The sequence below is a fragment of the Lagopus muta genome, chromosome 4 (assembly GCF_023343835.1).
Source record: "Lagopus muta isolate bLagMut1 chromosome 4, bLagMut1 primary, whole genome shotgun sequence".
NCBI lineage: Eukaryota > Metazoa > Chordata > Aves > Galliformes > Phasianidae > Lagopus > Lagopus muta.
This window is the reverse complement of record NC_064436.1, coordinates 37449823-37573204: the sequence shown is the minus strand read 5'-3', so window position 1 is coordinate 37573204 and position 123382 is coordinate 37449823. Positions and strand designations below refer to the sequence as shown.

The 123382-nt window shown below is 40.9% G+C and overlaps 3 protein-coding genes and 2 long non-coding RNA genes across 10 annotated transcripts; 3 read left to right on the top strand and 2 right to left on the bottom strand.

Annotated features, from left to right (window-relative positions):
- Nucleotides 1–2375: 2375 nt before the first annotated feature.
- NEUROG2 (neurogenin 2) lies at nucleotides 2376–3017 on the bottom strand. The gene has a single exon (XM_048941673.1). The coding sequence runs from the start codon at nucleotides 3015–3017 to the stop codon at nucleotides 2376–2378; it is 642 nt and encodes a 213-aa protein (XP_048797630.1).
- A 2062-nt stretch (nucleotides 3018–5079) lies between these two features.
- ZGRF1 (zinc finger GRF-type containing 1) lies at nucleotides 5080–31658 on the bottom strand. Of its 5 annotated transcripts, none has more exons than XM_048941667.1 (29): nucleotides 31547–31658; nucleotides 31033–31106; nucleotides 30835–30915; nucleotides 30673–30729; nucleotides 30053–30238; nucleotides 26573–28736; nucleotides 26192–26268; nucleotides 25336–25407; nucleotides 24814–24987; nucleotides 24151–24253; nucleotides 23962–24068; nucleotides 23596–23728; nucleotides 21982–22631; nucleotides 20970–21108; nucleotides 20210–20394; nucleotides 19579–19769; nucleotides 18775–18914; nucleotides 17711–17857; nucleotides 16216–16330; nucleotides 15016–15275; nucleotides 13776–13935; nucleotides 13074–13151; nucleotides 12076–12223; nucleotides 10979–11106; nucleotides 10567–10690; nucleotides 9963–10139; nucleotides 9738–9872; nucleotides 8493–8754; nucleotides 5080–7251 (listed from the first exon to the last, which is right to left on the bottom strand). In XM_048941667.1, the coding sequence occupies exons 2-29, from the start codon at nucleotides 31051–31053 to the stop codon at nucleotides 7136–7138; spliced, it is 6330 nt and encodes a 2109-aa protein (XP_048797624.1). In that variant the 5' UTR covers nucleotides 31054–31106; nucleotides 31547–31658; the 3' UTR covers nucleotides 5080–7135. The 5 variants fall into 5 exon arrangements, with proteins under 5 accessions (XP_048797624.1, XP_048797623.1, XP_048797625.1 ...); XM_048941666.1 differs by lacking the exon at nucleotides 31547–31658 and adding an exon at nucleotides 31437–31534; XM_048941668.1 differs by lacking the exons at nucleotides 24814–24987; nucleotides 31547–31658 and adding an exon at nucleotides 31437–31534.
- Nucleotides 7135–14998, top strand: LOC125691821 (uncharacterized). Its single transcript, XR_007376272.1, has 3 exons — nucleotides 7135–8304; nucleotides 8650–9400; nucleotides 13768–14998. It is a non-coding gene; the product is annotated as an uncharacterized LOC125691821 (long non-coding RNA).
- Nucleotides 15877–28602, top strand: LOC125691822 (uncharacterized). Its single transcript, XR_007376273.1, has 4 exons — nucleotides 15877–15904; nucleotides 17293–17370; nucleotides 26508–26583; nucleotides 28488–28602. It is a non-coding gene; the product is annotated as an uncharacterized LOC125691822 (long non-coding RNA).
- On the top strand, nucleotides 31618–60201 carry LARP7 (La ribonucleoprotein 7, transcriptional regulator). 2 transcript variants are annotated; one of them, XM_048941672.1, is made up of 14 exons: nucleotides 31618–31758; nucleotides 32581–32672; nucleotides 36499–36707; nucleotides 38148–38248; nucleotides 38362–38445; nucleotides 41255–41419; nucleotides 42008–42116; nucleotides 43725–44102; nucleotides 44861–44996; nucleotides 47579–47721; nucleotides 48519–48637; nucleotides 51111–51270; nucleotides 53725–53816; nucleotides 59786–60201. In XM_048941672.1, the coding sequence occupies exons 3-14, from the start codon at nucleotides 36500–36502 to the stop codon at nucleotides 59864–59866; spliced, it is 1776 nt and encodes a 591-aa protein (XP_048797629.1). In that variant the 5' UTR covers nucleotides 31618–31758; nucleotides 32581–32672; nucleotide 36499; the 3' UTR covers nucleotides 59867–60201. The 2 variants fall into 2 exon arrangements, with proteins under 2 accessions (XP_048797629.1, XP_048797628.1); XM_048941671.1 differs by lacking the exon at nucleotides 32581–32672 and having other exon boundaries at nucleotides 31619–31758.
- The last annotated feature ends 63181 nt before the right edge of the window (nucleotides 60202–123382 follow it).

Here is a 123382-nt window from a genome sequence, read left to right as displayed (position 1 = left end):
TCCTCCAATTAAAAATTGTTACGCAAGAGCTAACGTATCCAGTGCTAAAAACCAGCCAGTGTATGCTTAATTACTCAATGTACTGTACATTTAATTAACAAAGCCATCAGAGCACACCATGGGATGCCCCTCAGTAGGTGAACCCTCACCTGCCGCTCCCCAACCCAACAGCGCTGCTTCTCTGCCATCATAAAACCAAAGTATCTCTGTGGCAATGAAATCATCACAAGATCAGCCCCGATAAAAGGAAATGGCCTGGGTGTGCATCCCACAGGTGTGGGAGGGAGGAGAAGGGCCACAAGGCCAGGCTGCAGGGCACAGGTGGTGTGCTGTGAGTCCATGTAAGGTGACAGCAGAACCATGGCACGAGCCTGGGCATGGGGACAGACCTCCATACACCTTCTGGGAGACTCCCAGCCATGGGGTTCATACCGTGGACAGAGAGCAGCCCCCTGGCAGCAGGATAAGCCAGGCCCCCGCTCCCAGCCCACATCAATGGGGACAAACCATTACAGGGGGTCCTTCCCAGCACCCCCAGGCCACCCCGCTGGAAGGCCGCCTCCTGTCCCATCCCTTCTGGCCCACAGCAGGTCTGGGGACACAGCTCTGTGCCCTGGCCACATCAAAGCGCTGATTATGCAAATGTGCCCACTTTTCTTTTTTTTTTCTTTTCTTCTTTTTTTTTTTTTCCTCCAGGAATTATTTATCACACAATAACTCCCCTGCCAGGGGGGGAAACAATAGCAGGGGCTGATAGCCGCGCTCGCCCGAGGCTGCGGGGCAGGGGGTGCGTTTTATTGGGCTAACCTAATTTCACTAATTCTCTTTTCACACGTTGGGCCTTTTTTTTCCCTTTTCCCCCTTCGGGGATGTTGCTCTCAAGGCTGGGTTTCACGCTCCCAGGGCCCATGTTATTGAATTAACGCGTTTGGGAGCCTTCACTGGTTCCTAATGATTTCCAGGTGTTTGTGCCCAGAAGCCACCCGGCCACTGCTGGGTGTGTACGATGGTGCTGAAAGGCCTGTGAGCACACCAGACGTACCCAGGTCTCATCTGGGATCCAGGAATCGATGTGGAGGGGGGAGGGTGCCCAGCACTGAGAGGAGCTGATGGAGTGGGTAGAGATGGGAGAAATGAGGCAGGGAGATGGGCTGTGTGCAGCAGCCTTGGTAGGGTGCCAAAGTGCTACTCCATTACCCAAAATTCAGGTTGGACGTTAGGAAAAATTTCTTCTCTGAGGTGCTGGAATGGGCTGCCCAGGGAGGTGGTGGAGTCACCGTGCCGGTAGGTGTTCAAGAGCCATGCGGATGTGGCACTGAGGGACATGGGCACAGTGGGGATGGAGTGATGGATGAGATGATCTGAGAGGTCATTTCCAACCTTAATGACTCTGAAATGCCTTACATGGGACACCGCATTCCCCCTGCAGCCAGCTCTAGCAGGGTCCCTGCACTGGGCGACAAGGTAATACGTCCCACACCCATCTCCCCCAGAATCTGCTCACCCAAAGAGCAACCACCTCATTCTCCTGGGGCTACATAGTTCATCCTTCTGCTTTATTTCTACAGAAGCAAAACAGCATCTCAGCAACAGAAAGGCACATCAACCTCCTGGAAGACACTCCAGCTCTGGTGTTTCCAAGCACCACAAGAGCACAACTGAACCACCCACACCGTATTGCCTGCGTGGCATTGGGGCTCACCCCCACCACAGCCCCCAGGCCAAGCTGCAGTGGGGCCGAGGACATTTGTCACCCCAACAGATGGCGCGTAAGCCGTGAAAAAGAGCAACCCAAGTGATGAAAATTATGAAAATTAGATATTTTATTTATATTTTATGAGGAGAACAATCCCTTTGCTCTTCAGCCGTAAATACATACTAGAATAGACTCTGTAAATTATACAAAAAAATACATCTTTTCCATGAAATCTTTCTTTATAATAAATAAATGTGAACACGTGTGTGGCAGATCGCTGTAATGTCCCGTGTCTGTTTGGGTTTTCAGTCCGTTGATTTATTTTTAATCTCCTGAAAGAAGGGGGGAGTTCCTCGTCCCCTAAAGGTCGAAATAAATAATGCATGAGGCGCTCCTCCCTCCCACCCACCCCTTCCCTTCCCTCTACAGTTTTTCCTTTTGATAGAGAGTTCAGCCTAAATTTCCACGCTTGCATTCAGCCCTGACAAAGCCTACAAATTATACAATGACTTCTAACCTGGACCCCTAACAACACAACTTTTTTTTTCTTTTTTTTTTTTTTTTAAACTTTTTTTTTTTCTCCGCTCCCCCCTCGTAAATCACGGAGACAGCTGCGGAGCGGCGAGGGGCAGAGCCGGGCAAAGTGCACGTCGGAGGAGCGAGGGCCGCCCGGGCTGCATTAGAGGCAGCGGTGGGGCGGCGGCGGAGGGGCGAAGCGGCCCCGCGGGGGCGGCCAGTGCTCGGCGTCCGAGGCGGAGCCGGCGGGGCTGCCGGGCGATAAAGTGCAGGCGTAGGGCGAGGCGGAGGGCGCGGGGCTGGCGCCGCCGCTCCACGACGAGGCGGGCGAGGGGCTGCCCTCGGCGGCCGCCCCGGGCGCGTTCTCGGCGGCTCCCCCCAGGCGGGCGGCCCCGGCCAGGCGCAGCGTCTCGGTGAGCGCCCAGATGTAGTTGTGGGCGAAGCGCAGCGTCTCGATCTTGGTGAGCTTGGCGTCCTCGGGGAAGGTGGGCAGCACGTCGCGCAGCGCGTCCAGCGCCGCGTTCAGGTTGTGCATGCGGTTGCGCTCGCGGTTGTTGGCCTTCAGCCGCCGGCTCCGCTTGATGCGCTGCGCCGTCTCCGCCGTGCGCGCTGCCCGCGGAGGCCCCCGCTGCCTCCCCGCCCGCCGCGCGCCCTCCTGCAGCCGCCGCGGCCGCCCGTCCTCCTCGTCCTCCTCCTCCTCGCCGGCGCTGGACGGCAGCGAGGCCGAGGGGGCGGGTGAGGCGAGGCGCAGCAGCAGCAGCTCGTCGTCCGTCGCGGGCGCCGGGCTCTCCGCCTTCACCGGCATCCTGCGGGGGCGGGGGAGAAGGGGGCGCGGCCGCGGGTCGACGGCCGTCGGGCGGTCGGGGGGCGCTGGCACGCGCCCCGGCGGCGTCGGAGCGGCCCGGGGCCCGGCGGCTGCGTGTCTGGCACACGACCCCGCTAACGCCCCTTATATACCCCGCGGGGAACAATCAAACCTGCCCCGCCGGCGGCCCCCCCGCTCCCCGGCCCCGCCGCCGCGCCATTGGTGCCTCGCGCTCGGCTGGAGCGTGCCGCTAATTTATTAATGAATGGCGGGGGGGGGGGGGGGGCGCGAGGCGCTGGCGGCCAATCGGGGCGCCCCGCGAGCCACGCGCGCCGGAGCCGGCTCCCTTTCAGCGCTGCATTCAGCGGCCGCGGGCGGGGGGCTGCCCCGCTGGGGGGCCCCGCGCGTCCCCACGGGGGTAGCGGGGCCGGGGCGGGGCGGGGCGGGCGGCGCTCGGGGGACGCCGTGCCCCTAAAGCCGTGAGGCGGCTCCGCCGTTTGGACCCTCGGCTGCCCGCTCCTACCGACTCGACGCCGCAGTTGTCAGTGTGGCGAGGAACATCAAGCCAGCCTCGTGCCCGGCTTCCTGACCGGGGTCGGCGGGATGCAGTGGCTTCGGGTAAAAATAGGAGGTTGTAAAATAGAGCTTGGGTTGCAACTGGTGGGAAGAGCCCCGAAGTGGAGGCTTGGATCAGCGTGACAGAGTGGAGATGTACGTGGGTAACCCATGGTGCACAATACATGCACACACAAGTGGTAGAATCACAGGATCGTTGGCGTGGGTTGGAAGGGATCTTCCAACCAGCCAGCCCAGCCCCACTCCCTGCTATGGGCAGGTTGCCCCCACCAGCTCGGGCTGCCCAGGCCCCATCCAGCCTGGCCTTGGGCATCTCAAGGGATGGGGCATCCACGATCTTCTGTGGGCAGCCTGTGCTAGGGCTTCACCACCCTTGGAGTAAAGAGTTTCCTCCTAACAGCTGACCTAAATCTCCCCTCTTTTAGTTTAAAGCCATTCCGTCCTATTGCACTTGCCTGTCCCCAGCCTCGTTTTTGCTGCTTTGCTGCTGCACAGTTGTGCGCCCTGCTACCCCATGCCACATTTAGCCAATCTATTGCAAAATGTCTGCAACTCTGCAAAGTGACTTGGACACATTTCCCCCTTCTGAGAAACGGGAGATCCCTATGTGTAAGGAGCGCAGCATGGAGCAGCAGCAGCAGCCCGCGCTCACGCAGCAGGACGGAGACTCGGCGCTGTGTGGGGCAAGGGCCGGGCAGGGCCGGGGTGAGGGCCTGAACTGTCCCCTGGGGTCAAACTGTTCAACTTCAGCCCCTTTGCCAGACTCGATCCTACTTTACGGGAACAAAGGGGTGAAGTAGGCGACGATCAAGAAATGGGAGCACAATGATTTAAGCTTATCACACGGCCCAGAAATAAAGGATGCTGAGCTGGTGTGCGGGAGAGGGGGAGACCTTCAGAAGGGCTTTGTTTGCAGTAAGAAGATTGAACTCGGAGGCGACCCGAGAGCCCTAAAAGTTTAGGGTCTGTGTTGCTGAGAGACCTTTGGACGCGGCCCATCCATGCTCCGACCTCACAAGTTGCGAGTGAGTGCCTGTGCCGGCCCCGTGGCCCAGCAGGGTGGGGGCAGCAGGCTCTGGGCTCCCAGAGCTCCAGAGGGTCGGTGGGACGGAGCTCCCGAGCAGCTAATGGCAGGGCGCGCAGCCCTTAACCTGGGGGTCAAAACACAGCCCCTTCCCAGAGGGTGGATGAGGGGTGCTTGGCAGGGGGGCAGCCCCTGGCACAGCCGCAGCCAGAAGCACTGCTGGGAGGGAAGGGCAGGCCCCCGTATTTGGGGTTCCTTTGGGATCAGCCCCCCTGGGCAGTGCTGCCCAGGCATCCAGGCCCAGCCCCCCTTGCGGACGAGCCCCCTTTCGGGCTGATTGTTCCCGGTGGATTTGCATGGCAGGTGCAGGCTCCGGAGTGATTTTGCGATGCGGAGCCCCGCTGCCCCCCCCCACCCCCTCCCCAGGATTTGCCTCCCCCACCTCCCCCCTGTGAAAAAGGGCCGCCGGTGCCTTCCTTTCCCATGAAGAAGAAGCTTGAGGATCGCGTGAACACGCTTCAGTTTTCTTATTCTTTTCTATAGATGTGGGGAAAAGAACAGCCGATTGTGTGAAAAACCCAGTGCCTGCAAAAAGGGACATTGGCCATCCAGGCGAAGGTGCGCGAGGGAGAGCACTAATCGCTGAACCAGGAGACAAATACGATTACCAGCTCCGAGCCTTGAGTCAGAAAGTCTCATAGACTTTAAGATGTTAATCCCCGACATAATCCTTCCTTTGGCGTGTAGGAATAGTGCAGCCACAAGAGTTGTTTTGTTATTTATATTGGCGTTTAATAAAACTCAGCCAGCGGTGAATGGGCTGCCCACTCTCCAATGGTAATTAATTCCCTATTTCAGTGACCCAATTGTGCTGGGATAGAGCAGTGGGACAGTCCCACTGCCCCAACCCGCCTTTGTGCAGCTACACAGCTCTCGTGCTTCAACAGCTATGGAAACTCATTCTTTTGATGTCATTCAATGAGTTTTCCTTGGGCATCTTCTAAACTTCAAGGACCCTTTTCTTTTTTTAACGCATGAAAAGCAGGACTAGCTTGACCACCTCTGTAGAATTTAATGATTTGGTGAAAGGGCCTTTTTGGGGGTTTGTGTAAGGAAAAAGAGAAAGAAAATTTGGCAGGCTGCTATCAAACGGGGCTATCCAACCCGCGGCGCACCGCAGCCATTCAGCTCCCAGCGCACACAGGCAGAGGAGCCGTGCTTCCCTACACACAGCACTACCGTACCTCTCACCCCTGGCATGCCTGCAGGTTTGTCATGAGAGAGCAGCCTGCACCCTCGGCCCCAAAAATGCCTCGCCTTCAGGAAGGAAGGCACTTTGATCCTCAAAAGGGAAGAACTGTGAGAGCCCTACAAGGTATCGTGGTGCTCTTGAGCCCGGGGCTGTGTCTGGGCAGCGCGTTGGCTGTGGGGCGGACACAGGAGTGTGTGAAATGGGCACGTGAAGGACATGGCCTGGCCCTGCCCAGCGCGGGCAGCCCCTTCTATGTCTTTATACATGCTCCCAAAAAAACCCCTCTGCAAGTCACAAACAATTCAGAATTCACTAAGAAAACACAGAGTGAACCATATGGCCGGGGTGGCTCGAGTTGGCTGCATTTTCCCCCAGACAAAGAAGGGATTGAGAGTTGAAGGAAAGGAGAAAAAAACCAACTTTCCGGCTGATGAAGCTGTTGTCTGGAGGCAATGATCCCAAATCTCAAGGCTTTATTCCAGGCCCCGACTGAGACGTGATATGTCATATGATTAGCATCTTTCATATTTACAAGAGCAGTGTGGGCTGCCGGGCTTTAGAGAAAGGCGAGAGAAAGAGGGGGCATATGCTGAAATGGATTTAGCATTTGAAAGAGAGAAAAGAGATCGGATAAATACACTTAAACGAGGATTTAGTTTTACTCCCGTTGCGTCCTAATGGATTGTTGATTGAGATTTTAGGGAACGAGAGCCGAGGTGTCAGCAGCGCAGCACGGCACAACGCGGGCCGCTCCCGGCGGCGGGCGGCGCCACCTGGCGGCCTGGCGGGGCTGCGCCGAGCCGGGTGGGGCTGCTGAATTGCGAGGAGTGAATAAACCGAGGGCATGGCATTTTCTTTGAAAAAACGATGTTGCGTTGGGCCTTTTTACCGTTAGAGCCATGCGCTTGGCTTTGAATGATTTGTAAATACGCAAAGTGACACTTGTTTTTACAACAGGTTTGATACGCATGCAGCCTAAAGAACAACAAAACACTAATAATGCAATTAGGTACTTCATAGGCTTAGTTATTAAATAATTCATACTAATATTAATAATAGAATGAAAGGGATTTCAGATGCCGTGCGGTTCCTATATTCTTTAGTTTTAGTCATTCAAACAAGGGGCTGCCAAAACAGAAGAATTAAACAGATGCAAATAAGATTTCCCCACGTTAAACATTAAATATTACATTCACATTTTTATAGACATTAGGTCATTTTTATAGACACACCATTCATATATTGTCAAAATAAAATGCACACATTTTATTTTTCCTTTTTCTTACTCTGTTCCTCTTCCTTCTTTTCCTCCAAGTAGTACTTCAGAATGTCGTTCAGCTGCTGCTCACACTGGCTTACATGTTGCAATCCGTTTTCTTGCCCTGAAAGCAATATTCAATAGGATAATTACGTATCACTTCACAGCGTCCATCACGTAGTTGCTGTGTGGCAATGAGAACATCTATTTCCCAAAACGTATCAAATGGCTATCATATTTCTACATCATTGTTCTTCACCTACTTGGTTGCCAACTAAGTAGACAGAATAAAATTAGTATTTTGGCACTTCTCTTGTAGTGAATTCTTATCTGGTGTTTCAGAGACTAAAAACTCCTTCTGTAGTATCTGCTAAGGTGGGGCCTCCCTGTGCAAAGAGCAGGCGTGTGTCTGCAAAGACACCCCAGTGGGTGCTGGGGAGTTGGATTCAGACAGCTTATTGAAGACATTTTAGAAACTGGGACTTTCTCTCGCTTCTCTCATTCAATGAGAGTTGATAAGGCAAAAGTTAGGATGAAATGTACTCATGCTTTGAGATGTGAAATGATTTCCCAGTTGTCTTCCCCTTGTTTAGTATGTACTACTCAGAAATAGAGTTACATTGCTTTACAATGTGTTCCTGCCTGGGTCTGCTATGTAAAAACCAAATCGGTAAAGCACTAGAAATGCAGTAGCCATCTCCAGATCTCCTTGCCGGAGAACTTTGTCCATCTATCTGATGCCATCAAGAGAAGAAAAAAGAAGTCCCATCACTGGATAACAAAAATACTTAGCATATAAAAGCAGTTTGATGATAGAACTGCAAACAAGCAACTTTTGTGCTTGTGATCTACTTGCAATATACAATGGGAATATATATATATGTATATATATATATAATGGGAGTATATATAGGAAATATACTGTATTTTGTGTAGTGTGCTGTATGGGAACTGTTGAGTCATGGCCTGAACCACTGATTGATCACCTGATGAAAGGACTGAGTCAGCCCTGGGAGCACAGGTGAAGGCAATTCAGCTGTGTGATCAGAAAGCGGTGGAGCCTGGCTGCACCTCTCTTAGCCCCCATTTAAGGGCTGACTGGCACTGGGGAAGGATCTCTTTCTGGAGATCCCTCCTTTGTGGAGTCTGTCTTGCAAACCTAGATCTTTGGCTACAGGTAAGCATTCCTTCCCTGTTTGTTTCTTTTCCCGTTTCCACCATGATAATCTTTCCAGCTGTAACACCAACTGTAACATATGCATGCTATACATTTTGAAGGATGTATTCTGTATAGTATACAGCATATTGTCTAATTTTAAAAGATGAGCTATAGGTTTTTGAAAATAAAGGAAAAGAATGTAATACCTTTGCAGTGATTAATTACTCTTTCATAGAGTCTGTTCTTACTTAAGCAGGCCAGATTCCCAACAATCAGGAGATGCCTCTTTGCCCTTGTCAGTGCAACATTCATTCTCTTTTCTGAGTCTGTGAATCCAGTTTGTCTTGTTCTTACACATGACAGAACAACGATCTCCTTCTCGGCTCCTTGGAATGCATCTACAGTGGACACCTGGACAGCCTTCACTGGAAAAGCCTCGGAATGTATGCTCCTAAGCAAGTTCTGTATCTGTAGACAAACAAATATGGATGTTGATGAATTATGCTGCTCCGTCACTTATTTGTCTTGAGCAAAAGCTACAAGTCTGAGCCTACACAAGATGCAAACTAAGCAATTATGAAGTGCAATGACAATATATCTTCAGCTACCTACAGTAAAATACTATGGAATGAGACTGCATTTGATAAAATGCTGGTCTGCTCAGTGTGACAAACTGTGCTTGCATTTAGTAATCACAGCAGCCCGTATCATGCCCCGAGTGACTGAGTGAGGTACAACTGCAGCCTTGCTATGCAGGTCTCTCCATTATCTGTCCTTGTCATGCATATCAATCTGTAATGGCACCCACATCAAATATTAAAATTATTATTATTAAAATTATTTAATTTTCCAAATTTTCTAAGTGGGCAGGTGTATGGGAACTATTGAGTCATGGCCTGAACCACTGATTTTTCACCTGGGGAAAGAACCTGTCAGCCATGGGAGCACAGGTGAAGGCAATTCATGTGTGGGAGTGGAAGGAGTGGAGCCTGGCTGCATCTCTCTTAGGCCTCATAAAAGGGCTGATTGCCACTGGAGAAGGATCTCTGGCTGGAGATCCCTCTCTGGGATCTCTCTGGAGCTTTCCCCAGTGAACATAGATTTTTGGAGATGGGTGAGCAGTCCTTTTTTCCTTTCCTTATAACACCTTTCTATTGCGTTAGTCCTTTTGACGTTGTATCTTTTGTATTACCATTTTATCATGTTGTTCTCATTATTACAGCAGGAAAAAAGGAATGTTTTGGGTTTGGTTTTTTTTTTGTTTTTAATAAAAAAACTGAAGGTTGAGTAGAGGAATAAAAGATATCTTTTTTTTTTTAAACAAGAAAGATAAACTAAACTCTAGTTTACTTTTTAGCACTTTTCTTACTTGTTCATTATTCTTGGTTGAAATGGAGCCTTTGTTTAGAACAAACTTACAGATGTTTTTATCAATGGTGTATTGTACAAACCTTGTACATCTGTGATTTGTAAAAAGTAATCACACCCACTGCAGATCCGTGTATTCCACTTGCAATCAGAGACTGGATAAGCTTGACTATAAAATGAACTTCTGCTGTGTTATAAAAGCTGTTGTCGCTTTCAATCTGGAAATAGGGAAGATTTCTAATTCAGTTCTCATGAGTAGCAGTTAAAATACACTTCTTTTTAAATGAAAAAATGTTGGGAAGACTTACTTGCTCCAGCCCGCTAACACTATAAAAACATAGTGTTGGAAGCCAATCCAGTAAAGGACTTCTTTCCTTCTCAGAAATGCCATCTATCAGGTTTCCTTCATAGAACAGCTCATTGGCTATGGCACTAATAGCAGGGTGGCATCGATATTGTGTCCGTAGCAGTATTGTTTTATGTCCCTAAAGGATTATGATGTAGAGAGATGATGAAGAAGAAAAATAATTTCTTCCTATTTTGAAATGCCAGCTTGGTCAAACAAAAAATAGAAACAATTCCTGCAAGAAGCAGACTTAATCTTCACACTAACAACAAAAGTTAGAAGAAATGCTGTAGCCTCTAATTCCTCTACATGGATCGAAACCTGAACGTAAAGATCAGGAGAAATAATCTGTCACTGTTTCTTGTTTTTGTTTTACATTTATTATGCAATGTCTGTGCATTGTGCAAATAACATTTACAGAGAGATGCACCAAAATGGAATCTACTTGATTCAGAAGCAGGCTGAAATGCTGATTCTCTGACACCTAAATCAGAAGTCTTAGTGACTTCAGTGGACCTGGAATTTTATCTTCTATCTTTAGAAAAGAGGTGGTTAGCAGTACATACCATTAAGCAAAGCCGATCAAAGAGAGTCTGTTCTAGTCCTTTATCGTGAATGCTCTCAGACCCTTGAATAGTTGGTGGCAGTTGCTTAGGATCTCCAACAAGGACTAGCTTTTCACACTGAAACCTAAATAAGAATGTTATTAAAAAAGCCTTTTAAAAAGGTTCTAAAGAATGGATGTTAAACTATTTGTAATGAAACTGCAACTCCCTTCATCGCTCTTCTTTCCAAAGTTAAAATAACACACTAACACAAGAAAAGCATCTAAAAGCATGCCTCAATTTGTAATTACTCTTCTTAAGGTGAGACCTTAGAGTTTGTGTTCTTAAAAAGAATCACAGTTTGGTGATTTGAGGCCATGTCACTGCTAACTAAAAGTTACTTCTCAGCTGAAATGCAAAAGGATGGTGGTACCTTGCAATAGGGAGAAGAGAAGTAGGTTCAGTCATCTGACTGCACTCATCCAGCACCACTACAGGAAACTGAAGAGTATCCAAGCAAGGGAATGGGCAGGCAGCACAGGTCACTCCAACCACTTTTACCTTTGTCGTTAGTAAAGGAAAAATCGATAAACATTATGATCATTAAGCAGTCTCTATGCAGTACATGACTGTAACTCCGGCAATGGAATACACTTCAATTAATTTTTAGCTATTCTACTACATGCTATGTGACACTCAGTTTCAAAAAATTAAATTCTAACTACAGGTAAAAGATGGTGTATGCAAAGAGGAGGTTAAGATTTCTCATGTTTGGTGCATTTCTACGTTAGAACCATTCACAAATTCCTGGATTTCAAGGCCAGAACAGGTCAGCCACAGAAAGAGTTCAAATTACACAATTCTCCAAAACCTTTTGAGCCCCAGTACCAGAAACAGCAGCACTGATCGCTAGGAACAAGCACAAAAAACCCACAATGCTCAAATCTGCTCTATTAAAATTGCTCTACAACACCCTCAAATCACTTGAGTCTAGAAATGAGGGAAGAGAAGCAAATAACTGAGGATCAGAAGGTTTTTCCACAGGAAGTGGTAATTTTAAAATGTAATGCTTTGATGAGAAGTTACTTAAAAATATATTTGAAAAAACATTCTTGGCAGCTGATTCTCAGTTGTAGTTTAACTCAATTTAATTAATTCCTTACCTTTTACCTTTATGACTATATAAATTTTAGTTTTGAAGTAACAGTGCAGATAAGCGACATTCAGTAATTTTTCTCTCCTTGTAAACTGTGGTGATGATGTTGGAACAGACTGCAGTAAATTCAGAATAGGTTTCTCTCTCATAATTTATCATTAAATAGGAACTGCAAGTACAACTCAAGTCAGAAGCATGTAAGACATTAAGCTGTACTGGTAGAATCAAAGCTGTCCTATTCTGAACATTCATTTCAAAACTTGAGGTGCTAGGCAGTCTCTCAGAGCCAGAGAGGATTCCCAGTTTCCATTTGCTGGGCCTTGCAGGTAAGGCATATAAAGATTGCTTTCCCATCCCACCCACTTTGACTGTACCTGTTTCAATGCATTTTTATTGGTCCCCAGTTTATGTCGCTCAATACTCTTCCTTACATACATTTTTTCAGCTGGAGCTAAATCTTCTTTCATGAGAGCAAGAAGTTCTTTTAACTGTTCATTTTCATTTCCTGAGCCTGCATGTAAACTTAAAAGATTTCATAACATGCATTAAAATGACCAAAAATAACATTGTTTTCAGTGTTTAGTTAACACACAGTATACAAAAACTAGTGCAACACAAACGTATTTTACAACAATTTATTAATATATACCAGCTGAGATAAACTAGTAAAATACTTGCTTTAAAACAGACCTTTATCCCACCAGCTCAAACTCACTGCCTTAATCAAAGATGTGCAGTAAATGACTCCCCCAAGCTCTTACAGTTGATTTCAGCATGGAGTACAAGAGAAAATTTTCACTCCCGTACTTTTTGTACCCTTGGCATTCTGTTTATACCACAAAATGGTAATTTTATCTTTAATTCACCTTGAACTGCACTTAATTCCCTCCATAGTTTTGAAAGTGCAGTGTAGGTCACTGAGTTTTAAATAGTCAAATGACAGACCCCAGGACATTTATGCTGTATGCATTGGAGATGCCTTGTGTAAGAAGTACAGTGTTAACAAGCTGTTACTATTAATTCTCTGAGCATTAAATGTATTGCTTCCTCCTAGTCCTTATCACTACAACAATACATATATATCCTGAGTCTTTTTTTTTTTTTTGCTTTTCCTCTGTGTAAACTGCCAAATCTCTCACTGTTGTTAATTTGTTCTCTATTGATTTCCATTTAAAAGCATTATTCCTATTCAGTAACAAGCCACGTGCCTAAATCAAGATAAAATTTACCCACTGTGTGGGAGTAGGTGGAGAGAATAAGATAGTCATATTACAGTCTCATTTTGAATGACTTCAAGATAGTGTGCATGCTGTAAAATAACTATCATGAATCATATAATTGGCTCAGATCCCATAAGGGTTAGCATACTTACCTACGGGGAAGAATTGCTTTGGCAATTTTCCTAATACTTCCCACTCTGATGAAATCCTCAAATCCAAGATCAAGTAGACTTCAAAGAATAAGAGATGATACACGTTAGGAAAAGGTAGGCATTAATTTTGAAAAACACAAAAGATTTTTTCTGTGAAATGAAGAATATAAACTTCAACAACTTACCAGACCAAAGTAATGTGAACCACAGTCAGATAAATAGAAATCAAACCAAATTACCTCATTGTGATTTGTCTCAAAAAATGCTCAATTCGTTTATGATTCTCAACTTGTACTCAGTGTTTCTCTCTTTATCTTTCCAACAGTCTTAACCTCTAACATTTTCTTCTTTTGGTATTTGGTGAAGCTTCCCAGTCTGATCTCCCCCCTGCCACTGTTATTTCCTTAAGCTTCCTGAGCATTCCTAATTTCTGTCTTGGGTGGATTCTAATAGTAAATGTGATGATAGTTGAGACTAGGCTCATATAAAGCAGTCCAGCTAGTCTTACATGGTCTCCTAGAATAGGCAGACTGTGCGAAGGAGCAAGAGTAAAGTTAAATCCCCAATTGCAGTAATTTATAGGGAAAGAATGCACGTATAATCCAAGGTATTGTACTGGAAATACTAGCATACCAGTAATATTCAAGTGCATTGTTGTCTTTCGAACAACATTTTGTCAAATCTTAATTCACAGTGACCTACCACAGCAGTATCCTGTCAACAGCAACATTAGTGGAAGAAGCAATCAGGAGTTTCCATGGAGCTAGCTCTGGACCCTCCTTAGCTTCACTGCTTTCAAAGAGCTGGACTAGGAACAAGATCACAACAGACAGCAAGTAGCTCTTTCCAGCTCCAAAAACACCTGGTATGTTAGAAGAAAAAGCCAAAAATTCACATGAAGATTTTCTAGAAATACAGTTTTGATCAACTATTGTAATGTAATTTTATCTTGTGATAATATTGCGCTGTAATTCCTGTAAAAAACATTGCTTGCACTTGCTTCAGTAGCTGAAAGTATCAAGGGGCAACCAGTTGGCTTACACTTTACTGCATGTGTTGTTTTTATTTATTTGCATGCATCTCTCATACTGTGGCCTCACGTACACAATAAAAAAATTGTGGTGATGATGTTTTCTTTCTAATCATTCTAATTAAATTAATGCAGCAATAGCTAAACTACATTTTGGGCAATGGAAATGTAATCCACATGAAGACTGTTATTATTGGCCATGCATATATTTTTGCCAGGATCCAAAAACTTATGATAACTCCATCTCAGTACTGATTTGAAGAAGTTTTTTAAAAAATTGAATTAAGATGTTACTCATGTATGCATGCTGAAAAGAGATAAAACAAGGATATAAGGAAGTATAGAACAAGGAAAAAAATAACAAAAAGTTTATATAATAATTTAGCAAAGCTTACACATGATGACAAGTATTTTAATATGAAAAAATAAGCAGAAGACAATCCTAACTTTATATAGAAATTTTGGTAGGAAAGATCTCTACACATAAGGTAAAATACTGCAAAAGGCAGGACGCAAATTCAAGGATCAAAAGTTCTGTGCTGACAGAATACATGTTACGATTCTAATGTCAAGGCCCTTACCAGAAGGACCTCATGCAAGGCATGATTTTTTTAAGGAAATGCATGGACAGTAGTGTTATAGAAGTGCTGAAAAGGATATTCCATACACAGAGGCAGTTGATTCAATGCATCTTTTTTTATACTACCTTTAACAATAAGTCATTGTTTACCCAGACTTAAGGATTTCTTTTTAAGTCTGTGTAGGACTGTAAATACATGAATACAAAGGCAGCTAGTCTACTGTTTTGTCACTGAGAGAAGTTAGGGATATTTCACTAATGTTGGTGTTACATATCAACTAGCATTTTTGCAAAGAATAAAATAGCAAATGTTACAATTATTTGCTATATACCATGTATGATTGTGATAGGGAAAATCTGATATTCTTCCACTGATTTCATATTTTCATGTGAGGACATCATCTGAGCTATGTGAATCAGAGATGTAGCTTGATCTGGATTCAGTGAGAACGTTAGGATCATCTTTTCAGCTAGTTGCATTGCCACTTCAGAGCTGACAGAGCCGTACATCTTTTTGCGTGCCACGCTCATGGCAGGTGGAATAAATTTTCTTCTGTTGATTCTCCTGGAAGGCTTTTCAGAATCACGATTCCTAAGAAAAATTAACAAACAAAAGCTGTGTTATAATACTGCATGCGTATGAATTGCATCTCATTGTTCTGATGTTCTCTCACCTATGTCAAAATGCTGGTGCATTATAATTAACAATTGACATAGAAGGAAGTTGCTGCCCTCTTCATCTTGATGTGCACCTGGACTGTATATTCCTGCCTCTTATTACTTCTCAAGGGAAGTCTGTATCATACTAAACAGGTTTCTGGGCTTTTATCCCACTTGGTGCGAGTTTAGACTTTCCTGTCTTACTCAAGCCTGACAGAATTAAGAGTGGTAGAATCATGTAGTCAGAGGTAGCAGGGGTTCACATTCACTTGTTTTATACTGTGACTCACAAAATCATATAAAGGTTGGGAAAGACCCCTGTGATCATCTAGTCCAACTCTCCACCTATCACCAATATTGCTGTAGAGGAAATGCTAAGTCATGGTCTGAGCCAGTGATTGGCAGGGCCAACCCAGGGGAGCTCAGGTGCATGCAATGAGCCTGAGTGACCGGAAGGGGTGGAGCCAGGACCCACCCCTTCTCAGAGCTCATTTAAGGGTTGGCAGTGAAAGCAGGGGTATCTCTTGCTAAAGATCTCTGCCTACCTGAGGCCTTCTAAAGGTAAGCAGCTCTTTTTTTTTCCATTTCTGCATCCATGGATGCTGCACTTGTGCTCGTTCTCATTTGCCGCAGCCAAAGATTTTGCCACCCTGCTGTTATTGTGGTACTTTTCATCCCATTCTAGTGTTACAATTGCCTACTAAACTATGCCCTTAAGTACTACATCTATGCATTTTCTTGAACATCTCCAGGGATGGTGACTCCATCACTTCTCTGGAAGTCCACTTTTAATAGAGCAAACTCAATGGCTTTTTTTTTCCTGTACTTCTTTACCTATCATTTATTTACACTGGCATTAAACAGTAACTTACATTTTTAGTAGATATGGTATTAGTGGTAATGTAGATGGATTGAAGTATTCTTCCATGTTTCTTAAGGATATAAGCTCACCACTGGCATTACAAGCTAGCAAGGCGTGAACTGATGCTGAAAAAGCCACAGAAAAATAAAATTAAGAAAAAATGAAATAAGCCAAGCTTTCAAATCAGGTAGAGAAATTAATTAGAAAATGCTGAATTAGTCCTGCTGCATTACTTATGGTCACAAATTAAGTCAGGAGCAAAATCTTGCTAAGGAAAAAATAAACATGGAACTGTGATTTAATAACATTGAAATTGCAAAGCTATATATTAACTCTTCTAGACACTGACAGCTTATGAGATCCAGTCCTGCACTTCACATGCAGGGAACAAATGAAACCAAACCTCCAACTGCCTTTGAAGTCTACAATTTCATAGCAAGTATGCCCACAAAAACATGTGCCATTCTATTTATCTTTATGAATGTAACTCAGAATGAGAGTTTAATCTTAATGTAGGCTCACTGGAACGTTCCTTGCAGGATCTCTGTCTAATAATTGCATAGAAAGCCTAAACGATATTAGTTTGTAGGCTTAAAACATTCAATTAACCTGATTGAGTAGTATGAATAAAGTCTCTAGTGATCACACAAACGATTTTCACACTGTATTCCAGCTCCAGAATGGCATTCTTCATCTCTCTTTCCTTATTTTTTTAATAGTTTTAATAGTTTTGTTCAACAGGAAAAAAAATACCTTTTGCATCACCTTTGGCTGCAAACTTGTTCTGTTGAGCAATCTTTGGCAGACCCACACTGTTTTCTGTACTTAAAGCCCTTACCCACTAACCTCACTGTTCACAAAACACTGATATCAAGATATGGAAAAAATACCCCAAACAAAAATGTTAAAAACCAAAATAGAGAATAGTAGCAACTTATTTGAGAACACTTTGCTAAAAATATAATGGTCAGTGGTTTATTGAAAACTACCTTGATACTATTATTTTCTATTTAAAATACAATGATAGTAACACGAAGTAGAGAGATTTGTTTTTTTCTTTAATTTTAAAACTTTTTTTTTTTTCCAGTTATTCCAGATTGCAGTGAAAAAATGAACTGAGAGGAACACTGGGATAGCCAAATCACAGACTTAACACTCTTTTTATGTAAGTACAAATGCTGTACAGTGAATTACTTGAGCTTTTTATTTTAGGATGGTAACAACATGTACCTGCCAATACCTACATTCTCACAGCCAAATTGCACTCTCTATATGCCATCTGTATTATTCTCATCTCTTCATAATCCATTCAGAATTTACTACCAATTACTCTGCAGCTTTCAGTGCACTACGTATTGTATTCAAATTACATACTAAAAAAAATTACTGTGAATAAAATCATGCACTAGGTTTGAGAAACTCAAATCTCATCCTTCATAGCTAGTAATATTTTTTCCCACAATAGTTGTTTTCCACATTTCTTAATTATTTAGAGTAAAACTTACTATGTGAGTGCCAGTTTGAGGGGTAATAGCCTTTCAGTGGTAGGAGTTCTACTTCATTGTTATGGGTTGGTCCAAAGAAAGCACTACTTGCAATGAAAGTATCAAGGGGATCAAAATTCAGAGTCTTCGAAACAACCCAAATATCATCTGTGAAAACAATAGAGTTCTCATCAACTTCTAAAAATCCAATCTCTTTTAAACTAAAGGAAGTCAGATAAAAAAGTGAAACATCTTCTAGGCTGTAAATTAAATGACTGCAAAGTGAGGGATATTTAAGTCCTAAACATATGTTAGTTCAGTTCACAAAAAGGAAATAACTTGAATTATCAATTTGTCAGGTACTCCCTGTCCAAAATTCATTGTAGTGGTAAAGCTCTCTCCTTAATGCACTTCTGACAAATCCTAAGCGTTATTAATTCTGATAGTATTCAGAGCAAATCGCTTCAATATACTACAAATCTAGTTATCTACTTGGTTTTCTTCCCTTTCAAAGGCATCAGATTGTGACCTACAAATGTTCAGCTTTGCTAGGCACGTCTGCTGAGACTACTCTAGGCCATACATATTTACCTATAACAAATTTGACTAGCTAATCTTCCATTCACAAGTTCTCCTTTTGCAGAGTTGAAGAATTTTAAACCAGCATAAACCTGATCTGTTGGAGTATTCTAGAGTCTGGGATAAAGCATTCAATGCCTAATTTCTTTAGTGACATTCTATAGCAAAATGATCAAACTAGGAAAACATGCATATCAATTGTACAAGTACTGAGGCAATCTGGATCAACTCACCGAATGCCCTCTGGCTCTGTGACATGTCAGAAAGTTAGACAAAATAGGCAACACCTACTGAAACACCAATTCTTACATCAAGCTTTCCTTCGCTGTATTCTACTTGAATATTGGGGCTTTCTTGAAAATTCAGCTATTTACAGATTTCATACAGTCCAAATCTAAAGAATCTAAATTATATCAACATTTACAAAAGAAACTCAAAAGAAAATCAAAAAGGCACAACATGAACATAAACATAGACTATTATTCTGATGCTTAAATTTTTCTTACCTTTGCTATAGAGAGAATAATGCTCCTTACTGCTTAGCTTGAGGTACAGTTTATTTTTGGAGTCCCCATCAGAATCAGCATGCATGTTCCTAAGTTTCTTGAGCTTACTACACCATCGTGTTCGAATTTCATACCCTTTCCTGTTAAATTGTAATTTCCAGAAAAAGCATGTAATCATTTGGTACATTACAGGTTCATTCCATAGAAATAAGAAGGTGCCACAGATAGGACCAGACTAAGCAGCACAGATTTTTGGATGTTCATCTTAGTAAGGCTTAAATAAATGTATCTTGACCTCTGACACTCAGCTAAAATCAAATTTCCCCTAAATTTTACAGCATAGAAGAGCCTCAGATATGGCCTCTAACATTACATTTAGAATACGTATGTTATATCCAGACAAGTGGTTTGTTTTTTTTTTCGTTTTAAAGATTATCAACCTGGTATCTTGAATATATGTTTTAAAAAGCATCACTAGGAACAATAAAACAAAGTCTGTCCCGAATTCCCCTTAAGAAAGGTTAAACAGTAATTCAGATGCAACCATCATGAGAATTTTCGCTAAGCAATTGATAAAACTGCTGGTAAGCAGTTTTTCCTCATGGAAAAGAGTACTTACCTGAAATGACGCTGTTGTGAATAATAATCCTTTACTTATTTGGCTTTTACACTTCTACACAGAACTGCAAGCTCTTTAAACATAGTGTGTCTGTTACATGTTACTTAAATCCAAAGTTAGCAGCATTTTTACAGACCTTGCAGTTCACATAGCACCCATGAAAGATGTACGCCGTATCAGAATACCTCACAAAAAGCTGGCATCCATCAAAGACAAAAATCTTTTGATTTCGGAGGTACGCTCCAATACTTTTTACATCATGAAGCACTACGCTCGGTGTGAATTTTTTTATTTGTGCAGGGTTCACTTCTTCCATCCATTTGAAAAATGAACAGCGCTCAGCTCTTGGGGCATCACAGGCATAGAACAGACGGCCCTAGGGAGGCAGGAGAGGGAGATCTTAAACAAACACTTTAAACAAGCAAGTTTAAAAAAAAAAATAGAGCAATTGAGCAGTACTACTTGCTATATAAATATCAGATAAACATCTGTGTTTTCAGCTTGTATAAAATGTGAAACATCTGTTTCTCAAGCCAGCTTGTATAATTACAGCTTAAAGAAATCCAATATAATCTAACAAATTATTAATTGAAGGCTTTCTCTCACATATATGAAGCTCTTTCTCTATGGAGAAAACCATTACATCAGCAGTTCTGGACAAGAACAGCTACTACCAATGATCTTAAAAGTGATCACTGTAACACATCACTTTAACTTGTAATTATAACTCACTGAGAACTGTGCTGGAATTGTTCATGCAACATGGTCTATACTGCAAACATCCCAAACTGCAAACAGACAAGAAATATACAGCACCTTGTTTTGACCTTCTTTTTTAACCACAAGAACCTTAGCAGGACGCATGTGATCACAGAGTGGAACGCAGCTTTCTTTGCTCTCGCTTTGCTCATCTTTCAATGAGGTGTAAAATGATATATCCACTTTCGAAAGAGCGTTGTGAAATCTCTGCGACAGCTCAAAAAGCATTATGTTTAAATGTTCTTGGCGTAGAAAGGAGAACAGAAGAGCGATTAATATAGCTTTAAAATGTTTACGTGTACACAGCATTTAGACATGCATTTTCATTTGAAATGTTCAGTTCCATATTTAAATCAAAATAATTAATCTTAGTACTAAAAGAACATGCAGCCTGCAAAATTCACATATCGTACATGAAATAAACTTGTTCTAAGCGCCTTACTTGCGTATAAATGAAGTTTAAATTTGTATCCCCAAATGAAGCAAATGCTGAATACCAGTAGCTCAGAAGGTTAGATAGGACTGGTAAACAGGTGCAAGGTTGCATCTTTGAAAAAGTATACTAATCTTTCAGTTTGTCTTTGTGATTTTGAGTATAGACTGAATATATTTGAGTGTGTATATATATATATATATATATATATATGAGTGTATACATATGCATACAGAGATGTGTATAGATCCAAGTTCAGATACAAAGAGTTGTTCCAACAGACAATGCCAATTATATCTTTCCCTTTCAACCTGCTTTTGTGAAGCTTCAGAAATACATGGTGTACAAGTGACAGCATTTTACGTAGCATGGTGTTAGACGTACCTGTCAAAGCAGCTTTAAAAACCTGTTTGTAGTGAACGTGAGACTGAAACTCAGTTGGTATGGCAATCTTTCTTTTAGGAAGATTAGCATGTTTTACTTTATCTGCAGTAGGAAAAGACAACTCAGAAACTGTTATATCCTAAAAATAAATAAATAAATAGGCTGTTAAAAGCTTGCAAAATCTTGAGGGAGGTAAATTTTCATAAATGTCTACTGTACAGATCTGTCAAAAACAGATTTTTCAGGACCTTGTCCTGCAACCAGAAGTTTCAAGATGAAGAAGTTTTTCAAAAGCAAAATACAAAGCTCCTTTAGCACAAACATTTGCAGAACTTGTTACTAGGAGTATGGAAATGTACTTGGAACTGTAGCACAGTGAGTTGGAAGTATCATTTAAGATGCACACTGAAGTTAAAATTTGTTCCTGGCAAAACAGCTTGTGTTCTTAAGAACACAGGTTTGTTTTGTTGTTTTTATTTTCTCCAATGTTCTCCTTTTTTTAAAAAAAAAAAAAAAAGTCTACCAGTCACAAGCAGCTGTGCCAACTGCTAATTCTGTAGGCCCTTATTCAGTGTTTTAACTTGTGTTGCCATTGTTGAAATTATGATACTTGCAGTATCTTAAAATTACTTTGAGGCAGGATGTGAATGTTCACGAAAATAATGCTGATTTCACAATTAAGAAGAATACCTATTGGAAATGTGTTCTTTCCAACAAAATATGAAAAAGCCCATTGTAGTGATTTATCATCTCCTTGCCATCAACATTCAGACTAAAAAAAAAAAAAAAAAAATCAATCTGGCACCTTGTGGACTGAGGAATTACCTTCATAAAGATTTGGCCACAGTTTAAAAATTCCATTTGCAGCAGAATCTCTTTTGTGCTACTGCATACACAGAAACATCTCATCCTATCATACTGATAATATCTTGCAGGAAATCAGATAAATTAATTTGCTTTGTCCAAAAAAATGCATTTCTGTTAAATTGTATCTGCTTGAACAGTTACACACCTGGACATCTCCTGTTACAGTGCAGCAGGTCAGATGACTCAACACCTTTTGTGCTGGTTCAGTTAAAGGAGTCTGATTTAAGTGACAAGAAAGTAACTTCCTTTCTGAAATCAAATCTTGGTTGGTGCTATCTGCACAGCATTCACCAAGCATGCTCTTTGCTGTCAGCAGAGGTACAGAGCCAGGAGCGTTGCAGTTCACAGTGCTGCTCTGGCTCTCTCCTGTGTCACCCGGCAGCATTCCAAGGACATTCTCAGCATAGATGTCATTGGTCACGTCCATATCGTTGCTGTTTTGAGTTATCAGGTCACTATGAGCACTGTTTAGATATTTTACCCACTTGCTTTGTCTATACTGTGAAGTCACATTTGAGAATACTGGGTGCACAGACTTTCTTTGTCTGTCTTCCGTACACTCCTCAAACATGGAGGTTTCATAATTCCTGTCCTCAGGGCCAGAAGCACTCATGGAAAACGCTGCTGGCTCGCTGCTCAAACTGGCTACTAAAAAGCCATTAGATTGCTGGACCTCCTCACTGTCGGTTAGGAAAAAATTGTTAGGAATCTTCTCAGTGGCAGCAACAGTGACAGGTGGAATTTGTGTTTTAACTGTGGAGTTGCATTCCTCTGGATAGCTGTCTTGTTCCCATGCTGTAGAGCAAATACATCCTGTAAGCAACTTTGTGTACTTGCAGATGGCACGTTAACTTTAGAGGCACAAAGAACTAAGATAAAGAAATAATTCCAAGTACTTCCTTTTACCACCTATCTTGTAACTGACAGGTTCTTTCTATTGCCCCTGTACTGCGCCATCCATACTACATTTCCACATAAAATAAGATTTCAAATATGATTCTTGTATTATTTTAATTCGTATATTCTGAACACATTTCTATAAGCACTCTACTTCTCTGTAAATAAAAAGGTAGAAATTATTCAAATTGAGTATCTGCTATGAAAGTTATAAATCTGATATTTTTGGTGGCTTAGTGATGACAGAGGCCAAATAGTAAACAAACAGCTTAACATCTATTCCTTTTTACTAAAAAGTGCACAAAATTAATGTTAATGTGGATAAAAAGATTTCTAGTACCAAAATCATCACTTTGGCTAAATTTGCTACCAGTAAGAAGTGGCAGTCAGTGATCAGTGTCCATGTAATCACTGAAAGTGGGTTAGCGGGCAGCTGAACATGGATTCAAACTAAAGCAGGCGATTAAGTGAAAACATAAATGTGAATTAAAAGTTTTGCTTACAGCCTTATTTCCCTCTCTGAACAGGAAGGCAGTTTTTCTTTATACAGTTGGATCTGTATACTGAAGTTTCTGCCATGGAGAATATATGGGTAGGAATGGGGTGGGAAGTATGAAAAAGGAGGCTAGTTGAGGTGGTTTGGAATAAAAGGGAATGGAATAGAAAATTGTGCTTAGAAATCTGAAATACGCATATGGGGGAGAAAAGTGTATCAAACAAAACAAACCCTGTAGTTATACAGACATCAGTGTACTTCAGAACTCTGTTTTTCTTCTTATAGTGCAACTCAGTGCTTCAAAAATCATCACAGACTTTGTAGGAAAAACATTATAAAATACAATTATAAACTATAAACTCTTACTGAAAATGCCTTCTGGAAGTTCTGAATCAATAGGTAGGTTCCTGTAAATCAGAGGTTCCTGAATGTCTTGAACACTTCCTTTTTTTCCCGAAGCTGGAGAAACTGAGGAGTTCAATTGCACTGATGGAATAATCTACAGAATGAAAAATTAGCATTTCAAGTGAATGACTAGGGGAAGGGGGGGGGGGGAAGAATGAAAAAAACTACCCTTGATGAGAGCTCTTTTATCACTATTCTCCCTCTTATCATTCTAGACAATTGAAATGTCTCAGAGTCAGGATGAAAAAGTAACAAATTAGACACGAAGTTGCTACCATGAACACAGGAAGCAAAACCAAAAAGCTCTACAACAGAGTCAGGTCACACCTTGCCAGGTTCCCATGAGGTCCACTGTGTTTCTCCCAGATCAGAATGTGATGGTGAGCTTGACACTATCCACTGTGGAACTTCAGAACATGCATTCAGTGCTGGTGCTAGGACATGCAAAGGACAGAAGTCAGGCAGAATAATTGTTCAGATGCCAACGACTGCCATTCTACATTCACTTGCACTTACAGGAGTGACCTGCTACTGAGTCTTTAATGTTAAACTTGTTTTGAAAATTCTCCTCTCTGATAAAATTCATATTGTCCTCATGAAGACTTCTGGAATCTGGAGACTGTTTCAAAAAAGTATCAGTAAAATCTTGTTAGAAATTGAACTTTTTATCCTCCTCATAAATAACATCTTTGTGCAAAGGTCTCATTTCTAATTACAAAATGGTAACTAGCCTATCCTGGAATTGGAAAAAAAAAAAATCAGTTTTCTTCCAGCAGTTTCAATACTGAAATACATAGAGCATTAGAAAAACATGCTTTATTTAACATTGCATCTCATGTTTCTCTGTGTCCATGAGAAGTAATAATAATTTCTCATAATCCAAGAAAGAATGTTTTAATCTTTGTTCTGAAACTCTCCAAAAGCTATACACAAAACTTCAAATGCACCAAAAACAATTCTACAAAACCTCATTGTCACTTTTCCCTTCAAGGAATCTCTTTTTTTAATATCACACACGTTACAAATTCTTTAAATGAAATAGATTGAAGAATCATAAAAACTAAGTTACATGTTGCAAATACATAACTCTGCAACAATAAGTGAAATTAATTACGCTTAACTGCAGTATTACATTTGGACTAAGATTAATAAGAATAACTTGGAAAAAAATTGCTTTACCTCTCTGAAGTCAGAAAGAACATAATTGCATGAAAATGGAGGTGACAAAAATCTCTCAGCTGCAAACTCCATATTGTTTGGGTACTGCTGCCATCCTAGCTGTGAGCAGGGAGCTCTCAACATTGTCTCGCTAGACGCTGATCCCTTTATTTGGTGCCCTTGAAACTCAACAGGCTACACAACACACTGGAATTATTAACTGAAAATAAGTACTGTTCAGGAACTATCTACAGCCAACAAAGCACTTTTCAGAGATACAACAAAAATAACCTCTTCAAAACTGTGGGGGAACAACAGACTATGTTTTTGAAGGTATCTGTATCTTGCTGACCCACAATTCCGCAGCAAGAAAGTTTTTGTACAAATCTCTGTCAACACAAAGTTGTGACGTTCTGACACAACGTGATCTGAGAAGCTGGCTAAATATTTATTAGAACTTATTGTAATACATTGAAAATACTAAGCTACTGGCTTGAACGTTAACACTGTTCATCACACTTCAGTTTCACAGAGAAACTGTACCTTCCACTGGCAGTCAGGTGTCCTAGGGTCTCTTTGGCCCAGTGCTTTCAGTGGAACACACAGCTCAGTTTTCTGTAATAAATCAACCTTACAGTTAGGCTGCTATAAAAGTATCAAATGCTAATTAGCTTAACAGATTAATAACCCTTCAGGGTATAAAAAATTAAGCTAATATATCCGAAAATTTTTCCAAAGACCTCATGTACTTATAAAACAGAAGGTGTTGCAAAAAGGGAGAAGCAGAAGAATTTTAGATAGTTTTCTTCTCCTGTTAAGAAGAGATTGAAAGACTATTAACAGCATTTCACAAAAATTAGTGTGAATCATCAAATATAAACAGATTGATAGTGCATCTCAGTGCTAAAACTAGTAGGAAGTTCCATGCATTCTAAAAAGTGATGGAAGGGGAAAAAAAAAAAGAAAACAAAAAGATGGTAAATATAGTGGCAAAGTACTCGGAGTAACTATAATTACTTGTATTAAACATAACAAGATATTACAGTTTGTACTAAGTATACTTTTAGTCTCTAGAACACTTACTAGAAATAAGGTCTGCAAGATGACCACCTCCTTTCCAAGGAAGCAGTTGAGTCACCATCCCTGGATGTGCTTAAGAACTGTTTGGACGTGGTGCTCAGGGACACGATTGAGCATTTGGTTGTTAGTTGGGGTAGTATGGTCAGGTTGTGGTTGGACTTGATGGTCTTTAAGGGTCTTTTCCAACCTGAGCAATTTTATGATTCTATGACATGTTTTGTTCACTATCAGTTTCTTAATTGATCCAGGAAGAGGTTTGGTAAAAAAAAATATATATGTATTTTGTAGCAACAGATATATGTAATCAAAAACTGGTTACCAAATTGCCAGAAGAATCAACGCATGAAGATGCCTGTATACTTTCTGAGTAAGGCATTTCTGTAAACCGTTTTATAGCTACAAGACATGGAAAAGCATAATAAGATACAGCAGTCACTTATCATAAAACAAAATCTGAATAATTTAATGATCTTGCACCTTTTTCCCATGTAAAGAACTGTACAGTTAACTGAATTAAATAAAACAGGGAAACAGACTTGGGGGCCACACTGGTGCCTTAAAGGCTCAACATTGTGAGATGTAGCTTTTGTAACATAGTGCTACAAAAGTATGACTTCTGAATGTTAATTGTTCAGCAGGAGAGATGGGAGTGCAGAAGTCAACCAGGAAGAGTCAGTCATGAAATAGAAACTGATCTAACCTTCGTCTTTGGTAAGTAGTTCAAGTATCTCTTTAGAAGTCTCTGCTTCATGAAATACACTATTATTTTCCTTCATCATTTGTAAGCTGTCTAGTGCTGTGCTACATTGATACAAAGTTCTTAGAAGAGTGATATTGTTTACCAAGTCGGGAAGATCTGATGAATTTTCAGCCTTTGCCATGGATTTCAGGCAATCCATTTCTATTCTTTCACCTTTGCAGGCTCCAAGAGGTACATTCATGCTCTCTAGATTTTCAAACTCTGTTTCATCCATTTCTGCTTCTTCTGAAGCTGAGCGACCTTTCCCTAAAGGACAGATAGCACTTCTGGAAATAAGAGTACTTTCCTTATTCAAAATGCCAGACAGATTTTGATGATCTTCTGTAACATATTGGGATGAGCCACAGCAAGATTCAGAGTTTTGTGACAAAGTCAGCATAGGGCTATCTGGTTTGATGTGATCAATTTTAGTTCCCCAGAAATGTTCTAAATCAAGATCTGGGGATTTTGTGCATTCAAGCTGTACAACATCTTCTTCAGTCTTTTCCTCTGCTGTAGAAATTATACTGGAAGCAGTACATGAAATATTTTCAGTTTTATCAAACATTCCAGTTTTAGGGTGACATTTAACATTTGTGTCACCAGGAAAAAGATCAAAGTGCTTGCTTTTTATTCCTGATGTGCCATTAATGGTAAGTGCTGCACAGCCACCAAGATCCTTTTTATTGTTCACAGCTTCAATACTTCCTAGGCTTCCATTAATCTCTTTTAAGTTGTTTCTGTCATCCAAAAGTTCCACTTCAATCTTGGTCTGGTTTGAAGACTCTTCCATAATTCTCTCTGTATCTGTAACATTGTTACAGAACTGTAATGGCATTTGCACAGTGCAGTGATTGCCATCTTTTTCTACATCATATGTTGAACACTTGATTTCTTCCTTTTTGCAGTGTGTCATCACTTCAAAGCAAGAATTAAATCTCAATGCAGTATTTTGTGCCCTATCTTCTCCCGCTAAGCAATCTGCACTTTCTGAAAGCATGTCTTCTTCAGTGAGCTCTTTCTTATTTCTTTCACAGTGCTCTCCGTTGTCCATCTCATGAAAATCAAAAGCTCCCAGCAGGTCAAAATTAACTTCCATCACCTGCTTATCTGGACTACAGTCTCCGTCACATGTACTTAATTCCTGCTTTGCAATTCCATTTTCAGTCACTGTTACATCCTCAGAGAGCTCTAAGTCACTAGGCATTCTTTCTGAGTTTTGTTTCAGCTGAAGGTCACTTTGAGATTTGATTGATGAATTATCCTGAAGACCATTAATTGCCAAATGCTCTCTGTATCTGGAGAGAGGTTTTTCAAAGGTGACTGGACTTGCTGAACAAGAAGAGACAAATAGGCTGTCGCTCACTCTGTTTATGGTTGATTCAGATAGTACAGAACTGTTTGTCCTGCAGGAATCTTGTAAGTCTTGGCCTAAACTATTAGCCTTTTCGTTATGTCTTTGCCCTGTGATTTCTTTATCACAAGGTTCAGATGAATTAATAAGCAAACGTTCCTTTTTATCATTTACCATTTCCTTTGTAAAAGGCAAGTGCTGAATATTTTGAGCAATCTTTTTGTCAGAGTTGACAGAAAAGGCAAGCAGGGTTGTGCTTTTTAGGTTATACAAACTATTTATGTTTTCCAGTGCTTGAAATCTATGACATTCTGTGACTTCAGATGTTACGTGCTCTCCACAGACCTGTGGTTTAGATTTCAAAAGGGCTATGATCTGTGCTGTGCTCCTGATGTTCTGTGACACTGCCCCATGACCAGTTGTCCAACTACTAGACTTGGTGTGCCCACTAATTAGAGGAGACTCTGGCTTTACCATGGACTGATCAGAATTTTTCTTCTCTATTTCATTACATGTATGAAGAAATGGAAGTGAAACCACTGAGGAGGGAGTCACACGATCTCTATTATCAGTACCTCCATCTTCATGCAAGTCTGCAGATAAGCTTGTTTCTGCATTCTTCTTGTAAATAGTAGAAAATAAGGGAGAGGTAATATAAAACCTGGATGGAAAAGGATCCTGACTCTGCTCAGATATAGGTGATACTGCCGTTCTTTCTCCGTCTCCTGCTGTCGATACTTTCTTTTCAACCTGACGTGGCCCTTGGAAACCCTACAAGAGGAACTTAAAGTTACTTCTACTCAGAAAACAACTTCACATTTCATAAGCAAAAGATGAAAATTGAGCACATTCCATAAGATATATTCACAGAATCATAGGAGTTGGGAGGGACCTCTGGAGATCATCTAATCCAATCCCTTGCTAAAGTAGGTTCCCTACAGGAGATTGCATAGGAAAGCATCCAGGTGAGTCTTGAATTGAGTCTCTCCAGAGAAGATTCCATACCCTCTCTGAGCGGCCTGTTTCGTGCTCTGTCACCCTCACAATAAAGTTTTTCCTGAGGCTCAGAGGGAACTACCTGTTTTGCAGTTTGTGCCCATTACCCCTTGTTCTGTGTCTGGGCACCACCAAAAAGAGCCTGGCCCCATCCACTTGGCTCATGCCCTTTAAATATTTATAAGCATTGATAACATCCTGTTGTGGTTTTGTGATTTTTGTTGTCGGTATTCCACTTCAGAACATAATGTAAAACAGTGGGAGTTAAAGAGTTAATGTTCTGGTTCTGTGGACAGCCTTTGTTGGGCATTTTGGGTTCTCAGAGGGGAGGAGCAGCATTCCCAGAGGACCTGGGCAGAAGAAGAAAGGTGGAGCACCTGGCAGGACATCAGCCGTCATCCTTCTCTCACTCGCGCTCTCTCGGTTTGCCCTGGAGAAAAGCACGTGCATCCCCTGTAGTCCCCTAGCTAAGATCTTGCAGTTTGGACACTTTTCTCTCTGTGTTTGTTGAATTTAGTAAATTACTGTTCCCCCTCAGACTGTTGCTGTTGTTTTCCTTTTAGACACATCTGACCTCTGTCTTCCCTCCTCCAGGAGCACACAGCCAGCAAAGTGCCTTGCCTCATTTTGGTCCAGGGCTGGCCAGTGCTATGCAGAAAGGGGTGGGCTGACTTTTTTTTTCTCTTCACCCCCCCCCCCCCCCCCTCCTTTGTCTCCTTCTGGGCTTGTGCCTCTGTCATGGACTAAGTTATTTAGAGACAAGTGTGTGACAGATTCCCCTCTCAATCTTCTCCAACTCCAAACTGTCTTGGTTGACTCAGATAAAATAGCACATGTATAACAATTCCACGGGCATATAAAAATAATCACAATCCTTGCAGTTTTCACAGCAGCTTTAGTAATAGTAATTCTACTAAGCTAACCAAAGATTTAAAGAGCCTTGGAAAAAATTGCTACTGGTGACATGACTTGACTTATAGTTCCAAAAAAAGGTAGGAAGATATTATCTATATATTTACTATTCCATTTAAAAGTGCCTTTTGTGTTTTAATATGTATGCTAATGTCAGACAAATTTTGAAACAGACATACTGTAAACTTCCTCTTTAAGCCAACAGACAGATGTCTTGGAGGCAGAACTGCAGGCTTTAAACCACGTCTATTCACATCTACTATTTCAGCTTTCCTTGGTTGATCTCCACAAGATTTTTCCTTCATTTTTGCTTCTTCAACCATGATCAGATATCGTTCACTTTCTAAATTATCTCCAGAATTCACCTAGGAAAAGAGAATGCAATAGTGTGTATGTAATAGTGCTATTTAGGAAACTACAGATCTTCTAAATATTGTATTTACTCAAATGTAAATTTTTTAGAACTGTAACATTTTATACCCAACACATCACAACTATTGTATATATAGTTAGATTAATTAATAATGGAGAACATTAGCACCTAGTTATGTTCATTTAATACGTTACTATGATATACTGCTTTTGCCCAACCCATGTAATTCCATGAATCCTCTACATTTGTTCTGGAAAACCAACAGTAAGTTCTATCAGCAATTGAAAGCATTTTTAGTTTTCCATTATTTGCACTACAACTGCCAGAATGCTGGGGAAAAAAACCACCTTAATCGCCAAACAAACAGGAATTTGAAATGCAAACCACAGTAATAAGCATAAATACCAAGCTCCAAATAAAATATACCTGGGATTTTACAAACATACTCTCCAAATATTGTCCTTTATCATCAAGCAAGATTGCCTGCAAGGAAAAATAAATGGAATTAAAAAAATCAATTTTACTTCACAGGTCGACTAAATGGCCACTGACTGTCTAGCAAATGATATTAAATCTAAAGATGCTCACCCTATTTTCTCCGGGTCTAATCCTCAGAATTCCATCTTGCCATGTTTTTGATTTTTTCATTTTTTGGTGAGTGTATAACACCTGATGTAAAAGGGTGAGATGTTTGAACAGTCATAAGTTAAAAAAAAAAAAGTTTAAATAACACAGCAACATCATTTGATTGATTTTTCCTTAGTGACATAGTGTTAAAAAACTTACAGTAAATTCTTGAGAAGCCATTGCTTCGGCAGAATGGTCCTTCAACAGCTTATTTCACAAATGCTTCATACAGCCTGAGGGACAGGGGAAAAGCTCAGAATAAACCGGTGTTTAATAAAGCCAGAAACCGCTAACAGAAGAACGTTGTCACCGGTTCACCAGCTCCCAGACTGAGAACCGGCCATGCGTGCGGGACTGAAGTGGCTGACAGTGACAGCACAGCTACAACTGCCCTGAGGGGATCGGCAGCGCTCCCTCAGCCCTACAAACAAGGGAGGAGCGGGACGTGCAGCAATGCAACGCAGAGAGGCCCACGCAAACGCGTTACGCACCCCCAGGGCGCTGCGGCGCTGCCCCCCCCGCCACCCACTCAGAGCCCGAAGCGCCCCACAGCCGCCGCGCACCTGAGGCGGCCGCCGCCGTCCCGCCGCGCTCCGAACTTCCCGCCACAGCGCCTGACGTCACCACGCCCCGACGGCGCCGAGGAAAGCCCCCCACCTCCCTCCCGCCTCACCCCGCCCGCCGAGAGGAAATCACGTGCACCACGCGAGGCGCGGCCGCTCCCACTTCGCGCATGCGCGCGTCGCTCCGCGGGGCTTTTCTCTCCGCGGGGGCCGAGCGTCGCGCCCGCAGTGACGGTTGAGAAACGGGAGAGAGAGAAGAAGGCGGCTGCGAGAGGCGGGGGGTGCAGCCCAGCATCCCCGCGGCGACGCCGCCCCGCGGCAGGTCAGTAACGCGCGGCGGGGGTGACCGTTGGGGGGCGGTTGCAACGGCGCAAAAAGGGGGCGCTGCCGCCGCCGCGCGCATGCGCGGGACGCAGCTCGTTGGGCGGGGCGGCGACGCGCCGTTGGGTGTGGGACAGCGGGGCGGCAGTTGTGGTCCTCAGCGCGGCGCCGGGCTGAGGCGTTCCGCCCGTCCTTAGAGCCGCGATCGGCCCGCACCACCCGTGTTCCCTGGGAATAGGTAGCTGGCTGGTCCCGCTGACAACCGTTAAGTCATAGAGAGGAAAGACTGCTTCTTTCCTTTGTTTGAAACGGGAGAAAGAAAGGAGGCGAGGCTCTGCGGTGCCTCCGGGGCAGTCTGTCAGCAGCCGCTAACGGGGCATCGGCGTGACTTCCTCTGCGTGTGCCCATACCCTGCCTGCTGCTCCGCTCCTGCTCCGCCTCCGTAAATAAACCAGTGCGCACGTCCAGGAGAAACTCACCGTAATATAGCTGCTGCTCGGGTGCAAGAGCTGCCCTGGCTCAGCGGAGAACGAGGCGCAAGGAAGGAGTGTGTACCAAGTGAGACAAGAGCTGGCGCTGCCCGGCTCTGGGAGCTGTGAGGGACGGGCTGAGCGCGGCAGGACCGCCGTGTGCGCTGCTCCCAGGCGCAGCCCACGCCGTGTTTTGTGACAGGTGGCAAACAGCTCCGCTGTCACTTTAAAAGCTCATACTGGTTTCATTCCTTGGACTGGTGAAAAAGCTGGAGGATCTGTTGATTATAGATTACGAAGCAAGCTGTGCAGGTCCTTGTGTGACATCTTCCGACCTTTGTCATTTTCTGTAGGTTGAAATTACAGGGTAGGAAGTGAATTCAGAGAGGTGTAGCAAGGAATGCCCGGGGCGGTCTGCAGAGTACATCTCTGAAAGCAGTTAGAGGTATGCTGGATGTTTGCATTTTGTTTATTTTGTCCAGAAGAGGAATTATTATCACTTAGTATGGAAGCATTCATAGTATAAAGCATGTTTTGTATGGTCCAACCTCTCCTCTTGATGCTTAAAGGCCCACAGTAAACAAGCAAGCTTGATATCGGTGCTTGATATCACAGACGCAGATGTTTTACAACTGGACCCCTGTTCCTTTCACTTTGTATGACAGATGTTGTCACGTTTCTCTAGGTATCTTTGTAACAGAAGTTAAATTTGAAATTTGTTTCTGTGCAATTTACTGCTAGTGTAATTCGATATTTCCCTTCTAAAAGGATGTAAGTATATCATCACAGATCTGTGTGAAGCCATATCATTTTGATTTACATAATCTTTGTTTATCTAGCTTTTTTTTTTTCCCTCTGATGAGTTATTCTTCCTTTTCTTGGTTTCTTTCTTCCATATGCAGACACTGATAATTTAATTTCAGTTAAGGAAAACTAACAGCTGTAGCTGTGTAGTTTTTATAGACTGAAATCTTGACTTCAGCTTTTGCTTTCTTCTGATTTGCATTGTTTGTGGGAACAGTGCTTGCAGTTGTGAGGCTGGCAGCACAAGAGCTGGCAAGGCAACAAAAGCATGGACTGCCTTACACCTTGACATTGCAGCGTTCTGCGTTGAGATCTGCAAGATTAATTGCAAGCTGAAAGAATACCGCTGAAAAAGCAAGTTTCATGAGTTAGTGATATGCTTTCCTATCAGCAGAGTTTTCTTAAATGCTGAGTTTAATCTCAGTGAACTCTCAGGTGTATTTCACTACTGAAAATAAGATTGTATACAGATTCCAGTAATAGATTCGTAGCTGACATTTGCTCCGGCTCCAGGCTCCCCAAAGCCATGTTTGCAAAGCGTTATTCCTAAAGCAGCGCCTAAAAGTGGGTATGGGGGTGGAGGAGGAGCAGAACAGAGCAGGATACAGCTTGTAGCTGTTTGTGTTTCCCAAATGACTCAAAACCTATGAAATGCTTTAGATAGCTTCTTAAAATATAGCTCTGCTGTACATAAGCCGTATTTGTTATGTGTTATTGGGGTCATAAAATACTGTTCAACTAAAGAAAATATCCTGTAATGGTGTAACTCGCTGTAGCTTTCAGCGAAGTGGTATGCAGTGCTGATAATTAATTCAAATTGCCAAAGGGCTCGAATGTAGCTTGAACTTCAGTTGGGAGTTCTACCTGGCTTATCTTTTCAAGGTAATTGCTCTTTCACTGTCTTGAGTGGTTAGCTCACAGCAGGGAGCGAAACTGACATCCGGCTAAGGAGGTGCGATTTGCACAATAATTTGAAGACCATCTCCATTGTTGTTGTCCTGCTGCAGATGTCAGCTTCCTCTGATGGCTGTACTTTTGTTTCCTTACGTTGTGTACAGAGAGCTGAAAAGTCTTTCAAACGATGATTTCCTTATTAATTGCTTTATTTTTTTGTGTTAATTTTGTTTTTAAAAGCTGTCTGCTTTTGCCGGTATTGCTTTGCTTTGGCTTGACTAAAGTACTCTTGACTGGCATTTTAGGATGACTGCATACCTCCAGCGAACAGAAACATGAGACAAAAAAAGGTGAATTGATCTATGTAGAAGTTTTGATATTTTTTCCAAGTAAAGCTGTAACTTCAAGTCACCTTGCTACGGTTTAGTCCGTTATTGTAAGGACTGGAGTAAGAAGTTCCAACAGAACTTGATTTGCCATTAAAATCAGTGACTCTTGGTGAAAGATCTCCAACCAAAGTGTAGCACTTACTGAATGGCACCTGGACTTACAAGAAGGGTGGGAATTGTATTTCGTATTAAAGGTTAATAGATGCTTTTTATTTGGAGATTTTACTGTATGTTCTTGCAGTGAGCCCATCTGCAGCTGTGTGTTAATGTCACCTGCTTGCAAACACTGGGTTTACTATATATGCCTGCTGAGTGCCGTCCTTGGGGCCAGCCTGTTTAGAAGTTGTCTAGATAACCTAGCTTTTTTTTTTTATCCTACTTTGTCTTCTACATAAAAGGGTAGTTTCTGAGTTGTAGTTCTTTGTATTGTTTTTTCCTCTTTTTTGGGGGGGGGGGGAGTCTTTCTCATGGTTTGTACGGGGACACTTAAGGTGTAAAAATCAAGTGATTTCTGTCCTTTTTCAGTTCTAAGAAAGTGTATTTATTGAGGGGACAAAGATCTACTTTTAGATGGATTTTGTAAGCTTCCTTTAACAGGTTGTTTCCTTCTCTGCTAATGAGGAATTTGCCTTATTGAAGGACAAGGCTCTATGTCCAGGTGGAGGCCGGTAACAAGTGGTGTCCCCCAAGGGTCTGTCTTGGGACCGGTGCTCTTTAACATCTTTATTAATGACATCGATGAGGGAATTGAGTGCACCCTCAGCAAGTTTGCTGACGACACCAAGCTGAGTGGTGCGGTTGATACGGTGGAAGGAAGGGATGCCATTCAGAGGGACCTCGACAGGCTGGAGGGCTGGGCTCGGGTGAACCTAATGAGGTTCAACACGGCAAAGTGCAGGGTTTTGCATTTGGGCCGGAAGAACCCCAGGCACCTGTACAGGCTGGGAGGAGTGGTCCTTGAGAGCAGCTCGGCAGAGAAGGACCTGGGGGTCCTGATGGACGAGAGACTGAACATGAGCCAGCAGTGCGCTCTGGCAGCTCGAAAGGCAAATGGGATCCTGGGCTCCATCAGGAGAGGGGTGGCCAGCAGGGACAGGGAGGTGATTGTCCCTCTCTACTCGGCTCTTGTGAGGCCCCACCTGGAGTACTGTGTCCAGGTGTGGAGCCCTCAGTACAAGAAAGACATAGAGATTTTGGAAAGGGTCCAGAGGAGGGCGACTAAGATGATCAGGGGGCTGGAGCACCTCCCCTATGAGGACAGGCTGAGGGAGTTGGGCTTGTTTAGCCTGGAGAAGAGAAGGCTGCGGGGTGACCTCATTGCAGCCTATCAATACCTGAAGGGAACCTACACCCAGGAGGGGAGTAAACTCTTCAAAAGGGCTGACAACAGCAGGACTAGGGGAAATGGTTTTAAGTTGAAGGAGGGAAGATTTAGGTTGGATGTTAGGGGGAAGTTCTTTACTAGGAGAGTGGTTAGGCCCTGGAACGGGCTGCCCAGGGAGGTTGTAGATGCCCCGTCCTTGGACGTGTTTAAGGCCAGGTTGGACGGGGTCCTGGGCAACCTGATCTGAATGTGTATGTTTGGTGGCCCTGCTAGGCAGGGGGGTTGGAACTACATGATCCTTGGGGTCCCTTCCAACCCGGGTGATTCTGTGATTCTGTGTGACATTTAATTTTCTCCACAGGTACTTCAAATAATTCAGTAACATATTTGTTAATAGCCTTGCTTTTCTGAGAGTGAATAAAAACTGTAGATGTCATGACTTGCTGAAATTCACAAGCTTTCTTTAGTAATCTAATGGGAAGAGCAGGCTGCTCGTGAAGCATTCTGGATTAACAAAATAGAACAAATTTTCAATGGGAAGACTGTGTTTGGCAGCAGCCTACCTGCAGTGAATTGCTGTGGCTAGAAGGCATTGTGGGGAGCTGTGAGACTTGGGTTTCAGCTTAGTCTTCACCACACAGTTATTCTGTGACCTGAAGTTTCTCACCTTCTCTGTACTTGGTGTTTTTCTACACTACGCAGTATTGAATGGCACATGTTATTATAGGGAATGCATAAAGCTAAGCTCCTTAACATGTGATAAAATTTCTGAAAATTACTGTGTGGAGGTGCAGTGTTTGTTCCATGCCGTAACATTACTTTGATTTTCTCAAAGGTTGTATTTAACTTTCGATTGACAGAATGACGGGAATGGAGACTGAAGCTGCAAGAGACAAAGCCATGGAAGAGGAAAGCACTGAACAGAAGAAAGAGAGGGAGAAAAAGAAGAGGTCGAGGGTTAAACAGGTGCTTGCAGATATAGCTAAACAGGTGGATTTCTGGTTTGGCGATGTTAATCTCCACAAAGATAGATTTCTTCGAGAACAAATAGAAAAGTCCAGAGATGGATGTAAGTTTGTATTCATTGCATGTCAGTAAACAGATGTGATTTTGATTTTCTTCTTTGCTATATTGCAGGTGATGTTACAATTTTTAGGTTCATGTCTGCTTGTCTGGAAGAAAGCAGTTGTGTACTGCAAGTCAGCATTAGACTTTGTTAATAGTTTTTTGCATGTACCTTTTCTGCTTTAACACCAGCTGTAGAAGTAAGTCAGAAGCATCTGCAACAGATGTAGTGATTGTTTGAGAGATCTGAATTGATTTTTTTTAAAGTTATTTTTAGTATAATTAATAGCATGAGCAAACAAACAAGGATCATTATTTCCCTTAGATGTACAGTACCTGAATTGTAGGGTAGATGTATGCAGGAATGTGAATGCCACTTTTTCAGTTTGATATACTTTGTTCCTCTTTCTTGGACAAGTTTGATATGTGAGAGATTGTGCGTTTGCTTTTGTAGGGCTTTTAGGGGTCTCTTTTCTGCTGGCAATTTTTGACAAGGTTCATTTGACTTCAGATTAGGAGATGGAGCTTGATTTTGGAACTACTTGACACATTCTGAAGCAGAAGTTAATTTGCACGTTAGCTGCAAGTATTTGCTTTTTGTTTTAAGAACAGTAAATCTGTGATTAAGATCTGTATTGAAAGTATTTGCTCAATTGTGTTACTCCAGATGGATGGTGACATCAGTTGTGCTATATCTATAGAGAGAGGCAGTGCTTTTCCAGCAAAAGAGATAATGTATTTCAGACTCCATAAGTGTTCTTACTTTGCTTTCTTAAGGACTCCATACTTGCTTGAAGTATAAATTGTTAGGCCGTCTGTGTTGTGTGAGAAGTCTAATCTTCTTATCACTTGTTGGAGTTCTCAATTGCATTGAACTTGAAGTCATTAAAAAAAAAAAGATGTTCAGAGGAGCAGTCTTTACAATTTCTATGGGTATTAGAGTTTGGATGTCTTGAACAATTTTTAACCAAGACTGATACTGCGTAATTTTCTGTTCAGATGTTAGTAGCATGACTCATCTAGCTAAAGTAAAAGCAGAGCCTCTTCTGTATTGGAAAGGTTAGGTTCCACACTCAGTTGAGTCCTTGAAGGAGAAGCAGGTTTTCAAGGCAAATTATTTCTGTACTGTAAAAGTACATCAGAAAGACTTTTGCTTCCTTTCTTTTCAAGGACAATTATCATTTGGAAGGTAAAAGAGGAGATGGAAATTCCTTTGATAGATTAGTACAAAATGTTAAATGTAGAATTCCTTGAAATTTGAATTCTGATGGTAACAATTTTCTGCAAATCCTCATCAGTATGCAGTGTGGTTGCATGCTGTAGTTATGACTTGCACATTTTTTTCATGGGAATTCTAGCTTGTTCTTGGTGTCTGGTTATTACACACAAGTAAGGCTTTCTAGATTGCATTGATTTCATCATGTGCACCTTTTTTTCTCCTCAGACGTTGACATCTCACTTCTTGTTTCTTTCAACAAAATGAAAAAATTGACTACTGATGGAAAATTGATAGCACGAGCTGTTAAAAGTTCATCTGTTGTAGAGGTGAGTGTTTAATATTTCACTCCTTTGTGTTTGCTGCTCTTAGATTAGTAGTTATAGTGGAACTGAAGTAATCAGTCTTACAGAAAATGCTTTTTTTTCTGGTTAAATTCTAGTTGGACTTAGAAGGAACTAGGATTAGAAGACGCCAGCCACTGGGTGAACAGCCAAAGGATGTGGATAGTCGTACAGTCTATGTGGTAAGGTTGTACTTGTTTTATAAGCCTCATGTGTGACAGCACTTAATTTCCAGCTATAGCAACTACTTTAAACTTATATTCTCACTGCAAAGTCTTTTGGAGTGCAAAAACCACTGTATATTTTTAAAGCTGTAATATGATTGCAAATTATTATGGTAATAAGAATGGCACATACAATAAAACAGCCACATAGTTATACCATAGTTAGAAGTTGGATTTGCTTTGACAAGATCATTGATTTAATACAGGAAACATAGGTGTTTTGTTTTTTTTTTTTCTCAAAAAAAGAAAAAAGAAGGCAGTGCAAAGGAGAGAGGGAGAGAGATGTACTGTAGATGCACTGAACTTGTAATGATGAGGCTCTTAGCTTAGGTTTAATATATACTTTCAATGCAGTAAAGATTTTTGTTTTGGAAATACCTGTGCATTTATTATTTTTATTAGCACAGGGAGGTCTACTACTACTGCTTGTGCATAGTAAAGGAAGTAAAGAGAAAGGAGGTGATCACTGCCAGAGACAAGGACGAGAAGGGAGTGGAGTTAGTGTGGTATGCTGGCTTCTAATACTGTCTTGATTTAAAATGCTGAGCGGAGCCATTTCACATCCGAGCTTGGGAATGCTGTATTTTCATTCATATATTACTGCTTTAACTGGGCTTTTCTGATTAATGTTGCTAGAGGAGTAGCAGTGGTTTATGAAGTATATTAATGTAGTCAAATCTTTAGAATAATAGTTTTATGAAATAGCAAGTGCTGAAGACAATCAGGCATGCTTCATAAAATACAATCTCTATAAAATCTGTTACTGCAAGTGCTTCTGGTTTTGTAGCACTAACATTCTTTTAGTTGCAGGATTTATCTAAATGAACTAATCTTATGTTAATGTTGCATTTTTAAATACTAGCACAGTGTGGCAACCTTACTAGTTAAATCATGCAATAAAGTAAATGAAAATAGCTTATGCTGCATCTCAGCATGATATTTTAGATCTCAGAGCAGGTCTACTATTGTCATATTGTTGAGTTGCTTATGTGGTAATAAGGGAAGAGATCTGATGGTTGTACTGTCACTTATTTAAGAGTCTTGTGCATTTTTAATAGAATTGAAGCCAGTATGAAGGCCTTCAAGTGATCTTTTTGTGGCTGTTGTAATTGAGGTTTATTCCCATAGCCGTTAGCAGCTAGGTCTTCCTGCAGTTAATAATTTCAAGCAGGCACCAAGCTTCCTGTGTTGAAGATGAGTAATAATCATGGCCGAATTGCCAGCCCATCCAGGTAAAGAGAAATTGGCTTACTCTGATCGTTGAGTTCTTTAACAAAAACCCAGAAAGTCTTGCCACTTATTTGAAGTGCTGTCTGCCAGTTGTGGTATTTCTCTGCTGTGATGACAGGAACTTCTCAGATGCTGTTTGTATGTATTTTTCAGAGAAGATATTTCAATTTATCAAGTGATGTAACCTAACTGCGTAGTTAATTGGGTTTTCTTTAATCTTAACTTCTTCTATAAGGCCAAAATAGCTTACATGTGTTTTGTAATTTAATTCATTTAAATCTTATTTGGAGAATATTTAGCAATTCAGTATCCTCTCCTTACCACCAAAGAGGGTACAGAGTTGTTTTGTTGTTGTTTGTTGTTTTGGGTTGTTTTTTTGGAGAGGGGAGGGTGGGTATTGCTTCTTGTTGTTCATGTTTTAAAAAACTAGCATGTAAGGTGCCCACCCTTTATTTTGTTATTACAAAACTGTTAAGCCATTTTACTCATTCAGCCATAAGGGGGAGCAGTGCTCCTTTAAGGAGCAATGGGTTCATTAGTTTGTGTTTTCAGCTGTTTTTATTCATTTGAGGAGTTTTCTTTGTTCCTTTGAAATGATAAATTGTATGCATCTCACAAGCTTTCAAACTTGAAAAATATTATGAAAAGCTTATGAGATGTGTATGACCCAAAAATAGCATATTTAAAGTATGTTAAAAATCAAGTCACTGATCATAAGATCATTTCAAAGAAATTTAGCTTTTCAATATTAGATCAAAACCACAGTGAAATGTTTTTCTTAAACAGGCGAAGTTCATGCAAAGAGTTTTCTATCCAAATAGAATGATAACATTTCTTAGAGCAAAGAGCTTTTAGTGCAGTAACATGACATGGAGAGAAGAAAAAAAAAAGGTTACTTTATTTAGGCATGAAGCTGGGAGTTTTGCTTTTAAATTGTGTATGTTTTAGTCTCTTTAGGAATTGGTACAACAATGTTTCTTTGATAAGTGAAGGAAAATTGTTAGGAACTGAGGCATTGCATCTGCATGCTGCTAGAATGTGTTGCCATATTGAAAAGCTTGTTGAGTAGTACCTCTTTAGTGACCTACTGAATGATTAAATTGTCTGATACCTGAGTTTTCAACAATGTAAAATAAAAAACAACAAAAAATCCTTGTGCTCTGCACTGACTAGTTTTGACCATTGACTGACAGTGCAGAGTTATGCTTTCTCAGAGATCTTAGCTGGATGGAGGTGGTTTATCTTCCCAAGATCCAGTGACGTGTGAGACCTTGGTGTTTCTGTCAAGGGAAGAAGATGAACCTGTTTAATTCAGTACAAATTATTTGTTAAGATTAGGTGAATGCATAGAGATCCATTTTTCAGACCATTTTTTACTGTCTGAATGTTATGACCTCCTGACAAGAATATTTACTGAAATCAGGTTTTTTTTAACATTACATCAAACATGTTTTTGGTGAAGAATTGTAATTAGATGCAGTAAGCCACCTGATAAAATGCAACACTGAGAAAACAAGATTTCTTTTTATTTTTATAGGAGCTTCTTCCCAAAAATGTCAATCACAGTTGGATTGAGAGGGTGTTTGGGAAGTGTGGTAACGTAGTTTACATCAGCATACCCCGGTATAAATCTACGGGTGACCCAAAGGGATTTGCTTTTGTTGAATTTGAAACTAAAGAGCAAGCGGAAAAAGCTATTGAGGTGAGTAATGGCACCTCTTGTCTGTCAGCATTCTTCCTGTTTGTGTGGCAGTGATACGGGCATAGAAATTTTGCTATGTGAAGTCTCAAATATCATAACTGAAATCCTGAGATAGCAGGAGTTATGTCCTGATCTCTTCCCCTCAGAATTGCTATCAATCCCATAAATCCTTAATGGCTTAAATTCTGATATTTGGAGATTCAGTAGAGTCATTGGGGGGGGATGGGGGTGGCAGAGTTGAACTCAGTTTATTGGCTAGCATTGGCATCTTATACAGAATTAGAGGTCTCCAAAACTGTAGAATGGCTAACTAAATTTCTTGACATGAGCATAGATGCACCAAGTTAACTGTAAATATACAATTGAAAATTTAAAAGTTTCAATATCCTAATAGTGACAGAGGCACAAATATGTCACACTAATGGTGTGGAATAAGTGAGCTCTGAACTTGTCCAAAGTCATGGAGGGCTTCATTTTTCTTGAATGAACATTGATCTGCTGTTTTTAACTTGAACTGGGGATTCCCTGCTTAACAAAAAAGACGTGGATTTCTTTAAATTAATTGATGGATTTTGTGTTGTTTTTAAGTTTTTGAATAATCCTCCAGAAGAAGCACCACGGAAACCTGGGATTTTTCCCAAAACAGTAAAGAATAAACCTGTCCCTGCACTCAATACAAGTAACAGCTGTGTAGTGGGTAAGTGGTAAGCTGGTAGGATCAAGACTAAATGCTTTGTGTTTCAGCTTCTGAAGAGTTTCAAACTGATTCCTCTTATAATCTAATCTCACATTTCTTAACCTTGAAGAAATATGCTTTTTTTAGTGCTGCTTTTCTAGGCCAGTGCGGGCTTAAAATGGAATTGTAAAATTCAAATGTAGGAGGATTCTGCTTTTTTGTTTTCCTGCTTGATAAGAAGTTCAGTATCTTTTTTCCCCTCTTGCCAGCTACCATCATTAGTCATTGTAATGCCAGCAGAACAGCTTTCAGACTATAGAAGTATTATCTAAGCACTAGCTTAGCACTTAGCACTAGCAAAAGGCAAATTGCAGATATTGTCAGTAATATTTAGTATTGAAAAGTACAGACATGAGGAAGATTATTTTTGAACTTCAGCGCTGTTTACATAAGCTTGTGATCATCTGATATCAGAGGAAACCTTGTGCTGTTTTTCATTCCTCACTGAAATTGTCAGTAAGAGAAATTTGAAAACTGTTCTTACAATTTTCCTCTTAGAACAGAGCAGCCTATAGCAGAGTGAACTTTTTTGCAGCTTATTTAATAATTCACTTTACGTGATCACTTACAGATCACGTAAACCTTGAGAATATTACTAAGAAGAATCATGAATTCCATTTCCAATAGAAAATAGCTACTGTAATTTATGAAGCTGCATAACAGGGTCATGTACTAACTGATTCACTGAATCATTTTTCCTCTTGTTTCTGATAGCCTGATAAAATTTCTTAGACATTGGAAACTTCCTACATTTTTTCTCTAACCTACTGATGAGTTGTTCCTTGTTATTGTCACTGATTCTTTGTTACACTATTAGGGCAGTTAGGCTTAAAAAAAGATCGAAGAAAAAAAAACATAATTTAAACAATCACAGAATCAGAGAATATCAAGGATTGGGAGGGGCCTTGAAAGATCATCTAGTCCAGTCCCCCTCTGCTGGAGCAGGAACACCTAGATCAGGTCACACAGCAACAATGCTTTAAACCCTCTAAAGGATGTTCATAATGCTCCATACTGCATCCTACCCACAACAGTTTTGAAGCAAGTATTGTGAACAAAATGCAGTTTTTTCCTACCACTTAAGTTAGCATTCTTTAATGGGCAGCTAGTTTTTAGGGTCACTTTGTTGAGTAACTCCTTTTTCTGGGAATATAAATCAGCAGGTTTTCTTTTTGTTTGTTTTTGGCTGGCCTGGAAGCTGGTGTGCATTTCTTCTCAAAGGCAAGAAGGCAATGACATAACATCTTAATTCCTTTCTTAATTTGAAAACGGGTATTTTGGGGAAACTTGTAATCAAACTGTATGTGTGACAAGACTTTCCCATTTTTAAGACCATGTGTTCTTTTTTTTTTTTTTTTAATTCTGATTAGAATGCCCAGAAGGAATTTAGGAGATTGTATTGCATCTTAGCTGTGTAGCTTGAGATGGTAGAGAGCAGACACCTATTTAACATCTCAGATTATTAGCGTGACCAGTGGTATAACAACTGTTTACTTGGGTCCGTTAATCTAATTCAGTTGTTAATCATTAGCAGTTGTAAATGTACTTTTTTTTTTTTTTTTTACTTAGAGGAGAAGAAAAAGAAGAAAAAAAAGAAATCCAAAATTAAGAAAGAAGGCAATGTACAGGCAGCTGTAGAGGCAAAGGAATCATCTAATGTGAACACTACAACAGAGCAAGCACCCAAGTCAAAAAGACACAGGACTTCATCGGAATGTTCAGAAATGGGGGGAATTGAGGTTCACAGGCAGCCCTCAAAAAGAGAAAAAAGAAAATGGGACAGATCAGAAAGCTCAGAAGTACCTTTGGAAAGCAGGCCAGGAAAGAGAAAAAGAAGTAGTTCTGGAGATGGTGAGATATCAATTGCAAAAGTCAAGAAAACAGTTGAAAAGGATGAAGTTCATCCTGTAACAGAAGAAACAGCAGAAGCTCCAAAAGATTCTAATGGTAAAGTTCACTGCATGTTTTTTTTTTCCCTATCATCTATAATGAGTAGTTGAGGGGCAGACATAATCTGTTACAGATGGATGGGTGTGAGGGGAATGGGAATGGCTTGGGAATGAGGGCAAGGTTTAGGATAGGCAAATTGCTAACCTCATGGATGGTAGGCAGCTTTTTCTGCAGTGTAATCTGTGTAATACAAATATGTTAAGAAACCAACTCGTGAAGGCTAGTAAGCTTTTAAAGATTGGTAACATTCAAACTGGTGGATTGCTCTGCTTGAGTCAGTAGGTAAAAACTGGTGTCGTTGAAACAGAACAAAGTCAGTTTATGAATATTTGGGATTTTCTGCTGTTGAAATTTAACCTGATAATGAGTCATTTCAACAGGGAGAATAGGGAAAATAGGGGACACTGAAATATTTAAATCTCATCAGAAATAGAAATGGTTCAAAGGTCAGTAATCACTGAAGATACAAAGTATAGATAAAATCTAGGTAAGGTTAAAAGAGAAGGGAAACTAATGGTCTCAGGTTCTTAGAGGAGATAAGGAAAAATGTCAGTAGATGAGATTTAAAAGCTGCATTGCAATTGCATTTGCTTGTGCAAGAAAAATCAGGTAGAGATCTCAGCTGGGGAAGTGGACTAGAAATTGTAATATTTTATTTGAAATGGCAGCAAAAAAAAAGAAAAAATGGGAGAAGGAAACTTTGCAGTTGTCTACTGCCTCTTATACTAAACTTTTCTTTTGGATTTTTAATTTAGAAGTTCCTGTGGAAGATGATAAAGATGGTGATAAAAAAGACACATCACTTTCAAAATCTAAAAGGAAACATAAGAAAAAGCACAAAGAAAGACACAAGATGGGTGAAGAAGTTATTCCACTCAGAGTACTCTCAAAGTAGGTTTAATATGTGGCTTACTACCGAAGTCTTTCTGACTGTGAGCAGAGTTTGTGATGGTGTAATGCTGGTCCAAGCCTAAGTGAAAGAATTTAAACTCACTGGTTTGGTTTCCTGTGGTTTAAACCCCATCTCCATGTTGGAACTTCAGATTAAAATTAAGCCTCATATTGTTATCATTGTTATTCTGCTGTCTGCATTTGGGTTTTTAGTAGTAGGGGCCTTTTTGCCCAGTAAACATGTTTGGGAGTGCTGTAATTGTAATAATGTTCAGTTACCATGAGTTCTATCTACCTTGGTAAAGGAAATTTGAGTAGTTTCACGGTTTTTTTTTTTTTTTTATTTGAATGCTGAGTTTATACAAGTTTTGTTTTTTTTTTTTTTTTTTACACAATGCTTTTGAAACAAGAACGTCTCAGTGTGCATGTCTCACAGTCCATCACCATTGCTAAAGTGCAATTCCAATTTTTATACAACAGAGTTGCATATTAGCAACAGTATTAGCCTGTAGTTGAGAAGTTGAGAACACCAGGATTTTAAAAATCTGTTCCTCTTCTGTTGGGTTTCAGGAGACACCACAACTAAAACATGGAAGCACTTACTTTTTCAGGTGTCCAGCAAGTACCTCCATGTTAAAGTTGAGGGGATCCTTCTGTCTGCACTATTATTAGGATACTTAATTCTGCTCTGTAGACAAGACTACGTGCAGTGCAAATGCAGAAGCCAGGTGGAAAACGAAGTAATCTTGTCTAGAGATATTATGGTACAAATATTGTGAAGCCCCACGCTCCCTCCCCCATAACACAAATAAATTGTTCTTTTCCAACATTCCAGTTAGAGGTTTCCAGTTGAGAAGAAGGATTCACCATCACTAAAACATGGAAGCACTTTCTTTACAGAACAAAGCAAGCACATCCACATTTAAGTTGTGGGGAACCTTAAGTAGGGAAGACTGTATTTCTTTCTGTAAAAGAAACTGCTAGAAAATTACTGTAACAATACAATCAAATCATGCAACTAAATGATAGTTTAAAAAGCCGACATTGGTTATTTCAGCGCTGGGTGCACGCTAGGTGGAGATCTCATGCACCCAGCGCTGCAATAAACCATGTCAGCGCTGTGTTGTAATGCTTTTCTTTCTCCTCTTAGGAAAATGTTTCAGACATTAGGATCCACCACCACTGAAACATGGAAGCACTTACTTTTGTAGGCAGCAGGTACCTCCATGTTAAAGCGGAGGAAGTCCTTTAAAAATTCTTCTGAACCTACAGACCATGAACTGTCTTGGTCCTTATCTGCTTTTGGCCAGAAGTCTCTTTGCCCAAGTCAAGTAATCTTGTGGTGGGGAGAAAAATCTTGCCCAAAATAAGAACAAAGTCGTGGACGGCACTTCAGAATTGAGAACAGGATTCACCTCTACTAAAACATGGAAGCACTTACTTTTGTGAAATCACAGAAAGCACCTCCATGTTAAAGTAAAAGGGGTCCACAAAAAAATAAGTTATCAGCGGTGCTTGTCATCTTCCACCAGGATCCTGAGAACAGTACAAATACAAAGAAATAAGTTTTAAATTTTAGCGAAGTAAAAGAAAAAAAACAAAAAAACAGAAGAGGATAAGCATTGTAAATACTTGCCTGATTCATTCCCCAAGGTCTCCTCTTCTTTCGAGGCGAGCTAACAAGTAACTCCTTGTGCTTGTATTTATACCATACCTTGCCATGGAATGGTGTTGCCTTTTTATCTCAACGAATCATTACGTGGGTCTTTTGTTATTTTAATGTCTTTGCTCTGTTGAGAATGTATGATCCTGGGTGAGTCTGGATGCTTTTTTGAAGTATACAGTTGTCAATGTTAACAGCTAAAACCATTACCACAAGATATCCTCCTCTTTAAAAATCCTCTATCAGCTTGTTTGATAGTACAGATTAGGGTAACAATGAGTCGTTCTCACAGTGGCACTATAGGCATTGTGTTTCTGTGGAGCAAAGCTCTAGCTGTTTGCAGAAACATCTCCATGTTAAATGTATGTAAATATATAAATTGCTTCCATGTGGTGGTATTTTTTAAGCAAAGTGCATTTGAATAGTAAGGAATGTTCTTATCTCAGTAGGCTTTTGGAGAGTTTAACCAGTTGTTGATTTTCGATCAATGATTTTTCTAGAAAGTAAATGACTGATTCTTAATATAGTGACACACAAGTGGTTTCACTGAACTAATTTGGTGAATTCAGAGTTTGCTGTCTCTGAATTAAATCTGAATGTAGTGCCTTTGCGCTCTGTAGTTCCAGCAGAATACAGTTCACCGCTATTCTAAATGTTTTCTGAACGTGTAATGAATTTGAGTCACTCTACAAATGAGATTAATCTTGTTTTAACTCGCTTGAAATACTCAAAGCAAAATTAAAAACGCAGATGCGGACAAAGCTGAAGATGAGCAAACCGTGAGGAGACTTCTAATAGGAAAGATCTCTACCACTTGCCAAGTTTAGTTTAAGCCATTGTAAGACAGATTTGTCTGAGTTTCTAAACATTGTTTTTATGTTTACAACTGACATACTTCTCCTGGGTTGCCTCTTTACAGGACTGAATGGATGGATTTGAAGCAAGAATATTTGGCTCTTCAAAAAGCCAGTATGGCCTCCTTAAAGAAAACAATGTCCCAAATCAAACCTGAGCCCGTGGGAGAGATGAAAACGAATAATTGTGCACCAAAAAATCTTCAGTGTAAGAATGGCATACGTAACTGTTTGTTCTTCATTTTCTTTCTATATGGTTAAAGAGTGCTTAAGTCGCTTCTCCTCCAGAAACATAGAAAAATAAAACTTACATTCCTACACAGATGTTTTCTCTGAATGCCAACCTTCCCTCATTTAGATTGGTTTAGGAATAAGGAATTTTATAAGCAAACAGGTGGTGCAAGAACACTCCAGTTTCACTTCTAAAACAAAGATTTTTTTTTTTTTTTCTTAGGCAATTGTAATTTTAAAAGCCTTGGAGAAATAAGTCAAGAATGAGTTTCTTGATGTAATGTTGACCTGCGTTTAACCATCTCTTTCAAGGTTTATGAAACTCTTACTTTAAGGCATCCAGAAATGCCTTATAATGCAGTTTGGTCAGGTTTATATCTAGAAGTAAAGTTGCATGATCTTGGTTCTACTTGTATATTTTTCTGAAATAGGATTGTTTACTCCCCCCCCCCCCCCCCCCCCATGATCCTCTTTCTCTTCCTGCTCACTAACTTTGATAACGAATGTGTCCCTTATTTTAAGTCACTATAGAATTCAGGGTTTGATTATCGACAGCGATGAATAGAATAAAAAAAATATGCTTGTGTGCTTGTGGAGCTACAATTTTTTTTTTTCTTAAACATAATGACTTTGAAGAATCTGGATCCGTTATTTTAAGATATATACTTTTTTCATTGCTGTATACAACACTTTGCTTATGTGCTTTTCTAGAGACTTTGGCTTGTCCAACTGATAAATGTGAAGTTTTTTCTCTCCTTTTTCTAAATTGATCAGCCACCGATGAAGATGGTGCCCCTCCTGTCAAGGCTAACACAATGGGGCCCCAGTTTGTGAGTGGAGTAATTGTGAAGATCATTAGCACTGAGCCCCTGCCGGGCAGGAAGCAGATCAAGGTAATGCCTTTGTAACCTCAGGGTAGCTGTTAGCCTTTCCTCTTACAGTGCCCCCCAAATGTTTGAATATGGAATACGATTTAAACAGGTTTTAATGATATTTTTTTTTTTGTTTGCTTGCCTGTAGCTGTGTATAGATTCCTCTCTAGTACCTGTTAATCGAGGGTTTTAGGATGGCAAAATAGGGTAAAGAGAATGTTTCAAACAAAATGTGGCCTTTTCAGTACTTCAACCAAGTCTGAAAATAATAGCAAAAAAAAAAATGCTCTCGAGGATGAGTAGTTGTCACCTCTACCTCCAGCCCTTCTGTTCTTTCTTTCCATTTGCAGTGTGAAAAATGTGGTTAATATTATATTGTTAAAAGTAAATCACTACTAAGACCAATCTTCCATTTCAGGAAGAGGAGCTTGATGTTGATGGGTACGCCCTTTTTTGTATGTAATTGTACCAAAGCTAGTGCCACAAATGAAATTAAGGAATCCATAGTGGTAAATTGTTTTTGTTTTGGTATGTGATGGTTTGTTGTTTTCTTGAAAATGTATTTTGTATGAGAAAGTAGTCTTTTGGTTTTTAACTCGTGTTAGGATAAATATGCAGACCGCATAGAATGAGAATGGATCTAAACACAAGTTCTGAGGTAGCTTACCACACTACTTACATTTCTGAGAGTACTTTGTTTGAAATTGCTTTCTACTTGCGAGTGTGTGAACTTGAGTGTGTGCATAAATATTAGCAGGATTTGAAGGGTATTTTTTGCTGAAAACAAATTGATGATACGTGAGGCTTCAACTTAATCAGTCTTATCTGCCTTGGTATTTGTAGGCAGTCTGAGTGCTGGAGGCACTGAGAGAATGTGGTAGTTGTCATTGTAATGTTTAAGCCCGGTTCAGTTTGACTGCAGAATACATTTTACAGAGTTGAGTTGGTGTTGCCACTTAACACACTGTGGTCGGGTAAGGGGGAGTTTGTTTTCAGCTACTTCTGAAATCATAAACTTCAAGTCTGGTATTTCCAGATAATACAAATTTAGTTCTTTTCTTTAGCTTAAGGGAGACATGCCAGGGCAATGAAAGTAAAGACAAAATAAGATTAGAGTGGACTTTGCTGTTGTCAGTAATTGCTGTGGCTTCCAAAATAAGGCAAAATATTTTACAAACTGTCACCAAACAAGTGAGGAAATTTTTTTAGGAAGAAATACAATTGCAAATAAGCTGTAGTTGGTAGAAACAACAGTCAGCAGGATGTTCCAGCTGTTTTTCAGGTTGGCAGTGGAAGCTGCAAACTATACTTGATGCTCCCTGGCTGACTTGTGCCTATACCAGTTGCCTCTATAAAATGTATAACTCTTCACCAAAAACCTTTACTCTGCCTCTACGCCTGGTCTGTCATAGCTACAGCACTGTTGCCACCAGACAATGCATCTAGGTTTTTTGTAGGAAATTTCCAGCTTTTAGCTGTGTTTCATCTTGTATGACAGGCATAGGGAACTTCTACACACCTGAAAGATCTTTTCAGAGCAATCCTAATATTATTTTGATATTTTAATTTCTTGCTTTACTACTTCCATTTACTCCCATGTTTCTCAGAGATATTTGCCAATTACAGTGTGTAGTGTGAGTCTGTTTTTTATTTTTTTAAACTACGGCTGAGTTACCAGAATTAAGAGTGAAAAGTAGTTTTGGTTCTCAAATTATCTCAAAAAATTTTGGTACTTAATTTTCTTTTGCTCTAAGGTTGTGCTTTGTAGTGGATGGGGTTAAAAGAAAGTAATTCTTGAACAGTAGCGAGTTGAGCTGCCTGCTGTGAACAAAATGGACTAGGAATGTGTGGTTTTAGTTAATTTCCATAACAGCAGGTATTACAAGTGAAGTACTTCATCTGAAAGAGCATGTGTGACTCTTCCTCCTTCAGCTATTAGTGAAAATTTTCAGGCAGAGATCACTTCATAAAGATAGGAAGGCCTGGTTTTCTTTACTGCTCAGATAATCTGCCTTGAAGGAGCTTGCATGTGTGGGTTCCATATGTAGGAAGATACTGAATATTTTTCTGTTGGAATGACACTTTTCAGTGTTACAGCACACCTTATTTTCTTTTTACGGAATGTCAGTACAGATACAGTACTGAAACAAAACAGACAATAGCTAGTGTTCCATCAGTTAAAATTGTTCTTGGGAAAAAAAAATCCGTAGGAATTACTGCTTAAAATAGTTGTCAGGAGCACAGTGAAAGGTTAACAGAGGTATTAAATTACGGGTTCATTCAGAACTGTAATATCCTTCTTAAGAAAGTGTATTAACTCAAAACTATCAGACAAGTGTTTTTGGTTTTTTTAATTATGAAAACAGTTAATTCTTTCTACTTGATAACCTTTTATTAAAATATGAGTGGTGTGCCATAAACTGTGTGGTCAAAATAGCTGCTCTACTGACTGAGAAGTCCGTTTCATGGTCTGTGCTCTCACACACCCTGATAGGATGCCTTGGCAGTGCTGGCTGATGTTGCTTATGTTGACATGCTAGAAGGAGACACAGAATGTCATGTCCGTTTTAATACTCCAGAGGATGCGCAGACGGTCATGAAATCTCACAAAGACCTACAGATAAAAAACAACTGGAAATATGAAATTCTCACCGGTAAGTTGTTGCTTGTTTGCTATTTTGTGTGGTTTTTCATTTGTTACCAGTTTTCTTTACTAGTGGAAGGAGACAATTTAAATATATGTTTTTTTACAGCTTCAGAGACTGACTATAGGTCATCTCCTTTATGTGCATCATGTACTATTGTGGTAGCTTTATGGGTAAAATTTTAAGCGTCTTTGTAACTGTGGGACAGACTGCATTTTTATTAGCTAATGTATCCATTTCCTGTAAATCTTCATTTTTTATGCAATGGAATTAGTAAAATAGGAAATGTTTTTGAGCCACTGTTTAGAGCGAAATAATTGCTTTACTTACTTTGATCAATTTAATTCTGTTCTTTTGAGATTGATTTTGTCACTTCTGCAGATTTGGTGTATAGAACTTAAAGCACATTTCAGCCTTAGGACTATAACGTTCTGATGACTGACAAGAATTTAAAATGAAAGATGCCAAACCCTCAGCATGGTTATGCTTTAACACCTGCCTTCTAATTTATCTTTTTTTTAGGAATTTGAATAACGTATGCCAGGGTAATGCTTCTTAAAAATAGAAACACTAAAATGTTTACTGGTTTACTTAAGAGACTTGCTGTAATGTATTTTTTGTCCTGTAATTACTCTGGTGTTATAAATTTTTGTTTTGTTTTAGACTGAGATATTTTTCTGTGTGTAGAGAAACATCTTCATATAAGTGAAGAGCAGGAGAAAAGGATGGGGAGTTGGGAGTTGTGTCAAACTTGATCACTGAGTTCATACGTTTTAATTCTAAACACTAAACCTCTTAAGTGTACCAAAACATACAAATGAAAAAAGCATTTAGATAAGATTATCTTGTTTATGGGTTTAAATGTCATTATATACCTACATAGCCTTATGGGGTCCAGTTCCATGCATGCGTAGATGTAAACCCACATAAAAGACAATTAAGGATTACAGAAGAAACAACTGCAATGAAAGCATTAACTTTGATACTATAACAGTTAAGGTTTAGGCTTGGTGAATGCTGCTAATGTCATGCTGAGACTATTTGTCCTCCAGAGTCTTGTGTTCCAGAAATCCAAACAATCCAAAATATTCTAATGTACAGTTTTCGTGTACTTCTTTTTCCTTATATGAAAGAGCACGGTGGTAGACTGGGAGTAGGTAAATACAACTTTGTAGGATCATTCCATTCATTGTTCTAATTTTTCTTCTCCTGAACTGGTTCATTGAAATGAGAATGGAAAGGCTTTTGAGAAATGCGAAAGGCTGAGTGAGGACTTCAGCTTTTCTTGGTAGTGTAAATGTGAATATGATGAATAACAATAGGGAATCTTTAATGCTCCCTGCTACTTCAGGAGCAGAACTTCTACTGGTAATATTTGACTTAATAGAACTTTTGACTGTGCTTTTCCTCTGACAACATATAAAGCATTTGTGATAACGTTTTGTTATTGTGATTGAGTGTCCATAAAATGCAGTTAAAATATCTGTAAGAACTGCTTATGAGAATTCTATAATTTCTGCAGAAACCCTTTCCAAGTTAACCTGGAGACTTCCTGGTAACTGATGGTTTCTCATGAGACTGTATGGCATTTCACCACAAAATTCCTATTGCCATAGTTGCAGTTCACACCAAAAGAAATGGAGGCAAACTGCTTATTTTACTGCAAGACAGGCACTGAAGAAAACCGCTAAACTATTTTTTGCTCCTTTTCTATCTTCCAAAACTACACACACGTGTGATGAAGCCAAATATTGTCATTTTGCAGTTATTTTTTGATAGCCCACTCAAACCAGAGTAAGTACACCAGTGGTTTATAGGGTCTCTCTCAGTAGTGTGGTGAAATGTTAGTAAAAAATGAGCTCCTCCTGCCAGTTAAGTGTATAGAGTGATGTTGCTTATTTCTTCAGTTCTTTCTGTGAAGCTTGTAAAGATACTTGCTCAGGAATACCTAGCTGCCTTGCCAATACAGTCCTAAAGTTAATCAAGTTTGTAGTAACTTAGATTAAGGTCCAGTCCAGGCCTACAGAACACAAGCCCTTATGTCAGCTTTGTTTCTTTAGACAGTCTTTCTTTACATTGTTCACCAAAATGTGTTGATCAAATGTTCCAGAGCAGCCTTTTATATAGGGCTGGCTTGTTTATCTGTAGGGATTGGGTTCATAAAGATTAATGGGGAAAAAAATAGTTGAACCCTACAATGTTACTCAGTTGATCTGTTTTTGAAACCAATTTTGTGATAGGCAGAAGGAGAGTGTTTTGTTTGCTGTCCTAATAAAAATAAATAAAAATTAAAAAAAAAAAATAATCAGAATTCTGTTTCTTATTACACCTGATGTTTAGGTTTCCCTAATCAGTTTTTTACATGGGGTTACCTGAGTCAGAAAAGATTCTACCAGCACAAACACAATGTTTTTATATTGAATACCTGTATTCACATACTATTATGTTGACTTGATTTTCAAGGTGATAATGAACAGCGTTACTGGCAGAAGATTTTAGTGGACAGACAAGCTAAACTAAACCAGCCTCGAGAAAAGAAGCGGGGTACTGAAAAGGTAATTTATGTTTGTTTGCTCTGTCCTTCCCTTCACTGACCACTGTTGAAAACTATCTGCTTTTTCAGAATCTTTGCATCTGTAATTAATCAAGGATGGTCAACTTCTACCTACTTTGCAGCGGGGCTTTACAGCCACAAAGTATGTAGCTGACCTAGTCCAGTTGCCAAATGCAAGGATTCTCTTTATGGAGATGAGAAAAGTTTGAACCCTGAGCTAATTACATGAGATTAATCTGTAAGCTGATTTTTCCTTTAAAAACTCCTCTGGATGAGCTCATTATAAAGCAGTCTTTTATTTTCTCTAGGTCATTTGTCTAGTGCAATAAACAACATTTCATAGAACAAAACCTTTTCTCACAAGCACTTATACAACATTTAACATAGAAGTCTGTACTATGGTGAAAGATGTAGATTTGTAGTGTAATTCCAAATCTATGCATAACTGTCTTGTATGTTCCAGTCCAGACACATTCATGTACTGCTATCAGCATCTGTAGCTGAACAGCTTCCACACTAAAACTGTCTCACATCTACTGAGCTCAGAGCAGACCTAAGGTGCTTGAGTATGGATTTTTTCACTGTCAAACAGCTTAATCTTACTCTCTGTAGCACTGCTGTATAATTTTACTCAGTGCTCATCTGGTGTTTTCTTCCAACCTTGACCTTATTGTGCCCATCAGACACAGTGTTGAGAGATTGTTGCAGTGAACTTGGCAGGGAGCAGCCCCAATTCCTGCCCACAGAAGATACTTCCAGGCATGAAGGGTACTTTATCAGGGGAGTTTGACCTTTCACCCTGAAGAGAGGGGCCAAATGGTATTTCACAGATGCTTTATTGCTTGGTTTACTCAACACATGTATTACAGATAAGGCTTCCGAGTTGGCTTTAACCTGTCTTTGTCATTGCTTACAAAACTTCAAAATCATCTGACCTTGTTGTACAGTGACTATGTAGACTTGTGGACAAGTTCTGTTTCCAAGATGCTACATAAATGCACACAGTACTGAGTTTCCTAGTTATCCTGTATAATTGGAAAGACATACTGCATTTACAAAAAAAAAAAACAAAAAAACAAAGTGAATTAGACAGTCTTTACAAGCTGTACTGTCTTGTTTCTCTAAATGTGCTTCCACAGATCTGACAGATGTATGAATGTAGTCCTCTTAATAACAGATGTGCACAACATATTTTTCCAGAATAGCTGATTTGATTTTCTGGATGTATAAGAGATGCCTTTGAATTTTAGCCATTATTCCTTAATACATGCAATATCAGACTCCATGAATGTGAAAAATAAAACTTTGGAGCTCTTTACTGAGTACTGCCGGTTTCAGGTTGTTTTTAAAATGAGTCCTTATTTTAAAGAAGTATTTTGCCAGTGACTGTTTTTTACTTCATACTGTAGGTGTCCTGCTCTCATGATTCTATTTCTTCATCTTTTTGACGATTGGTATTTGTTGACCAAACTGGTGTAAAGTGGCCAGTAATGTACCTTTATTTAGGCTTGCAAATATAAACTGTCGCAGTTCTGCTTAACAATAGCAGCAGCAGGGATGCAAACTCCTGCTCCTCCCCCTTACCCATCACCTTACAATGCTGGGAGGTGTTAACTTCAAAGCTTAGCAAATGCTGTTTAAATGCTAACTCTGTTAAGCAAGACATCAGGAAAAGAATGTCTAGCTCTAGTTAAGAGCTTTTAACCCTTTGTTTAAGTTTTTGCAGCTTGTATTCCAGGAAAAGATAGTACAAAAAACCAAAGTATTGCTTTGTTCATTATTATGGAAGAATTTTCAACATAAAATATTGCAAATGTTGGTTCATTCAAAGATCACGGTAAAAGCAAGGAAAATGTATGCATACGTACAGCTCAGTATGCCACTGATACTTTTACCTTATGAATATCTGCACTTTTAAGGATTTTTAAGTCCATTACAAGATTTTATTATTTTTTTTTTTTTAAGATGAGCACTTAACTGTTATAGCACTGTTGGAGGCAGTATGTTATAGATATTTGAATTAATATATAAAGCTTAAAAGGTTCGCCATAATTTGTGACTGATATCTAGACACCCTTTGGTATATTGGGAGTATTAAAAGGTATTCAGTGTCAGTATTGTGATAAACCTTTTTTTTTTTTAATATATATAATTTGTCTATGCCCCCATACTTGTTAGTTCACTGTCATTTCTGTGCTTGCTTCTTCTAGCTCTTCCAAATCTACCCTTTAGCCTATTGTTCAATTACATGATAAACAACTTGAAGTGATAAAGACTGGAAATCTTGTCAGAGATGCTTCTTTAGGGCAGTACTAGTTCAAGCAAATCTTAAGCAATTTGTGCATAGCTTTAGACTCCATAGACTGATTAGAAGTTGTCTGCTCAGAAAGAAAGAAGATGCTGTATGCTTATGCTTTCAGCCTGGGTGCTTGACTTTAGTGGGAATTGTAGCTATCTTATGCTTTGTGTCCTTATACAGAAGGAAAGAATGAAGTTCAAGAGGATGGGAGTGATGGAAGAAGTGAAAAGAATTTGAGGAGGAAGTGAGAATTGGATGCTAGTGAAGGGAGGAATAATTTGCAGAATAAATGGGAAAAGAGGATAGATAGTAGAGAACAGCGGGAGTGGTTGGGCACAGCCCATACTGTTCTTTTCTAGTTACACTCAGGGGCTTTGCAACACTGATTTGTTCCCTGCCTGTGCGCTGGCTGTGGGGGCTAATAAGAGAGGAGGAAGGGAGGATCCCACTCTAGAGCACACATTAAGCCCCTTTCATAGAATCATAGAATGGCTTGGGTTGGAGGGACTCCAAGGATCATCAGGCGCCATGGGCCCCATGCAACCTGGTGTTGAACACCTCCAGGGACAGAGCATCCTCAGCCTCTCTGGGCAGCCTGTTTTAGCACCACACCACTCTCTCAGTAACAAATTTCCTCCGTGACATCCAGCCTAAACCTTCCCTCCTTGAACTTATACCCTTCTCCCTTGTCCTGTCACTCTGTCCTTGTAAAAAGTTGACTCCCTTCCTGTTTATAATCTCCTTTTAAATACTGGAAGGCTTCAGTGAGTCCACTCTGCAGCCTTCCCTTCTCCAGGTTGAACAAGCCCAGCTCCCTCAGCCTGTCTTCATAGGGGAAGTGCTCCAGCCATCTGATCGTGTTTGTGGCCCTCCTTGGACCCTATCCAACAGCCTCTTGTCTGTCTTGTATTGGGGGCCCCAGACCTGGACGCAGTACTCCAGTGGGGCTTCATTTCAATGGACAGAGTAGAGAGGGACAATCACCTCCCTGTCCCTGCTGGCAGTCTCTCTTCTGATGGAGCCCAGGATATTGTTGTCCATCTGAGCTGCAAGAGCACACTGCTGGCTCACGTTCAGTTTTTCATCCACCAGGACCCCTATGTCTTTCTCCACAGGGCAACTCTTGAGGAGTTGTTCTCCCACTCTGTATATGTATCGGTGATTACCCTGACCCAAGTGCAAAACCCTGGACTTTGCTATGATGAACCTCATTAGGTTCACATAGGCCCACCTTTCAAGTTTGTCAAAGTCCCTCTGAATGGCGTACCTGCATACTCTGCATGCTGCTTTAGCTGATGTCTGTGGGAGGCTGAGCTGCTCTATGAGACACAAATAGTAGTTCCAATGAGGTACAACCAATGAGAAATAGGTGCTGGTACTGAATTGATTACTTGAAAATGAGAGTTCTTAAGGCCCTTTTGCAAAAACTCCCATCTGAGGTTTTGACCAGCACTGAGGTGCTAGTATAGAAACATCTGCTGGTATAAATTAGACGGTTAATATCTTTTAAGCTTTTGTTCTGTGATTGTTTGTGATTCTCCATGTAATATACTGCATTAATGACCCATTGTACTCATTCATTTTCAGAGCTTAATTCTCCTAGTCCATTCTTAAGTTAGCAGTGAGTAAAAGTAATTCTTGGTTACATATTTAAATGAACTTTATTTCTGGAGGATAGTTGAGAAAGTAAGTAATCAAGAAGAGTTTGAGCTGTTCCTGCTGTCGAGACTATATTATGTAATGCAGATAAGTTACATGTTAGAGGATGAGGGAGGACTGGTTATAACTGTAGTAGTATAATTACATTGCTGCATAGCAAACAGTGCAAAACAGTGCAATAGCAGTACAGTATGATTCCTAGCTGCTGTAATCGCTGCAGAGCATACTGTGTACTGCTGTGCTGTGTATGAGAAGCAGTGTCTGCAGGGTGTAGCTTTGGCTGCAGTCACAGAAATAGATAGTAAGTAATTTCATTTATACTCTTCAAATCAAAGAAACTCTGTGATGGGCCTTCTGCACACGTTCCTTTCCCCCACCCATGACCTCAGCACCAGCTGATATTCTCCCAGTCTACATCAGATAAGTGGATTTCTGCTGGTGCTTTATGGATTTATGTCTAGGTTCACCAGTGTCCCGTTTTCTCACCTTTTATCCAGTGTTCTGGATAAAAGTATGTTCAAGTATGGGTAATTGAAAAACAAGCATGCTTTTAAAGTTGGTCTCAGCATTTTGTTGTCAGCAAGAGTAAGAAAGAGCATGCTTTGTTGTCACAGAGTAGATAAGTTGAAAACTAGCAGGTTAGTAACGTTCCACATGGGCATTTCTGATGCTTTCTTTTTTTATGGAGAGCAGTTAACTTTCTAATTTACCAAGAAATTTCTTGAGTACCACTAGTGACTGCACGTGTATGAACTGAAAGCATGAAAGAGAAACAAACTGAAATAACTGGTTAGACTATCAAATTATGGTGGTATTTTGGGAAAAATTATATATATATTTCCAGTCACTTTTGCAGGGAAGCACAAGAATTATTTTACCTTCAGTAGGTGATGGTGTGTGAGAATTTCTACTGAGATTTTTTTCCCTAAAGTGTAAATATCCTACAGGAATGCGGGTAGCTAAATTCAGAGTTTACTACAGACATAGGTTATGCTGAAGTCTAGATTTGGGCTATCTCCATGAAGTTTGGATAGCTGTGGGAAAAATGTCCTGTGCCAGATTGAAGTTGTGTTGCGGGAGTCATCTGAACTGATGAGGAGCGCCATGTGTCAGAGTAGTAATGTATGGGTGTCCCAACTGATCATCTGCTGCAAAGCAAGAAAGGCTGCCTTTTCAGAAAAGAGTCTGCATTACTGCCATGAGTAAAAGATAGCATGGTCAGAGATATGAGTTATAATAATCTGCAATCAGACAGGGAACTGAGGCAGGCAATTTCAGCAGTATGGCAGTTCAGCGCTTCCAGCTTCAAATGGTGTGGAAAAAGTAAAACAAACCCAGATACTGTAGGAAATCTATCAGCCTGCCGTGAAATGCAGCCAACAACATACTGACCTCTGGTCAGATGGATTTGAGTAAGGGTTCCTAGCATAGATACTTCTCCCTACTGCACCATTATTCTTTAAGAATAATTCTCAGCAGAGCTATGATGTGTTGTGCTGTTTTCCCAGCATGAAGGATGCTCCTCCTTCAGGATTTCAGTGTTCTTGTCTTTGCTACCTTACTTTAAAAAATGACACAGCAGCCATACGGCTTTTTTGTGTGTGTGTCACCTTGTTTATCTTATTTTGTCAGTGATAGCATGAATCCAGTAAATTGATATGTTTTTTAATTTCCTGTATAGGAAATTTGTGATTTCTTAATGCATGGTTTTTTTAGCCATGATGGGAGGAAGAAGAACTGGAATGAAAGATGCTGCGCTGTCCAGAAATGGAAGGGATGCCCCATTTTATTTTTGAATGCTCTGAGGCCCTACTGAAATGTAGCTAATTGGGGCTGCTTTAGCTTTTTGCTGCATGTACTGGTTAGCTCTTCTGTTCAAACAGTATCTTTTTCTTAGAATACTTGGTAAATCAGTGAATACTACAATCATGATTGCGAAACAAAATTGTGATTTCAGTCAAATCATAATTTTCTTGTAAACTTTCTTCAATGTTTCTCATGTTTGTTTGCAGTTGATTGCCAAAGCTGAAAGAATGAGACTTGAAAAAACTCAACAGACAAGTAAACATATTCGCTTCTCTGAAGATAACTAACCAAGGCTGAACATAGTCTTGAAATTGAACCATGGATTTAAAGAAAAAAAAAGGAAAAAACCAAACCCATCACTGCTTACAGCAACTAAACTGTTTTTAAGAAGGAATCAAAAACCAGTTCATTTGACTCATAATTCTGCAGATTGCAAGTATGAACATTACTCCAAATCCCATTTTTGAATAGGCTGAATGTTTACTGCTTCTGAGCCTTTAGGCAGAGCTTTATGGAGGGGGAAAAAAGTATTAAGAAATCTTGCTCTAGTTCACTTTTGGGTTTTTTGTATGTTGAAGTTTTATACACCAGGTTATGAAATAAAATGCTTGACAAATTTTCAGTTGTGTTTCTCTGATTTGGTGTTTAGACGCTATAAATAATAAAACCGTTTAATGGTAAATACATCTCTCTAGGCCTCTATCTAGTTCATCAGACCATTGAAAAATGCAGTAGAATGAATGTATACTCTTACATGTGTTTTAAAATGACCAGGGCTGTGTGAAGATCTGTCACAGAGGAGTCTGAAAATAATTAATGTGAAGTGCTTGCTGAACAGGTCTTGTAGTTATAATTTTGAGAGAGCAAAGTAAAGGAAAAAACCGAACTCAATTACATCTAGTAACTCTAGTTCCAGAAATATTTGTCGCTTGGAGACAGCGTGCTGAAGTTGTGTAATTTGCAAGGTAAGATACTAATCTTAATGTGATTGATTTCATTTTTAACTGGCAATAATTTTTTTTTATATATGCACATATATATAATAGTTAAATTTGCGTATCTAAGTGTATTTTTACAGTTCTCTCAATTATGAGACATTCACGCGTTTGTTCATGAGATTTAGGGAATGTTGTTTCAGGGCAAAGAAACTAACACATTGGTCTATGAAAATGTGATTATGTTTTTTTTCCTTTATAAATAGAGGGATGAGCAAGCTACTTGGAAACTAGAAGTACATTCCTGAAATACCACCAGCCTCTGGAAAGGAACTTGGAATGACACTCGAGGCATTTTTGTCTTCAGATTTTGATCATAAAATTGGTTAGCATTTAAAAATTGTATGCTTTCTAGTCATTTGAGCAGTGTGACTATTTTAATGCCACGTATTAATAAAGTTTTGTTACTTCAGTATTTTTCTGCTGCTATGCAGTCCTTAGGCTGTGGCACAGCCAATGTAAGCGTCCATCCTTTGCTCCCATCAGACGCAGATTAGCATCTGAGCCGGCAGCAGACGGCATCCCTCTCCTCAGGCAGTAAGTGAATGGAGAGGATTACTACAAATCAATGAAGGGGGTATAACAGTGATCAAACTAAAGATAGCAGGAATACAGAACAGGAAAAAGTACAAGATAAGGGACAAACTTTCAGGGGAGGGGGGGGAAAAAGCTTGCAAGTAGTTCTTAGAAATTGCACAAGGCCAATTCCTTCCAGAGGAATCTGGAGAAAAGGAGAGGGAAGACTAGATTCTACCATAGATGCCAGTCTCTCACGTGTGAACTTCTGCAGTAACTGCTCTGGGTAAAATGTAATGGATTTCTCTGTAATTGGAATTGAAATTCACGTAAGCTGAAATTCATCCGTGTTATAAATGATTCAAATAATAAATGATTCAGTCTTTTCATGGTTTATAGAGAGTGGAGCAGAGCTGTGCAAGCAGAATTCTTGGGAGTTTTGCTGCTTTATTAATAATTCCTGATTCAAACACACAGCAAGGGTCCTTCTGCTCCTTTCTATCCTTATACATGCGAAGTACTCACTGTGATGCAGCAGGTTTTTTCTGCTTTTTCCAAATCAATGTTGAAATCTTCAGCAGGGAAGGGGGGTGTTTAGTGGGTTTTTGTTTTTTTTTCTGAAGACATTACGTGTAGCATTGTTGCCCCTTATTTCAGAAGTCAAACATACAAATATGTATATTTACAAAAAAAACCCAACGACCTAGGATTCTTAATTATGCCAGAATGGTTTATGTATTTTTGTATTTAACATGACAGTTAAAATCTGCTGCTTCTGTCCTTCTTCATCAACATATGCTAAGTAGAGGAGTCCATCTGCTGAGTTTTACAATCCCCCTGAGCGTTGCATCCCTGAAGTACTTCAGATTTGACCATGACCAACAGAGGCTGCCTTCAGCATGGTCTGCAGTGTTTACCTACAGTGATTTTTCTGTTTGTTTTGTTTTAATTACAATTAAAAACGTTCTGTTATACTTGTTTCTAGGTTCATCCATCATAGCCACTCCTAATTTATGGCTCCTATTTTTTTTTTTGCAGATTCCTGTCTAGTTGCAGTATTCAATGACAGACTTCAAGAACAGTGTTGCACATGCAATTAAGTGTTCTATTCTGCTCATCTCTAGGTACTAGAGGTACATCTCTAGGCAAAATTACAGCAGGTCCTAACCTATGACTCTCATTTGTTTTTGCAGACTCCTGTCTCCTTGTAGTATTCAGTGTCAAACTTTAAGAGCACTACTGCACATAAATTTGCCTGAGGCAAAGTCCGGTGTTGATTGTGCTTTTCCTGAACCAGCCGAGTGCTGAATCTGAAATGATCTTTAGCAGTGTTACATTTTTAACTCTCTTCCACTAGTTGCAGATTGTGGATGGCAGCAACAGTACTGTAATCCTGCCAAATGGAGGCCTTCAGAGCAAGAAACACAATTTGAGACTTCAATAAAAGGAGAGCTTTGCGGTGTTTTGTTTTTGAAGTAATATTAAGTACTCTTAGGTCATGTGGTCTGTGATTTAAATGGTTTCTTTAGGGAATGTTGACAGTGTTCTAATCCAGCCTATCTAATTACAAATACTTTGTAGGGAAAACTGTTTTGTTGCTTTATTTTTCCACTCCCAGAAGGCTGCTTTGATATTTTTTTTTTTATTTTTTTTTTTCTTCCCCTCCTCTGATAGAACACTTCCAGGTTTGGAAGTTGGCCTTGTTAGTATTGTTGTGTTGTGGGAAGAACTGGACTCTGTTGCACTGGGCTTTGCTCAGATAAGAATCTGGGATAGGAGATGAGGAAGGGGAGGAGGACTGGAGTGCAGGTGCAAAGTTGTGGGTGTGATGGCAACACGGGGTGTGGAAGGAGTTTAGATGGAAAGGATCTGCTAAGAGGTGGGCTGGCTGGTGAGATGGGGGGGATTGGGCAGGTGAGGAGGACATGGGCCACAGTTAATTTGAAAGCCTTTATTGAAGACAAAAGCAGAGACATCTGCTACAAACAGGTATTTTGTTGCCTGCAGGAAAGGATCTGAAAAGGATGGAAGAAAACATGTCTGCTAGTCTGGATTTAATCTGCTTTTGCAACTGTTCTTTTGGCTTTATGGTGGCACCAGCAGCCAAAGGTAAAAAGTGCTGTAGAATACATTTCTCACCAAAATGTTTATGCCCTGGTGTGCCAAGCATAATTTTTCCAAATGCTCTCAAGCTGATTCTGGCAGGTGCCATCAGTGAGTGTGTGCTTGCAGAGCTATCCTGCACGTGGGCAGATCCAGTTAGAACTCATGTTCCCCTCCTCAGCTGACAGAAATGAAAGCCTTTCCCAAGATCTGGCTCAAGTCATTTTATATATGTGCAGAAAGGAGCAGTACGACCTACTTGCTTTCGCTGCAGAGCCATTGCATGGCTCAAGGATGCACACGGTGCCTGTATCTTCAAACCCTCCCAGGTTGTGGGTGCCCCCCACAAGCTGTGCATTCTAAGTGCTGGAAGGAGAAACACAGTAGTGGTAAAACACCTGTGCTCAAAAGGAGGTGCCTGATATTCCACAGCTACCAAACCAGCAACTTCCAGCAGCCTGCTCATAGTGGGCTGTCCCCTCACTGTTATGCTTGTACTCTGTGCCCCTTTGGTCTGTCCTTGAGAGATTATGAGATGCCAAAGTTCTCATCTAAGGTGTGGACATCTGCAGTAGGAAGACTTCCTACATTTTTATCTGCTACCTCTACTGATGTGCAGTATTCCCAAGATTTGCATCCTTTTTTTTAAATTTTGTTTCCCAGCTTTTCCTTTCTACTTTATTTTTTACCATTCAGTTCTGATTTAGCATTGCCTGTTCTGTCTACTTTGTAAATTATATTGGTGTTCTGCACACTTTTTTTCCCCTAAGATGTATGCAGTACTGTGCATTCTAGTTTAAATCAGACTTCACTTCAGTCCTTGAAAGCTAGCAGGTAAGTCAATTATCTTTTTCTGGACAGGCTCTAAATCAAATTAGAAAATTATCGTCTGATGGATGTCAAAGGCATTTGCCTGTCTAGGCCACCAGAACATAGGTTGGTGCTGTGATTACTTACTTGTGGTACCATACTGTCTACTGATCTCAGACAGCATTAAATCATAGAACACTGCATAATGCTGAAAAAAGCAAAAAAAAAAAAAAAAAAAAAAAAAAAAAAAAAGTATACTTGGGTGACTTTGAAATGTGACTGAGTGGAAGAAATGCAGTTATCTTGCCTGTAAGTTATAATGTTTCTTTAGAAAAGAAGTTGCTCAGCGCTGAAAGTAGAATAGAATATTATACTTAGTTCTGCCTAAGTCATATCAGGTGGGTTCTGTGCTGGAGCACTGTGTGTTCCTGCCTGTGGTGACATGGGTGTGAGCGAGCTCTTTTCAGAGCAGTGGTATCTAAGTATTAGATAATGAACGTGTTTTATTCCTCCTGTAGTAGGTTAGAAACTTAGTCATGCAAGTACTTGAGGAGTGTTTATTTTAAATGCAAGAAAAGAGCTGTTGTTTGGGTTTTTTTGGTCATTATTTCATTTCTCTTTTTGTAAAATGCTAGTAGGCATTTTTGTCTCTAAGAGCTGCATTAGGGAAATGCCTGGGCGAACATACTTGATTAATTTTACAAGGGCAAAGAACTGCTTGTTGCTTTTCATTGTGTTCTGAACAGGCAGTGCTCATTTCTTTGGCAACACAACTGGCCAGGAGCCTATCCCCTCTGCCCCTGCAGACCCTCCTGTCTGCTCTGGCCCTGCTGCTTGTCAACTTTAGGACTCAAGGGACCTGGGTTAAAAGAAAAATCCCCTCTCTGTGAGGGAGCCAGAATGTGCAGCTGGGCTAATAATGGTGGGAAATATCAAACTGACTTACAAACTGTCTGTGTAAGCACACCCCAAATGTGATTGATGGACCCAGTGTTAGCATGCAGTGCTAGGCATGCATTGGCAGCACTGCAAGCAAGTACTGCTGCAGATTTGCAAGAAATGGCTGGAAGCCACTGTGCCCACTGTGCAATGCCAATGGCCAGAGACTGGCTGAACACATAATCGAACTAATTACACAAATCTGCTAATTGCAGCTCCAGCAGTGACCCTCTGAGGACAAAGAGGGAAGTACCAGTGGGTTGTGGAGCTGCGGTCCTTGAGTTGGCTGGGCACCGCAGTGCTTCACGCGTTTCTTGGCTTGGAGCTCCTCATGCCAAAGGGCTGAAAACTCTTAGGGCATCGTCAGCCCAGCCCATGGTTTCTGCTAGTGGGCGAGCAGAGCCAAGCAACTTGCTTGTCTGCTGCTGCATCGCTGTGCCGGGAGTGGTGCTGGCAGCACACTTAGCATGTGTGTCTGCTAATCCTAGTCATCTCACTGCAAAAATGAGAGAACGAAGGTAGGAGAATACATGAGAGCTTTGGTCGCTGTTGCCAAGGCAACTAACTTTAAGCCAGATAAGCACATGCTCATTGCTGCTGCCATTTTATTGCCTTCTGGCATTTTGAATGGAAGAAAACAAACACTGAAGGGTGGCAAGAAATGGGAGAAAGGGAAAGGGAAGGGATGAACCACCTATGGCACTTGAAAGTAAACAGCTATGCAGGCAGGAGGGGAGGGCTGTGCTGCAGCAGCAAGAATACTTCAACCCGTCACGGTGCTCTGGGTGCACACGCCTGTTGCAGGTAGCTGGCTGCCAGTAGTGCTGTGCTGCTCCAAAATGTGTAATCAGAGTGCACAGCCCTTGTGGTCTGTGCAAAAGGAAAGATTTGGAATAAAGTGAGAGATAAGAGGAGTCTGACGCTAAAAGCAGTCCTGCATCTCCCCTGCATCTTTGCAATTTCCTGTAGGGCTGAGGCTGGGCTCAGTGCTGCAAGGGGAGGGTGTTGTGTTCTAAATGTACAGGTTTTGTGAACTTCCATGCCCAACCACAGGGGAACCTGTCCCTGTGCAGACATCACAGAACTGTGGCCAGCAGAGGGTGAAACTGCTGTGTGCTGTCCCACTTCGTAGGCACAGGCAAAGCTTGGGCAGCCCAGTGCCGAATGCATTTGGCTGTGCTGATCACCCATGGGATGCTACAAATATCCTACTGGGAAAACAAAGTCCCTTCTATGAAAGCTCCCTTCACCACCTGGTACTCACTTCTCTAAGCACTGGCAGGGTGCATGTTCCTGAGGATGATTGTTCTCCGGAAGAATCCAGTCCACAGTTCCATGGGAACAGTAATGGGAAAGCGTATGGTGGTACATGAGGTGCAGGTGACACACTGCTTCTTGTTGCCAGAAGCAAAAGCATGACAAATGTGGAAGTTGGTGACTCTTAGACCTAGTTCCCTTAGAGGGAGCATTGTCCTCCCCTCTCCCACCCTCTGAACAATGCTTGGAGCTGTTTTCATAGTATACTTTTCTTCCCTTTGTGGTTTATGATGCTTTTCCCTTTGTTTTGTTCTTTTTTCTGCCATGGCTGATACTTGCTTTCTTTTCTCTTCACACTCAAATGTCTTTCATTAGGAAACATGGCTTCTGGTTCCCAAGTGCTTTGTACAGTCTGCTTGCTGCTCCTTACCAGGTGAGGTGAGAAGACCTCCTGCAGGTGCGTATACAAGCTGGGATCAGCTGGTGCCTCAGCTCATTGTGACCTGATGGCTTGGTGCAGGAGCTGGCACTGCTTCCCACTGTTACCGTGGCTCGCACTAACCAAATTCTAAAAACAAATGCCCCAAGCTTCCTCCTTTACCTGCTGCCTTTCCCATGAAGGACAGTCCTTGAGACAGGGACAAGTGCCTTAGGGTAGCTGGATGCCACAACATGGCTGTGAGTTGTGAGTTCTGTGGGGAAACCAAGGAATACGTGCAAAGGCAGTGGCAGCCAGGCCAGGAAAACGGGGCTGTGGTGGAAAAGGTAAGTGGTGATTTTGCCCCTTTGCAGCAAAGACATCATTTGTAAGTGGCACTGTTCTGCTGCGGGGGTTTCTAGGGAAAGTAGGGATCTGACAGGCTGAGTGGGAATGTCACAGGTGTTGGTATAGCCAAGTACATATTTCTGCAGTAATGTGGCTGTTAAGTAATTATATACAAGATGATAGCAAACTCAGAAATACACATGGCAAAAAATCTAGCATGACCAAACACTCATTTCAGTCAAAAATTTTGTTATGCCTGATTTTTACATGCAGTGTTCAAAAATGCCTTTTCACACAGAGGGTACCTTTGTGTTGTTTTGAAGATTATCATGGAACGCTGATAGAGAAACAAATGGAGGTGCAGCTTCTTCTGCACAGCACCAAAACCAAGAGGAGGAAGGGTGCTGATGCTAGGATAGAACAAGGGCACTTCAATACCAAGAGACAGGGCCTATTGAGATGTGACACAAAGCCATGTGATGTCAGGGTAGTTTGAGGCCCATCTGAAGGAGTCCTGCTACAAGGAAGAGTGGGTGAGCCCAGCTGTTCCCAAATGGAAAGAAATAGAGGACACAAGAAACAAGGTCGTGCTGCTCACTGCAGCACAGTTCAGGGCACTGGGCAATCTCATCTCTGCCTGACGCTGGTGTGAAAGCAGAATATCCATACATCTGCTTGGCATCGCTCCCCTAGCATTAGGCTGACACGGGTGATGTCAAGCTCATTCATCTTCCACCCAGCTGCTGTGCCTTGGGGCTGAAGCACTGCCAAACGCTTCCTTGAGGGGCTTTGAGGAGCAGAGGCAGCTCAGAGGGCAGTGGTAGGGTCACTATGGCTTGATACTGGCTATGTTTCAGCAAAAAAAAAATCTGCGTATATGAATCTCACGGTCTGTTTGCCCAAAAAGAAGTCGAGTGTAAAACTGCTGCCCAAGTGAAAAAGTCTGCAAAAGGGCAAAGCTGTGTTTAATAGGGGATTTAAACCCCTAGGCATAGCAGAGAGTGCATTAAATGGTAGAAATAAGGCTAACAGTCTGCTGGCAGGCTGTGGATTTAATCCAGTACTTGCAGATTTCAATAAGGAATGAGACAATATTAGAGATAGTATCAAAGCATAGAGAGAATGCAACAAAGGACACGGGGGCAGGTTAGAAATAGAGATGTCGTAGTCACAAAGCTCAAAGGATTGAGCAGAAAAGAGGTTTTCTTCATCAAGGCCTCCCTAGCACTGTGTGCTGGGATAAAATGGGCTGTTCTCCAAAGCTGGGCATGCAAACTGATGGCTTGTAAACTTTGGCAGTGATTTTCAAAGATGCTTGAAAAATCATTAACACCCAATTAAATAGGAAGTAGTCACACAGACCCCTCGGGCAGTCTTGAAAATTGCAACTGCTCTTTGCATTGCATGTGATTTCTGGCAGGCTCTGCTGGGCTTTGCTCTTCTCTTCAACAGCATCCCTTTAGCTACAGCAGGCACCAGGAGCTGGACCTGCACAGCCTTGGTGGGGAGAGAAAAGAGGATCATGTGTCCCTGTGCAGGCCAGCAACCCTGGATTTTCCTAGCAGTGCTGCTTCCCCTGCTCCAAGGCACTAAGTTGCTACCACCGGTGTCCTTGTGGGTTTTTCTGAGTCTGCAAAATGTGACAGCCTCATCTCTCTTACTCTTTACTTGCCCATGCAACATGCCCATGCTTACTGCTGACCCCGTATTTCCCACTGCATACCTCAAACTTCTAACATATCTTCCTTAAAATTGCTTTGCTGAGACCTTCAAGCTTTGGTCAGCATGAAGAGCAGCTCCTCTTCCCTGCAGCTGTATCTGCCCTAAACTCTACAGCTGAACTTGCTTAGTGTAGGTTTGTACAGATCCAAAGTGGACCTGCTGCATCCTTTAAATCAAAAACAGCAGCTGGGTTCTGGAGATGAGAGTGTCTAACTGCCTGCCTGCCCAGAGATGCTGAGAATTCTTTTTAATGCAGCACACTTTAGGTGGCTTTTCTGACACACATCCTGCAGCTATACCTGCTTTAGGAGCTGCTGAGGGAAATCACCTTCCCAGAAAGTGCTGCCAACTGTGGGAGGACAGACCCTCTGGTTTTAGGGTCCTAAAATACCGAACTGTGGGTGACAGGGGACAATGCCTTCCCTTTGATGTTCCACAGAGGTGAAGGCCAGCGGGCTTTCAGCAGCTTAAAACAGAACACACATTTCTACATGTTCAGCCTGCAGAGGGTGATGGCAACCACCTGTAAATCATAGAATATCATAGAATCTCTCTGGCAGCTGTGCCAGGACCTCACCACCTTCTGAGTAGAAGACTTCTACCTAACATCTAACCTAAATCTTGCTTCTTTTCATTTAAAGTCATTCCCTCTTGTCCTATCACTACAGACCGTGTAAACAGTTGCTCTTCCTCCTGCTTCCTTCAAGTACTGAAAGGCCACAATGATATCTGCCTGCTGCTTCTCCAACCCTTCTTTATAGGAGAGGTGTCGTCTGCACCCACTCCTCCAGCCATCCACACCATCCTTGCTGTACAGGGTGCCCGGGCCTGGACGCGGTACTCTGGGTGGGGCCTCAGGAGGGCAGAGCAGGAGGGATGATCCTATCCCTTCCCTGCTGCCACCCCTTTGCTGATGCAGCCCAGAGTACTGTTGACTTTCTGGGATGTGAGAGGACTCTGCTGGAGCACGTCCAGCTTTTCATCCACCGGGATCCTCACGTCCTTCTCACAGGGTGTTCTCCCAGTCTGTACTCACATCTGAGAAAGAGCAGCACTATTCTAAGACCCGAAAACACGGCTTTAATTCACCCACGTTAGGACCGAGAGCTGAAATAGGAGCTCTACCTGTGCTGCGACGCAATGCGAAACGTTTGGAGACAACGCGCTCGTCCCCACGGGCAGGGCAGGGGCGCGCGAGGGGCAGCGGTGCGTGTGCGCCGCGCGGGGTGCGAGGCGGCTCCCCCCGCCCGCGCGTCTCGGAGCTGTCCGTGATCTCATCGGCGGCCCGGCCTCCTCCGCCGCCTCCTCCTCTTTCTCCTCCTCCTCCGCACCCGCCGCCGGCTGCGGGCACCCCGCCGCGCAGCCCGGCACCCCGCTCCCCTCGCACCCACCCGCCCGCACCCACCCGCCCGCGCGCGGGCCGGGCACCGTCCCGGGAAGGTCACCCCGCTCGCCCCGTGCCGGGGACGAGCAGGCGGCGGGCCGGGAGCCCCGGCATGGTGTGGGCCACGGGGCGCCGCCGCCCGCGGGGCTGAGCAGAGGCGGGCGCCGGCGGGAAGGAGCCGCGGGGCGAGAAGATGGCCGCCCCCGCGCCCCCCGCGCCGGGAGGCGGGACCTCGCCCCCCGCCGGCCCGCCGCGCCTTCGCCAGGTGGGTGCCCGGCGACGCGAGCGTCCGCGCCCCCTTCCCCCACGCGGGGCGGCAGGTGCGGAGGGGCCGCGCGTGACGGGTAGCCTCCCGCAGGGGAGTAACGGCCTCGCCGGGTGCGCGGGACCGGGTGCCGCGGGCGGGCGGGCGGCGCCGTCGGTTACGGGCTGAGCGCGCTCCTCCCTCCTCCGCCGCCCCTCAACCAGCTCCTTTAGGACAGGTGCGCACCCACGCGCGCGTGAGCTACCGCGGCGCTGAGGCGGGGCGCCCCGACCGGGCAGCGCGCACCGGGACCGCCGCCACCGCGGCCCCGTTGGCGTAATGCAGCAGCGCTCGGCTCGCGCTCCGCGCCGTCCGTGCCGCATGCACCCCGCTGCCCGCGCCGCCCCGAGCTAACGGCGAGCGTTCGGCGGTGCTGCAATGATTTACATTTGGAGCCGCGGAGCGGGCGCTGAGGGCCGTCCCTGCCGGCTCTGTGGCTGCTTCTCGTGCTGAGGCTTTTGTGTCACCGTGCTGAGATCAATAAATAAAACGCTGTTGCAAAGGAGGGTTCCTGGTGAGCAGTCAGACTATCATACCGTGTACGTGCTCAAACATAAATCCAAATGTAAATTACCCCCTGCTCTTTTTGTTCCTTCATCGTTGGCTGAAGTGCTGGCGGTGCTGCCCACCAGGAGATGTGGGTTCCTGGTTCAGCCCAAAGGTGCGCAGGGAGCTGGGGCTGCTGGCCTGGGCCCAACGGCCTTTGTGTACAGGCACCGTAGGATAGTGGCAGGCACAGGGGCTGCAGGTAACAGCAAAGGAGGGCCTGGCTATGAGGACCCTGCGCAGCTGGCTCTTGTTGGTGTGGGAGCAGCTCCGTGGGATCGTTGCAGGCAGCAACCAGACACTTAGTGATGACTTGAGTTGCTCCCTGTCCAGGTCCTGCTCATTGCAAGCCATCAGCTCTCCAGCCAGCACTTGGATCCTGAGTGCATGGGCAGCACTGCACTTCTGCTGACCTATTTTTAGCAGTAAGTGGTTATCACTGCTAATAGCAATTAATAGCAGTCGCTCACTGCTGATGAAGATTAAGGAAGAGGAAGCTACGCTAGGCCAAGCAGCCGCTTTCGTCTGGGTGGCTACAGAGGTGGGCATGACTGTCTGTATGGAGGAGGCAGCAGGGAAGGAAGGAGGCAGTACAAGTCCCAGTAGCATGCATGTCATTGGCTGCACAGAGCTGGAGCCCATGAGATCTGGTGCTGTGCATGCGGTGTAGCCTGGCATCCGCTGCATGGCTTAGTGGGATGATTGCTGTTTTCCAGTCTAGCACTTCTTAGCATTATGGATTGACTTCTCCTGACGTTACTCATTTTACATGGGAGTGAAATGACAGTGTAAAATCTCATATTACTACGTGGAAGTTGCCTGTGAAAAGATGTGACTACTACAGCAGTTTTACTGCCATCCTATGCATTTTGTCCTGTCTACATTTAGAATTAAGAATTACATTCTTAATTATTTTAGAAAGAAATCACTCAGCAGGTGTGCTTCCGAACTATGGCTACGGTAGGGTCTGGTATTCAACTGGCATTCTACTACTCTTCAGTAAGACAGCGTGCATAATGTCTTATTGGATGACCTTCACAGGAATATAAAAGCACATGAGCAAATAAACAAAGCCAGTCAGGACCAAGTTAAGGAACACAGCAATGGCTAAAGTCAATGAGTTTTCCTATAAGCCATTACAAGCTTCCCACTGTACCAAGCATCTCTTGCATTCTTAGGATGAACAGGCATAGGCTTGAGAAACTAAACAAAAATGTGGCAAATGTGCCTGCTTGGAACTGCTGCCCCAACCTATTAGCAGGCTGGACTTACCACAGCAGCCTCCAGTGAAAACTGGAAACTAACAGCAAGTTAAGTTCCCACTACATACCAAAGATCATTGAAGGCACTTCCAGCTCGATATCAAAAGTCATTGAAGATGTTGTTTTAGCTGAACATGTATTTATGGACTTCTGTGTCTTTCAGTTAATTTACGATCCTTGAATGTGACCTTTATGTTAAGGATGTATTCGGGGATGTCTGAAGAACTGTTAGGTGTGAACCTTTTTTCACAAGATACACACTTGCTCAAAGTTTTGCTGAAAGTATACCTTGCCAAGTCAAGTGTTGCAGTCAGATACTATTGAAATTTGTTACACAAAGCTTAAGAATGTACCGAACAAAAAGCGAAGCTTCTATAAATGACATCATTGGAGACCATAGTGTTTAGGATAGGATGGGTGTTGTTCCTCATGTTAGTAGTCACATGTGTTATTTTCATTATTATTCCTTCTGCTTGTCAAGGTTTTTCTTCTGCTGTCAGAAGGGAATTCAAACACCTCTTCATGTTAAAAAAAATACAACCATATTAATAAATACAACATTTTCAAAACAAGCATTAAGCATCTTGCATCAGAACATGTGGTCTGTAGAAGAAACAAAGCAATAAAAATAGTACTGAAGGGAAAGACTGGGATGTTGGGTTGGTGTTGCCACATGGTTCTGCAATTAAATTAACCCTTTTGTAGATCTCCCCTCCCCCTTTTGGCAGACATATCTCTTCCAAACTCTGTGGAAGCATTTCAGTATTAGACAGCAGAATTGAAGTCACCCCTGCCTGGGTCTAAGGAATCTTGTTTAATTTGGAATTAAGATTTTGTGTGTGATAGAGCACAATGACGCTATTTGATAGAGCAAATGCTCAGCTACAAAACACTGTTTTTCAAGATAGTCACCACCATTAGCAGATTTGCACAGGTGAGTTGATTGAGCCAACAACATGTCAGCAATAGAAATAAAGCCAGTGTCAGAGAAAATAGTTTTACTGTTTCTGTGAAGATCTTTGGTATTCTGCTGTGCCATATTTGGACAAACCCTTCAGTATTTTTTTCATGAAATTGAGAAAGGTACATTAACAAGTTTTGCCCATCTTGCCCAGACTGTGAGACACTCAGCTGTTTGGTCTTTCTTGTTTGGTATAAGAGACTCGAACTGGGATTCGCACATCAGTAACCCTCAGACTATTGTGGGGTCCTTATTTGAAGACCAGCTCTCCTGTTGGATGCATCCCCTCTGTGTTTCCTGCCAGGTACTCTATCATGTTATGTCTCTGAATGTTAATGAATATATCACTGATATTAATGCATTGCTTCTTATTAAAAAAAAAAAAGAAAAAAAAAGAAAAAAAAAAAAAAAGAGGTCAGAGTGTCTTCTGCTGTGATTTAACTCATCTCAATCAAAGTTGCTTATCATGGAGCAGTGTACAACAGTAACATGGTGATATTCCCAATGCAGTGATGCCTTTATTGTTTGCCTGAAGTCCCTTTATTCCACACCATTCTCCTTTGGTAAAAGAACTGTCTGTAGAACGATGCCTGGAACTGGTAGTCCTCTTTCTTCCTATACAATCTCTGTTTGGTTGGTTGGTCGTTTGGTTTGGTTTCTTTGTTGTTTTTTTTTTCTAAATATGGCAGGATGTATGTGGAGATCCAGAACTATTCAAAGGATGTAAGAATTCTTTGCTGCCAGACTAAGACTTGAAATAAGAACCAGAATATGGAGAGTGAGGATCCACAGCGATGTTCAGGAATGGGAGTACTGCTGTTGGGTGTGAGGATGCAGAGCAGATCTATCATTCTGTTTCTCCAAGGATCTTTCCATAGCAAAATGGCCCTGTACTGTGAATCAGTGAGAGCAAGAAATTAGCTTGAATGTTCAAGAATGGGGAATATGAGATCTTTATGTTTTATTCGGTACCTTGGTATGGATCTGGGGTGCCAAAGTCCCCCAACACGGTTGAGATGGTTGAAAATCAGAGTTGTCTGGTCTCATGTATTGTGCCAAATGTGACTCCTGGATGCAGAAGCAGAGCTTCTCTGTGCTGAAATGACACAGCTTTGCAGGCTGTCAGGTCACCTGAAGACTAACAGATGTGGTCTGATCGGTATGAGGTCTCCACCTAGGGGCTGACAAAAATCTCTCATAAGGAACACTGCTTTTGGTGTGTGGGACTGCAGGAGCAGGCTTTGTTCTTTTTGCTGGACTTTTTTTCCCCAAGAAATTTCCCTCCACAACTCTACTATCCCTTTTTCTATTTTTCTCTGGTAAGAAAAGGTAGAGAAGATAACCATTCCAAAAACTTGTATGCCACTGCAGTGTCAGAGGTGATCTTGTGGACCATCATACTGCTGACTGCAAACACTTGGGGTGTTTTGCTGCAGCCTTTTCTGTCTCAGTGATATTTATCCCACTCCCTCCACATTTCCCAGTGCAGGACATTCTTTGTCTCCTACTAACACTGTGGTATTTGAGGATAACTGAAACTTCTCTTCCATGGGAGGTTAGATTGATGACAAGACTCCAATCTTGTCAAAGCTTTGCTTTAGATGTTTCCTTTCACATCTTTGCTGGCATGGATTCTAATTTCAAAAATTAAATTGGTTTGAATTCTCAATTTTCGAGGATTCTTTAAACTTTAATTTCATTCAAGTTTATTTTTAATCTTATCCTCTGCTACTGTTAAGGATTAGAAGTAATTTGTTCAAAACGTAAATGTCTTGAAAAGCAGCATAGTGAAATGACTGCATCACAGCGCAGTGCAAAGAGAGCAGCCACCAAAATGAACATTTTATGTCTATGAACTGTATATGCTCTATAAAAGGAAGAAGCGTGCTAGAAAATGGCTTCTCACTATTTTTAAATTATGGAACAATGTGTAATGCACCTGTTGCATAGTAGATGTGGATTGATGTAGGAAAAGGTAATTATGGTTAGTACATAAATGGCTTACGTGTGTCTAGGTAATACTTAAGAATTAGTATACTGCAGTGTTATTTCAGTTACAAAGTCAAGTGCTTAGAAGTTACAAGGTAATAGAATTAAGGACTGTGCAATGTTAGTTCTGTCACCTTCTGTGTCTGTCCTTCACGCTTATTTGAGATGTGCAGAAAAAGGCTTAAAGTGACCCGAGGAACTGAATTGCAGTGTTTGATAACACACACAGAATAACAAACATATTTCTCCCATAAAGGCCCATAATCAAGAAAATGGAGATGTTAATTTTTGAAAGATTTTCCCTCCCAAATACAAGCAGAGATTAAAGGTACAGCTCTGCTTCCAAGTCTTCACCCCTGCAAAGTTTTCCTGTCTGCTGGGGGCTGGGCCTTGGCATATGGTTGGGCTGCACAAAGATCATCTAATCCCTGAAGGAGAAGTGTGTGCATATAAGGGAGGTGAGATCTTTTTAAATGCTTGCTTTGTGTAGCAATCACTTAAGGAATCACTAATGATCATGCTGTGAGAGGGTATGGCATGATGGATTGCACACAAGGAATGCCAGGGAGGATGAAGCACAGTAATTCATGGTACTGCCTAAAGCTGTGGTATAGAGAGTTTATGAGGAATATTTTCCAAAAGTGCAGCTAGAATGTTAGTCTGCTGCTCTGCTGCTTACAGCTCAGCTCAGCATTTGTGTTTAGTCACCTGAATCCTCAAAGCAATGAAGAATCTTGAGGAAGGTAGTAGAGCTACTGGAGCTTTAAAAAAAACCTAGCAAAAATTCTCCAGGATAAAAATTTCATATATTCAAAATCACAGCAAATACTTTATATCTAGGCTTTTTTTCTTCTTCTTTTTTCTTTCTTTCTTTTTTTTTTTTTTTTTTTTTTTTCCCCATACAGTAGCTGCAAAGCCATTCTGTGAGATACCACAACTGTAGATAGATTAAATTTAGGCAAGGTAGTGCTCTGAAATCCTTAAAATTAATAGATCCTTTTGATCACATCTAAGATTCCAAAATGAGGGAACAACATTGGAGAGTTCTGATTCATGCAGAAACAGTGAATAAAAATTTATCACTGTCACAAAAATCAGCTCAGCCTGAGCTGCAATTTTAGCCTGCTATAGAGGGAAAGAACTGAAGTATTTAAGCCTATTCCTGTTCTAGCCTGGTCTTTTCTTGGTTTATAGAAAAGAGTGTGGAAGGGCTAAAAAAAGAAAAAAGTTAATCAAGTCCCAGAGCCAGGGCTGTCTGAGGGTATTAAAAACGTTTCTAAACTAAGTTAGTTTAGTAAATACTGTCAGGTGCAGCGTGTGCATGTATTATCAGGGGCATCTAAACCAGGTAGGAAGGAAAGTAGGCAAGGAGTTGTTTAAATATTATGACTCACTCCTGAACGTGTAAAAACAGAAGCATTGGTATTTATTAAGCAGACACAACTTTCTGATGAAGACCTCCTGCCCTGCTGGAGATGGGGTGCCCCCAGCACCAGAAAGCCAGCAGACCAGAGCCAAGGACCTACTCCTGCTGAGCTGTGTTAAAGCTTTTCTTTCAAAAAGCAAACTGTGTGAAGAACAACCAGAGCAAAAAGGACACAGAGAGAGGGCTTCTGAGGAAGGTGTTTGCAGAGGGAGATGGGCCAGACTGGAGCTGAGGGCTCTGCGCAGCTACGAGCAACAGTTTGAAAAACAGAGAAAAACTAGGGACTGTGCAGGAATATAACTAACTATGAGAGGAATTATTCCTCTCAGGGTTCCAGAAAAAGCTTTTCCTTAACCATACCAAGCTCTATAGTGCTTTTTGGATAGGCCAGCCTGCTGCCATCAGCCCTCACAGCTGTGTTGCTGTGTTGCTGTTCCTGCCCAGGTGCTGCTTATGGGCCTTGGTAATTGCAGCCAGCTGGTGCTAAGTGGGAAGCAGGTCCAGCATATTGGCTCCTCTAATTCTCTCAGCTGGTCACCTCAAACGGACATTGCTTAGAAGGTTCTAGAAGCAGCCCACAGGAGAAGGCTTTAAAAGAGAAAGCAGCTTGAAGCATTATCTCAGCAGGGTTGTGATATTGCCATGTACAGGAGAGGCTGTTGTAGAACTGCTGCTGCTGGACCATCTCAGAGGTAGTGGCTTGTTTTTCTTTCAGTATAAATGCTTACAGAGCGGGTGTTGAACTAAGGATTTGAATTTGATAGTGTCAGCTTCTGAATTTTCTTTGTCTGGTTGTTCATGTCTTATGTATCCTGTGAAGAGAGCCTTTGGGAGAGCCTTTGCCTTCTCCAACCTTCTGGAAGTTTCTCTCCTCTACAGGACTGATGTATGTTGGTACTCCCCCAGGCAGGGCTATAGTTCTTAGTGCTAGCTTTGTGATAGTCTCTGTTTCTGGTTGTCCCTGTGAGGGCATGCTATGGGCAGCCCTGGAATGAGGTGGCTGTGTGTGTGTCTGCATTGTAGTGGGCTGTACAGCCTTCCCTGCTCAAGGCTGGGCTGTTTTAAGGCTGTGCCCCTACCAAAAGAGCTTTCCTTGAATAGGACCAAGTCCTGTATTTTATTGGGTTGCTCTTTCATATTGTCCTGCATGTGGTATTGCTGTATGGCATAAGAAATAAATGAAAATGTTGTACCTTTAGCAACAGAGAAATACTTTTGATGTCTGAATTTACCCTTAGGCATCTATCTCAAGCTGTGATCACTGAGAATGAACTCCTTGAATGGTGAATGTGCTCTGCTGATGATCAGAGTACAGAGATGGGCCTCCTGCCCTTCTGTTGGTACATATTTCTATTGTGTATAAAAATAGTAACTGCCAAATGAACTTCAGAAGCTTGACTTGACTAAACACTGCATGTTCTGTTCTGATGTCCTTTCTCCCATCCTCCCCCCTTTTGTTTTTTAAGCGTCTGACTGTCCTCAGTGGGAATAGTAAGCTGGGCATTTAGGATCAACTGTCTTACCTAGCAGGATGTACGGTACGAGATATGATTTTTAAAAAGGATGCAACTGAAGTGCATAACTGGATACACTTGTTTTGATTGATATAAGGACGTGGCTGAAGTAGTGTGACAAAACTTCTGTTGGAGTTTTAGTACTGAAAGCTGAACCTTATCACTGATAACATAAGCAGTAATACTGTGTAGAAAATGGGTTAAGCATGCAGAGCTGCAGATTTTTCAGAACTGTGTTCTGAAAACAAAGATGTGTTACGCAGTGAAGTTCCTCTTTCAGTTGAACAAAAATATTCATTTTCTGATAATCGCTTCTAAGTATTACAATTCCTATGTGGTGCTTGACATCCTGATGCTCTTCTAATAGTTTACTCCATGTCCAATCTCTGCTAGAGGTTACTAAATCCTCAGCAGACAGGCAACAGCAATAGTACAGTGGCTTTGCTAATGAGATTATGGCAACAACATCAGAGTTGCAGTTTACTCTTCCACTGCCTCAAAACATAATATTAAAACCCTGAGAGCTTTGGTGACTGTTGTTTAAAAATGTTTTCTATAGGTCTACTAATAGAACCCTAGAATAATGTTTATGTAGATTTCCTTCTTCCTGTGACATAACTGCTGGTACTGATTACGTGCAAGTGCTCTGTGTTTTTAAGTTATATCAAGTTAAAGCTAAGTTGCACTTCACAGTTGAGATTGAAAGAACTGCATTGAGCTATGGGACTGCACAACTTGCAGCCCAGTTATTAGGTCTCTCTGCTTGTACAGTTTTATTGTTTTGATTGTCTGGTCTTTAAGTATTTTGGTTATTTGCAGAATTTAACTGTTCCTATGGAGTACTGGGGATACAGTATGCACTGGTGCAGTTCCTATGTTAAAGGAATCTTTGTTTGTGCAACAAGGATTCATTCATCTAAAATCCCTGTGAAACATTTTTTAGAAGTGTTTGCCTTATTAACTCTTTGTATTCAGCTCCACTGGTGTACAAAAATTGGCAGCTGGCAGATCAGTCTGCTGACCTCCCACTTCTAGGGGTTCCTTTTCAAACAGTACTTTGACAACTGAATCAAGGCAAGTTTCCAGAAGTTGTGGTGGTTTTGAATTTTAGTTTGTGATTCTTGAAAAGGAGTAAGAGGCTTTACAAAATGAATCTCTACATTTAAACTTTACTAATAAATGGCTTTATTATTTTATTAAGATTCTCTGTGTGTTTTAAGATGATGTATCTGGGGAGGAAGTGTATGAGGGATGACTGTTCTCTTGTGGGGCTCACGTGAGTCTGCAGTGGGTTTCCCTATGCTGAGCTGCTAATGCTGAAGTCTGAGCTGGTGATGATGAATCTATGATGCTGTTCTTTGTTGCCTTTACTACTTTTGCTTCTTTAGGCATCTAATTTGCTCTGTTGAAGTCTTTAAATCAGGCACAGTGTTTAGTATTGCTAAATTGAGAGGTTCTGAAGATCGTAGTTAACATAAAATATGAGAATTTTTTTTTTTCATGGTAGTAAACTAAACTGGAGAAGTATTTGACCTCTCTAGTGATTGTTATTTGCAAGGCAGGTTAAAACATTAACATGCACATGAATGTGTCCTGAGTGCTGTTACTTCCTGCGAGGTGTGCATGTGTGGCACAGAATGACATGAAGATAGGGGGTGTGATCTCAAGTCCCTTCAACCGAGGAGGAAGTGTGGGAGCCTTTGACACAAGTTGTGCATCCAGCTGGAGAACTTGCATTTCATGCGCTGCTACCAAGTGATGGGAATACACTTACAGCATTCAAAGTGACTGGTTTCAAACTAATAGATCAGATCTGTAAATGATGTTATCCCATTTTATTAGGTCTAATAGTGAAATATTGTTTTGTGAGCTTACTTCAGAAAACACTGAGAGTATCCAGACTTGATTCATCTTCTTGTGTAGTCTTTCAAAAGGTTGCAGTTCCTTTTTCTTCCTAGAGTCCTTACCTAATGTGTCCTTCCTGTTATGCTGAGGATAACTTCCATTTCATGCCTTCTAACACCATTAGGAATACCACGTGCCCAAACTCATTGGTTTAAAACAATTAAAGTGTTGCCACCTCTTGCCATACGCCTCCGAGAGGAGGCAGTGAATGCTGTACTAATGCTTCTGTGTATGTGCTTTACTTGTAACTGGCCTTCTGATCACATGAGCAGAACTGTTCTGAAGTGTTCTTTGTATGCTGGTTCCTGTGTTACAGCTCCATGAATCCGCTGAGACTCTTTTGTTTATTATTATATCTTTCTAAAATCTAGCTTTCCCTCCTCTCAGTGTGGAGTGACTGCCAATATTTGGTCATCTGTGACCCTCAGCTGCTGCTGCTCAGGAATGTGGGTTTCATTCCAGCAGCAGCGGATGGCTGCAGTTCCCTCTCATGTGCTGTGTGTGTCTGTGTGGGTAACAATGAAGTTGGCAGGGAAAGGGGCAGGATTATGTAGGGAGTAGGATCCTCTTGTGACTCTGCAAGAGCTTTCTGGGAGTCTGAACTTGCTCTGGCTGGATGCTGATATCCTGGCCTGTGTTCAAGATGATATTTTAGTTCCTGCTGAGAGCAGCAGCTGGTTGGTGCACAGAAGCCAAAGGCTGTTGGTTTGCCTGGGACAGCAGACAGGGCATCACGTGCCACATGTGCATCTCTTGTCACGCTGCAAACCGGGAGGAGCTGTAGATGCAGATCATGTTGTGAATAATCTGGTCTTGGATTTCATACAACCAGCTTTTTGTATCTGAACCCAAGCTGTAATGAGGCTGTTTACGAGCACTGTTTCCGTAGCAGTCAGATTTATACTGGAAATGCTCTACCCTGAATTACTGCTGGGTTCATTGCTGTCTTGGTATGCATTCTCTGCTGTCTTGTGGCTGGCCGGTACTTAATGAGGTGGGTGTTTCCAGCGATGTTAGGACTCTTTGATACGAATGACATAGGAGTATACTTGAAAACAGAAACTAGGGCTGATGCCCCTTTTTCTAGTCTGATCTGCCTCACTCATGAGGAACCAGCAGCACACGTGGTTTTCCAGGTGACAACTGATGGAAAGATGCCACAGTGATCCTATTTTTAACCCCCTAAGTGACTGTATGTCAGCACAACCTTCTGCAGGTTCCACTGAGAGCAAACAGTTCAGTTCCTGAGGACTGTCATATGTTGGAAATAATAGGTAATACTCTTCCCTCTGTCTCTGAGTCAAAGCCTTACATTAACAAAGTGTAATTCCAAAGCTGAAAGCTTCAGAATAGTCTGAGTTGCCAGGTGAGATTTATTTACACATCCATTTGTAAACAGATGCATGAACTTAGGAATATCTTTGGAGCAAGAATCTACATTCCTGGTAGAAATGATCCTTGTTTCATTCACTTCACAAGGTCGTACTCAGCTATTATGTGTGTGGCCTTACCATAATAGGGGAAAAGTTGTGTTCAGCAAACCTTTGGTTTGTATTAATTGTCACAGCAATTTGCTTGCTGATATACTAGTCTTCTTTTTTGCTTTTGTGCTTTTGATTGTGGTAATTAATAATAAATTGATTGAAACTTCATTTTCTATCTTGGAAATTCAGATCTTGAAATTTAAAAAAATGATGGATGTATTTTTGGAGTAGTTGGTAACTTATTCATGAGTAGGGAGGGGTTTTCTGTTATCCCAGAATTATGGTTGGTTTCAAACAGACAAAACAGAGCCTCCTACCACCTCCCCAGTAACAAAAATAACCAACTTTTCTTAATAGTAATATTGAAGTTCTGGGGATGCAATTGGGGAAACCGGGGCAAGAACAACAGAGGATCTTTTGTTTCTGTGACCTTAAAATGCAAAAGTGGGAAAGATTACAGTTCTTCAAATGGCAGCTGGGTAAGTCAGAACAGGTAATGATCAAGAGGTGTTGAGTACAAACACTTAAAAGTACATCTGCAAAATTCTTGATTTGAGTGGTTACATTCCTTACTGTCTGTTCAGCTCTAAGAAGACAATATATTTAGTAAAGCAAATGTGGATGGAATCTATATGGAGTATTTTGTCTGACAAGTTTCTGATCTGTTGTTAAGTCTTGGTAAGTCAAAGTGCAGGCTCCATATGAAATCAATTGATGCTCTATTTTTATAACATGAAAATGCTTGCTTAGCATGCACTAATGGGTGATAACTTCTAATCACCCAAAATAACACTGCTCCTGGCAGCTAACTTACTTGTTCCTGGTTTTCAAATCTATGTCTGAACTGTACTGTCTCAGTTCCATTTGGTCTAAGGACAGAAGCCTTCACTTTTCCAGCTGTATGACCGTGGTCTTAGCACATTCCTGCAGACTCTGTAAGAACACAGCAGCTGAAAGGCTAGGGGGGAAGGGTGTTGTCTCTTACTGTGCACTTCTGATGGTCTTTGGGCACTCTGGGTGATCTGTGTATAGTAGCACATGCATCTGGCACAGTTGCTGTTGACATACCCCCACCAGACAGCTTGGAGTGCTGTGCAGTGCCAGTTAAGGTTCCTTTGCTGGTCAGGCTTGGCTTTGCAGCTTTCTGGTTGTCTTTGCAGCCAGATACACTAGTGGATTCAAACACATACTTCCCTGACGAGGTTTTGCATTATTACCTGTACCTGGTGAAACTGGAGCTCCCTTGTTTCTAATGACATTTTCTGAAATGCAGTACAGAGATGAGATGCAAACTTCTGCATCTGTGAGGGCAGTGGTGGGTGGGGGTAGGAAGCTCTGGTTATATGTAGTGTGACCTGATGCAGCCTTAGTTGCAACTAAACATAGTCTGGTATTTTGTGCACCTGTCAGCCTGCTGCTCATGGTGCCCATATTTGAGGGGGAGGTGTGAATCTAGACCTTTACCTGAAGTTGGCCTCCACATCTATAAAAAGCAATTGGCTTGCCTTTTGAAACTTTGCTTGTCTATTATTGTAGTCTTGTTTTGGAAAATCAGTCCTTTGAAGTAGTTGGAAGTTAAGGAGGCAGCCAGCTTCTAGTCTGCCTGTAGTCCCACTGAGATTCAATGTGATTAGTGCCTGTTGGAGCTTTTGACATCAAGCCCTGTCGTTGCATCACCCTTAGGTAGCAATAACATAGTATGCATGTCTCTTCCACCAGAAGTTTGTATGTGCTGCATTCTTGGTGTTTGTTTACTTAGGTTCTGTAGACTTTGTGGGAAGATTCATTTCAATCAGAAAAAGAAATGCTGAGCAACGGTATCATGGGATTTTTGGAGACTCATAATAGAATGGCCTGATGGCTCTGACACTAATAATGATCTATCTATTTTAAACACTAGAAATGGCATGTACTGCAAGAAGAAGCTTCTGGCTAACTCTTCAGGTTGCTCCAATACTACAGCTGTGGCAAACAAATCCCAGAACTTGCAGCAATTATCTATCCAGCACTGTGACTCTCTTGTAAGGAATCAAGGACAGCTGGTCACATTGGTTTCAGCTGCAATGTAGAATCTCTTATTAGTCTGTGGTGCTTCTGAGAAGGTCACAAAATCTGCGTTCATTTAAAGGCAGCTGTTTTCAGGTCTATATAAAGAACATGTTGTAAATACATGTTGGTTCAGTCCTACTTGTGGAATGAGCTGTCGGTGATTATTCAGAGTAAGAGGTTTGAGGTTATGTTGCAAGATGCCTCTTGATGTACACTGAATGTATATTAAAGGTGAAATAAATAATACTGATAGATGTTCACTCTAGTACAGCTAGATTTCAGATGGAATTTCCAGGATTTGTATGTACAACCTGAACATTCAATTCAGAAGTGGAGGTGTGTGCATGCAGATTAACTCACTATTGCAGAATACAGGGTCTTTGCTGAATAACTCCTGAGATAACTTGCTTTACAGTAACATGTTCTGAAGAAGGCTGTTGAAAATGCCTTGGCTATGGAATACGTACTGTAAGAGGCTCTGTCAATCTTCTTCAAAAGAGAGCAATACCTTTTTATTTTTTATTTTGGTAAATGAAGGTTTCCTCTATCCAAATTCTCTTGTTTTTGTAGTATCTATTTTGTCATATGTAATTGGAAGCATATTTACCAGTGTCTTTATACTTCATGAAGAAACTGCATTGAACCTTCTAGACTTATTTTCTCGTGAAGCAACTGTGGTAGCACACAATGGAACTGTTATATGAAGGAAAATGAACAGAAAATATTGGCTAAAGGCACTCTGAAGATGTTTTTTATATTGTAGAAAGTTAAAAGGATTACAAGAGAAAGTAGTAAATAATGTGAAATCAATGACAATAATATAAATGAGAGGTTTCTAGAATCTTTGTTTTAAACTATTCTTTAATATAAACAATGTGTTATTAAATAATCCTTTCTTAAATGCAATTATAGAGATAGATGTGTTTTCAGAAACACATTTTGATATGGGAATGGAGAATTAAATCTTCACTTTTGGAGATGACACAAATATTTATTTTTGGTCTTTGTTTGTAGGAAGATGGAATTATCTACGCAGAACATTTTACCATGGTAACGTAGATCATGGTAGCAGAGCCACTGGCTTTTTTTATACCTGAGATCCAGTGGCAGCCAAGGAATAACTATAAAAAGTGATGCACCTGTTGTATTTTTAATGGTTAGTTACTATGTATTTCGCTCAAAGCCTATTTAATCTGTAATTGCAAGAATCATTTTATGTAATTTGAGACTGGAATTTAGAAGAACATAAATATGCATGTGGAAATCATCACATCTGGAGAAGTGCTTCTCTTCTAACTCGGATACTGCAGAACAGTTTACATAGGGCTTCATGTCAGTTTGGTGTACCTCATATACATGGCAAGCCAGTATGAACTTAACTGGAGATGCAGTGTAGCCCTGATTGGGAATTATATTCTGCCAGAAATGAAAGTACTCTTGCATCTAGTCATCATTTATATTAACAACTTCTTTTCCACTGTGAGTCTGTAAGCGTAGTGGAATATCTACAGTGTTGCCTGTATCAGTTAAGAATAAGGGATCAAGAAAGACCCCTTATTCTTAAGAGAATAAGAGAAAAGAGAATCTTACCTCTGCTGAAGGCACCAGCTGGTTAGTTTTTTTGTCTTGTTGAGATGTAGTGAGAGGAACCAGCTTGGAATCTGGTTTTCCACAATCTGTGCTTTGTCAGATCCCCAAATGAGCTTTTGTGTCCCTGTCTTCTACTGTTGTGTTTTCCTGGGGGAGGAAACTGTATAAGACATGGGTGTCTGAGACTTTTGCCTTGTCTTGGCTGCACTGAGCAAAGGGGAATTGTCTTGCGCTGCATATACATATTTTGCTCCAAAAGTGATGCCTCCTACTTATTTCCATGGAAGCTACAACAGCAATGGAGGGCACAGTAACAATATTTGTAGAGCAAATTGTCAGCTATAAAAAATGCTTTTTCAACATAGTCACCAGTGTCAGCTAAGCATTTTTGCCAGCAGTGAACAAGAGCCTGCATGCCATGCTCATAAGTGTGCCACTGCTGATGACCACTGTTTGGTCTCCATTAATGTTCAGCGATTGTCAGTAGATGTCAGTGGGTGCTATTTTTTCTGCGTGGAGGAATTCAGTGGTACCCCTTTGCTTCATATGTACTTCCATATCAGACTGCCCCTCTACTGCTGTCTGTCAGACAGCAACAATGTAGAATGGAATACAGGGGGAGGTTCAGCCTCTGCTGCACTACCACCACCATCTGCCTCTTATGTCATGGGCCAATGTAATAACACAGGAACCATTGCTTCCAGTGTACCACCCCCCCCCCCCCCCCCCAAATGTTGTTAATAAAGAAATGAAATATTTCAATTTTAACACTTTTTTTAATATATTGAAAAAGGAACAAAACCATAAAACTAGTGATATGTTTGTTCATGTTTTTGTGAAACTAATGCATCAGACTGGTTCAGTGGTAGTGGCTACAGCTCTTAGTGAGTTCTCAAGGTGTTTAGCAAAGATTTGAGATTTTACTCTTCCTGTATTTCATCTTCGACAATTGTTCACAAATGTACATACAACCAGAAAAAGATGGTGTGAATGAGGCAAGGGCTTCAGTCTTTTGTGAAAGTTGGGTAAAGAGCTGTGATCAGATTTTTGAATTGAACAACTGATTGCAACTCTATACATTGCTTGAAAATTGGCAGATCACGTACTTATATCAACTGAAAAAGGTGTTGCAAACATAAATTAATAATTTTTTTTGCAGCCTTTGAATCTATTCTCAAACTCCTTTATCAAACTAGAAAGTACAGGTGTGTATTTTCCATTCAGAGCACTGTGCTTTGCCCATGTATCAAAATGAACACAGTCATTTGCCATCACTTGAATCAGCACAGTGCTAACAGCGCCCTGATGGTTGGGTTGTTGCAGAGCAATGGGTGTGCAACCCAGGGGCATTCTGGAGGGAATCTATAGTGGAGGGCAGAGGAAGGCTGGGCATATCTGGTGTGAGACATACTCAGAGATGATCTAGTATATAAATACTCGAGAGAAATACTGACTCTATCGAAGTAATCTCAGTGAATTTTTTTTGTGTGTGTGTGCTGGAAGATGTTGTATGCTTTTCTGTACGTTTCTGAATGCGTAAGAGATTCTCTGCGATGAAGAGGAACCAATCACTTATACAAGGTCACTGGTTCAGATTCTAAATTGAAAACCTGTCAGCAAAAGTAATGATCTTACATTATTTTTTTCAATATTATGATCCAGAAATAATTTTAATTTAGGCATGGAGGAAATTAACAAATGACAGTGATACATGAGGCTGATTTATTCAGTGTCTGAGGGGTCTACCCTGGGAGATTAAGCCTTGCTGTGCTGAAGGCAAGGCTGGTATCTACTCCTCCAAGATGTTCTGCTGGATCCAAGTTGCTTATAATACCTGGTACTAAGGCACCTGTCTCACCTGGTATGCTTCTAAATTTCATTTGGACAGATGGAAGTGAACCTTTTTCCTGGAATCCAAGTTTATCTTTGCAGTGAGTTAATTTTAAATCTACTGATGTATTCAGGTGTTTCATTTGCTTCAAGTAACAGAGGTACCAGATTGCTCAGAAAAAAAATATTAAGTTCTATTTAATGTTGGAGTGAATGTGATGTTCTGGAAATTGTGAGAAAATTGTGTCAAAGTCGGGCAATGCAGACTTTGCTCTAATGAGCGTAGGAAGTACTGCTTGCGTATCTGAACTGTGCTGAACTCCCAGTACAGCATTTCACTAGAGTTAGAAAATAATAAAAAACAGAGTCTGTCTTTTTTTTTTTTTTTTTTTTTTTTTTTTTAACTTGAGCAGCATATACTTCAAATATGGGCTTTAGTTGTTTTCAACCCTGTGCTGCTGCTACCTGTATTTTTGTTTTCCTTCCTTTGGTGCTGGTGCTACACTTGTTTGTTTCTAGCTGGGAAGATACATACAGCATTCCTGGGAGAGGATGGTGCTGAGGAGAGAGGGAATGAGAAATCTGAATACCTAAAATTTCAACTTCCAGATATGAAAGTTGGTCTGGAATTCCATTGGCAGATTTTTGGTGCTTTGTTAATATAGAAGAAATAACTGAATTATTTCTGTAAGAAGGTTCCTTATGCTATTGGCAACTTGAACTGGGCCATTTAGAAAAAAATTTTTTGCATGTATTTAAACAAAAAAACCCAGCTGACGTGTTAAAGTGACATTGCAACCATTATTTAAAATCAAACTCAGTGCTCAAAAGGCTAGCAGACTAATAAATTGCTCCCATTAATAGTAAGTAAATATTAAGTAAATAAGTAAATATAAGTAAATACAGAATGGACATCTGTCTGTCTCCAGTATCAGAATATGCTTTTTCATCTCCCTGTTGGCTGGAGTACTAAGCTATAAATCTATTAAAGATGGATGTATGGAGTTTCTTTCTTCTGAAGCAAAGCATCTGAGCTTTCACTGCTGAATGTCAAATAAAAATGTTTGATAGGGGAGAAAACCACCTCACTTAAGATGCTCTGATAAGAGTGACTGTCCTGCTATTCTAGCCTCACAAATTTGTGGCTGCTGCTCCAAGAACAGTGACCATAGTGTCCAAAGCACCTGGGAAATAAGGCAGGGAGCAGGAGCTGCTTCATCTGCTACCCCAAAAACAAGCTTTGAATGGAGCTGCACTGCTATGGTTCGTTTCTTTTTGAAAGTACAGTGAAAAGGACCAGTTAGCATTGCTCTGACAAGGCAAAGTTGTTAAAAAAAAAAAAAAAAAAAAAAAAAGAGACTTTGTGTTGCTACCAGAGTTGCTATATTTAAACTGTTGCCAGACAAAAATGCTATTGGAAACAAACTAACTACTGGTGTACGTAATTTGACAAGACAAACCTTTCAGTTCTGATTCCAAATCTTATGTTGTTAAGATTACTCATGAGGAATTTAGACACTAATAGATATGGGAAACAGTTGTGTTTATCCAGATGCATGAACTTTAGAGGAAATGTCATATAACTCTACTAGCCAAACATGGGAACAATGTATGCATTTCAGATATCACGTGTGTAAATACACTTGTGAATCCATAAGCTGCATTCAGTGCTTCTCTGTTTGCCTTCTTCTGCCCTTGCAGAAGAAGGACTCTGGTTAGGTTAACAGCTCTGTTGCATGACAAAAGCTGTAGGCACATGTGTGAGATTAGCTTGTTGTTTAGCTGAACATTTTCTGAAGGGGTGACTCACTAGGAAAAAGCATATTCAGCTACTGATCAGTAGAATTATTACATTTGGCCCTAAGTGCTTTATAATTTGATTTGTTTTGTTTCCTTCTCTTTTTCATATAATGGATATTCCTATGGGAAGGCTTCATTTACTGCAGCTTTGCTAGAGCCAACAAAACCTGAAATGAATGGTGCTTCTTGTATAGTTGCTTCTTGTTTAATTTCATGAGAAGTTAAGTTTATAGTTATTGGAGAGTGGATCTTGACTTCAAGTCTTGCTCAGCAGCAGCCTGTCAGGTAGACTTCTATCTCTTGTCTTGCACTGAGGAAAGATGGCAATATATTATTGAGGCAGTTGTTTACTCTTTCAGACATCTGTATCTGGGCTGTGCTTTTTCCCAAATGTGCCAGTATGCATCCTTCTCACCTCTAGGTGTTGCTCTGATGTGTTATCTAATGTTGGTATCATCCATTATCAACTGTGCACAGCTTTACTGGAAGCAGAATTGACTTTCATGCGCCGCTTCTGAGGTAGAAGATGTACGAGATGTTTTTTTAACTTGCCTTGTATCCTGGTACTGTACATATCAATTCCTAAACCACTGAGGTTCAGAATAAGTTTTTAACTAAGAATTCAGCTGTAACAAAATAAAGGGAAAACTTTCATATGTACCGCTTCCAAGAATTCAGCAGCAGTGGGACTGATAAGGAAACACTGCTGTTTCCTTATCAGTCCCACTGCTGCAGCATTGTTTATTTTAACGTTTTTGTGTATTAGGAGTTAAGAACAGCTATTTGCTGTTTTACTTGATAATTACAGAAGTTGAACTAGTTTGACCAGTTAGTCATTAAAAAAAAAAGCCAGTGATTAACAAGTTCTGTGATGGCAGCTTTTGAGTGACTGATCTTCTCCAGAGAGGCAGAAACCATCAAAATGGTTTAAGTGATCCTTAAAAACTAACCTCTCTGTGTCAGCTGTACAGCATGTTTTGAGTGACTGTCCTCATCTATTTATTCTATTTACTACATACATTAGGGTAGTGCTAGTGGTAGCTTACATAAATGCGCCTAGAGGACAAACTATTTAACTGAAGATGCTTACAGTAATCATGTAGTTTTCTTGGAAGTAACTATCTGGCTATTTTTGGTAGGCTGGCTCTAAAACAGTTTATCTGATAAATAAAAACAGTTATTGAAAAATGCACTTTGGCTGTGCGGGCTCTGCCTCTAGACTTTTCCCTTTTTTCAGTCAGAATGAGAGCAGAGAATCTGAGCAAAGCAAATTCATCTTGAAATATTACGTACTGAGAAAAATGAAGTATAAAACTTCTGAAAGTGAATGATTAACTGCTAGTGAGGGTTGCTGAGAGCTGTTCAGCAAAAGTGATGGGAGAGAATGGAGCAAACCTCTAACTCTTGACCTAAGTCTGACAGGAATCTGTATGGGAACGAGGGTCCCTAGATACTCTTGCTGTGGGAAGTGGTTTACTTGAAGTTTTTGCTCTGTTACATGCATAAGGATCCATTTCAGGCAGTGGTTTTTTGTCTGGTTTTGTTTTGTTTTCTATGTATGTAATCTCCTGTATTGTACAGCTTGTGTTGTAGCCTAAATTCAATTCAGGCAGCTTCTACAGAAGTCTGGTGGGTGCAAGACTACATATTTCTTCTATCTGATTCCTAGGGAGGATTTAGGGGAATAAATGGCACAGTAAATAAATAAATATTCTCTTCAGTTATTGTCCCAGAGTACAACTTGTTAAGATTTGACTTGGTTGTTCAGTCTTTGAGAAGTGTACTTGCAACGAGTTCTGACCCTTGCAGATTCTGGAACAAAGTGTAGGTGTGGGTTCAGTGGGAAATGTTTGATTCCAATCTTGTCCTACTGTACTTCTTAATTACAAATAGAGAGTTCTGGAGAAAGTCAGAATTGGAATTATGAGGAAGTCATGCATTTCTAGCCCTAATTTATTTCCTTAATATAAATAACATGTGTTTTGTCACAGCTTAATGAAGATTTCCTGGTGGGGAATGCGAAAGTAAAAATAATTTAGATGTGTGAAGTGGTTGCATATGCCTGGAGAAATGCTTTCTGTATCAGCAAAACTGGTTCTGTTAGTACTAGTTCTTCCCAAGCTGCTGTGTTGCCCTGCCATCAGCTTTGTGCATGTCCATGACTTCAGCCACAATGCTTTACCTCGGAGCGTTTGTGGGAATCGGCAGTGACATCCATTCTCGTTAGTGTGCTTGGTGCACCTTTAAGAGCCACTTGAGTGAATTTTCTCCTACAGTGCACTGCATGTGTTCTCACTGCTTAATTTCAGTCCCTCCAACAATTACAGCCCAACAGTGTGAGCAATGGAAAGTGGAAAATCTGAGATTTATTGTGGAGTCTGAGTTTCTATTTTCACAGAACAGGAGCTTTCTTTTAATGGTATTCAGCAAGTTCCCTTTCTCACAGGAACTGTGCCAGAAGATGGCATTGCTGTACACAGAGCACTCATCTCCATTGAAACAAGTCATTAACAGGAGTGGAAAAACTGCGGCTCAAAAGTCCATTAGATTGACGGGAAACAAATTTGCCTTCATATCACACAGCAAGGACAGTTCCATTAAAATATACAGCGTGCCCACGAGTTATTGGTTTTGTTGTTGTTTAACAAGAAGCTTGTGTTTAAAAGCACAGATTAGTCTGTGTGGGCTGAGTGTGCGTATCTCAATGCTGAGAACTCTTTTTCAAATGGAAATAGAAGACATAAAATCTCCTGCCAGCATCTTACTCTTTGGCTTTAGACTGCTTGTCCTACTCAAAGCATCGTTTTTCTAACCACTGCTTTATTTAATAGATTCTGTCAATTTGGTTTTGCTAAGGTGTATCTGCAAGTGTGCCAAGCAGCACTCCGAAGGCTTCTAAACTGAGTTTGATCCCAAAATAGCCTTTGGAGGTAGGGAAAGTTTGGAGTAAATCTTTAGTAAACTCACAGGAATGTGTTTTTCCATCTTTGTAATTCTTAGCTTATTTTGTTATTAGTGAATTATTATATGAATTATATGTTATTCCAAGGAGAGCTGTAGCTCTGACTTCAACAGTCAGTAGGAAGAACTGATGCGATTGCAGTTGGATTTAAGCTTCTATTGGAAAAAGTCAAAACCTCAATTTTACTGGGCATCTTACTGCAGGTGCAGCTTATGTGGCTCTCTGTGTTTGACCACAGTACAGTCAGCACTGGGCACATTGTGGTTCCAGCTCTTCTGGGAATGTTAAGTTTGTTTGGAAGCTGCTTGTTGCTGTCATGAACTGTTGAATACCATTAGATTGGCTCATGCTGGTGACTGAACTGCACAAACCACCTCCTTCAATTATGTTCTGAACACTGAACAGAGATGCACAGAAATTCAATTAGAAGGACATAATGCTGGAAATTAACAAATACCAGAGAACTTCCTCTTGCCTTCACTGCAAATGAAGTTAAATTCCTTTACCATTAAAGCTCTGAGGGGGAGGAAAAGGAAAACAAATATCAGTGAACAGGAATAGAGTATAGAACAATTATTTCAAGTTACCTCCTCAGCCAGAAAAATGAGTGCCTAGCATGCCTCACTTGTTAGTTTGGCAGTGTTATGCTCCCTGATTTTCCTCCCTGCAGGACCACCAGATGCTGGAAGAGAAAGCGCAGGACACAAATGCCTTCGTTTTTGTGTGTGTGTGCGGTTTTTTTTTTTTTTTTTTTCCTCTCCCATTACCTGATGAAAATTGCTCTGTGAGATCTGGTTTGAAGTTAGTGATGGATAGGAAAGCAGAGTGTAAACTTCAAACTAGGAAATCATATATATTTTTAATGGCTAGTATCCAAGTGTGTGGGTGGATCTCACTTTGATCTTTCCACAGGTGGAGACTCCTTTGGGGAGAACATGGATCTGCTTTTCATTTAAAACTTTCAATTGATGTCTTTAGCAGCTTTAGCTGCTTGCTGTTACCTTTGTGAAATAAGGGTCATTAAAAAAAAAAAAAAAAAAAAAAATTGAAAAAGAAAACAACAAAACAAACTTGCCTTGGAAATCCCAAGGCTCTGACCTACAGTAATTCAAAGCTGTTATGTAGACACAGACTAATGTGTATTTGGCAGACAGTTCAGTCTGTGGCTTTGCTCTGCCAGGAAGGTGAAAATTGTCCTTGATTTTGTGGTTTGGGAGACCCTGTAAGGAGAATTCTTCTCAGAATTAGTCTTTGTTAGCTTATTTCTGGAGGAGTTAGCAATGGAGAGAAATGTTTTGCTTCAGTAGTCAGTTACCATGCAGAAGATGTCTCTCATTTTGTATTGAAGTAGTTTAAGTATTCTCCAGCAGGAGAATAATGCTCATCATCCTGCCAAGCAGAATTTGTTCCTGGGCTGAGCATCCTAAAAAGCACAGTGCCTGTATTGAGCCCAATGGCCTGTTGAGTTGTGTCTGTGGAAAGGTGACTGAGGGGGACTGGGCTGCTCAAGTGGCATACATCAAAGCGTGGGAGAACAGCTCTATGTAGAGAAATGGTTCCCTTTCCCCTGCATAGGTGGTGGGGCTCCTCACCAAGCTGCCTTGACATCCAACACAGTCAGCTAGAAAGTGCTGAAACAGTGTTGCTTCCCCTGTCTTTTCCTGGTGAATGTATATGTATTTACTTAAATGGCTGTGCTGGGCCCGCTCCAGCTTGTGTTTTACTCCTGTTAAGCTCTGAAGGAGTCGGATATGAAAAGGGTGCAGCATTATGCTGGACTCCTTATGTACTCAGAGCTAAAAGCATTATTGATTTCATTTGCTATGAATGAAACAATTTAGATTTATCTGGAAAATGAGGGAAGAAGGAATGGATGGGGGGATGGGGGGGGAACCAAATGAATGTTTCATTCCGTGCATTTCAGTGCAGCAATTTCCTAGCTTGCTGCATGTTTGTCTGCCTTCACGTTCTGCTTGGTGCGTGTGTTGTGCTGCCAGATTCAAATACCCCATCTTGCTGAGCTGCACGAAGGGTAGTGCTGCTTCCCTTGGTCTCAGAATGGCATTGTAAGTCATCTTATGTCAGTGATGTGCAAACATAATACAACGGGGGGGGGGGGGGGGGGAGGGGGGGGGGGGGGAGAGTGGGATAGAAATAATGTGTGTTTAGAAAGTATAAATTCCAGCATAAATCTTTACCTCACTTACAGTTTTGGTGGGAGGGATACTTAGCACTGTTAAAGCTTTAGCAGAACTGCTTCCAGGCAGCACAGACTGGGTGCTGGAAACCAGAGCTAATGTATACAGCATTTCTATTTTTGCATTTCTTCCTACTTCCTGTTCTCCTTAACCCTTTCTCCAGCATTCTGTTTCCATAGCATCTCAATATCCATTTTCTAATATTTTTTAATATGTGGGTCAATATTATTAAAACTATCAAGTTGTGGCTAAAGCAGGTCAGGTTTCAAGATCCTCACGCCTGAACTATTAGGTTATACATGCTAAAACCATGTTAAAGACCACTTTTTTTCTTAGTTACAGAGCTGTAGGCCTTCATCTTGAATTCTCTGAATGCACAAAGAAAGCAGTGACACTGTATTAGTGCTTCACTTTGTCCCTTCTGTGCTGAAGTGTTGATGTATAAGGAGAATGAGAAGAGATATTGGTGATCTTTGAACCACATTATTTATAACAGTATTTTATGAAACGCCTCTGGAAAATAAATGCAAGTGCTGCTGACTTAGAATGTTCCTTTCTGTTTAGAAGAGACCATTACTTTGCTGACCTACTTTGTTCTCCCCTGTAGCAATGTTCTGGTGATTTATTTTGTGCTCAAAAAGGAGAACTGAAGCTGTGCTTGTAATCTGAAGGATCAGATGGTGTGGCAAATTTATTTGAAAAAGTCCCACTGACTTCTGTATGTGTGGTTGTGAGAACATGGCTCTGTTACATTGGTAGAACAACCATTGACTTGGATGTAATAGGTCTTGAACTGGAGCTGACCTAGATCCTTGTAATCAAATGGGCTTCTGATTTCATGTATTAGACTTGCTCTTTAAGGTTCTTACTGAAGTTCATTTGGAAAAAGAGTAATAGGCAGCAAGGCATTAAAGTGACCCTACTGATGTTTCCAGTTTCACCTCCTTCTTTTGTGGTAATTACCCCTATTCCCAAAATAAAAGGAATGTGGCTTAGGTTAATTCTGTTGTGTCCTGTGCTCTTTGCAGTTAAGAGATAGCCTTCAGCTATATTAGGAGAGCATGTGAAGATATGGACGTGAGCCGTGGAACTGCTGGAGCAGGTTGGGCTCTCTGCGTTGCCAGTGTGACAAGCTGCTGTGGGGAAGGTGCTTGACCTGGGGTTGGACTGGGTGATCCCCAGAGCTCCCTTCCAACCCCCGTGATTTTGTGGTGGTTGGCAACGCTCAGCCTCAGGAGATGTGGAGATATGGCGCTGAGGGACACAGTTAGCGGGGATGGGGTTGGGCTAGGTGATCTTAGGTGTCTTTTCCAACCTTAATGATTCTGTGCAACTGCCAGCCACATCCCGGTGTTGTTTCTGTTCTGCCCCTTGTTCTCCCTGCCATTCCTACTTGAATCTAATGAATTAGATTCGATTCTTATTCTGTCTTCTGCTCCTCTGCCGTCATTATTTGGCAGAGCTGTAGACACAGACGTGTTGTAATGCGGCAGCGAAGCCAGATCGGGCTCATTTTGAGCAGTACGAGCACCGCTTTACAGCCGGCCTGCCGCTCCGCAGAGGGCTGGAGCTCCGCGCTCTGCCCGCTCCCAGCTCCGACACCGTAACCGGCACTGCCGCGGCTCCCCGCCCCAGCCTCAAACGCCAGGCTCGACAGGGCGGGGGGCAGCCCGGCGGGTGCCTCTCTGCTCGCACCCACACGCCGCCTCTCCGAGATCGGGGTGGGAGCGGCGGTGCGGCGCTGCGGCTCCGGCTTGTCTCCTCTGCACGGTGCCGCCCCGGGGCAGGGAGGCAGGGCGGGCTGCGGGGGCCGGGCTGCCCCATCGCGTCCTGCGGAACTCGGCACCGCCGCCTGCAGCCGAGGAGCCTTCCTCAGAGGCGCTGCTGCAGAGAAACACGAGCGCGTAAGTTAGCCGGGGTCTCTTTCCTCCAGCAGTGCTTGTAAGGGATGGGCGTCAGTGCTTAATTTTATTTTTTTTCCCCCCAAGATTATTTCTCGATGGCAACCCCGCAGGTTATTCTGTGTAAGAAGCCATTGAAATAACTAGCGGGGAGGGATAATGAGAAATCTCCGGTAGAAACGGGAAGCCTGGCTGCTGGCAGGGAGATATGCCAGAGCGAGGGTTAGCGGCTCGGTACCCGCTGGGGCTGCTGCACGGTGGGGAGAGCTCCCCGTGGCAGCCCGGGGTCAGGTACTCCCGCTGCACCTCCGGAGGGACCGGGCGGCAGCGGTGTACGGCTCTGCTGTGCCACTGTGGTGTGCTGCGAGGGGGTGGTCGTGTGCTGATCGGGAAGATGCAGAATGACATCTGTCAGTAACATCTGCATCTTCTGTAAAGAGTTGTCAAAATTGTTCCTCCTCCCCTTCCCCGCTCCGTTGTGATGGAGTGGGTTGCTAGAGGAGATCTACCGGATTTCTGATTGTTCTGTTTAAATGAACAAAGACTGGAGAGAAGGAAGATGTCCTCAGTCCCTAAGGCTTTCTCTTTCTTCTTCCTCCCCCCCATAGAGGCTAGTGTATGAAGTCCCTTGCATTCCATTTGATTTCCCTCATAACATACCATGCAGCACCCACCGGTGCTTGTGATAGTGAATGATGGAACGGGACGTGGTCCATGTGATGGCTTCACTGAGCCATGTGCGGGCGTAGAGCTTCGTTGGCAGTGAGATGGGGATCCTGACTGCGCAAAACATGGGGATGGATTGCTGGGTGCAGCTACTGGGCGTGTCAGCTGCTGCAAATATGGGTGGTTATAACTCTCATTTCTCATTCCCTGCTTGTAATAAGGAGGAAAGAAGGAATTGTTGGTGATGTAGATCCGTAATTTCTGATTTAGCCCCAGTTATGTCCAACTAGCTAGCTGCGTTTGTTCATTTTTTTTCTTTACTTTGTGGTACACTGTTGAAGAGGGAAAATGCACTCTGAGAGCATGCTTAAACTGTAAGTGAATTTATGAGATCCTGCCTGTGAAATACTCCTGTTGCTCTTTGCTTCTCTCATTTTTCTAGGGCTGCAAAATGGTCTCTGTCTCTGGTGTGGGGAGATGTTATTGTAAACAGAGCAGGGAGCTATTGAAAAGGTGTCTGTAACTCTTCTTGCTTATAAACTTGTGCTTTTGTAAACTCTTGTGCTTCTTGCTTATAAATTACTGTTTCTAATAGAAGCACTTGTTCAAAGACTTGGTTAATATAGAAAAGCAGATAAAAGGATAAAGCAAGCCCTCTTGCTCATCTGTAACCTTCGCTAATTTATTTTCTGCGTAATTTTTTTTTTCTTTTTTTTTTTTTTTTTGCTTTCATGTATTTCCAGTAGGCCAGAGTCGCACAAGGGCTGGTGCCTGCTGGTGATTCGTGTTTAGAAGGTAAACCAGTGCTAGTCAGGTTGGCATTGGTATCCCTGGGCCTGGTCTGAAGCTTGCTATTGTCAATAAAAGGCGTTGCTTTGACCTGGATGGATCTTGGATTGGGTCCCTTTCTGCCATCTGTGCAATTAGCAACTGTGGATTCCAGTGGTGTCTTGGTACTAATCCCTGAACTTGTTCCTGAGTGCTTAAAACAAACAAATGAATCATCTCACCTTTCTCTTATTTCACTCAGTAGAAACAAAATATGCTTTTACTATAGATCTGTCACTTGTTTTTTGTCAGATGGTCGTCTTAGTGCGCAGCAACCTACGTATGCTGGTAATTCAGTGGTCTGTATACAGTCCCTGACTTGTCTCTTCTGTCTGCACATTGAGCCATAGTGATAGGCTCAATAAATTACTGCTTCCAATGCAACCTGGGTGTTCTGAATGTACTTAGACCTTTCCTTGTCTTGTTACATCTGTAGCTCTAAATAACTAAAAAAGTCTTTCGTTGTTACTATTGAATGGCTTTATGTCTTGGAGTGATTTAGTCTAGTACTTACCTGGCATGGGAGACACCATAACAAGTGTAAGCATTGCAAACAGCTGGGTTCTCTGTGATCTTTGTCATGCTTTCTAGCAGCTTAGGTTAAAGGTAGCTTTGCTGTAACCCATGGCTATATCTGCAAGAATGGAATTCCATTAATCCCCTCCAGCATCAGTGGGTGCACACCCAATTTTTAATGTTTGAATCACATTTTGTGAAGGTTTTGAATGTACATCATGAGAAATCTGTGCTTAGAAAAGAAAAAGGTAGCTGATTGAGCAGAGTGCCCTAAAGGAATAAATACCAAGTATAGCTTTCTGCACTTCTTGTTAATGGCTGTCTTGTGCTGTGAACTGTAAGCTCAGTATTTGTGTCTCTTTAATTGGTGTAATTAGGCCACAAAGCATAAGAAGATATCTCATGTAGTATACAAAGCAGTAGATTTAAGTTAATGCTGATGTGCTTACAGACTGAGCCAGAAGCTTTCTGGGGTTGTTATAACATGCTGGGCATCTAGCCCATCTATCCAAATGTCTGAAGGAGACGAATTATGGATTGATGCATTGTACAAATCGGCTCATCTGAAAGGCAGATTCTGCAGTTTGTTGCCATTGGTAATTTAGTTGTATTAAACATGGCTGAGGATGGACAGCAGTGTGGCTGGGGCACTGAGGTGGGATTTGAGATCCCGTGAGCTGTTTCCTGCACCACTGCAGATTTCCTGTGTGACCTGGGGAAGCCATGAAATGTTTCAGTAAAAAATGCTGCGTTCTCCACAGGATGCTGTGAAGAGTTTGTATGGTTCCCTTGTAAGTCAAACACATAACATAAATGAAAACATTCTTAAGAAAATGATGCCACAACCTTATCCTCCAAATGTGCTTTCCACTGCAACATACTTACTGCTAAGCATGCACAGCTAAGGGTGCTAACTTCATATTTTGGCAATAAATCTGCAATATTGATTTGAGGGCAACTGTGAGATGGGCTTCGTTACTATTCTCAAATTACCAGCTTGTATTCGGAGACTATTCCAGCTGTTAAACATGGCATTGAGTTTTCTAGTGTCTTAGCAGTGGCAAGGTAATGCAACTTTGTTAGGGACTTAAATATATAATTCCTGGTCATTAAGAATAATGACACACAAACTTCTACCTCCTGTGACTGCTGCCATTGTAATCTAAAATTATTTGGATGTGTAAGTGTTGAAAGTAACTCGCTGGGAGGGTTCAACCAAATGGAAAGAGTTGGATTACCCTCAACTGGATAAAACCTGTTTTTTTTTTTTTTTAAAGTGAATATGCATACACAAAGTTGTATTTTAAACTTAATAGCATAAACCCTGATTTAGGAGAGTAAATGGATGATGTAGTGTAGATGTGAGGCATCTGTCTATTTGGAAGTGAAATGGCTGTGTTCTCATAGAACAACTTTATCAAGGTTAATTACACAGAACAGAAAGTTCTCCAACTTCATGCAGTGCCTTTAATTAAAAGCTAGGCCTCCCACATGGATTATCATAGACTTTTATATTGAAAGAAAACAATACCTTTAAATGATGTTAGTCTTTTAAGCATTACAAAATACATGTAACTGATGTCAATGTGTTTTGTTTTCATTTGCTTGTCAGTGTATATTCCTGCTCTCATAGAGCTTGGAGGATGCCTCTGTGCTGCCTTCAGAAGTTTTCTTATGTCCCAGGTCCATGCTCAGGTGTGCTGGGCACTTTGAACAGGAGCTGAGATGGACACTGTTCTGCTGCTGATGCATGGTTCTAGCAGTGTGCAGGACATCTGACATCTCCAGGCTCACTGCTGGCTCAGTGGTGCCTCCTACTCCTGCCAGATACAAACTGTGTCTCCTGCTGTCTGAGTCCTTCTTCACGCAGAACCAATTTGGTTTTCATGATAGTTTATATCTGAAAGAATAATAGGAAGCTATATCTGATTTGTGTTTTTTTTTTTTTTTTGAGCAGAATGCTTTCACATGGTTAGCTGTGCCATTTCAAATTCTCAGCAGAACACCTGTTATGCTTGTTGAGATAACCTTTTGCCTTCCACTGACCCTCTGAGTTCTCCATCATATCTTCAACCTTTGCAGTGAAACGAGGACCTAGTCACTTGACTGCCTTCCTGTGTTGTTTCTGACCTTCATGGGTTACATTTCAGAGAAGTTTACATCATTTGCTTTGGTTTAGGGTTCAGAAGTCTCTCCTAGTTAAGCTATCAGCCTGAAAACACTTTCATAATGTTTCCAAAGCTTCATTTGAACTCATTTTGGAATGTCTTTGTCCTTTTCTGCTCTCTTTTTCCTGACCAAAGCTTTCACTCTATGCTTGTTCCCAGCTTTACAGTGTGGTTTGGAGAGAAGCCACAAATAACACTTAAAAATAATGTACTTATCGACCTATATATACATTTGTGCATGTAAAAATAGGCATCTTGACTCAGCAGGTCCTAGCTCACTCTAAAGATTCATTTTGGAAACTGAGGGAGGAAGAATTCGTTGAAGCAAGCAAAGTATCTCTTTTTTAATATCTATCTTGAACTTCTACAGAATACAGAAACTTTGTAAACCTGGCTTATGGGGAAGCTGCTTCTCTGAACAAATTAAAAAAAAAAAAAAAGTTTTTATGGAAAACAAAGAGCACTCCCTTAAGCTGTCTTTAGACCAGTGTTATACTGGTCCAGCACCAGTTAAAAGTAGTTGAGCCTTGAGCTCTTTATGGATTTCTCTTTTGTAGCTTGTCACAGCTTCCAGGTGGTGGTAGTCCCATAGTCTGGTTCAAGCTCTTGAGCTTCAGCGATGGCTGTATTTTTGTACTGACATAAGAAATATCTCCACCAAATATTTTCCCATCTTCTTTTTGAAGTTCTGCAGGTAGAGCCTAATGTTGGTTCTTGTTTGTTTTCCTGGGAAGAGGCATGGGGGAGTGGCAAGATGCAGCTTGAAATGAATCAGTTATGGTTTACAATTATTGAGGGAAACTCTAAGATTAGTTGCCAAGGGGTTTTACTTATTGAACTTTTTACAGAAAACACAGCTTTTCTGATGCTTTTAATATTAAATGGGGGATATCCTATTTATAAGAGATCCTGTTTCTGTTTATCTATTGGACAGAGAGTTCAAGAGTACTAGCAATAAGTATCCATTTTTAAGGTATGAATTGATTCAAATGTTGGTTTGTGGAAAGGGAGTCATCAATGTTACGATTAGAGCTGAATTAAACATATGATGTTCTGAGCACTTCTCATTTCTTGGTCTTTTAAATAGTGGCAGTGATTTGGAATCTTAAATGCTGTCAGTTACAGAGAGCTGGCTTATTCATCTGTGCTTCATCCTGCAGAACAGCTTCAATTTTTTTTGTCCCACGTTTTGCTTTGTGATCCCCAAGCTGGTGGGAGCAGAAGCGATCCCACAGTCTGTGGTGTAGCTGCTTGTGAAGATGAGGTAGAACACAGAGGTGTGGCACTGAGCTCTGCAGCCAGCTGCTGCCTCATGTCCTTAGCAGTTCTCCTCTGCTGGGTGCTGTGCCTGGCACCTGGAGGAAGGCAGAGAACTGTGGGAGGTTGTCAGTAGCTGTGCTGTACTCATCTGGGAGGCTGTGTGCCCAGAAAAGAAGATTTGGGTTCAAATACTATCTGCTGTGTCCCTCATCTTGTTCAAGCATACAGCTCAGGATCAGAGGGGCAGCTGAAATATTTACAAATATAATTAAATCCATGAATCCAAATGCTTGCTGTGCTCACTATATTGTTGTTCCAGAAAGCCTGTCTTCAGCAGTTTCCTCCTTTATCCATCCCTTGTGCCAAGTGTTTGTGTCTCCCAGAGCTCTTTTGGATTCCTATAGCTGATGTAGTAGGCTCTTTGCTGTGCCTAGGTTTTGAAGATGAAGCATTCCAGCTCTCTTTTCTGGAAAATAGATTTTAATTGATTGATTGAAGGGCAATAGATGGAGTGCATACATTTATGCAACAAACTTATCATGTACTTCAGGACAAATTATTGGCTTTTCTTTTAAAAGAGAGAAACAGACTGCTTTTTCCCTTTTGGGGACAGGAAGTAGTAATGTTCAGCAGTTAGGGCTATATAACATCAGGTAATACTGTATAAGCACTTAAAAGAAAAAGGTTTCTATTTCTGGTTACTGAAACAACTCACTGATACAGTAGAGCTGCAGCTACTGAAACAGCAAGTGGTAGTGCAGAAGATGTCTCCTGTTCCACTGGATGCTAAAATACCTCTCCCTATGATTTCTATGCAGTTGTGTACCTTGTGGAGGGAGTGCCACGAAAGATCTCCTCTTAAACAGATCCACTCTTAAATTAGACCCAAGCATCCCTGCTCTCATTTGGACATAAAGCTCCGAGCGTACTTCAGGTATCAGGGTGTCCAGCAGTGAAGTTTCTTAACGAAAGAATGACTTTAAAGATATCTGCCCCGTCTCTTGCCTTCATTTCCTTTCTTGTTCTTGACTTCTGCATTCTCCCCACAATACATCCAAAAAAAGAGAGAGTGGACTTTGGGTAATGCATGAGTGGTTTTGAGTACATTTGATTTAATGAATTGTTTACAGTTTGGTGACCAAGGTGTGTGATATTTGCTTTATACTTAATTGCTGCAAGTTTTCTGCCTTTATGCAGTTTAAGATTAGTTTCTTTTCAATTGACTAGAATGTGAGCAGCTTGCCTACTTTAAGAGAAAGTTCAAGGAAAGTTTACAGCTGCTACTTTCTTACAAACTACTTCTTGGCATGGAGACCACTGAAGTCTGGAGTACAAAATGTGGCACACAGTTTTTTCCCTTAGCAGTGATCCTAGAGAAAATCCCAAATGAAGTCATCTGACATAGTAATTTCCAAGCTAGTTAAAGGCAATCACACTCCTTTACATCATGAACTGCAATTCTCCCATCTCTGCTATGACCTGTTCGCTTTAGGGTACGTTGTCCTCTGTTCTGAACTGTGACCCGTAGACAGATGAACTATCAAGAACGAATGTTGAATGAATAAATGGAAGAAATGCTAGTGAGGCAGTTCTGTTCGTAAAAAAAAAAAAAAAGGTGAATCACATCAGTCCATTGGCTCACTGAGAAAGGGCAATATTTTCAAAGCTCTTTGAACACTAATAGCTTAGCTTCTGAATGTGCTTAGATGCTACAGTTCTTTTTAATCTGTTCTGGGCCTTCCAGCTGGCTGCTAGTTTGTATAACGTGCTGGGCCTTCAAGCACGACTTTAAGCACCGGGCAGTGCTTAGTTACAATAACATCATATTTAGGCCTTGTGAAATAGAATAGCGTTGTCTATTCTTTTCATCAGGGAGTGATCACTGATAATGATAAAAAAAATAATCCTGAAGGTTCAGAAATCCAGCCGATAGACACTTTTTAAACATTTATTGGATAATTTTTATTTTTTCTCTGTATATCTCTCCCCCATCAAAGGGGGGAAAAAATAGAAGAACTGTCAATGGCAATTAAAAAAAAGTGTTTTAAACAGTTGAGCAAGTGGAATTTTCAAGATATAGGGCTGCTTGTTTGTAAGCAAACAGCATGGGTTGTCCCGGTTGTTTGACAATGTGGGAAGAGCCCACACCTGCCTTACCGTGCTGTCTCAGCCTTTTGTGGACCCAGCTTCCTTCAGGAGCTTCTAAAGCTGCTAGAACTGCAACAGAGAATATCTTAAAGGGAAAGAAAAAAAAAAAAAGGAGGTGGGGGGGATGGAATGAGAAAGTCTGGAAAAAGAAAGTCACTATCTGAACCTATTAGCCCAGAGCACACAGCAGGGGAGCCTGCCCTTCATGTGGCTCTGTCTACATTTGAAGTGTTCGATTTCATAGGTGAGAGATGGTATATAGAAAGGGAAAACAGGCAATTAACTGTTATAGCATAAGCAGAAGTGAAACAATTGTTGTTAAAAGGTATTGTCCTCATATGCTTTTAGAATTAGGTTTTTTTTGCAGATGTAAGTGTACTATGTGGGTTTATTTTTGTCTGTAAAAATAATAACTGAAATGTCTTTTTTTTTAATTATAAAAACAACTTCTGTGTTGAGAAGGCTTTCATGGCACATCAGAGACTGTATACTCAATTTATCACTCTGAACTCAATTCTTAAACTGGGAGAGTCTTCTAGAATAATGAAGTATTTGAGATCAGCTAAGAGATTCAGACATCCAGTTTCTGTTAACTGAAATGAGTGCTGTGTGGGCTTTTATCACTTAAGTAGCTTTGGTGAAAAGAACACCTTGCCTTTCATGTATTATTTCTGTGCAGTAGTCAGTGTCTGTGGTCTGCTTTGTAAAAGGTTACTAGTTCCTTTTCATGAGTGTGGAATTGCCATTTTGTACTTAATAGCAGAAACATGAAAAGTAAAGTATTCTTCTAAGCATGTCAGTAAATATTTAAAGGTGATATGAAAATGTTCATGCATTTTAAAGAGGAAAAAATAATTAGATGGTAAGATGGTAATAAGCTCTTAGATTTGAGTTCTGATATTTGTGAAACTTGCATCAGATTTTTTGTTTAGTTTGGTGAAAAACAGAAAGATGTGGCCATTTCTTACCTCCTTGTTATCTGTAACCTTGCATCAGTTCAGTAAGCTAAGGTGCATGGGACCCAGGGCCACTTCTTGCAGGTAGAAGGGAGACTCCCTTTGGGCCAATGTCTCATTCACAACAGAATGAAAATATTAAAGTAGAACAGACAGCATCCTTCCATCCCTTCTGGATGGGATTTTTGTCTTGAGATGATGCTTTAGAACACAACTTTTCTGAATTAACAAGTTCTTCAAGCATTTTCAGTTAACTTGTGGACTCCTGTTATTAAAACTATTAAGGACTCTGTGTCGGATATGTTTCAAATGTGGTGCACTCTTTCATACTAATAAAGTGGAAGGAAAGATATTAAGAGTGGATGAAAAGATACTGGAAATACCTATTTGTAAAGACTGATAGGTGAGATTATGAACTGTATAAGTAACGACCATTTTGTGTTTCTTTTTCAAGCAAATGTCAAACAGCAATGTGTTAGTGACTGTGGTGACCTTCCTCAGTGTAGCAGCATGGAGATTGTAACTGATCTCCTATGCCAACAGTTGAGTAATTGTTTGCACTCCCTTGCTGCCTCTTCCATGTAGTTTTCACCTGACTTTTGTCTGTAATGCATTGAGCTCTTCCAGCTCAGTCACTAAGAAGGAAATGATAATTTGGTTAAAACTGAAGATCCTCATCTTCAGTTTTGTAGGTCTGAATTTTTCCAATTATTTTGTAACAAAATTTTTGACCAATTCCAATGGAAGTCTAATCTTCATGAATGTAGAAGAAAACAAAAAAAAAGTTGCTTCTTGAACCTTAAAAACAAAGCTATGGTCAGAGATGAGAGGAAAAAGAAATTATTTAGGTATGACTTCTTGAAATGAAAATTAGTATTATAGTTAAGAATAATGGCAGAATTGAAAGATATTTAAGAATAGAGATGAGCAGTCACACTTCCCGTGTTTCTTTTTCCTGGATAAAGAAGGGATTTGACTATTTGGGTAGTTTTCTATACCAGCACAGATCAGAACTTCGATTTTTGAAATGCTAATAAAAGCAACTGTATTCTGAAGTCTCAGATGTTTACCTATTTTTTTCAGCACTATAAAAGAGGAAGTGAAAAAGAAATAGTGGGGAAATCCTCAGTGACCTTGAGGAATACTCTCCCTTCTAATTTGTAAAACCTATTCAGAATGTTTGTTATATTTTTGTCTGTGGTGTCTGTCATCTTCTTTAAGATTTATTCTGCATGTGTACTCTAAAGATTTTATAAGTGTGAAGAAAATGGTGGGCTTTCGGGAGTGGAGGAGTGGCAAATAACCCAATTGATTTGGGTTAGAGCATGCCTAGCTTAAAGGGAAGGGTGCGGTCCTCTTGTTTCTGTAGGTCAGTGCAGATGTTCACTTGTGTGGAACTACTTCTTATTTTCATTTATTGAGCAAATTATTATTTGCACTTAAAACTAAAGCATTACAGGGAAGGGTAAGCCCTTTCCAGTGCTGTTAGTCCTCTGTAGGCCTTCTTTGCTCCTTGGTTACTAATTTTTGCTTGCAGCCTGCTGTCACGTTACTCTCCTCTGAGATTCCCTCAGGGCTTCCAAAGTTCTAACATCATATCTGTAAGAACTGAACTGCTTGTAAACACTTCAGTTATTAACTAAAAGAAAGATGCATTTTGTATGCAAAGTACAGATACGGCTGTAGTTATTATCCTTTCTGATATTATTCCTGCCCTCCTTACTTCTGCTATCCAATTTCTTAGTTCATGTGTTGGCCTGCAAGGCGTTTGGAGATGAGCCTAGTGTATTTCTTTTGTATTGTTGCCAATTTACTGATAATATAAAATGTTTGGAAGAATCTCAGCTTGATAGCTCTAGTTTTTCTACCCATTAGACTGGCTGCTTGTCTTCTGGGGAGGAAAAAAAAAAAAAAAAGAAAAGCTTAAGCTCAGAAGCATAAAAACTGATTAAGTTCTTACATTCATAAATTTGTATCAAGTTGAGAAAGAAACAGTAGCTTGCAAAGGAATGTTGGTTCATGCTGAAATAGAAATGAGATCTACTGTTCAAACACAGTTCAGTCAGCTGAGTCATAAAAACTTGGGTAATTTCAAACGGTGTGTTTTTATATTTTATATCTATTATATAAACATTGGCAGTAGTCATTTCACTGACCAGCTGGTGACCAACTTTCCACATTTTAAAATGCAAATGAATAATCTTAATGTTCAAGTAAGGAAGATGATGTGCTATGCTTACAGAGCATCAGTGCAAAACAATAAAAACATGCGTGTTTTAATTCTTATAACTTGCATTTTTTTTAGCATAGCTATTGAATGTTAAAAATAGAAACACGTCCACTTGAATTTGATTGGTTTATTAAACTGAAGGTGTTTGAAATAGTACTAACGTAGTGCTAACGTGTATATATATATATATAACGTATATATAATGTAACGTAATAGTGCTAACGTAACTTGCTGAGTATCCTTAAAAGAAAAATGCAGTGTATCGTGTATCTAATTTTTGCAGAATGCTGCTTAATTAAAACTGTACAACCAGAAAAAGTAGTGTAGGATAGCATGCTTTTTGATGAATGATTACTAAGAAGTGATCAAAGGTTTGAGCTGCTTCTGCACACGATGATGACAGCAGGAAAGGACTGAGCCTCACTGAGGTGTCAAGAAGATGTTGGGTTGCCACTGATGTTCTGGTTCAGCTGTGCTGCAGCTGGGGGTCAGACAAATGGCACTGCACTACCAGGAGCACTGTGAGTGTTCTTGCTGGGTGGAAGGAAAGAGTGCAGGTGCTATAGCTGTGGAATCACATGGGTGCAGACATCTGATTTCCACATTTTTCTATGTTAACTTTAAAAATACCATAATTTAGGTGGCTGTGGGGTAAATTAAATAACATGGCATTTCTAAAGTGGTTCTGACATTTCTTCCAAAATCCAATTTCTTCAGTTTGAAGTCGTGTGAATTTATAAATGTTGCTGATCTGCTGGCTATGTAGACAAGGAACCATATGAGCACCACTACGGGTCTGGGCTCAGAAACCAATTTGCTAGGGTGGTGAGGCTCCAAATGCTTACATGCTTTGTCTAGGCTTTATAATGCTTTCTGCAGGTCTTTTTGGGGGAGTTGCTTTCGGTGTCATTTCTGCCTCAGATTTGCTTGAAGATGATTTGTCTATGTGAAACATCTGTCAAGCTTTTCAAAGACAGGTATCTGTAAGAATGAGTTGTGTCTAAAAAAGCAGAGTTTTCAGTGGGTCACCTAATCGTTGTAACCTCTAGATTAGAGACTGTTAGGGCTAGATGGATGCTGCTGCTGCCTGTAGTGGGTCAAGTTAGATTAAATTTTTAACCTTTTTCTAACTTTATTAAGTACTGCTGTCCCTTGGAGGTAAGGATTGTCTTTTAATTGATCCAAATATCTCACATCTCTCATGGTCTTGTGCAGAATCCAAAAGATTTACTATACCTTTCAGGAAGCTCTGCTTTGTTCCAGGAGCACTGTAATTAGCAGGGAAAAAAACAAATGGGAAATTTCTTTAGCACAGTTGGAGTGAATGTTGAAACATTTCATGCAGGGCTGAATTGCAATTTGTTAATGTACAGTAGGCAATTTTCAATATAGTAATGCCAAAATTGAGGCTGCTTTGTGCCAAAGCAGCAGCTGTACCAGCACTCTATATGACATCCAGTTGTCTTTCTCTCTGACCTGTGGCAGTCAGTTAATTAAAACCTGGGGAGACTTAAGCTGTCACTTTAAAATGATGCAAGAGAATTTGAATGCATAAAGGCAATATTGTCAGTGTCCCTTCTCTTGCTAACTTAAAACATTTGGTTTCTTGTGCTCTCCAACGCATGTGGAGCACTCTGAATTTTCACAGAGTGCCTTGTTTTCTAGATTGTGTCCCCTGAGAACTTTTAGAGAAGCTTGTAGTTCGTCTCAGATTCTCTCCCCCACTATTTCTTTCAAGTTCAATTATCACCTGCTTAGATCTTTTGAAATTACTTTGACATCCAAAAGGGTGGAAAGAGGTGGCCAGGCTGTGCAAAAAGGTGAAGGCCATTTCTTTCTTCCTTTTAGAGTGGTATGTGCATTTTTTTTCTTTTTTTTTTTTTTTTCAGTTTGTGTTGAGTTGGTTGTGTAGGGTTGTGGTCTATGGTGTATTAGCTAGGAGAGCTACAACATCTCTTGTAGTGTCTTCTAAGGAATTGGAGGTCCTAACTAAAGTATTTTTGAGGATTGGTTGGGAGATTCCATTCTGATTAATTTTTCTTTGCAGCTTTCTTGCTGAACAAAATCAAATATGATGGTGCTAATTGTTCTGGATACTTACATAACAGTAGAGCACCTTAGTAACATTTGATGTAAATAATTTTAATTTTGTTCACATCAGCTTCTAGATGCATCCTGCTGGTCATTTATTAACATATTTTCTGTCAGGTCTGTGATGAAAACGTTCTCTTGCAAGCACTTTATCGTCTTGAAATTCCCCCTCATATGTTCACTAAGATGCTCTGATGCTCCCTGCCCAAACTCCCACAGAGATAAATCTAGCTTTTGTTCTACCAGATTCTTTCAGCTTGGCACTGATAACACTAGTGCCTTCATATGATCAAATCTACTTCAATGCCACGCAATGTGACAAATGCTTTTGGTTCAAATTGAATGGTAGAGCTCTTGCTAACAGGAGAAACAGTGTCAGCTGTCACTGTTTTGGTACCAAACATGCATTGTGTTGGAGCAAGCAGACAAAAAAGGCTACACGACTTAGAGCAGATCAAATGGAAAGTCTGCTTAGGGTGCATCTAGTACTGTTAAGGCTTGAATGTGTTTTTTTATCAAGACTTGTTTAACAACAGAAAGGAGAACATCTGTCGGCAATTCTCAGTGTGGAATGAAACTGTCCTTTGCTCTCAAGAAATCCTAGAAATGGCAAGTTTACCTGATGCTAGTAACTTCTAGATAGGAATTTTTGAAACAAATCTTAATTTCTTTTGCTCCCAACTACAGCTTCTGATTTTGAGGGGAGAAATAACTCCAGGAAAAAAGCTGCATTGAGTTATGGAGAAGAAAGCTGTTTGTAGCCAAGTTGTGGCCCTGCTTTAGAAAATGGAAAATGAAGAAATACGGTTAAAAGGGATATGTGGGCTTTTGCAGCAATGCTGGCTGAGGAGTTACTTGTGCTGAAGCACATACGTTTTTAAGATAATTGGGATTATCTGAGCACACTTTGTTTTTTTTTTTTTTTGGTTTTTTTTTTTCAACACGAACTTTTTAATTCTCAAATGTGGCTTAATGCATAGTCAGACACCATTGAAGGTTTCTAAGGCTCTGCTGCAGTAGTTGTCAAAGTTGCCAGTCTGACTGCATTTTCAAAATTTTAAGGAGCGCTTATTTCTGGACTAAATATTTCCAGCTTCTCTGCTCCCATTTTCCGTCTCTCTTCCTCCTTCAGAAGGAAGTTTGTTTATTACAGGACACAGGATAGAGATATTTCTGAGTTGCATTTCCATGTGTTTTCCACATACAACGCCTCTGAAAAGGTGCTAATACCAGTGTTATCTTTTTTAAGTAACTTGTGTAAGAACCAGATACCTTTTGAATTAGTGCTTGTTTTGAACTCTCTCTATCCAGAATATTATAGGCCAGTTTCAGTGCTGTGCCAAATTTATGGTGAATTGCAAACCAGGTGAGATCCACTTGGGCATCTTGTTATTTATACGGAAAATCCTGCACATGGTATGGTATATTTGATGTTTCCTTTTGGGACTGTTCTCAGAGGTCATTCGTTTGTGAATTAAAATAGCCCAAATATATCAGCTTCTAACAGAAGGTTCTGCTTCAGAACAGATGTAAACAAAAAGGGAGATCAAGGAGATGATGTTATTGCTGCTCACTCGTTCCTTTCTTCTTGCCCCTCTTGCTCCTTTTCTTCCTCACCTCTGTCTCGGGGAGAGATTCCTTTCTCTTTGTGCTCAGGATTACAAAAATGAAAAACTGCTGCAAATTTCAATCAATTTTTTTGGCTCTCATTTTTCTTATTACCAAAGATAATGAAGTGGTGGTATCCTTCAGGGGTTCCTTGTTTTTTTCCTAACCTACATAATAAAAATAGTGAAATAAGACATTGAAGGAAAAGTGACTTGGTGATGGCTTAAAGGAGGAAAAAAAAAAAAATCTGTTTCTATGGCAGCAGCCTTTTAGATGTCCTTGCACTGTAAGGAAATATTCTGTCTTGGGCTTCTCATACTGAACAAAGAAATGTTGACCTGAAGTGTCAGAAAGGGCTTAATCCTCAGGCTCTGTGTAGATCTATCCTCATGGCTGTGTTTTCATACGTTCATAGCTTACTAGCTGGTGAGATACCTATGCCTGTCAGCTAAAGAGCACTAAAAATCCTGTTTATCCTTAATATAAGTAAGGGCACTTGTGGAAGCTATAACTTCCTTTGTCAGCTGGAGAGCTTTGTGAGCTTCCATCCCATTCATTTTACCTCCTAACTGTACAGGGGATTGCTAAAGCTACTGTATAACTGCAACAAAATAACAGATACTTGTGCCTTCTCTTTGCTCTTGTGAGTGCTGCCCCCCACTAGTGTCTGCTCATAGAGCAGGCAGTAGGTCTAGCAAGGCTGACTAAGAAGGGGCTCATTTTTTCCAAGCTGTATTTGTATTCTACTTCCTTTTTCAAAAATTAGATTAAGATCTTAATTTTATTTAATTAAAAGACAGGCTAGCTAAATCCTCTTAGGCTTGTGGCGTAGAAGGTAGGAAGGAAGCCAGGCAGAAATAATGGCTTGGCTAACTTCATCTCCCAAGCTGTGGCCCAGCTGTGTATCCTTGTTATTATTTCCCAAAACACAGCTGGAAACTGGTGGGTGCCCAGGGAATGTCTCAATGAGCCACAGTACCTGCCCTGGCTGAGCAGCCCTCTGTAATAGCAAGGGCATGTCCTGGGAGCTGGCAAGAAAGTCTTCTGCATTGGGTGCTAAAAGAGCCAGTGAGGTGTCTTGGAGAATGTGTCCAAAGTGCATCAACACCATAAACCAAAGTACAAATAATTGTGAATGGTGTTGGTCATTTCTGATGATGAGTTTTTTTCCAATGTTCTCTGTGTTAATCTTGTTGCGCTCCTGATGGAAGCAATGGTAAGTATTTATGGTGGACAGCAATCTAATTACTTGCTATTAATAAGCATCTGCAGTCTCTGGTCTTATGGAGAAATGTGAGGAATAGCAGAATGATGGATAGTTCCCTCTATTTTTTATTGTTGTTGCTGTTTCTTCCTTTATCCAATAGTACAGAATTTGGCCTTTAGTATCTGGTATAGTAAAGGAAAACAAAACAAAAACAACACACTGTGGCTTAAGATTTCAGATAACTTGGAAATGATTGTAGAGAATCCTGTCTGTGTGAGATTGGTGTTCTGATGAGACTGTTTAGGTGATGAAGATAGTCTTATGCCAGCTGATGCTTCTCTCTCTAGGATGAAATTCAGTGTGTTGAAAGGTGTATGAAGTGGACTCACTGCCATGTGTGGGTGTAGCCCCAGCATCTGTGCTGGATGCCTTGCAAAGGGTCTCCTTTGGTCTTCCCAGAGTTGCTTTGATCTAGCAATGAATGAAATCTCTGTCTCTTGAAATTCATTGTTCAAGGGAAAATAACAGATCTCAGTTTTTAACATCGTAAAGTCGGAAGATGTAATAATCTGAGGAATTGCTTCCAGTTTTACAAGGGCAGTTGTATCACTTAATGTGGAGAACCAAAATGTATAGAAGATATTGAGGTATTTTTAAGGTATTTATAAGGGTCTCCAGTCCAAATTGAAATACTTAAGTCAATTCCAGACACATTACTTAGGGTTGAGTTGTCATACTAACATGATGGAAGCAGAGCTATTGCTTCCTCTTTGTTTCTTCAACAGTTCCTTTTTGTTATTATTATTTTCCTGGAAGAACTTAGTTATGCCTGTAATTTAAGCACACCTTGAAATGAGAGCATGTGGGGAAATGTCTGTAGATGTACCTCTGTGTCAGCCTGGACACAGGTACCCTTAAACCAGATTTATGACCAGCGTGTAACTCCTGGATTTTTACTGCAAGGTCAAAAATGATACATGCTTTTCTTGGTCATTCCTACAGCACTTGTTCAAATTAAATTGAGGAATGTGATAGCTGTCCTTTGTCTCTACCAAAACTAGACTTCAGGTGTACTATGGAAGTTACTTTATCTACCCTTTTCATTTACCCTTTAGCAACTTCTTATCCCATTTGTAAGTCACCACTCTCAGACTTTCCCAGAGCTCTTTCCTTCCCCACTTTAAAACATCAGTTTATCTTCACTAACAATGACTTCTGTCTCTGGTAGGTAGATAAGCACAAAGCCATTTCTTTGGCCAGCATTCTTAAGATTTTACCATGGTATTTTTGACTTCTCTGTGAGTACTTTCTTGATGTTTCCACACTGAGCTCCATGTAGCTGTTAGTATGTCACATAGTGCCATCTTGTTTCTTCATACTTCCCTGTTGCCACCCTCTTCTTATTTAGATCTGATCCTGAATTAGAATCTTGCTGCTGCTTCCACTGTGGCTACATTGAACATGCTGTTGTCTTGGTCCTTAAATAAGCTTCTGGTGTATTGCTCATAGAAATGGGGCAAACTGTAGAAAATTCTGGCTCTTGCATTATATATAGTGCAGGGCTGTTGTCCTTGAGTGCAATAATTCATTCTGGTGTGGGAAAAATGATGACTCAGTATCTTTTGACTATTTCCGAAAGAGAACCCTGGACGTAAGATAGTTCACCAATACTTGAGTGCAAGCTCATGAATGCTAGCTAGTCTGAACAAAATCAGCTAATACTATCCCTTTCATCCTAGAAAACTTTATGCTGGAGTGGAACTGCATTATTACTGCTGCTAGAATGTATCTACTTGCGTGAGAGTAAACAGAGCATTAATGCACACATCTCATAACAGTAGCCATAAGTATCAAATGTAGCAAATGATTTCTAGGCTTTCCCATGAAATCCCTTTTGCTCAGTATATAGATATATTACACATATTTTAAATGAAGTGTAATTCTAAGTTAGGAGCAGAAATTTCAAATGGATTTTCACTATATGAGGTTCAAGAAGATAGTGTGGTGGGGAAAATTCAGGGAGCTGCTCTGGAAAGGGGGATGTTGTAAGCTGTTGTGTGGCCTGTTGAAGGAGCAGGAATATTCTATCTCCATTCCCCTGAAGGGTTAAGTAGATGACTTTGCTATTAATGCATAGATTTACCTCAGTAGGCATGTTGGAGCCATACATTAGGCTTTTGCACTTCACATATAAAAAAGCATACCGGGTTACCACTTTTCCACCAAGATATAATCAGAATTTGAAAGACAATTAATATGCTGTAACACAGAACTTAAATTTCATGATTTCAATTTAATAGGTAGATAACTATACAACAGATTTAGACAATTTTAAAAAGTTATTGAGATATCTTTGATTCTTAAGTTTAGGAGGAAGAAGAGAGTAAACTATTTTGGTGCAGTTGCCAGTCATCTAAATAGTACCAGTGGCTTCTAAGAGTTGGCAGAATTGAGCTGTAGTGTTAAAGCTCTAGCTAAACATAATGGCAAAGAAATAGGAATTTTGTTGTTTGAAGGAATTCTTTTTGCTCAGAAGAGCCTTGGGCTTTGAAAGCCTCTGTTCCCATAAATGAGTTCATGCTCTCCGCACTTCTCATGTCGTACACATTGTGCAATTGACACTGTCCTGATCTGTATTGCGTCTGGGAGTCCAACTCTCTTTCTGGTCCAGAAAACCTGCACAAAGGCAGCGTTTGTTCTCCTCCTCCATGACCCTGGTGACTCAGTGCCCTGCCAGTGTGCTGGAACTGTTTCCTACAAGGAAAAAGGAATGGCTTTAGAGTTCTCGAGGTGCAGTACACAGAGGCTGTTGGTTTAGAAATATGTAAGCAGAAAAATAGATGCATTTATTTTAGTGCGAGTTAATCATTTTAGATGATACAAAAACAATATCAAAAAAACAAATTAAGGTTAGTATTCTATGCTCTCAGTTTGGTGTATCGCACTGTGTTAAAAACAGTGACCAGATATGGTTTTTAACCACTAAGAGCTTGGGTGAGGAAGAGACCTGCACTTAGTGAAGATCTCGCTAGCTATCTTTTTGCTCACAGTTTCTTCATCTTTCAGTGTTCGGTGCAGCACCCTGCTGGTGGTGAGAAAAGCATTTCTCCACAGAGTAATGACTTTCTCTCAATTATGTGTTCTCCCAAAGTTTGTCTTCTGTTATGCCTAGAAAACTCAAAGCCCCCGAGAGGGATCAGTTGAATTGAAGCTTCAGTTTCAAAGATGAGAGTACTTCAGTGCCTTTCCTGGATGGAAATGGCAAAGAGTGAGGTCAACGAGCGGCCAAGATGAGATGAGAGCACAGTGAGTGCATGATTGAGAACTCCTGGGCACTCTACAGCATCCTCCATAGCCTCTCCTGTGCCCTTCTGGTTCTGCCCCATTCCTGCTGATTTCCCCTCTCATCTCAGTAGCCAGTGCTGAATGTTAGATCTCCATGCAGATTTATGAATCGCGGAATCACCAAGGTTGGAAAAGACCTACAAGATCACCTAGTCCACCATCCCCCTCCTATACCCCAACACCAATAGTACTCACTAAACCATGTCTCTTAACACAAAATCCAAACGTTCCTTGAGCACCCCCAGGGTCAGTGGCTCTACTGCCTCCCTGAGCAGCCCATTCCAGTGCCTGACCACTCTTTCAGAAAAGTAGTATTTCCTAATATCTGAATCTCCCCTGGCACAGCTTGAAGCTGTTCCCTCTTGCTGTATCACCAGTTACATGAAAGAATAGGCCAACCCCCAGCTCACTACAACCTCCCTTCAGGCAATTGTAGAGAGCAATAAGTTCTCTGAGCATCCTTTTCTCCAGACTGAACAATTCCAGCTCCTTTAGTCAATCCTCATAAGGCCTGTGCTCCAGACCCCTCACTAGTTTTGTTGCCCTTCTTTGAACATGCTCCAAGGCCTCAATGTCTTCCTTACTGAGGGAATTACTCAGTGTCTTCTATTACTGAAGATATGCTATTACTGAACAGCAGTACATGCATATCTTTCTATGTTATGTTCTCACAAAATATCTCTGCTCACAGAGTCCTTGTCTATAGAAACTGACCAAAAACCAGATGCTCCAGCTGGTAATCGCTAACCAGGCATCATTTCCACAATATTTATGAATATTTGCAGAGATTTCTTATATGGAAAATCTCTGTAAATGTAAAAAAAAAAAGGCAAAGAACCTGTCTCCTTTACCGTCTTTAAAGTACACAGTCAGAACTATGGAACTCTGTTTTCTCCAGTAAAACACTTTTTTACCTCTTTGATAGAGAGAAAACAGAATTATTCAGTCAGATGTAGCAGTAAATATCAACTTGCTCTCTTACTGCATAGGACAGCTGAGGTGAGCGTTATGGTTCTGCCAAATGTGGTGTATTTGGTTCTGGAAGAGTGTGAGATCTGATAGAATGTCTTTTCTCAGGATACTTCCTTGTTTTCAGGTATGAGGGTAAAAAACCGTATCAAGAAAGAAAAATGAAAGAAGACAGGAAGATGCTCTCAGAAAAGAGGGAGCCAAAAATAACACTGAATTTCATAAGAGATTAGTTGATTAGTTCTGTAAACACAAGATATGTTACAGCAAAGGCAAAAGGTTTCTAGTCTGGAAGAAAGTAGTTTTTAACCAAATTAAAAAAAAAAAAATCACTTCCTACGCAGGATGCTCTAGCAGATGCAAGAATGTGGAATGATGAGGACTGGCAAGAAACCTGAGAGTTATTTGGTGGATATGGGGTGAGCACAGTCAGTTAAGATGGGAGATCACTGTAAGGCAGTAGCACTGTAGTGCTTCAGTAGCATCTGCTGCCTTTTGGAATGGATGTATCCACCTCATCTTGTGGACACAAACCCTGAAGGAGGGAGAGTTGATCAGTGTTTCACAGAGCAAATGGGAGGGTACAAATGCAAACTAAATTCTAGTTTTATGTCCTCTGCATGGTAGGAAAATATGATTTTATTCTTGTAGCTATTTATGTCTGCAATTGCTGGTTAATGTAATTCTGGCCAGAGTTTTTGGAGGGTCATCTCTAATTTTTACACAGACAAGAGACTGCTTCATCCATTAGCACTAATCCTATTTCACAAGAAGCTCTGTGTCTGAGCTGTTATACTGACTTCCTCCCTGATACATAACAACTACTGCACCTTTATCCTCTTCTAATTTGAGGAAGGTGCAGCTTAGAGTAGAGCTGGTGACACCTGCTACTGATGTGGCTGTCACTTCTTTCTCTGTAGCAGCCACTTTTTTCTTAAAAGTTTCATATTGGAGATGAAGAAAGCTGTGCTTATTGCGTGCAGTAGTGCTACTGGGTCATGTGCGTACCTGAGAAAGGGGGGTATGGGAGTGTGAAGATGTGGCCAACCTCTGTGCAAGTGATGGAGTCTTAACTCACAGATTGGCCATTTCAACATTCCAGCACTGCTAAATTCATGTTATATACCTAAGGAAATGGATTATCAAGCTCTGTAGTTTCTAATGGCTTGCCAATTATTCTAACTTCTTCAGTGCCACACCACATTATGAATTCTTTCTCTTGAAACCAATAGGTATTTAACTGTATTAAGTGGAGCTCTGCAAAAAAAAAAAAAAAAAACCAAAAAAAAAACCACCAAAAAAAAAAACCTGAGGTGCTTTTCAGGTGCGGAGTAGCAGTGAGCTCAATGATCAGGATTTTCATGTCGCATATGAGCTGAAATACTTGCTTTACCTGATTCAAAGCACAGTCTTCAATGCTATGCCCTCAACCTTGAGGCTACAACCCATTCTAATAGCTTTTCAAGACTTCTCAGATATGATTCTACCAAATCTGTGCAGAACTACACTGTGTGTCAGCATTGGCTGAGCTACTGAGAGCTAGTTGATTCTTCTGTAGGATAATGCATGCAGCAGGTTTCTGAAACTTTGACTGTAGGCTTGTAGGTTAAGCCCACGACTGTTGGATGTTCTTAAATGAATGTTCAAGTTAAACTCAAGGAAATATGCCTTCAGCATGCCCATGTCTCTGTGGTCTCTGGAAGACTGTATTCAGCACTTCCACTGCTTCTAACTGCTTACATCTTCCCTCTGAGCTAAATGATTCCTGAATCATTGCTGTCTTGAAAGCCTTAGGTTGCTAAGGTGCAAAATGGAAGATATTACATGAAAGAAAGAGATTCATTATCAGCGTATGAGTCACCTCATTTGGAGTCTGATGGCTATTTCCCATATAAATAATTTTCACTGATAAAAGAGAAATGTACACCTCATTTGAGAGGAATGTTTGTGATCTGCAGCTAAAATGGGCAAAGGACAGCAGAAGTATGTGCACTCTTGCTTGTTGCCCATACTGCTTCTGTTAATTTCAGTTTCTCTGGTATAGCCCCCAGGCAACTGAATCAGTGAAGCACTAAGAAAATGATGAAGACTTTCCTTACTGAAGTAAGCTTTAGCTGTGGTATTTGAAGTTTAATGCTTTTTGTTTTTTCCCTCTTTTATGGGGACACCCTCATGACTTTTTAAACTGAAACAAACAAACAGAAAAACAACCACTGCAAAAATAGTCCCTCAGGTTTCTTTCATCCCTACGAATTATCTGTAGAAGGATTTTTGGGATAATTATTGCAAACGAGTAGAGGTTCTGTGAAAGCCCCTGTGACAAAACAAACAAAAAACCCCACAAAACAAAACTCTGGCACATTAAACAGTTCTAGTAGATGCCAGTAATAGATTGGATAGTCACTTGAAAGACAAAAGCTCAAAGTAGTACATTTTGAATCTAAGTACATCTTGTAGTACAGTAGCATTCTATATTTTTGCAGTGGCTTTAACCTGGAGAACTATGAGTTGTAGCTGGAAGTTTCATTTCTCTTGAAAGGCAGTGTGCTTGCGTATGAACTAGAGAACCAATACTTCTCTCTGTGAGAGGATAAAAATGAGTTCTGCTGAGGAAGAAGCCACTGTACAAGTTCAGAGGCATCATGGAGAAAGCTGACAGGAGGTGGAAGCAGCAGCTGTGCAGTAGGTGTCTAAGGCTGGCAATGTTTCAAAATCCTCTCTAAAATAGTTAGCTGGAGACAGGCAGAGTTGGTGTTGAGCCTGTACACTCTGTTCAGTGTGAGCACATTACGTGGAAGAATGAGCTCCATCTGACTTGTTTTGGAGAGCTTGGGTGAGCATAACACTGGAAAGGATGGGGTATGAGTTACTGAGACTCAGATGTTTGTAATTGAGTATGAAAGCTATTTAGTTGTTACAAGATTTGCATATGTTTATCATTCTCAGATTACTGTACTGGCTAACAAAATATCTGAAAAGCCAACATGTCAAAAATGATAATATGGATGCAGTATGAAATACTGTCTTTTCAGAATGAGTGCCTGTAGAGATGATGGGTATAAGAACAATGGGTGACGTGTAAGGATGGGAAAAATATGAACTGAGATTCATTTGAAACGTGTAGCCATGGATACTTGTGATTGCTGCCCAGCCTCCATGTGTGGATTATAGGGAGAAACAGACGACATTGCGTGCATCTGGGAAAAGGCAATGCTGTCCTGCAGGCATTTCTCACCTGGCTGCTCAGTACTGGGCACGTGCTCCTGGGGAGTGGGTTCTTTTGAGTTCTGCACTTGCACCTGCTTGTTCTGCAGAGATAGTTGAAAGCAAATATAGGAAACCATGTTTCTATGGAAGACAATTGTGGCCTCATCTTGCACATGTTGGGCTGCTGGGTCTAGTTCTGCTACATGTCTGAGGGCTTAGACACACAGTGTTTTCTGGATACAATACACACCTAGTGTTGCCACAAGTCCTTTCTTTGCTGGGATTTTGCCTCGTAATTCATAAAACCATCACAGTTCTCTCACAAATACATGCTTATTGGACTTTTTCAAGTTTTGATTGTTAGATACCTCTACATTACTTAAGAAAAATCCTGAAAGGTGTGACTCTTGTAAAAAGCAAGGAAGCAAATAAAAACATAACATAACAGGAAAAAAAAAATAAGTGCCTTTATTTCACACCTGATTGTATGACTTTTCAAAATAGTGAGTTGGTTTGCAGTGTTGGAGGAGGAATTCTGCTTGGCAAATAACGTGCACAGATCAGCCCATCTCTTCTGTTGTTGCTATTTATTGCTTGCTAGTGTTGTCAAGTACCATTCAAAAGGTCTGTTCTATGCTTTAATTAGAAACAATTTCTAAAACTGCTGTACTGCACAAGTTAACCAAAACTGCTCCTGTTCAGTACAACGAACAACGGAACTACAAAATGGATTTACTTATTTTACCACTTGGACAAATTCCAGTCCCTTGAAATAACTGCAGGTCCCTTCCAGTCCCTGCAATTCTGTGATTAGTAATTAGTTGCTCAGACAGGTGGTAGTTCCAATTGTTGTATGCATTCTTTTTTTTAATCCCCAAAGCTTCGAAGAGCTGTATGAGAAAACACTTCACCATTGCAAAAGGAAACAGATGAAGTGGCTCAAAGTTGCATGAGAGAATAATGACAGAACTGTGAAAGAAATCCAGAGTTAAAACATGGACCTGGAAGAGATTGATGTCCTGAATTCATAGCAGTCTGTCAACTAGAGTCTCGTGGTCTGCTCTGTTCTCTGTTCAAATCCAAGTTGTCTTTTTTTGCCAGTGGTTTTTTAGGAGGTTTCACGACTGTCTGTTGCTGTACCAAAGGTGATGATGGGGTACTAATGCTGAATATTTTAGATTTCAATTACTGCAGCTACAATCACCACTTTTTTTCTCAGAGTAAATGAAACAGAGAAAGCAAATTATCGAGGGCCTCAATAAGCTTTTATTTAAGATCATTTACCGGGGAGGAAAGAAGGAATAATAAGGAAAGAAACTTCTTGAATTCGATTAATGAATGCTTAGCTGAAACAGAAATGAAAACATGTCATCTAAACCAATAATATAAGCAAACCCCATTACCCTAATTGTCTTACCTAATTTATAACTACTGAGCATCTGCTGGGGGAGAGTGGACAGTGAAGTTTGGATTCATAATAGCTTTTAGACTATGGAAAATTAATGTATTTTTCCTTTTTCTTTCTTTTTTTTTTTTTTTAGGTAAGTAACTGAATGGGACATGAAGAATTGACGTTTAAATGGCCAGCATGTTGCAAAAGGTATTTCACTTTAGATTGAAGAGAAATTCTTGAATGAGTACATTTAATGACTGCTTACCTTTTCTGGGAAGTTAAATCTTTTGTTCACTGATTGACCGAAAGAAGTAAAAATCAACTATCTTCATCATGTTATCCTGAAGTGACATCACACCTGAAATTGGATACTGTATTCATAGTATGCTATATTTTTTACGTACCTAATTCAAATATACCAACCAGATGCTAACTCATTTGGTCATAGTTTGCAGTGTTGTTGAGAATGCAGATGAAGTGTTTGTATTTCTGCACTAATGGGTCACAGATGACTTCGAGGTAATACGTGTTGTACTGTTCAGTATTGGGAAGAAAACTGTAGACAGGGATAATATGATGAATGGAACATGTAGATATTGTGCTTGAAATCTTTTCTGTTGCAGTCGTCTTCTGAGATTAGATGAAGTATTGCTAGCTCTTGTGTGAGTTACTGGGGAATCTGTTTTAAATACCGATCTTAATTTGAAAGATAACCTTGAGAAAGCTAGATCAGTATCTGATTTCTAATCAGCCACTGCCTTGCCTGCCAGATGGGCATGTAAGTATGCAAGGACTTGCACTGGGAGGTGCTACCTGTAAATATGCTATTAATTAAGTTCTTGAGCTTTCTTACTACATTCGTGCACAAACTTCAAAGCACATCCAGCCATATTTCCTTTGTCATAATTGCTTACCAGTGATTTAGGAAATTATAATTTTTTATGATTTTTGCTGTCAAATGTGATAGTCTGTAAAATTGTTCAGAAGAGAGTAGGTTGATGGGAAAGCAATGGTTGCATGAAGTGATTCTGTATAATAACTGTTACAGATGGCATTACAGTTATTTGGTAGCATCTTCCGGAAGGCTGGCTAATTGAAAGGATCTATTATAAAAATGTCAGTACTTATTATTAGTGATTTCTCTACAAACAAAAACCATAGTTAATATTTTTTTAACAGAGAATATAGGCTTTTTGATTAGAGAATGTGTCTAGGATACAGAAAATATCTCAATTTCTGGTCTCAGTAAGACAGAACTGAGATTTAACGCTGAATTTCTCACTTCTGAGATGATTATTATAGGACTGTTTTCTGGCTGTTCTGTACTTCTTCCCTAATTTTTGAGTTAAAAATCAAATCTACAGTTGATGTAAATAAATAAATAAAGGTGTTCTTAGTGATACCTTCAGCTAAAAATTTCTAAGCAGCTTTGCCTTCATAGTACTGGCTATGTAACTGCTAAATCAATTTTTCTGCCCTCCTTTCTTACTTTATTTTCTCCTCACTGTGATTTTACTAACATAGAAATATAACGGTGAAACAAGTGTGAATGAGAAGCAAAACTTTCAGTAATCTGGGAAAACTGGAAGGGAAGGCTGAAGCCCACAGTTCTATCACTGAGCTACCATTACTGCTTGGAAATAGGTCATTTGCTCTTCTTGATGTTTCCTACACCTTCCCTAATGTATGGACTCTGGCTTGGAGGACCGACTGCAGGAATGATAAAATCTGGTGCTTAAAAGTGGCCTCAGGCTTTGCAGAGCTAGGTTTCTTTGTTCAAAGTTGGTATTTTCAATGATCTGAAATACATCCTGCTTCTGGAAGTGCTTCCCCTTTGATTTCCTGTTTGATTCATAATATAAACTCAAGATTAGTAGTGTAGCAGAGACAGAAAGTACAGTGGAATACCATTTCTTGTTACTGGGATTTTCCTAAGCAAACACATGCAACTGATAAAAACTAAATAAAAATCAGCCTCAATTGTCCATGAGCTTTATACAATAAGAGAAAACGTTAGATCTGTTGCAATGCTTGTTGCACACCTGCTTTGGTACTCTTAAAACTAATACAGTTTCATATCATGTAGATTTGTCTCATAGTCTATGTTAGGATATACTGTGGGGAAATGGATGTAATGATGTGAAAAGATGAAGTTAGTGATTTGTTTCAGGCAATTTATTTTATTACATTTGACATGTTATCAGGTCTCTGAAGCTTCCTTTTGGAAACATGTCACATCCTGCTTTCTTAATGATCATCTGCAGTCATTATTCATTCTAGTCAGGTGCTTTCTATCGGAAGCTAGCAGAGGCTTTCTGCCGTTGCTGAATACAAAAATTACTTTGGATTATTAATTGCATAAAAATAATTTTATATTACATCTTCAGAAGTGTCTAGGGATGATCTCAGTAAGGTAGGCATTGTTCAAAATGCAAGTTGTATGCTTAATCCTTATTTCAAGCAATGTTCTGAATTGTTTCCTGAAGTATGCAGGCACTCCATTTCCCCATTTTTGTCTGTTAGGTTGTATTTTTTTTGTCAGTTAAGCCACATACGCTTGTATCAATAAAGCACTTAGAGTTTAAGCTCTAAGATTGTACAGCATGCTTAGGTAAATGCCAAACAGCATGCTGAGGTCAGGAATTGCCCGGAAAAGGTGACAGTTCTCTGAGATCTCAGAATGCCACTGTTCTCTGGTAATCTTGTCTTGCCTCTTACAAGCCAGAATTTTATGACTATGAGCTACCAATGTTCACAGTGATTACCTTGTGCTACCCTGTGCTATTGGAAGAAAGTGGGTTTTTTTCCTCAGCAAGACACTAAGGACTCAGCAATCATAGAGCTGTATTTCTTTTTGTGACATCACGGAACAAAATGTGTTAATTTGCTGTTGGGTGGTTACAAGGTGTTATGCAGTTGGGAAATGCTGCTTTGTCTTTTCAAGATCATGATAAAATTTAGTGAGTTTATGGCATGTGCCAGGCTATATATCCATGGC

What these genes read in the sequence shown, in the direction of transcription:
- NEUROG2 (XM_048941673.1), bottom strand. Translation starts at nt 3,017, where the DNA reads ATGCCGGTGAAGGCGGAGAGCCCGGCGCCCGCGACGGACGACGAGCTG.
- ZGRF1 (XM_048941667.1), bottom strand. Translation starts at nt 31,053, where the DNA reads ATGGCTTCTCAAGAATTTACT. An exon ending in TTAGACCCGGAGAAAATAGG is followed by an intron (nt 30,730 to 30,834) that starts GTGAGCATCTTT and finishes TTTTCCTTGCAG; the next exon opens with GCAATCTTGCTTGATGATAA. An exon ending in CTCAGTAGCAGGTCACTCCT is followed by an intron (nt 24,069 to 24,150) that starts GTAAGTGCAAGT and finishes TGCATGTCCTAG; the next exon opens with CACCAGCACTGAATGCATGT.
- LARP7 (XM_048941672.1), top strand. Translation starts at nt 36,500, where the DNA reads ATGACGGGAATGGAGACTGAAGCTGCAAGAGACAAAGCCATGGAAGAG. An exon ending in AGAAAAGTCCAGAGATGGAT is followed by an intron (nt 36,708 to 38,147) that starts GTAAGTTTGTAT and finishes TTTTCTCCTCAG; the next exon opens with ACGTTGACATCTCACTTCTT. An exon ending in CCACTCAGAGTACTCTCAAA is followed by an intron (nt 44,997 to 47,578) that starts GTAGGTTTAATA and finishes GCCTCTTTACAG; the next exon opens with GACTGAATGGATGGATTTGA.